This window comes from Myxine glutinosa, chromosome 10, assembly GCF_964187855.1.
Source record: "Myxine glutinosa chromosome 10, kmMyxGlut1.1, whole genome shotgun sequence".
In the NCBI taxonomy this organism is placed as follows: Eukaryota; Metazoa; Chordata; class Myxini; order Myxiniformes; family Myxinidae; genus Myxine; species Myxine glutinosa.
This window is the reverse complement of record NC_136270.1, coordinates 63,719,920-63,864,098: the sequence shown is the minus strand read 5'-3', so window position 1 is coordinate 63,864,098 and position 144,179 is coordinate 63,719,920. Positions and strand designations below refer to the sequence as shown.

Below are 144,179 nucleotides of genomic sequence, written 5' to 3'. Positions count from 1 at the left end.
TTGGTGCAGGAAACCACTTTTCCACTTGTATTAGTGTGGACGAACCACTTTTCGCACTTGTGTTAGTGTTGAAAAAACACTTTTCGCACTTGTGTTAGTGTTGAAAACCCACTTTTTGCACTTGTGTTAGTGTTGAAAATCCACTTTTCGCACTTGTGTTGGTGCAGGAAACCACTTTTGCACTTGTATTGGTGTGGAAAAAACACTTTTTGCACATGTGATAGTGTTGAAAAACCACTTTTCGCACTTGTGTTGGTGCAGGAAACCACTTTTGCACTTGTATTAGTGTGGAAAAAACACTTTTTACACTTGTGATAGTGTTGAAAAACCACTTTTCGCACTTGTATTAGTGTGGAAAAAACACTTTTTGCACTTGGGATAGTGTTGAAAAACCACTTTTCGCACTTGTGTTAGTGTTGAAAAACCACTTTTCGCACTTGTGTTGGTGCAGGAAACCACTTTTGCACTTGTATTGGTGTGGAAAAAACACTTTTTGCACATGTGATAGTGTTGAAAAACCACTTTTCGCACTTGTGTTAGTGTTGAAAAACCACTTTTCGCATTTGTGTTGGTGCAGGAAACCACTTTTGCACTTGTATTAGTGTGGAAAAACCACTTTTCGCACTTGTGTTAGTGTTGAAAAACCACTTTTCGCACTTGTGTTAGTGTTAAAAAACCACTTTTCGCACTTGTGTTGGTGAAGGAAACCACTTTTGCACTTGTATTAGTGTAGAAAAAACACTTTTTGCTCTTGTGTTAGTGTTGAAACCCCACTTTTTGCACTTGTGTTAGTGTTGAAAATCCACTTTTCGCACTTGTGTTGGTGCAGGAAACCACTTTTGCACTTGCATTAGTGTTGAAAACCCACTTTTTGCACTTTTGTTAGTGTTGAAAATCCACTTTTCGCACGTGTTGGTGCAGGAAACCACTTTTGCACTTGCATTAGTGTGGAAAAACCACTTTTCGCACTTGTGTTAGTGTTGAAAAACCACTTTTCGCACTTGTGTTGGTACAGGAAACCACTTTTCCACTTGTATTAGTGTGGAAGAACCACTTTTCGCACTTGTGTTAGTGTTGAAAAACCACTTTTCGCACTTGTGTTAGTGTTGAAAACCCACTTTTTGCACTTGTGTTAGTGTTGAAAATCCACTTTTCGCACTTGTGTTGGTGCAGGATACCACTTTTGCTCTTGTAGTAGTGTGGAAAAAACACTTTTTGCACTTGTGATAGTGTTGAAAAACCACTTTTCGCACTTGTGTTAGTGTTGAAAAACCACTTTTCGCACTTGTGTTGGTGCAGGAAACCACTTTTGCACTTGTATTAGTGTAGAAAAAACACTTTTTGCACTTGTGTTAGTGTTGAAAACCCACTTTTTGCACTTGTGTTAGTGTTGAAAATCCACTTTTCGCACTTGTGTTGGTGCAGGAAACCACTTTTGCACTTGTATTAGTGTGGAAAAACCACTTTTTGCACTTGTGTTAGTGTTGAAAAACCACTTTTCGCACTTGTGTTAGTGTTGAAAAACCACTTTTCGCACTTGTATTAGTGTAGAAAAAACACTTTTTGCACTTGTGTTAGTGTTGAAAACCCACTTTTTGCACTTGTGTTAGTGTTGAAAATCCACTTTTCGCACTTGTGTTGGTGCAGGAAACCACTTTTGCACTTGTATTATTGTGGAAAAAACACTTTTTGCACTTGTGATAGTGTTGAAAAACCACTTTTCGCACTTGTGTTAGTGTTGAAAAACCACTTTTCGCACTTGTGTTGGTGCAGGAAACGACTTTGGCACTTGTATTAGTGTGGAAAAAACACTTTTCGCACTTGTGTTAGTGTTGAAAAACCACTTTTCGCACTTGTGTTAGTGTTGAAAAACCACTTTTCGCACTTGTGTTGGTGCAGGAAACCACTTTTGCACTTGTATTAGTGTGGAAAAACACTTTTTGCACTTGTGATAGTGTTGAAAAAACACTTTTTGCCCTTGTGTTAGTGTTGAAAAACCACTTTTCGCACTTGTGTTGGTGCAGGAAACCACTTTTGCACTTGTATTAGTGTGGAAAAAACACTTATCGCACTTGTGTTAGTGTTGAAAACCCACTTTTTGCACTTGTGTTGGTGTTGAAAATCCACTTTTTGCACTTGTGTTGGTGCAGGAAACCACTTTTGCACTTGTATTAGTGTGGAAAAACCACTTTTCGCACTTGTGTTAGTGTTGAAAAACCACTTTTCGCACTTGTGTTGGTGCAGGAAACCACTTTTCCACTTGTATTAGTGTGGACGAACCACTTTTCGCACTTGTGTTAGTGTTGAAAAAACACTTTTCGCACTTGTGTTAGTGTTGAAAACCCACTTTTTGCACTTGTGTTAGTGTTGAAAATCCACTTTTCGCACTTGTGTTGGTGCAGGAAACCACTTTTGCACTTGTAGTAGTGTGGAAAAAACACTTTTTGCACTTGTGATAGTGTTGAAAAACCACTTTTCGCACTTGTGTTAGTGTTGAAAAACCACTTTTCGCACTTGTGTTGGTGCAGGAAACCACTTTTGCACTTGTATTAGTGTGGAAAAACCACTTTTTGCACTTGTGTTAGTGTTGAAAAACCACTTTTCGCACTTGTGTTAGTGTTGAAAAACCACTTTTCGCACTTGTGTTGGTGCAGGAAACCACTTTTGCACTTGTATTAGTGTGGAAAAAACACTTTTTGCACTTGTGATAGTGTTGAAAAACCACTTTTCGCACTTGTGTTAGTGTTGAAAAACCACTTTTCGCATTTGTGTTAGTGTTGAAAAAACACTTTTCGCACTTGTGTTAGTGTTGAAAACCTACTTTTTGCACTTGTGTTAGTGTTGAAAATCCACTTTTCGCACTTGTGTTGGTGCAGGAAACCACTTTTGCACTTGTATTAGTGTGGAAAAAACACTTTTTGCACTTGTGATAGTGTTGGAAAACCACTTTTCGCACTTGTGTTAGTGTTGAAAAACCACTTTTCGCACTTGTGTTGGTGCAGGAAACCACTTTTGCACTTGTGTTGGTGCAGGAAACCACTTTTGCAATTGTATTAGTGTGGAAAAACCACTTTTCGCACTTGTGTTAGTGTTGAAAAACCACTTTTCACACTTGTGTTAGTGTTGAAAAACCATTTTTCGCACTTGTGTTGGTGCAGGAAACCACTTTTGCACTTGTATTAGTGTGGAAAAAACACTTTTTGCACTTGTGATAGTGTTGAAAAACCACTTTTCGCACTTGTATTAGTGTGGAAAAAACACTTTTTGCACTTGTGATAGTGTTGAAAAACCACTTTTCGCACTTGTGTTAGTGTTGAAAAACCACTTTTCGCACTTGTGTTGGTTCAGGAAACCACTTTTGCACTTGTATTGGTGTGGAAAAAACACTTTTTGCCCATGTTATAGTGTTGAAAAACCACTTTTCGCACTTGTGTTAGTGTTGAAAAACCACTTTTCGCACTTGTGTTGGTGCAGGAAACCACTTTTGCACTTGTATTAGTGTGGAAAAACCACTTTTCGCACTTGTGTTAGTGTTGAAAAACCACTTTTCGCACTTGTGTTAGTGTTAAAAAACCACTTTTCGCACTTGTGTTGGTGCAGGAAACCACTTTTGCACTTGTATTAGTGTAGAAAAAACACTTTTTGCACTTGTGTTAGTGTGGAAAAACCACTTTTCGCACTTGTGTTAGTGTTGAAAAACCACTTTTCGCACTTGTGTTAGTGTTAAAAAACCACTTTTCGCACTTGTGTTGGTGCAGGAAACCACTTTTGCACTTGTATTAGTGTAGAAAAAACACTTTTTGCACTTGTGTTAGTGTTGAAACCCCAGTTTTTGCACTTGTGTTAGTGTTGAAAATCCACTTTTCGCACTTGTGTTGGTGCAGGAAACCACTTTTGCACTTGCATTAGTGTTGAAAAACCACTTTTCGCACTTGTGTTAGTGTTGAAAACCCACTTTTCGCACTTGTGTTAGTGTTGAAAAATCCTCTTTTCCCACTTTGTTGGTGCAGGAAACCACTTTTCTCACTTGTGTTAGTGTTGAAAATCCACTTTTCGCACTTGTGTTGGTGCAGGAAACCACTTTTGCATTTGTATTAGTGTGGCAAAAACACTTTTTGCACTTGTGTTTTTTGAAACTATTTTTGCACTTGTTTTGAAACGAAAAAATAGATCAACACAAAAAAGGTGCAAAAACAGATCCTTGCAACTACAGACCAATCAGCCTGCTCCCAATTATCAGCAAAGTCATGGAATCCATCATTGCTTCGGATATTAAATCTTTCCTCTTCTCCAATGGCTTGATCTCTGATCATCAATTTGGTTTCAGACCAGCTCACTCTACTCTGGACATGCTGCTTCTGCTGTCTCAACAATGGATGGAGGTCCTCAATGCCAAACAGGAAATCAGAGCTGTCTCCCTTGACATATCACGTGCCTTCGATACGGTCTGGCACCCAGCTCTGCTCACCAAACTCTCCTCCTATGGTATCCATGGAAATCTCCATGCATGGCTTGCGGACTTCCTCTCTGGTCGTAGTCAACGTGTGGCCCTGAATGGATTTCTCTCATCCCCCCTTCCCGTTCAGGCTGGAGTTCCCCAAGGCAGTGTGCTGGGCCCTGTGCTTTTTCTGGTCTTTATCAATGATCTCTCCGACTCTCTGGAAAATCCTCTGTATCTCTTTGCTGATGACTCCACTCTCTGCCGCTCCATTCCTCTTCCCTCAGATCGGCAGTCTGCAGCCTCCTCACTCTCTGAAGACCTGGACAAAATCACAGACTGGTCAAACATGTGGAACATGTCTTTCAATCCTGACAAATCTCACACTCTTACTATGTCTCTCCGAAAAGATCGACTGGACAACCCTCCCATCTACTTTCTCAACAATCCTCTCCAAGAAGTTCTGTCGCTCAAGCTTTTGGGTCTCACCATCTGCCATGATCTTTCTTGGGAAAACCACATTTCCAAGCTGGCCTCCAAAGCCAGTCGCCGACTGGGCATCCTCCGTCGTGCGAAGTCCTTCCTAGGCACACCTGAGCTCCTCACCACATACAAGGCTTTCATCCGCAGCTCAATGGAATACTGTTCTCCCCTATGGGCTGGTGCTCCTGCCTCACACCTGGCTCGGCTTCATGCTGTTGAATCCAAAGCTTTCAGAATCATTGGAATCTCCCGCGATGAAGCTATCTCTGAGGGCCTTTCACTCACTCACCGCAGGCAGGTAGGTGGTCTTTCTGTCTTCTACCGACTCCTCTCCGGCCTTGCTCCCCCAGCTCTCTCTGTGCTCTGTCCCCCAAATATTCCTACAGGTCGCACAAGATCTGCCAGCCACCCTCTGATGGTTAAACTGCCGAAATCTCGGCTCTCTGCTCACCTTCACTCTTTCATTCCTCTTTTCTCCCGCCTCTGGAACAAACTCCCACCCTCACTTCAATCACACTCCTCCCTCCAGGTCTTCAAAACAGCTGTTCACCACCATCTCTTATCTTCCCCCATCCAAAACCTTGATCTTTTCTACCCCCACTAATTCACCCCAGATCCACCTTGTTTGAAATTCCAACTTCTTTCCTGAAAGTCTTGGCAGTGTCCATATGTTTTATACCTCTCCCACCCCCCCCCCCCCCTTCCCATGCCTCCCCCCCAAAGCCCTCTCCCTCCCACAGTTCTCTCCATGTCTCCATGTCTCTCGGTCCCTGCTCTCAAATGTTGTGTTTGCGTCCTTCCCCCTCTCTCCCCATCTTGTCTACCGCTCCCGATGTTATTTGTTTTGTGTGTCTGTTTGTCTTTCTGTGTGATTAATGTTCGCTCTTTCACGAGCCTCGATCTTGTATACAAAAAAAAACAAAAAAACACTATTTTCAAACATAGTGTTGAAAAACCACTTTTCACACTTGTGTTGGTGCAGGAAACCACTTTTGCACTTGTATTAGTGTGGAAAAAACACTTTTTGCACTTGTGATAGTGTTGAAAAACCACTTTTCGCACTTGTGTTAGTGTTGAAAAACAACTTTTCGCACTTGTGTTGGTGCAGGAAACCACTTTTGCACTTGTATTAGTGTGGAAAAAACACTTTTTGCACTTGTGATAGTGTTGAAAAACCACTTTTCGCACTTGTGTTAGAGTTGAAAAACCACTTTTCGAACTTGTGTTAGTGTTGAAAAACCACTTTTCGCACTTGTGTTGGTGCAGGAAACCACTTTTGCACTTGTATTAGTGTGGAAGAACCACTTTTCGCACTTGTGTTAGTGTTGAAAAACCACTTTTCGCACCTGTGTTAGTGTTGAAAAACCACTTTTCGCACTTGTGTTGGTGCAGGAAACCACTTTTGCACTTGTGATAGTGTTGAAAAACCACTTTTCGCACTTGTGTTAGTGTTGAAAAACCACTTTTCGCACTTGTGTTGGTGCAGGAAACCACTTTTGCACTTGTATTAGTGTTGAAAAAACACTTTTTACACTTGTGATAGTGTGGAAAAACCACTTTTCGCACTTGTGTTAGTGTTGAAAAACCACTTTTCACACTTGTGTTAGTGTTGAAAAACCACTTTTCGCACTTGTGTTGGTGCAGGAAACCACTTTTGCACTTGTATTAGTGTGGGAAAAACACTTTTTGCCCTTGTGATAGTGTTGAAAAAGCACTTTTTGCACTTGTGTTAGTGTTGAAAAACCACTTTTCGCACTTGTGTTTGTGCAGGAAACCACTTTTGCACTTGTATTAGTGTGGAAAAACCACTTTTCGCACTTGTGTTAGTGTTGAAAAAACACTTTTTGCACTTGTGTTAGTGTTGAAAAACCACTTTTCGCACTTGTGTTTTGGTGCAGGAAACCACTTTTGCACTTGTATTAGTGTGGAAAAAACACTTTTTGCACTCGTGATAGTGTTGAAAAATCACTTTTCGCACTTGTGTTAGTGTTGAAAAACCACTTTTCGCACTTGTGTTGGTGCAGGAAACCACTTTTGCACTTGTATTAGTGTGGCAAAAACACTTTTTGCACTTGTGATAGTGTTGAAAAACCACTTTTCGCACTTGTGTTAGTGTTGAAAAACCACTTTTCGCACTTGTGTTGGTGCAGGAAACCACTTTTGCACTTGTATTAGTGTGGAAAAACCACTTTTCGCACTTGTGTTAGTGTTGAAAAACCACTTTTCGCACTTGTGTTAGTGTTGAAAAACCACTTTTCGCACTTGTGTTGGTGCAGGAAACCACTTTTGCACTTGTATTAGTGTGGAAAAAACACTTTTTGCACTTGTGATAGTGTTGAAAAACCACTTTTCGCACTTGTGTTAGTGTTGAAAAACCACTTTTTGCACTTGTGTTGGTGCAGGAAACCACTTTTGCACTTGTATTAGTGTGGAAAAAACACTTTTTGCACTTGTGATAGTGTTGAAAAACCACTTTTCACACTTGTGTTATTGTTGAAAAACCACTTTTCGCACTTGTGTTGGTGCAGGAAACCACTTTTGCACTTGTATTAATGTGGAAAAACCACTTTTTGCACTTGTGTTAGTGTTGAAAAACCACTTTTCGCACTTGTGTTAGTGTTGAAAAACCACTTTTCGCACTCGTGTTGGTGCAGGAAACCACTTTTGCACTTGTATTAGTGTGGAAAAAACACTTTTTGCACTTGTGATAGTGTTGAAAAACCACTTTTCGCACTTGTGTTAGTGTTGAAAAACCACTTTTCGCACTTGTGTTGGTGCAGGAAACCACTTTTGCACTTGTATTAGTGTGGAAAAAACACTTTTTGCACTTGTGATAGTGTTGAAAAACCACTTTTCGCACTTGTGTTAGTGTTGAAAAACCACTTTTCGCACTTGTATTAGTGTTGAAAAACCACTTTTCGCACTTGTGTTGGTGCAGGAAACCACTTTTGCACTTGTATTAGTGTGGAAAAACCACTTTTTGCACTTGTGATCGTGTTGAAAAACCACTTTTCGCACTTGTGTTGGTGCAGGAAACCGCTTTTGCACTTGTATTAGTGTGGAAAAACCACTTTTCGCACTTGTGTTAGTGTTGAAAAACCACTTTTCGCACTTGTGTTAGTGTTGAAAAACCACTTTTCGCAGTTGTGTTGGTGCAGGAAACCACTTTTGCACTTGTATTAGTGTGGAAAAACCACTTTTTGCACCTGTGATAGTGTTGAAAAACCATTTTTCGCACTTGTGTTAGTGTTGAAAAACCACTTTTCGCCCTTGTGTTAGTGAAGGAAACCACTTTTTGCACTTGTGATAGTGTTGAAAAACCACTTTTCGCACTTGTGTTGGTACAGGAAACCACTTTTGCACTTGGATCTACAATCCCCGTGCGTGTGTATGTGAGACGGGCCCATTTGTCCAGGGAGTAAGTTAAGCCTGTAATTAAGACTGCCCTGTGTGCTTCTCCTTCCTATTTCTTTATTGTACATTCTTTCGTTTCCTCTTCTTCTTGTACATTTGTTGATAAACCCATCTGTATTTCCTATTCTCTTGATTTCCTCTTTTCCGATCGCATCAGTCTTTTCTCCATTGGGTAAGCGTGGCACGATCGCAACCGCTATAATCGGGTCTAGTCCTTGTTAACGGCCCGAATCACGGCTCGCTTCGCTCGGCATGTCCACTAACGCCGTGGTTTGGGCAGGAGTTATTTCCTTGCTTCACGGTCGATGTTAGTAATTAGGTATTCGGACTAAGTCGACCAATAACGGACAAGGGGATTAACCCCCCTTGATAAGGGGAGAGCAGACGTCGGAGATCCGCAACAATATATATATATACGTTACGGACATGACTTATTGAGATGTTATGCTGGGCCGAGCGGAATGGCCGCCGTGTTCGCACAAGTTACCCGATTACACTCGAACGTTGGCCGAATCGCGCTATGCTAAATCAATGAAGGAAAGGACACAACGGCTGGGTTAAATGACACGACACCAGGGGTACAGTTCTCAAGACCTCCGGAGGAGGATATAATATGGGATATGCAGAACGTTTAGATTACACGGACAAGAGGTACAGCACAGAAAGGTAGGCACTTATACACGGTCTTATCTTAGCCCCGACAGACCACAGACAAACGGGACAAGGCTGACTCACACAGGGATTGATGGCAAGGAGGGGCAGGTAGTCGATGGCTCAAGGTGCACCTTGGCTCAGGGGCAGAATCGACTCGTTCCGGTCCAGAGATGCGGGGAGGTATCGTCGCGCTGGAGGTGGCGTCCTTTTCTCTCCAAGCTGAGGCGCATCTGACGTCACCTCCGGTAAGTGGCTGCGTATATCCAGCGGGGAGTGACACACCCTCGGCTCGTTAGCTCCGCCCCAGATGGAATCGGTCCGCCGCTTCTTATTGGGTGCGGGGGGGTTACCGGGCTCCGCCCTTGACGAGGAGCTGACAGTCAGCCCCTGTGTGGTAACCCCGTCGGAGCACATGGTCAATGGCGGCTAACCAAGCCGGAGTGAGGATGCGCACTCCCCGCGCCGCTGTTGTTGTTGTTGGTGTTGTTGTTTCATGAGATGATGGGAGGATGCGGAGATGAGATTGTGGGGAGGTATTGGGAGGTCCTAAACTTACTACTGGTGCCATACAATCACATTCTGGTGCAAAGAAGAGTCAGAATTAATGGAAACGAGTCCTTAACTGACATAGACTAAGAATAACTAGCAAGATGTCCTATAGTTGTCTACGTGAGATGCGGTGAACCTGAGCACGACATTTAATGGGGGAAAAAGGGGAAGGTCGGGGCTACAGAGTGTTGTTTACAGACAATGGGACTAGGGAATGGGGGATTGGGGATAGTTGGGGAGTATTGGGGAAAATGGGGAAAAATTTACAAGCGGATATGGATGGAGGCCAAATCCCATATCCGCAACAATATATATATATATATATATATATATATATATATATATATATATATATATATATATATATATATATATATATATATATATATATATATATATACAGTGGGACCTCTAAATCCGAATTTAATTCGTTCCAGCGGCAGTTCGGATTGGGAAAAGTTCGGAATTAGAAACTATTTTCCTCATAAGAAATAATGGAAAGTGAATTAATCCGTTCCTGGACCCCAAAAACCCATTATCAAGACACTGTTAACTGCAAATACACATGATTCAAGGTAAAATAAGATGAGTAAATGCCCTAAATATCAAATAATAATAATAAAAACAAGAAATAAATGTACTAACATGAAAATAACTGCATTTACCTTAGTGGAGAGTTCTGATGGTACATGTGGAAGCTGGAGAGGAGGAAGGAGGGAGAGGGTTTTATTGCTTGGAAGGTGAGGCACCTTCCAAGCTAACATCAGATGACTGTGCTTCTGGTGTTTGCTCTGTTTGTCTCTTAACACCACTTGTAGAGGGTTGGGGCTCACTAGGCTTGCTTTCTTTAGAGAACCACCTCTCCAAAGTTGCCTGGTGTTGGCGACTCTTCTCCTCAAGATAAGCCTTCACAGAAGGGGCAAACTCCTCATGAATCCACTCAGTGAAGAACTGCCTGGAAGCCCATGCTTTCACGTTTGCCCTCCACGTTCGGTTATCGAAATACATTCGGAATTAGGGACAAAATTTTCTCGAATTTACGGTTCGGAATTAGAGTAGTTCGAGATGAGGGGCGTTCGGAATTAGGGGTCACTACTGTATATATATATATATATATATATATATATATATATATATATATATATATATATATATATATATATATATATATATGTAGGGAGCTGTAATGCCCCTCCCCCTTTGTATATCCTTGCTGCTTTACCAATTACCAAGTATAACCAATTATATGTTTTGTTTTGACTTGCTACTGTACTCTTTTATGATACTGAGTTCTTTCTACTGCATTGAGGATGTGTAATATCCTAATAAGGAGTTCTCTGCCTGTGTGCTCTGGCCTGCGTGGGCACAATCTCTAGTTCCCCTTTCCAGGCCTTGGAGGCAACTCTTATCTCTCTTTGCCTTTCTCCTGACTTTGCCATTATCTTGCAAGTTGACAGTTTTATGAGTGTCCACTCCCCTTTGTACTTTCCCAAGCCAGCTGCTATACAGAAAGTTGTAAACATGTTGCCACATAATGCTGACCATCTCCTTATCAGAGCTAACCCATGACTGGCCTTGGATGAACTTCCTTTAATTAACTGAACAACAGGATGGGACTATGGTGGGAGGCCCAATGAGCCCATTCTGTCTCTGTGTCTTGTGAGCTAACTCCACCCCTGACTTTCTTTATATAAAGCAATGTTAATTGAATTATTTCAGAGCATCTTGTTGTACTGTTGGTCATTCTTTGTGAGTTTCAATACAACTTTGCTGTCCTCAAGCTTGAGTACTCGAGTTCCAATAAATATATCCGTTGCTCCTTTCTTCTGTGTCTTCTGAGTCCCAAGTCCTAAGTCTCAATCCAACAACTGGTGGCAGCGGTGGGATCAGTCTGGGCAGTCCGGGACGCGGTCCCAGGCAAGGGAGTGGTGAGAGACCAGCTGGCAATTGATCCGGGTCAGGTGAGCTGTGGTTTTCTTTTGTTTTTTCCTTTTTTAGCCCGGGGGTCAGTCCAAATTGTAACCCACTCTCTCTTGCTCGGTCGCCGTACGTTCCGTTCCCTGCTCATACCTGTTCCACGAACCTAAATTTAATTACGGACCGCTTGGGTCCTGGAGCAACTGATTGTTTATGGACTCGTTAGGGTAACGTTACGTAAGGGAAAGTGCCCCACGTTGGGCGCCTGAGGTTAAGGGGTAATAGATCTCTGGGTTGTGAGGGTAAGGATAAGGGCGGCGTCCCGATCCGAGGCCTACCCGGGAGACGTCGGAATTTTAAGTAAGATCAGAACTATTACACGGGCGTAGGACGCCAGGAAAGTGCAGTAAGGGTAGGATAGACGGCTGTGTAGGCGGACGAGCCTCTCAGGAGAGTAGGTAGCGCGGCCGTACCACGCGAGGCGGGCGAACCTCACGGGTACAAGGCTGCGAGCCTCTCAGAGTTAGGTAGTGTAGCTGTGCCGCGAGGCGGGAGATCCTCACGAGTACAAGGCTACGTCAGTAAACTAACTAAGGTTTCTTAGGATGGGTAACAGTATAGGTAAGAAGACAGTAAAGGCAGGTGAACCGCTTAGACATACCCCAGCATTTTTTATGTTTAAGAGGTATGGCTATGCTGCTGTGAGACCAGGGAAGTCATGGGTTGCATTGACGAAGGATTTAGGAGAACCGTGGCCCGAAGGAGGGTCTTTTGCGCTGGAAAAATTGGACGTGTTGTATGAGACATTAGAAAAGTTCGAACAGGCCACGAAACACTTTCCGCCTGACTATTGGAAAGTCTTTGGCTGGTGGAAGGAAGAAGCGATGAAGCGACACGCAAAGTCGAAACAGGCCAGCTTGGCTGGTGAGGTAACAAAACTCAAGGGTCTGAGGAAACAGGCGAATAAAGAGCAGGATGAAGCGCTTAAGGAAATAGAGAGGCAGGCCAACGCGCGACTGATGCCGCTCGTTGAAAAACCAGACCCCGCGAGAGGGGAGGTAGTGACCAATCTACCCTCCCCAGCCCCAGACCTAAACCCTGTCCCGGGGTTTCAGGCACCACCTATCCTTTCTGCGCCCCCGCTACCACCTCCCTATAACCCCGCTACCATCGCGCCCCAGATACCCCAGAACCACCCGAGCCAGGGAAGGCCGTTTGCACAACTCGGGGCTAACGGAATAGATGACGGGACCGACATCGCAGGGTTCCCGCCACCGATAGGACCGGATGGGTTATACCCCTCACTGGTAGGTTGTAAGGGGAAAAGGACCTCACAAACTACCCCATCGGAATGTCAGGAAATAGAGGAAAGGAAAACATTGTGCCCTGTACAAGTTATCGGAGTTGACGCCCAAGGACAGGGGGTTCGAGAAAGAGTACCATGGAAAGAATCCTCTTTAACTGTAATGAGGGAAAGGATTCAACATTTGCTTATTGAGGATCCGCGGCAGATAGTGCCGACCATGTCGAATTGGTTTTTAGCCGGCGAGTGCGACTATCGAGACATAACTCATATGGGAGTATCCGTGCTCCCACCCAAAGTATGGGAAAGGGCTAGATTAAGAGCACACTGGCCGCACGTCGATCCAAGGGCAGCAGGAGCGGCCCAGATAACAGTACCACAATGGGACGCACTGAAGCTCCGGCTGCTGGGTGCCATCGAGCATGCGCTGTTGCCAGCAGGAGGTCCGGATTGGGGAAAAATTGGGGCCATAAAACAAAAGGCAGGAGAACCAATTGGAGAGTACCGAGAAAGGTTGGAAAAGGCCATGGCGCGCTGGGGAGGACTGGGTCCGATGCAGCTGGGAGGGCTACCCCAACCATTGGTAAATCAATATCTAATCGAGGGGCTTCGGCCGGTATTAAAGAAACAGGTACAGACCGTCCTCTTCGGCTGGAAGGGAATGACAACCAACGAATTATGCGACAAACTGGAACAATGCCCGGGCTCCTCCCTAGAGGAGAAGAAGGATATTAAGGAGGAAATATTGCAAATGTTTGTCCAGGAGAAACGGGCTCAATTTAATCAAAATAAAAAGGGGGATCAGAGTCAGGACTACATACGCGAACAGTGCCAGAAGTGGGGACCTGTTCGAGGTCCAGAGGAACATAGGAGGAGTAGTTATCCTTTTTTCTATAAGGGCCAATTCCCCAACGGAGAGTGGATCCACAGCGAAAATGAAAACTGCGACGGTTGTACTGAGGAAGATTTTGGACTAATTAATATGAACGAGGTAAAACAACAATGGACAATACCACCCCCTCTTCCCCTTCCTCCTCAAAACCCTCAAACTTGGAATGTGCAAGGGCCCCCTCCCCAAAATTGGTATCCACCAAGACCCCTTCTCCAAAACCCCGGACCACCCCCCAATAGTGGGATGCAGAACGGACCAAGGGGGAACTGGGCCCCGCCTCGGGGTCCGCCGCAGTGGCAACCAGTGAACCAGTCACTTTGGGGGCCGCCAGAACGCAGGCAGGGCGGAAGGGGAGCAATAGAGGGACGACCTATGCCCTCCGCACCACCGGTTCCGCAGGAACCGTGCCATTATTGCAAGCGGATGGGACACTGGATACGTGATTGCCCAAAGGCTCGTAAGGGGTTTCAGCCCCAATACAATAGAGGGGCCTATTGACGGGACGCTGGCGAGTCGCCCAAGGAGTGTCCTCTCTTGACCATGACACCGGCAGAGGAACCAACCATGATGTTGGACGTGGAGGGAAGACAATTAGAATTTCTCGTAGATACGGGCGCGACTCGCAGCACAATTAACAAGGGGCAATTGCCCTCTTTGCGCCCTACGGCCAGGAACGTTCAAATACTGGGTGTTTCGGGTTTACCCCAAGCGCTTCCTATTTCGGAGGAAGTGCGAGTAACATGCGGCCCGCTGGAGGCTAAACATGCTTTCTTGATGACCACTACCGCCCCGACGAATTTGCTGGGACGGGATTTATTGTGCCGTTTGGGCTGTCAAATCTCATGGGAATGACCCAACACCAAGGAGGGAGTTTTCGTAGACGTCGCGGAGTCTAAACGCGACTTGTTGATGACGGCACTGGCTCGTCCCGGCCCCACCGCGTATTGGTGGCGCTTGGATCCAGGGGCTTTGTCTGCTTGGACATATATCATAGATAATGTGTGTTTGGACAGTTCAGTGCTGCGAGATTGGATGCAACAGCACCAAATTTCGATAAAGGACTTAAAGGATAATCCACCCCATTGCACTGCGTACTATGATGCAACGGGTGAGGACGAGAACTACCGGGAAAGGGTTAAGGAAAAGCTGGGCGAATGGATGCCTCTACACTTGTCACGGGTATGGATCGGGCGTGAGGGAATAGGAATTGAGGTAGTCCTAACCCCGAGTCAGCATGCGCTGACCCAATACCCCGAAGGAGCGGTCGCCCATGTTACCCTCACTACTGCCAAAGGGTGGCCGCCGGAAAGTGTAGGTTGGATGGTAGGGCGGTTACGAGAAGTTCCCTTACATGGTTATCGGTGTAAGAGGGGCCGCTGGACTTTGAAACAGCTCGAAAACGGTGAAGGGTTCTCAATTGACATTAAGGCAGAACGGAGGGACGGAAAGTTCGAAGAGGCAGAGTTGCCCCCCAAAGGCACCTATGCCATGAGGGCAGTGCTGACGGACCCGGGTGAGTCGGATTACCTCCTAGCGGAGGTGCCAGACAATTTATGGCCCAAAAGCGACGGTGAGGTTGGACGGATGCGAGACGCCAAACCTCTAGTGATAGCAGTGCAGCCGGGGATGCGCTTGCCAAATGTAAAACAGTATAAGCTACGACCTGAGGCCGACGTAGGCATAGCACCAGTGATTCAATCCCTAGTGGAACAGAAGATTATCGTGGAAACTAACAGCCCATGTAATACACCAATTTTGCCAGTTAAAAAGCCGTCAAAGGACAAATGGAGGTTTGTACAGGATTTAAGGGAGGTGAACAAGGTGATACAGGGTATACACCCACTAGTTCCAAACGGAGAAACCCTCATGATGTCAATTCCGCCGGACGCAACATACTTCACGGTCATCGACCTTTGTTCTGCGTTTTTCTCTGTGCCCATCGCGCCTGAGTCACAATACTTGTTCGCTTTCACCCATAGGGGGCGCCAATATACTTGGACAGTACTACCTCAGGGGTTTTCAGATAGCCCCACTCTGTTTTCCCGGGCGCTGCACCGCGACCTGGCGGATGTGGAATTGAAGGGAGGGTCAGTGTTGCTGCAATACGTTGACGATTTGTTGATTTGCTCCCCTTCAAAGGAGGCGTGCGAAATGGATTCCTTGGCCCTATTAAAGGCCTTGGCGGCCAAAGGCCACAAAGTAGGCAGACCAAAACTTCAGTTTGTGCGGCAGGTTGTAACTTACTTGGGACACGCCATTTCGCACGGAAAACGAGAATTGGATGCTGGACGAGTGACCGCTATCACGGAGCTGCCTCGCCCTCGCTCGCAACGACAAATGCTGCGCTTCCTAGGTATGACGGGATACTGCCGCACTTGGATACTTGATTTTGCGCTGCTGGCTAAACCACTGTACGAGGCGACCAAATCAAATGCCCCGGACCTATTGATATGGACGGATGAATTGAGGCGATGTTTTGACGGGCTGAAACAGGCGCTGGTTACGGCACCGTCATTAGGACTCCCGGACTATGCGAAACCATTTACCCTTTACACTCACGCCGTGGGAGGTTTCGCCCAGTCAGTTTTGACACAGACCCATGGGGATAAGGAGCGGCCGGTGGCCTACTTTAGTAAAAAGTTAGACCCGGTCGAACAAGGGTTTCCGGTGTGCTTGCAAGCCGTGGCAGCGGCCAGGTACGCAGTAGAAAGAACAGCGGACATTGTTATGGGACACCCAGTAACGCTACGGGTACCACATTGCGTCACTTCGCTGTTGTTACAGCGAAGCACACAGCATTTGTCTAACACTAGATTAATGCAATACGAATCCGCACTGATCACTGCAGCCAACATCACGATCGAACGTTGCACGACGCTCAACCCAGCCTCACTGATGCCCACTCCTGAGGAGGGCGAACCTCATGTGTGCACCGACGTTGTGCAGCTAGTCTCCACGGTGCGATCGGATTTAAAGGACAATCCCTTAGAATATCCCGACTGTACATATTATGTCGATGGATCAGCTAGGCGCGCATGGGACGGGTCTCTGTTGTCCGGGTACGCCGTGTGCTCGGATAGCGAAACGGTAGAAAGCGGGCGTCTTCCACCTACATTTTCCGCACAGCAGGCGGAGCTGTGCGCCTTGACCAGAGCGTGCAGCTTGGCGGAAGGCCTTGCCGTCAACATTTACACAGATTCGGCCTACGCTCACGGCGTAGTCCACGATAAAGGAGCCATCTGGAAGATGAGAGGTTTTCTCACATCTGCCGGTTCAGTGATAAAGAATGGCGCGTTGGTAGAAGGGCTCCTCCGAAGTATTTTACTTCCCCGCGCTATCGCGGTAATTAAGTGTCGTGGCCACCAAAGGGCGGACACTGACGTTGCCCGGGGCAACGCAAGGGCGGACGAGGCGGCAGGAAAGGCCGCCAACCAACAGATAGAACGCAACATGCCGATGGTGACACGAGCACAGAAGACAGCCGCACAGATTGCTGACATACCGACTGCGGGACCACCCGCCACACCAACTAAGGACGATATCATAAATTTGCAAAATGCTGCACCGACGGCCGAACACGAGGTCTGGCTCAAACGAGGAGCGATACGCCCTGGGCCAGGGGAAATGTGGACCCTTGATGAAAAACCTATAGCACCCCAGGCTTTACTGCCTTGGCTGGCACGCATGGCTCATCAGAATGGTCATGTGTGCCAGAGGGGGGTGATGGGACAGATAGACTACACTTGGGCAGCGCCAGGACTGTCACGGATTGTATCCGAAGTGTGCCGATCGTGTGTGGTCTGCCAGCAACACAATAGAGGGGCGCCACCGAGACATGCACATGATGGGGGACGACCCCCGCCTAGTGGGCCGTTCGCAACTATCGAGTTCGATTTTACAGAATTGGAACCAAGCATGTCGTTTCGCTATGTGTTGGTAATCGTAGATACGTTCACCAAATGGGTCGAAGCATACCCATGCGTCAAATCCGATGCTCCGACAGTAGTGAAGCGCCTTGTGCGGGATTTTATGTGCAGATTTGGCATTCCCCAGATAATTTCGTCAGATCAAGGAGGCCATTTCACGGCGCAGGTGGTTAAGGGCATCCTGAAGGCGTTGGGCGTTAAACAATCCTTCCATTGCGTCTACCACCCACAGTCCTCAGGACTTGTGGAACGAACGAACAAGACTTTAAAGAATAAACTAGCGAAACTTTGCGCAGACACAGGCTTGAGGTGGCCAGAGGCTCTTCCGCTTGCATTGATGAGCATTCGTTCCACCCCGGGTCGCACTACGGGCCTTTCCCCCCACGAAATATTAATGGGACGACCTATGAGCTTGCCCGTTTCAGCACCAACAGACATGTCCACCCTTGCTTTGCCAGTAATGGATGACATGCTTTTGAGATTTTGCATAGGCTTGTCGAATGTGGCACGCAGCATCCATGCTCGAGTACGAGAGGCGCTGCCTGAACCAATAGGCCACGCCATCCACAACTTTCAGGCCGGCGACTGGGTGCTCGTGAAGCACTTCACCCGCAAGGCTGCTTTGGAGCCACGGTGGAAGGGACCATTCCAGGTGCTACTGGTCACACCGACGGCAGTCTTCTGCGAGGGTAAACCTTCGTGGATCCACGCCACCCATTGTAAGTTGTCCATCCCCGCACCACAAGCCACACAAGACACCGCACCTCACATTGCTGCAGACACCACACCTCACACTGCTGAAGACAATGCACCGTCTAGGGCACCACAGTCTCCTAAGGGCGGCGATGACGGTCATGATGATGGGAATTCTGGGCAGCTGCCTAACAAACCCCGCCAAGGATAGGCTTCTGCAGTTTAACCCACTGAGAGAGGATCTCCCCAAATACCCAGGACACGACAACTACACGTTATTTAAACTTTACTCCGTCAAATACATAACGGCTCCCCGGGGACAGGGGATAGTAGTACATTGCTGTGAGTTGGAGACACATTTCAAGTGGTTATCTGTAAGATGGATGGAAGCGACGGTGGTACATAATGGGACACCACAGGCACGCATGACAACCCCACGCATAGTCTTAACTAAAGTTAGACAGGTGGAAAATGGAAGGTTTACTGGGACCGTGAATAGTCACGCCGCCGCAGGATATCAATGGGGCACGGGCATCGACAATACTACTCTCCTACTGTCGCATGCCCTCGTCGGCCCACACACCACGATAATACTTGAATGTGGAATATGGCCCCCGCGCACGCTGATTAGAAGGAACAAAAAGAGGGGAGAGACCCAACACCAATTCCGGCCTAGTTGTGCCGCCTACGTTATTAAACCCCCTCCTGCCCAGGAAGTAAGAAGGAAGCCAGAGGAGAACACATACTGGAAGGTCGCACGGCATATGGCCACAGTACAGAATAGGACACAGTGTTGGATGTGTATGCACCTTCCCCGCACCAGCACAGCAGGCATACCAATGGTAGTGTTACCCCTATCACTCAATGATTTGTGCTCGAAGCCACTAGATACCAAATGCATTAGTACAACTCTAACAAGCCAAGGTTCTGATGAAACCGCGTGTAAACGAGTTTTCCAGTACTCCCCTCCCATCCTGTCCCGACACTTTGAGGAACGTCCGGCGCCGGTTTGGGTCAAGCCGGCATGGGGGGCCCTCTGCTTAGAAGGAAAGGGCCAAGTAATGGTAGGCAAATCCGTGTGTAGAGATACCCTTCCCGCGGACCCGAGAAAAGGGAAACACACGCTGCTAGTGAACGTTACAAGCTCGCCCTTGCATAACCTCACACACCTCCAGTTGGCATGGAAAGGGGAAAACGGGACAAACACTATCCCAGGCCTTCTCACTTGCATGACCACCCATTTGGTGGCTCCGCACGGGACCATGTTTGTATGCGGGAATAAAGCTTACCCGTATTTACCTGATAATTGGGGAGGAATTTGCTATTTAGGATCAGTTTTCCCAGAGATGGAAATGCGACAGCACTTGCATAATACCACCGCACTCATAAGGACACAACGAAGCACCTATTGGCACGACGACGACACCACTACTTTACACGGCGCTGATTGGGAGAAAGCCGTTAGCTTCTTCTTCCCATGGGCTGGGACGGTCATGAACAGTTACCGCATTGACAAAATTGCGTTAATCTTAGAAAGGGTGGCCAACGACACCGCTACAGCACACGACGAAATGTTGGACACGGTTGTCCACCTGCGTACAATGGTTATGCAAAATAGGGTTGCGTTAGATATGCTACTGGCAGAACGAGGAGGGGTATGTGGGATAATTAAGGGTAAATGTTGTACTTTTATTCCTGACCCTTCACAAGGGGTCAGTGCTGCTATTATAAGGTTAAGAGAAAGTGCTCACATATTGACAAGGGATCGCTTGGATCGGGAAGCCTCCCACCAGTGGCTTACCGACTGGTTCAAAGGGTGGACAGGCACAATTGTAAAGTGGGTACTAACCGCTTTGGCAATAGTCCTTGGAATCGTGGTTAGTTGTGTGATAATCAAGGCTTTAGTCCTTGCGTGTGTGAGGAAGTTTTCCACAGGATGGACACTGAAGACGACACCGGAAAAGGCCATGGTGATGATCGACCAGCGGATCGCGGGTCCGGATGACACACCAGCTGTCAACTCAACTGCCAATCGCGGATCCTGGAACGACGACCTGAACGAGTCCCTGGGCCGCGACAATGAGATCTCCGCTTCCGAAGATTGTTCTTCCATTGTTGATATTACCGATAATGATGTCGAGTACACTTATGCGGACCTCGAAGCATTTCAGGCTACCAGAAGGCCGTTTAAACTGGGCCCCGACACGTCGGAAGAAGAAATCGACGATTTCCTGAAGGATTCCTCTCGTTTCTTCACGATATGCCATGCCGTGGCTATGACTATGGGCCGTCCACTCCGCAGGCCTACGCCACCTGAGAATAATGTTACTGATGATGTTACCAATGATGATGTGGGCCACTTGCGAGGGTCCCCGGCTGATGTTTATGTTTCAATGCAGGCTCTGCCTCTCCATGTTTCACGAGCTCACCTTTATGTCTCACAAGCCCACAGTGAGTCAAACGCCACTGACCCAGTTCGGGATTTGGACCCAGCTGTGAACCCAGGCCCGGATGGAGAGGAACTCGATCGTGAAAATACTCTGAGTTCCGAGTCTGATTGTTTCGGAGATTCGCCCTTGAATAACAGCGAAGCAAGCAGCATCGCCTCGGACGATCTCGACTTTGACCCAAAGGAAGTTTCTCTCCCACCTTTGGATCGTTATGCTTTATTTCATGGCCATAGGTTTGAGCCACCTGATACTGACGATGTTGTGTCTTCCCCAGATCACCAGCACGTAAGAGACCTCATGAACATGAATATCGATTGAGCGCTGAAGATCTACAAGGATTTCACTTGGGGAAGCCTGGGCGAGCTCCAGTTGGGGAGGAGTCCGGCTGCACCTCTGTGGACCAAGGGTGGGTCGGAGATCTTCCTGGGTGTGGACCCCGGCGGAACCAGAGGTCTTCGTTGTGGATTTGGCGCGCTATTCGATCTTCATGTCTCTACGGTCTCACCTCATACACCCATCTACACCCGACTTACATCATACATCCACTTACACCCACTTGCACCCACACACCCGCGGATCAGCCTGCTGGGTTCGTTGTGCGGTACTGGGTACGGGACATGCTCACTGGGCTGCATTCGTGTGGTACGTTACGTTTAGTTACACTCTCTCTCTCTCCCACCTCTTTTGGTGGATTTTGTGTGCCATTTGATCACTCTGCTTTTACGGCCTTACATTGCATACTCACATACAGACGCGAATCATCCTACTGAGTTTGTGTGGTGCTTGGGTACGGGACATTCTTATGGGGCTGCCTTCGCGTGGTATGTTGAATGATTTTTCTGTTTTTGTTTGAAATAAAGGCCTTTGATTGGCTCGTAGATAACTTTGTATCTTAGATCCAAAAGGGCGGTATGTAGGGAGCTGTAATGCCCCTCCCCCTTTGTATATCCTTGCTGCTTTACCAATTACCAAGTATAACCAATTATATGTTTTGTTTTGACTTGCTACTGTACTCTTTTATGATACTGAGTTCTTTCTACTGCATTGAGGATGTGTAATATCCTAATAAGGAGTTCTCTGCCTGTGTGCTCTGGCCTGCGTGGGCACAATCTCTAGTTCCCCTTTCCAGGCCTTGGAGGCAACTCTTATCTCTCTTTGCCTTTCTCCTGACTTTGCCATTATCTTGCAAGTTGACAGTTTTATGAGTGTCCACTCCCCTTTGTACTTTCCCAAGCCAGCTGCTATACAGAAAGTTGTAAACATGTTGCCACATAATGCTGACCATCTCCTTATCAGAGCTAACCCATGACTGGCCTTGGATGAACTTCCTTTAATTAACTGAACAACAGGATGGGACTATGGTGGGAGGCCCAATGAGCCCATTCTGTCTCTGTGTCTTGTGAGCTAACTCCACCCCTGACTTTCTTTATATAAAGCAATGTTAATTGAATTATTTCAGAGCATCTTGTTGTACTGTTGGTCATTCTTTGTGAGTTTCAATACAACTTTGCTGTCCTCAAGCTTGAGTACTCGAGTTCCAATAAATATATCCGTTGCTCCTTTCTTCTGTGTCTTCTGAGTCCCAAGTCCTAAGTCTCAATCCAACATATATATATATATACATATATATATATATATATATATATATATATATATATATATATATATATATATATATATATATATATATATATACGTATATGTATATGTATATATATATATATATACAGACTTGGCATTTAATATGGAATATTTTTTTTGTGGGGGTGAACTTACTTTTCAAGATGACTTAGAACCAAAAGTTCATTGGAATTATGTTGAAATTATTCTACATTTTGTTAACGTGACCTTTAAAAGAAACAAAAACCACATTTGACATTTCGAAACAAATAAATTGATCCTTGAAAGTGATGTAAACTGATATCGAACTCACTCCCTTCAATCCCACTCCTCCCTCCAGGTCTTTAAAACAGCTGTTCACCACCATCTCTTATCTTCCCCCATCCAAAACCTTGATCTTTTCTACCCCCGCTAATTCACCCCAGATCCACCTTGTTTGAAATTCCAACTTCTTTCCTGGAAGTCCTGGCAGTGTCCATATGTTTTATACCTCTCCCACTGCCCCCTTCCCACGCCCCCCCCCCCCCCCCCAAAGCCCTCGCCCTCTCTCAGATCTCTCGATGTCTCCATGTCTCTCGGTCCCTGCTCTCAAATGTTGTGTTTGTGTCCTTCCCCCTCTCTCCCCATCTTGTCTACCGCTCCCTATGTTATATGTTTTATGTGTCGGTTTGTCTTTCTGTGTGATTAATGTTCGCTCTTTCACGAGCCTCGATCTTGTATACAAAAAAAAAAAAAAAAAAAAAAAAAAAAAAAACTCAATTCATGGACAGTACTGTGTTAAACTTCTGTACGTTTTCCAGAAGTATCTCTTTATTTTGCATATTAGCCAAAAAATTTTTTAACAAAAACAAAAGTTAAATTACGACTGGGATTACGGACAGTAAAATTACAGTTCAGTACTTTGTGTAACCCCCACGAGCATTCAGGAGAGCACGTACACGTTGAGGCATGCTGTTCACGAGATTTGCCAAGGTTTGGACAGGAATCGCTTGCCATGCAGTGACAATAGCATGCTGCAATTCACGCACAGAGGTCGGCTGCTGGTCCAAGTGGTCGATTTGACGTGTTAATTCTGCCCACAAGTTCTCTATCGGATTCACATCCGGGGACATGGCAGGCCACTCCATATGCTCTACACCACGGTCAGCAAGAAAGTGTTGGATCATGCGAGCACGATGGGGCCGTGCATTGTCATCTTGGAAGACAAAGTTTCCTCGAAAGGTTGCACGAGCAAATGGAAGCAATGTTTCTTCCAGAATGGTCCTGTACTTGAACTGGTTCAGGTTTCCATTCAGAACAACCAGGTCAGTTTTGCCCCCTGCATGAAAAGCAGCCCAAACGGTCACCCCATCACCTCCAGCTTGGACTCTTGGCACTATACAATCTTTGTTGTAGGCTTCATGCACTTGTATGCGCACTCGGACCGGCCATCTTGACGATAGACCAGAAATCTAGACTCGTCACTGAAGATCACGTGATTCCAGTGTCCTGGCTGCCATTGACGGTGCTCTCTGGCCCACTGCAATTGGCGCTGGCGGTCTTGTCTGGTCAGGCGTGGCTTTCTCAGGGGATGCCTGGCACGATAGCCTGCTTGAACCAGTCGTTGGTTGACTGGCCTTCTGGATACAGGCACATTTGTCAGTTGCTGCCACTCAGCCCTAAGCCGATTAGCTGACTTGGTACGGCCATTGAGGACTAACCGGTGCAGCTGGTGATCATCCCTCCTTGTGCTTCTGCGGGGACGTCCTGGCCTCGGTATTGGAGTAGGGACACCCCTCTGAGCATTTCGTTTCAGGATCTTTGAAACCTGACCTTGAGTGATGCCATACTGCCGAGCAATAGCACGCTGTTTCATGCCGTAATTTCGAAAAGCCACCACTCCATGACAAACAGCATTGTCGAGTTGACGGACCATCTCCAGAGGAAGCGACAATAACTTTTGGAGACATGCAGCAGTTGTTTTCCACTAATACAGAACGCAACAACCCTTGTTTACCTGACTGTGAAGCCAATCATCAAATGCACCTGTCCATACATTTTGCCACGCCACCTGTGATATAATCCTGTTGTTGACTTCTTGCTGCGACAGACAATCAGTGACATGGTTCTTTTAACAAATAAATCACCAAAGTGTAAAAGAAACTCACCAGATTGATATACTGAGTTAAGAAAGTAAACCCAAGTCAAGATAAAAAAAATATTCCATATTAAATGCCAAGTCTGTATATATATATATATATATATATATATATATATATATATATATATATATATATATATATATACACATATATATATATATATATATATATACATATATATATATATATATGGGTGGGCTTCAAAAAATCAAAATGCCGATTTTCTCCGGGACATGGTCTATTTTTGTTCCTTTTGGTGTCAAAGGAAACCACACCAAATTTGAATGGAACCAATAATATTTAGGGGTGCCACATCAGTGATGAATTTTCCCCCATGCAAAAATAGGAATTCCCATTTTTTGGGCTGTATATACACAAAATAAATACATAATTATATATATACATTAAATATAATATTAAAAATAAATATATAGTAAATATACATTAAATAATAATAATATATATTATATTATACATTATATATACAATTATACGACAGACAATTATACAAATATAGACAAATATAATACATTAAATAATATATTAAAAATAAATATAATATATTAAAATTTAAATATAATAAATAAATATATGGTTATACAATATATATACATTATAATTAAATATACATTAAATTTATACATAAAATATACATTAAATAATAAATCTACATAAATACACATTATACATTATATATATAGTTATATACAATATATTATACATACAGTTTTGAGACTTCCTATGATCACTATCTGGGCAATTTTCATGCATGTTTTGTACAGGTTCCTGGGGTCAGGGGTACGCTTTTTTAGTGTGTAATATGTAGGCCTAACTTATTGACTGTGGCTCTTTTGTAGAGAGTGACCCTGTGGAGTAAGAATTAACAGGATTTTACCCACATTCTTGCGTATTTTGCAGATATGGCATGTGCTAGTACCAGTGTTTCATTGAAAACTCGGGCTCAGGATAATGTGTATCTCATTGGGTCCACTTCTGGAGATGCCATCAAAGGTGCCAAGCTCCCGACTGTGCATCAATCTCTTGTCCTGTTTTTCCATCACCTGAAGAAGGAGAATCGCACTGCCCGGGAGAGTGCAACCCTCACCATTGAAGAGGTTGTGAAGTTCTGGGAAAAAGCTCACCTACCTACAACGACGAAGCAGCACTGCATCCATCGTTTGGAGAGGCTATATGAAGAATGGAGGAGCCTCCAAAAAGGTGCAAAGTGGGGTGGTGCGACCCAAGAGAAAAAGGAAGCATCCTTCAAGGCCTCCTTGGAGAAGACGTTTGATCTTAGGCATGCAGATTCGGAGGCCATAATCACCAACCCCGAGGACAGGAAGTTTCTTCACGATCAATTCTCAGAGAGGAAGGCTTCAATGGGATCTGTAGACACTGTGTTGGAAGCAAAAACGAAGCGAAAGAAAGAAAGGGAAGAAAAGGAGAAGACTAAGGCAGAGAAGGAAAATAAGAGACAGGAAATGGTCATGAAGGGTGCTACTGCTATGGAAGTCACAGACTCAGACTCTGACTCTGAGACCATGGCACAGGCTGGTTCTTCATCATCTGATGGTGGGATATCTCGTCCCAAGAAAAGAAGGCCTATCAACATTGTCACTCCTGAAGTCGCAGCTTCTTTGGATCGTACGAAAACAAGTGACCGAATGGCTGTCCACAACTTGGCATCCATTTGTAGAGCAGTAGGATGGGATCCTGCAGAGCTGGCACTGAACCGATGGACAGTGCAGCGGAATCGCATGATGCATCGATGCAAAACCATGGACGAAATAAAAGAAGCATTTCATCATAATGTGCAGGGTCCTTTAGTGGTCCATTGGGATGGAAAGCTTCTTCCCGATGTCACTGGAGATTTTGTGCATGTGAAGGTGGATCGTCTTCCAATCCTTGTGTCCAATCAGTACCATGGAATGGAGCAGCTGTTGAATGTTCCCAAGTTACCTGACGGGGGAGGAGAAGCTATGGCAACCGCTGTAGTGGACACACTGAAGAGCTGGAACCTTGTGGGCAAGGTGAAGGCTTTGTCTTTTGACACAACGGCCAGCAATTCAGGTGTTCGTGGAGGGGCTGCTGTCCTCATTGAAAAGAAGCTACAGACTGAACTAATTCATTTGGCTTGCCGCCATCATGCGCACGAAATCATTCTGGGAGATGTTTTCACCACTCTTTTCGGTCCTTCATCAGGCCCTGACATCCAGCTTTTTAAGCGGTTTCAGGCGGAGTGGCCGTCCATTGCCCATCACCAACCAAAAAATGGATTCACAGATCCTGATACGGCAGCTGAGTTTGCACAGAACAATGACATGATGGATGAAGCTCTGGAATTTGCTCTTGTGTGTTTGAAAGATCAGCAGCCACGAGATGATTATCGTGAACTCCTAGAACTGACTGTCATCTACATGGGAGGAATGTGGTACATGTGGTACACGTGGTACATGAGCCTCGTGGAATCCGGATCATGGCTCCAGGAGCAATGCACAGAGCCAGATGGATGGCAAAAGCACTATATTCACTACAGGTGTTCATGTTTCGGTCAGAGTTCCACTTGACACTTCGAGAGGCGAGAGAACTCCGAGCCTTCAACATTTTTGTCTGCCTTGTGTATGTACAGGCTTGGTTTCGGGCTCCACAAGCTATTGAGGCTCCCCTGAATGACATTAACCTCTTCAAGAAGTTGGAAAAGTTTGAACAAATCAATCAGAAGATGGCTCAGGCAGCCTTGAAGGCACTTGGCCGCCACACGTGGTACATGAGCCCAGTACTAGTGGCATTTGCATTCTTTGACACCAGAATTGACAAAGAAAGCAAGATCAATATGATTGAAGCATTGAAAAATGACGGTGAAAACCCCTCTCCAAAGAGACCAGCTATCAAACGAGGAACCGCCCTGTCAATCGCTGGCCTCATAACAAAACACACCAAGCATTTCTTCAGCATCCTAGGGACCCCAACTGATTGGATGGATAAGGATCCTGGTTCATGGGAGCAAGAAACCAGCTTTCAGGAAGCAAAGAAAGCCACCAGTGGCTTAGTCGTGGTGAACGACAGGGCAGAAAGGGGTGTCGCATTGATACAAGACTACAATAAGCTCCTTACAAAGGATGAAGAGCAAAAGCAAGCTCTGCTCCAAGTTGTTGCTGCTCACAGGAAGATGTACCCCGATGCCAAGAAGGCAACAGTGGTGAAACAGGCCCAGAAATAGGAGTTACATTTCTCATTATATTTGGGTTTTTTAATATTATGTGATATGGTGTCTCTTCATTTTATGAACTGAACATTTGGATTGTTATCATTGAATTTGAGTTTTCATAGCAATATAGTGCTATTTGTGCAGCTATTGTAACTTGTGTTTGCTAGAATACAAACAAAGTGAGTGGAGGGTGGATTTTCATAAAACAAACTTCTGGTTTTGCTTTCGATCCATATATAGAAAAGTTTTGTAGACACCTTTAGTTTGAAGGCTGATGTGGCACCCCTACATAAAATCAGATTGCTTTCATATTTGGTGTCTTTTCATTTTGGAACAAAAGGAACAACATAAAGCCATGTCCCAGTAAATATTTTAAAAAAATTATTTTGAGCACCACCCTAATATATATATATATATATATATATATATATATATATATATATATATATATATATATATATATATATATATATATATGTATGTATGTATGTATGTATGTATGTATATATATATATATATATATATATATATATATATATATATATATATATATATACACAAAGAATTAAGTTAAGCACCCCCCCCCCCCCCCCCCCCGTTTTTTTACAACCTCGCACATTACAAGTTTGTTGTCGTCAAAACAGTGTAATATACCCATGATATTGCTATATTTTCTGGAGAAGTGATATTATGGTCACATAAAAACATAACAATCATGCCGTTTTCAATATTTTATTCTGAATAATTTAAGGTGAAATTTTTTGGGAATTTTAGGCATATTTTCACCTCAATTTAAGTATGGAGCTATAGGTCCATCACGGACAGTGTGGATGACGTTTATGTTTTCTAACGTACAGTCATTGTTCTGAGAAGACCTCTAGCGATCTTTGCGTCAATAACGTGTGTAGGACCCACGTGATCGGATCACTGACTCAACCCTACGTCTCATAGACCCTGTAAGCCGTCGTATGCGTTGCTGTGGCAGGTTGTTCCATTCCCGATGTAATGCACGTTCCAATTCATCCAGATTGGCTATTGGAGGGACCATCTTCGCAATTTGTCGTCCCAACATGTCCCAAACGTGCTCGAGGGGGTTCAGGTCAGGACTGTACGCAGGCCAGGGGATGGTTGTCACAGCACCTTGCTCCAGCAAGGCTCGGACGCGTCTCGCACGGTGAGGCCTGGCGTTGTCATCCATGAAGATGGGATTGACGCAAAGATCGCTAGAGGTCTTCTCAGAACAATGACTGTACGTTAGAAAACATAAACGTCATCCACACTGTCCGTGATGGACCTATAGCTCCATACTTAAATTGAGGTGAAAATATGCCTAAAATTCCCAAAAAATTTCACCTTAAATTATTCAGAATAAAATATTGAAAACGGCATGATTGTTATGTTTTTATGTGACCATAATATCACTTCTCCAGAAAATATAGCAATATCATGGGTATATTACACTGTTTTGACGACAACAAACTTGTAATGTGCGAGGTTGTAAAAAAACGGGGTGGGTGCTTAACTTAATTCTTTGTGTATATATATACATACATACATATATAATCGGGGGATTAAATCAGACGCGGACGTAGCTTCAGGACGTCGAACTTTAATTTTCGACAAGCTTTCGACCAACAAAGTATAACGTGCTCCTCCCCAAACCCCGGTCACGGTGTACCTCCGAGCCCCGAGAGGAGTCACGGCAGAAAGATATGTTATTCTGTGTGTCAAAGATCAATGGTGAAACCACACCAATTGTTACCAACAAACAAGTATTTTATTAAGGTCACACAAGAATAACAGTACAATAACAATATTAATCAATTGTACAACCAATATATAATTCCTATGATGGTACCATCAGTTTCGTACAATATAACTCACTGTGCTCCAAGTGAGCGAAAAATAACATTCCCAATGTGTAGGAGAATGTTGAGAAGACTCAGGAGACTCCAAGACTGAGACAGTTTTACACAGTAAGGATTTATTATAATTAATGTCACTTGTTTCAATATAATAAAGAACTACAATACAATAACGAATTTGGTAATTCAAGTCGTTGGTTCTTCTTCTTCGGCTGATCTTCTGCGCAGCCCTTGTTCATATGTTCACTCGTTCGTTCCGTCGGGCATGGGTTCTCGTGGCAAGTCTCTCTGACTCAAAGTATGTTCCTGTTTTTATGGGCTCACTCGTGTTAATCCTCCATGCGCTAAATCTTAATCCTCCCTCCGCTGAAGCTCCTTGGTCATCCACGCTTGCCTCATCGGTGCCAGTTAGCTCCCCCAGGCGTTGACAAACATCCCCTCCTGCTGGGAGTTTTGGTTCACAACAGTGAAGGCTTAGGAATGTGCTCTAGCCCGGGGTCGTGACAAGGCGAACAAGAGATTACCAGGTCCGTGCTTATCTTCATGCAAATTCCTGACATTCATTTACGAGTCACCTGTGACTACCTGCTCCGTTACCAGTCCCAATCAATGAGTTACACTTCCACAATTCCCTCATCTTTTTGTTTTTTGTTTTTATTAACCATTAATCTAAACATGAATATAAGTAAACAATCAATCACTCCAAGTAAACATCAATACAAGTACTCAAACCACAACTTTGGTAATCCAATTTCCTTAGGCATACACCGTCATCCTACAAGAATCACAAAACATTTCATTGGTCATTGATTCCTTCCATATTGTTAATTCAATCTATTGCACTTGCATCACAAATATCTTTGCAAAACAACACTTCACCATCACCAAGACACAACAATTTCACTTGCATCACAAATATCTTTGCAAAACAACACTTCACCATCACCAAGACACAACAATTTCACTTCACCATTTTTTTTCAAATTTATAAAGCATCTGCAACATCTGGCAAAACGTTTGCCTCCAAACAAATGTTGACTCTTTGTTTGAAAGGAAGGGCTGATCACTTGTGTTTGAATTCAGGTATGAAACATTTTCTTTTAATGTCTTCATAGCATCTGCATTACTTCGTGTAGGGCCTCGCTGTTGTAACAACTGTGCGGAGTCATAGACTGACCCTGCTCTCCATGTAGCGTTCTTGTCACTCTTGCTGTAAACCATAGTAATTCCTGAACAAGGCCTTCGCCCAGTTGTAGTCGACTTGCCTCCTCCCTCATCATGAGTGGGCAGCAAGTATTGGTGTGACGTCGATTGGCCAGCAAGATGTGGAACAGGGATGCGAGATGCATCCACAATGATGTTGGGACCATGGTGTTCAGGTCATTCATGGTCCATACCAGGAGCAACCAGCAGAATCGTGCACAGCTGTTGTGAAAAGGCACAGCCGTTTGTTTGCAGCTCCATGCTGGCTCCCCGGAAGTTGGTGAAGTAATAACATATGTCCCCGCATTTCGTAGGGGTTGCAGGTAAAATGTTGTTGTCCTGCAACTTCTGATGTGATGAATGTTCCAAGCCTTCGAACAAGAGTAAGTGATCGCCTTTCTTTCATATGTTGCAGTGTGATCCAGTCAAATGGTCACATATATTTCCTTGGTGAAGGTAAGCATCCATCTCCAAGTTAAACAGGAGAATGTCTTCATCATTCTTTGAGAAGGAGGCATGCCACGATTAACTTCATTTTTAGCCACAAATTTTCTTTCTCGAACTTCTTCCCAATTCCGTTAGCACTCCCTTCAAAATGTGGTCTCGTCTTATCCTTTTACTCAGTCACATCTGAATCTGCTTTCCACACACACTGAATCAGATAGGGTACATCTTACCATGAAATCAGCATAATCATGTATATCTTCCGACAGTTTCACATTCAACAATTTGTTGTTTTTCCTTAACACATTCAAAAAGTTATATTCATTTATATGCGTCACACAAATAATATTCAATCAGGTATGTATTTGACTATTAAACTAAGCATAGCATCCACAATTGCTTTCAGGTTAATATAGTTCAAAAATTAACTCGTGCAGGTATTTTAGCACTACTCAAAGAAAATAAATGCATTTTTAACAAGTGTATGTGATTACAATCACAAACAGGAATATCTAATTCCCAACAAATTTTGCAAACCAACAAATTTAGCATAATGTATTATTATCATAATTTCTCCCCACTTCTTCTTCTTCTTTTTTTCAAACAGTGTGTAACTTGTGGTGATAGAAGTTCACCGGTTGACACAATTCACAACATTTTTGTTATGCCCTTATCTTAACTCTACTGTATTCATTTGCAACATCACTTGATTCAATCTTTTAATCTCAGTATTTATGTCACCATAAAACTCTTCCTCTTGTGGTTCCACATTTCTTTCCTCATTTGTCACCTCATGTATTATCATAGTGTTGTTGGTTACCTTATTCAAACACACCGTCACTAAGGCTTTCAAGCAAGCCACCACTAAAACAATTGTCAATATAACTACTAAACCAACAAGCAAGTCTGCTACTCCTCCAAATGTGTTTCCCAACCATGCAAAGGCACCTCCTTTTATATAATCGTGGTATCTTGCTCCCTCTTGTCCCACCTGTAGCCATCTGTAAAACATGTGAGCTAACCCTTGTATATGTTCATACCTATAACATAATTATATGTCAATGACATTCAACATTATATACCAAACTAACAAGCTTCCTAAAAGGTAAATAAAGAAAATCCCTTAATATGTAACATAAATCAGATTATTTGTCTTACCCTGATCCCCCTATCTCCCAGGGTCGAACTAAATCCCTTAATCATGAGTGTAGTTGTGATACATTATCCCTCATGCTGCGCTAATATCAGTAGGTAATTGTATGTCATGTAGGCAAATAAATGTCACTATCTTCCCTAATTCAAGTAGGAATATTAAATGTTGAAAATGTAATGTTTATCAATGCAAGGGGTGTTAAAATGTAATTCAAATGAATGTAAATCACGACTATCATTTATCTGCCACTGAATGTTCTGCTGGGCTGCTAGGTGCAGCCTCATTTGCTGTGGGACCATCCACCTTAGCCCCATGTGCTCGCTTGCAATGAGTGGCATGAATCCAACTTTCTATTTTGGATCCATATTTGTTTCTATTCTTATCAATCTCCTATGGTTTATCAGTTCGTTCCAAAATACCGGAACCAAAGGTTTTAACCAAAGTTCTACCAAACTATTTCCAATGTGAACTCAAAATGCCAGTGAAACAATGATTCGAAGAATTAACTTCAAGGGGTCAATAAATTTATTCTATAACCAGATCTAATTTTCCCATCCAATAGTTTGCCTTGACACATGTCATATTATAACACTTTAATAAACCTTTGAAAAATGTTTCCCATCTCAACAAATTTCCTTTTTACAAATAGCCATGTGTAACTTACGTATTTAACTACAATTTCCTCTCAATTTGTTTGGCCTAACTGACCGCAAGAGTGGCTGCCAACATGCAGTACCGTTTTTATCTACCAAGCAAGTGCTCGTCCACACAAGACCTCCACCAAAATGTTGTTTGTAAAAACAAATCTGGGATTTCTGATTACATGGATGCACACTCTCAGGACATTTTCAGGCTACTGTTAACAATCCACTATGATAAATTAATTCCTTTACCCACAATCAAATAATTAGTACAAATTGAGGATATTATCCCTATCCCCTTCATTTATAGATTCATTATGTTGGATCTAATTTTTTCAATAATTTTCCACTGCTGTAAGGAAGAACAATAGCTGTCATAAGTCTTAGTAATATCGTACTTAATTTACCCAGCATCGAAGAATTTATTTACTATCCATTCTCATCTGTTAACCAGTGACTTTGTTTGAACTCCAAAATGTAATTTGATGAATCCCATGTGTACAGCTACCACTTATTGAAACCCCTACTTTTGTAGAAAATATCCAAGTAAGTGTTTTGTTTTTTTTAACACCCCCTTAACTGTTGCTCATCCATTTCTATGCACCCAGTGAGTACTACTGACACCAGTATGCCAATGTAGGTGTGCGAGATTAACAAATATGTTGCAGGTACATGTGACATCGCGTTCTGAGTATAAATGACGTAACAGCGCGTTCATGTCTGCCCCTTGGTTTAAGATTCACAATGCATTCCGTTTTAAACTCACAATAGTTCAAACCAGCAAGATTTTCTTTACTATTTTCCCATATCATCTACGCCTAATACACATCGATACATACAGCACAATTTATATGCTGATAAAATTCAAGTTTATATATATAAAAAATCCGTGAGCAGAGTACTCTGGGAATTCAGTGTAAGACCTCTCCCAAATTTGGCTAATTTTGTACTCCCACATTTTTATGAAGCTCAAATCCATAAATAGCTTTTATTCTCATATAAATTTTATCAAAGTGGAATCCCAAGATTACTCCCAATTTTTTTTTTTTAATGAATGGCTGCTCATAACTCAGCAAATCAAATCTTTATATTCCATCTCCCTTGACAAAAGAGATAATTTTCATAATCAAATTATATTTCTATTTTATTTCAATTTCATAAAATTTGTCCTTCAATTTTAGAAATGCTAATACACAAATGTACCAAAGGTCTATTCTTAGAAAACCCCTATAATGTCACGTTGAAATTACCCTTTTTGATTCCCACAATAATTTATCCAGTGCTTTCCCATCTGGTCTATCCTTATTAACATTTCCAGCTCCCTTTTACCTTCCTTGGTCCATTCTCCCCAAAATTTTACCTCAAGATTAATAGCAGATATTTTCGTATGCCAGATAACAACAACAACAACAACATGCCTTTTAAGGCCATTTTCCCTGCTAGTGCGGGGGTTAGCCTTGCGGTTCCCATGACAAACTTCTCCATTTTGCCCTATTTTCTGCATCTCTCCTTGTTAACCCCCCTTTGCCCGCATTTTTTCTTCCACCATCTTTAGTCAAGTCTTTCTTGGTCTTCCTCAACCGTCCTCTACTTCAATCTACATTCATTTCCATCACTCTTCTCACCCAGTCACTTTTATCCTTCCTCAATGCATGATCAAACCATCTCAACCTGTTCCTCTTTACAGCATCAATCACAGGCTCGATTTCCATCATCTTTCACAATTCATCATTTGTCTTCCTCTCTCTCAATGATACTCCGCACATTCCCCGAACCATTCGCATTTCCGCCCTTTCCAGCCTTCGTTGCACATACGCACATATCCTCCCACATGCAGCATACACCTATACCTTCAGCTTCATCCTATGACTTCTATGTAAGAGTCATGTTATCATTAAATTTCATGTGACTTTCATAGCGTCTCATTAACTGGTAAATCAATTGTTCCGAAAATTGAAATTTGTTCCGAAATTGTTCCGAAAGTTGAAAAGTTCTATTCCCCATAATGCTCCCCCTAAGCACATGTGTTAGTTCAATACAGGGTCTTTTAATTTTAATTTTTCAGAATTTCCATTTCAAATTTATTCTCTTCCTTCCTATGAAATCTTTGTGAGAATTTTATGGAAGGTCACTTCTTTTTCCCAAATTTACTGTAAGTTCTCCAACGATCATGTCCGATCTTGAACATTCCACGAATCCTGCAACAAATTTTCTGATACACACTCACATTAGATCCATTTCACATATCTGTTCATGAAATTTCACAAATGATCACACAAGTAATTATCACATTGTAATGACCTCTAAACATTCCTAAACCAATAAGCTAGCCTGGCGATGCCAAATACCCCACACTTCTGTCATCTTAGAAGTCACTGTTTGCTTTAGACAAGTATTTATCAAAGCCTTCAGACAAACTATTAGCAATATTATTCCTAGGATTAAAATTATTAGGATTATTATCAAATATTTATCCTCGCATTGATAATATCTCACAAAGATATCAAAGCTTCTTACTTGAGACCGCATTTTCATCAATCAATCAATCAATTTATTCAATTCCATTTATTCAATTCAATTTATTCAGTTAAATTTATTCAATTACATTTATTCAATTTAATATATTCAATTAAATTAATTCTATTTTTCAATTTCAATTAATTTATCAATATTCATCAATAAATCAAATTAATCATTTTGGATGACTCCTTGCATAAGTCCTTTCCCCAATGATGTCAGGACAGATCCATCTATTGACTGAGATCGAAGGTCATCGGTCGTCACCGACCTTTATATGAGGTCATCCCTTTACCAGGAAACCCAAAGTTCACTTGTGACCCCCGTTCACCCGCGTTTGCTCCAGACCTCCAAGCAGCTCGGCTCCTTCTCCGACCTCACTCGCTCCGCCTCCTTTTCCTCCTTTTCCTCCTCTTCTTCGTCCGGTTCCCGATCCGGTTTCCGGTTTCTTTTTAAAACACTAACTTTTTTTACCTTTTGAAAACAGTTATCTCCAATTCACTTGAATGATAACAATAATAGTACATGCAACCAAAAATGTTTACAGTGGATGAGAACCACAACAACGGAAGTGACTAATCCATAACTCTTCGCCCCCTCAAGAAAGAAAGTTGGAACATCGTGAAAACTTTCTTTGCATGCAAAAACTCTTTTAACAAACAAAGGTAAAACTCACCGCCAAATGATCAATTCACGTGAGCAACAATAATTAATATTCCCCAAAATAAAGCAACAAAACTTCCAAACAACCTACAGGAATTTCCAAAGTTAGTTCACTCTGGATAAAGCATCATCAACCACATTGTCCCTGCCCTTTACATGCTCAATTTCCAAGTTGAACTCCTGCAAAGCCAAACTCCATCTCATCAACCTCTGATTTTTATTTTTCATTTTTTGAATGAAGGTTAAGGGGTTGTGATCAGTGAAGACTTTTAGAGGAAAGGTAGTAGTTCCCAGATACACCTCATAATGCTGAAGCGCTAGCAGGAGAGCAAGGGTCTCTTTTTCCATGGTGGCATAATTTGCCTGGTGTTTGTTAAACATTTTGGAATAGTAGCACACCGGGTGAACCACTCCATCCTCATCTTCCTGGAATAGAACTGCCCCAGCCCCCACATCACTTGCATCAATGGCCAACTTGAAAGGTGCTTGAAAATCCGGGGCTGCAAGGACAGGAGAGCTCATTAATATCGCTTTGACATGGGCAAAGGCAGCTTGACATTTGTCATCCCAAATAAACTTGGTCTCTTTTCTCAGCAAATTCGTTAAAGGGGCTACCACATCAGAAAAATTCCTGCAGAACCGCCGGTACCAACCAGCCATACCCAAGAATCTCATAAGCTCCTTCTTCCCTTTTGGAACTTGGAAGCGATCAATGGCTTCTATCTTGGCTGTCACCGGTTGCACCTGACCTTGACCTACTACATGGCCTAGGAACACCACCTGTGCTTTTACAAACTCGCTCTTAGATAAGTTGATGGTCAACCCTGCCTCGGTCAGTTTCTTGAAAAATGCATGAATTTGTTTAATATGATCTTCCATGGTCATAGTGTGGATGATGACATCATCCAAATAAGCCTCAACCCCCTCAAGGTCTGCAATGAGCTTATTAATCAGCCGTTGAAATGTAGCAGGCCTGTTTTTCAATCCAAAGGGAAGAACCTTGTACTGATACAACCCATTTGGTGTGACTAAAGCCGAGATTTCCTTGGCTCTATCAGTAAGAGGAATCTGCCAATACCCTTTCAGCAAAGTCAAATTTAGTTACAAATTTAGCTGGGCCTATTCTATCAATGCAGTCATCAATCCTCGGGATGGGATATGAGTCGGTCTTGGTCACTGCATTAACCCGTTTTAAATCCGTACAACAGCGAAAACTGCCATCGGGTTTCGGAACCAACACACATGGTGAGCTCCATTCACTGCTGCTTGGTTAGATGATGTCATTATCCAACATATACTGAACCTCCTTCCGAAGATACTCCATCTTCACAGGGTTCATCCGATAGGGGTGTTGCTTCACAGGAGTGGCTTCCCCCACCTCAATATCATGATATACCAAGTCAGTACGACCAGGTACATCTGTGAACAAATGTGCAAACTCAAAAATTAGGCTGGATAGTTGTCCTTGTTGTTCCCTCGTCAAATGACCTAATTTCTCATCTAAATGACTCAACACTTCCGTGTTCGTCAATCTGGGACAAGCCTGGTCATCAAAGTTATCAAACTTCACACCGGCCTCAACCTCTGGATTCTCTTGCACCCCGACTACAGGCACGACAGGTGAGACAGGAACCATTTTTTCCACAGGCTTCCTCTCATAATATTTTTTCAGTCGGTTGACATGACACAGCTGCCGCTTTTTCCGTCGGTCGGGGGTTGGCACCACGTAATCTGTTTCATTAACCCTCCTTTCGATTGCATAGGGACCAAAATATCTAGCCTGTAGTGGCTGACCTGGAACAGGAAACAACACTAACACTCGGTCCTCAGGACTGAAATTTCTTATCTGAGATTTATTGTCATGTCTCACTTTCATTTTCTCCTGTGTCACTTTCAAGTTGCTTCTCACAACTTCACAAGCCTTTGCCAATCTGTGCCTAAACGTTGACACATACTCTACCACTGTTGACTGTGACTCCTCCTGTAGCCACTGTTCCTTCACCAATTTCAATGGTCCTCGCACTGCGTGTCCAAACACAAGTTCAAAAGGACTGAATCCCAATGACTCCTGAACAGATTCCCTTGTAGCAAACAACAATAAGGGTATTCCTTCATCCCAATCCTTGTCGCATTCAAAACAATACGTTCTGATCATATTCTTCAATGCCTGGTGAAAACTTTCCAAGGCCCCGTGGCTCTCGGGATGGTAAGTACTTGATCGTACTTGCTCCACTCCCAACAGGTGCACCACTTGCTGAAAAAGTGTTGACATGAAATTGGAACCCTGATCAGACTGGATGACCTCAGGTAGGCCAACCAAAGTGAAAAATTTAATCAAGGCCTTCGCAATAACTGCCGCAGTAATTTTTCTAAGAGGCACTGCCTCTGGGAACCTTGTGGAAGCGCACATGATGGTCAGCAAATACTAATGTCCAGCCTTGTTTTTAGGTAAAGGGCCGACACAGTCAATAATGACATGGCTGAATGGCTCTTCAAAAGCTGGAATTGGTTTTAAAGGTGCGGATGGGACTTTCTGATTAGGTTTTCCCACCAGCTGGAAAGAATGGCAAGATTTACAGAACTCTGCCACATCACGTCACAATCCTGGCCAGAAAAAATGTACCAATATTCTGTGTCATGTCTTGTTCACTCCAAGGTGCCTGGCCAAAGGTGTCTCATGCGCCAAACTCAATATCTCCTTCCGGTACGGCGGTGGCACCACAATTTGGTAATGAACTTTCCACTCATCATTTGCTGTCACCTCCGGTGGTCTCCATTTTCTCATGAGTATTTCCCCTTTCATGAAGTAACCATCAGGTATCTTCATAGCGTCTTCCTCTGTAACGGCTTTATCAATCAAACTCCGGATCTCCGAATCTCCGTGTTGTTCTTCAACAAGTCTCTTTCGGACCAGCTCCGTTTGTTCAACCTCGTTCCCAGATGTCTCCGACGGACACTCCATTTCCTCTTTTGGTCCAGATGCCACCTTTTCCTTAAGTTCCTTGATGTCACTCCCTTTCCTATTACCTCTTTCAGAATTTTCCTCCAATACCTCTAAGGAACCCAAATCCACATCGCCTTCCTTCTCCTTCTCTTCAGAGCGCTTCCTACCCATAGCACGAGTCACTGCACAGGATGGAAAGATACCCGGAATCTCCTGCTCTAACTGTGCGGTGTTATTTTCCATACTAGGCTTTTCAACCAACATCGGATTACCAGAAACTCAACCACCGGCCAAATCATTCCCAATAATAAAAGAGATTCCCTCTACAGGAAGAGTGGCTTGTAACCCCACAGTGACCGGTCCTGACACCAACTCAGACTCTAAATGGATGACATGAAGAGGAGCTTCAACATAGCCACCAACCCCCTGTAAAAGAACACTAACACCAGTTGCCGTCTTCTCTGACAATGGCAAAATGCCTTCAAGCATCAAAGATTGATGTGCTCCTGTGTCCCTCAATACCCTAACAGGTCTCTGGTTAGTTAAGTCTCCATCCAGTGACACAAACCCCTCTGAAATAAAAGGTTTGTAACCCTCTTGAACAAGGTCGTTCTGTGATGCAGTAACTTTGGCACGGGAACCTTCACAAGGCACTGTCCTCCAAGGACTATTTCTCGCATTGGCCAATGCATTCGGAGATGCACACCAGTTTGACTCCGCTCCTGATTTTTCCTTTTCAGGGCGTAACATTGGGGCATCAAATGCCCAGGTTTCTTGCAAAAAGCGCAAGTAGGCCCGGAGGAAAAATTCGTGGTCTGCCTCGGGCCCCCAGGAAGATAGGTATGTCTTGGAACTGCAGTCTTCTGATCCCTAAAAATCGCGGTATCAGATTTGTCCCCATAGTCCTCTCTAGGCCGCCTCCATGAAAATTTGTTCTCCGATCGTGATTTACCATAACTCCCCTGGCTAACTCTAGGCGGGAATTTAGGTTTGTGGAACCCCATCCTGTGTGTCAAGGCATAGTCATCTGCCACGGTTGCTGCCTCATACAACTCTAGTACTTTCTTTTCATCCAAATGTACTTTAATGTCCACGTGGACACACCGTTTGAATTCCTCCACCAATATCAATTGTCGCAAAAGGTTGAAGTCTTTCCCAATCTCCTTCGAGTCACACCACCTATCAAACATGGTTTCCTTCATTCTGGCAAACTCCACATGGGTCTCACTCTCCCTCTTCCTGGCATTCCTGAATTTTTGCCGGTAAGCTTCAGGGACCAATTCATAGGCTTTGAGAATGGCTTTCTTCACGATCTTATAATCTGCACATTGGTCAATCAGGAAAGCCGAAAATATATCTTGAGCTTTACCCACCAGAACACTTTGCACTAACATAGTCCAGGACCCCACAGGCCATTTTAGCATTTGAGCCACTTTCTCAAAATGTAAAAAAAAATTGGCTACCTCCTTTTCATTGAAGGGTGGAACCAGCCTCACATGCCTACCAACATCCCGTGTTTTTTTTTTTTTTTTTTTTTTTTTTTTTGTATACTGAATCGAGGCTCGTGAAAGAGCTAACATTAACTTCACAAACAAATCAACCAGACAAACAAAATATATAAAAAGAGGGAGCGGAAAACAAGATGGGGAGAGAAGGGGAAGCACATAAACACAACATTTGAGAGCAGGGAGATGTGTGGAAGGGAGAGGGCTTGGGGGTAGGAGGCGTGGGAAGGGGGGGGGGGGGGGAGGGAGAAGTATAAAACACAAGGACACCAAGGACTTCCAGGACAGAAGTTGGTATTTCAAAAAAGTGGATTTGGGGTGAAATTAGCGGGGGTAGAAAAGATCAAGGTTTTGGATGGGGGAAGATAAGAGATGGTGGTGAACAGCTGTTTTAGAGACCTGGAGGGTGTAGTGGGATTGAAGAGAGTGAGGGAGTTTGTTCCAGAGGTGGGAGAAAAGAGGAATGAAGGAGTGAAGGTGAGCAGAGAGTCTTGATTTTGGCAGTTTGACCATAAGAGGGTTGCAGGCAGATCTTGTGCGACCTGTAGGAATATTTGCGGGACAGAGCCCAGAGAGAGCTGGAGGGGCAAGGCCAGAGAGGAGTCGGTAGAAGACGGAAAGACCACCAACCTGCCTGTGGTGAGTGAGTGAGAGGCCCTTGGAGTTAGCTTCATCGCGGGAGATTCCAATGATTCTGAATGCTTTGGATTCAACAGCGTGAAGACGAGCTAGGTGTGAGGCAGGAGCACCAGCCCAGAGAGGAGAGCAGTATTCCATTGAGCTGCGGATGAAAGCCTTGTATGTGGTGAGGAGCTCAGGTGTGCCAAGGAAGGACTTCGCACGACGGAGGATGCCCAGTCGGCGACTGGTTTTGGAGGTCAGATTTGAAATGTGGTTTTCCCAGGAAAGATCATGGCAGATAGTGAGACCCAAAAGCTTGAGTGACAGAACTTCTTGGAGAGGATTATTCAGAAAATGGATGGGAGGGTTGTCCAGTCAGTCTTTTCGGAGAGACATCGTAAGAGTGTGAGATTTGTCAGGATTGAAAGACATGTTCCACTTGTTTGCCCAGTCTGTGATTTTGTCCAGGTCTGCAGAGAGTGGGGAGGCTGCAGACTGCCGATCTGAGGGATGAAGAATGGAGCGACAGAGAGTAGAGTCATCAGCAAAGTGATACAGAGGATTTTCAAGAGAGTCAGAGAGATCATTGATGAAGACCAGAAAAAGCACAGGGCCCAGAACACTGCCTTGTGGAACTCCAGCCTGAACAGGAAGAGGAGATGAGAGAAACGCATTCAGGGCCACACGTTGACTACGACTAGAGAGGAAGTCCGCCAGCCATGCGTGGAGATCCCCCAAGCAAGACCGGCATCAGAATCTCCTTGCTCCAGCCGGTGACGTCACCGGCGGGGATCCCCGGCGCCAGAGTGGCTGGTCACGTGACCGCCAAAGCGTCCCGCGCGTGCGGGTATAATGAGCTCCACCTGTGGATCACGTGACCACCGAAGCACGCCTCGCTTGAGAGGCGTGGCTTTCGGTTTCGGTTTGGGTTTCTGGTTGTGCTTTATAAGGCAGCCCGATAAACGGGCTTTTTAGTGTTCCCGAGTTGGTTTTACGAATAAACATCTTCTCGGACGAGTTTGTGCCTTGCCATCCTTTTATCCGTATTCTGCTGGAGTCCAGACTCCTTCAATGTAAATAAATAAACTGGTTTTATTAAGTGTTGTGGCGGACACGAAAGCACTGACGTGGTGACATCACCCCGCACACCAAGTGGGGGTGGGCCACGCCGGGGTGAGAGGCGTGGCCTCAGGATATAGACGGGGCACGCAGCCTTGAGCAACTTAGTGCTGCAGTTTGAATAAAGACTCTTGTATGAACCACGTTGTCCGCTTGCTCCTTGCGTAAGCATTAGCGCGCGCAGCATCGCGCTACAGTGTATTTACCTTGAAGACCAGACGAAGATGCTGGCGGAGGTGGAGGAGATAACTTTTGCCCTTTTCGCCACACTTTCCTCGCTTTCACTTGCAGGGCGTTTCAATAAAAACCTGTCCAACGAGGTTTGGTTCTTCCTCCCTTTCAAAATGTTTCGAAAATTCTCCATCTCTTCATGGATAGAAGTCCGGAGCTTTGAAATAATCGTAACGCCCTTGGCTGGCGTTATAGCCTTTATCGACTCCTTCTGCTTCAAAATCGTACATATCGTAGAAGTACTACGATCGTACTGCCTCGCCAAGTCGACAACACGCACACCTCGCTCATGTCATGTTTTTCGACGATTGCGTGTTTTATATCCAAGCACATCATCCTCTTCTTCTTCTCAGTACTGCCCTTGGCACTCAATTTCTTAGGACCCATGGTTAAAACTAAGAAATTTTCCAAAATAACCAACATGCGAAAACAAAGCAGCAGCGATATACGGCAGAGATGCTTGCACGGCAAGATAACCACGTGACCGGAACGCTCGTTGGGCCACCTCGTGGCGGGTGGCGTAAGCTCGTATCTCAGATCTCGGCTCGCATCTCAAAGCAAAAAACCGCCCGAGCGACGGCTCGTATCTCGGAAAACTCGTAAGTTGGTGCACTCGTAAGTCAAGGTTTCACTGTATATATATATATATATATATATATATATATATATATATATATATATATATATATATATATATATATATATATATATATATATATATATACGTATATATATACAGACTTGGCATTTAATATGGAATTTTTTTTTTTCTTGACAGGTTTAATTTCTGAACTCGGTATATCAATCTGGTGAGTTTCTTTTACGCTTCGGTGATTTCTTTGTTAAAAGAACCATGTCACTGATTGTCTGTCGCAGCAAGAAGTCAATAACAGGATTATATCACAGGTGGCGTGACAAAATGTACGGACAGGTACATTTGACAATTGGCTTCACAATCGGGTATATAAGGGTTGTTTCGTTCTGTATTGGTGGAAAACAACTGCTGCACATCTACAAAAGTTATTGCCGCTTCCCCTGGAGATGGTCCGTCAACTCGACAATGCTGTTTGTCATTTAGTGGTGGCTTTACGAAATTCCGGCATGAAACAGCGTGCTATTGCTTGGCAGTATGGCATCACTCAAGGTCAGGTGTCAAAGATCCTGAAACGAAATTCTCAGAGGGGTATCCCTACTCCAATACCGAGGCCAGGACATCCCCGCAGAACCACAAGGAGGGATGATCGCCAGCTGCACCGGTTAGTCCACAATGGCCGTACCAAGTCAGCTAATCGGCTTAGGGCTGAGTGGCAGCAACTGACAAATGTGCCTGTATCCAGAAGGCTAGTCAACCAACGACTGGTTCAAGCAGGCTATTCTGCCAGGCGTCCCCTGAGAAAGCCACGTCTGACCAGACAACACCGCCAGCGCCGATTGCAGTGGGCCAGAGAACACCGTCAATGGCAGCCATGACACTGGAATCACGTGATCTTCAGTGACGAGTCTAGATTTGCGTGAATGGCGGCGTTGCGTGACAGGGCGTGGTGAGAAGGATCGAGAGCGTTCCAGAAGGTTCGGGGGATGTAGCTATAAGACCCGCTGCGCAAAGCCCTTGACAGGACTTGCGGCAAACGGAGGACTCGCAGAGGAACGCAGGGCTTACAGCAGAGGACTTGCTGCGAGAGAGAAAGATAAAGGACTAGCGCGGGAGAATTGATGAACTTGATGAACTTGATGAACTTCACGCTCTTGCACGAGAGCGGTACAGATACGCGGCCGCAGCCAGACGCGCTTGAACCGAATACCGCGGATTTGAGACACGCGAGTGAGAACGGCTGAGTAACCGCCAGCCACGCTAAGTCCGTCCTTTGCCGTTCCGCCCCATCATCTGCTTGTTCAGGAGATGCGCTACAAGCCCCTGCCTTCGCCTGCCACCATCTTCACGGGACGTGCCGGGACCGTGGAGAGCCGGGCGGAGGCCGTCTCTGGACGACGACGTGGACACGTTGGGGAACAGCTACCCATCTGCAATTCCCTGTGTGAGTGTGAGACAGGCCCCTTGTCCAAGGGATAAGTTAAGACTGCTTAAGGCTACTCTGTGTCTCTTCGTCCTTGAACTTGTATACGTGTGGGAAATAATTCAACCCTTTTGTTCTTCCTTTCTTCCTGATTCAACCTCTTCTGTGGTTTCTTCGATTTGACTAAGCGTGGCACGAGCACAACCACTCCAATCGGGTTCCAACCTCTAGGTAACTGCGCGGACCACGTGTACGCAATCCGCTCGGCGTACTCAAACCACACATGGTTCGTGCGTGGCTTGTTTCCTCGCTCCCAGGGCAGTGCGGGGAATTAGGTATGAGCGAGAAGTGGTCCTGAAACCCTACTCCGCATGTGTCCGAGAGGGACGTCTCAAGTCTCGTTTCCGCCAAGCCCAGAAAGACAAGGGGATTAATCCCCCCTTGATAAGGGGATTAAGGGCGGCGTAGAGAACCGTAACAATATATATATATATATATATATATATATATATATATATATATATATATATATATATATATACATATATATATATAGAGATATATATATACAGTGAAACCTTGACTTACGAGTTTAATTCGTTCTGTGACCGAGCTCGGAACTCAATTTGCTCATTTCTCAACTTAAATTTCCCCATTAAAAGGCATTGAAATGCTATTAATCCATTCCAGCCCCCAAAAAACCACACCAATTTTTTTTGTTACGTGTTTTTAAATAAGAAAAATGTACTTTATAAATAACAAATAATGTATAAACAAGCACGACCTCGTATATACTGTTCATAATAAAAGAGAATGTTGTAGCGACCCATGGGTCCCCCAAGCAAGACCGGCATCAGAATCTCCTTGCTCCAGCCGGTGACGTCACCGGCGGGGATCCCTGGCGCCAGAGTGGCTGGTCACGTGACCGCCAAAGCGTCCCGCGCGTGCGGGTATAATGAGCTACACCTGTGGAACACGTGACCACCGAAGCACGCCTCGCTTGAGAGGCGTGGCTTTCGGTTTCGGTTTGGGTTGTGCTTTATAAGGCAGCCCGATAAACGGGCTTTTTAGTGTTCCCGAGTTGGTTTTATGAATAAACATCTTCTCGGACGAGTTTGTGCCTTGCCATCCTTTTATCCGTATTCTGCTGGAGCCCAGACTCCTTCAATGTAAAGAAATAAACTGGTTTTATTAAGTGTTGTGACGGACACGAAAGCACTGACGTGGTGACATCACCCCGCACACCAAGTGGGGGTGGGCCACGCCGGGGAGAGAGGCGTGGCCTCAGGATATAGACGGGGCGCGCAGCCTTGAGCAGCTTAGTGCTGCAGTTTGAATAAAGACTCTTGTATGAACCGCGTTGTCCGCTTGCTCCTTGCGTAAGCATTAGCGCGCGCAGCATCGCGCTACAGTGTATTTACCTTGAAGACCAGACGAAGATGCTGGCGGAGGTGGAGGAGATAACTTTTGCCCTTTTCGCCACACTTTCCTCGCTTTCACTTGCAGGGCGTTTCAATAAAAACCTGTCCAACGAGGTTTGTTTCTTCCTCCCTTTAAAAATGTTTCGAAAATTCTCCATCTCTTCATGGATAGAGGTCCGGAGCTTTGAAATAATCGTAACGCCCTTGGCTGGCGTTATAGCCTTTATCGACTCCTTCTGCTTCAAAATCGTACATATCGTAGAAGTACTACGATCGTACTGCCTCGCCAAGTCGACAACACGCACACCTCACTCATGTTTTTCGACGATTGCGTGTTTTATATCCAAGCACATCATCCTCTTCTTCTTCTCAGTACTGTCCTTGGCACTCAATTTCTTAGGACCCATGGTTAAAACTAAGAAATTTTCCAAAATAACCAACATACGAAAACAAAGCAGCAGCGATATACGGCAGAGATGCTTGCACGGCAAGATAACCACGTGACCGGAACGCTCGTTGGGCCACCTCGTGGCGGGTGGCGTAAGCTCGTAACTCAGATCTCGGCTCGCATCTCAAAGCAAAAAACCGCCCGAGCGACGGCTCGTATCTCGGAAAACTCGTAAGTTTGTGCACTCGTAAGTCAAGGTTTCACTGTATATATATATATTGTTACGGTCCGCGGATTAGATGTTATTTTTACCGAGCGGTGGTGTAACCGCGGCCGAACAGTTGTTCCCCGACAAAACCCGATTCACCCGATTCACCCAAACGTTGGCCGTATCGCGCCACAGATACTCAATCTGGAAACCTCTAAAGCGACCGAATGCAAAGAGGGAGAAGAAGACGTACAGAAGAGTAACGGGGTATATTATGTACACATACACAAGCATGAAGAACAGTCACGATTATTTACAGGGGACATGAGACGCAGGCGACACAGTGCAAATTACTAGCTTATCTAACAGGCTTACTTAATACCCAGGACAGAACAAACGAAGACACAGACTCACGCGGCGAATTGCAGAGTGGATTGGCTGGAAGGAGAGGAAAGTCCACTGGGTCCGGCAGCACGATCCGCACGTTCTGCAGCCGCCATTCCTTCACGGCCCTGCTCCGAACTGCCGTCCAGGCCCCTAAGCGGCTGGCGAGCGTTGTTGCTGCTGCTGCTGTAGACGCTGCCGCTGGCGAGCAAGGTGCCGAATAGAAGGCTTTTGCGCTTCCCTGGATGACCTCTGCTTTGGGCCTCACAACTCAGCTCTGGTCATAGCTCGTCTCTCGTAAAAGCTCCTCTCCTTTCTGTAAAAGCTCATCTCACCACGCAGCTCAGCTCAGCCTTTCAGCTCATCTCTTGGACTCATCTCCTTTGGGGACGTCCCGCAGCGGGTTATATATGCCCCGCCCATCAACCTTTGCGAACCTCCCCCAAACGTTCTCTCTCCGCCCTCTCAAGCCAAACCCCTTGTTCATGGTTGGTCGAGTGGGGCTGGCTCACTCCTCCCCTCTCTGACGAGGTGGGGACCCGCCTTTCTTCCCCAACCCTGCCTCGTGGTCAATGGCGGCAATTCGAGGGGATGTAATTGCCAATCGACGAAAAGGGGGAATGGAGGTTTTTGGGAATGGGAATGAAGGGAATCTACTCTTATTTCACTTGGTGCAATGGAGTGTCATTCTAATGGAAGACAAGGCCTTACTCTAAAACACATAATAAGATATAAGCTACTGAGCAAGGGTTTTATCGTGTCCTGCAATGTGGTGTTTATGGAATAACTACCGAGACGCCCTTTTTATCTTTACACAACTCTGGAGGCAGGAGGGGCCATATCCAACAATGTTACACAACAATTTCCAATACAATACAATTTTAAAAATGCCATCCTCATATCCGCAACACAGCACCCTTATTCCTCACGGCACGACCCGGGCCTACAACTTTTATTTAGTGTGACACGTAGGTGTAGTTCCCTCTACTTTTAACCTGACCCTGAGTGCGACAGTTTTAAAACATACATAAATGTGTCCCGCTGCTCCATTGCACCCTGCCTAACAGACTCACGCCCACAGCTAACCGAATTGCGGAATGGTCTTCAAATTACACACTGACGGTGGGGAGCATTATTTACAATTGACGCTACTTTTATTTACAAAACGTAACCCAGGACCTGTAATTGTTCTTTCTGGGGGGGAGACAGTCTGCTCTGCATCGACGCACCTTGAAAGCACCCAAAAACGCACCAATACACCCCCAAGCACCAATCGGTGCAGTCACCATTGTGCAATGAAAATAAAAACAACAACCCCTAATCCTGCAGGTGATCTCTTGCTCTTCGGCTCCCTCTGCTGGCTATTATTATTTCTTCCAGTTGTTGTCATTTTCTTTGCTGGCGGCCTATTTGCAATAAAACTTGCCCAAACGTGTCCATTTTATTTATTTTATTTATGGCCCTCAGGGCCGACTAGTGTGGTTCACCTGTGGGGCATCGGTGCCCTGTGGCCAAGGTCCGCCAGCAAGATTTCGGGCCCTCATGGCCGGTTCCAGCAGAGGGGCCAGGCCCCAACCCATGGGGTCCACCAGTGGTGCTTGGCCACAGACATGTGGTCCATAATGTGGTGCATCGATGCAGACAGCTGGTTCTGGGAGTTCCGGGCGCACAATGGAGGACTCACGCACGCTCCCCTCGGCGCCCAATGGCGCACAGGTCATGTGGGAGACAAAAGGGGGAAGACAAATGAGCGAGGGGTAAGGTCACAAGGGTACACATCAATAAGGCAATGCAAGGTGAAATGCGTACGGAGGGCGAAGTGAGAAAGCTCGTCCCTACCGTACGTCACCCCCCTGTCACCTACACTACCCTTGGCCTTACCCCATATGTACAAAATCTACACATTTACAAATTCGTCGCTACTGTCACGTCTCCCCATATTTCCCCTATACCAAATTCGTCTCCACAATCCCTCTAGCCAAAATTTGCCATCACCCAATTCATCATCAATCCTCATAAGGAGGAAGAGATGGAACATCAAGCACAATGTCACACCCACGTCATGATGCGTCTCACAATTCAAAACATTTGCACATAAAAATAATTAAACATGGCATGGTGTGGAGGTACCTGTCACCTCAGGTGAGTGGATATAGATGGTGCAAGGACATTTTCATCCTAACTACTTTCTAAATGACATTAACACACTTTACACTACCCGGGGTCTTTCCCTGCCAATCCATTGGCCACTTAAAAAACCACCGTTTAGAGGCCATTTTTCCCCGCAAAGCGGGGGTTGGCCTTTTCGGGGACCGTGGTAGTTGTTGTTTTTTGGTCCCCTTTTTGAAGCAATGTTTTACGGCCGGATGCCCTTCCTGACGCCAACCCTTTTTGCCGCCTTTTAACGACAACCAGGGAATTACCAGTGAACTGGTACTCAATTTGCCGACCTCGGAAGGATGACAGGCTGAGTCAACCCCCCTGGCGTTAATTCAGCGATTGACCGGGATTCAAACCCAGGATCCTAGGATCCTAAGCCGGCACCCTAGCCGCTCGCCCAACACCAGGGCTGGCCACTTACACTATGGGTTCTAAAAACCAATTCCCACTGACCCAACTGTGGTGCTTCTCAATTTGGGGTCTCACTCCCCCGATTCATCTCCCGGTGCCCTTGCACAATTTCTGGGCTGGGTCGTGTAGCTCTCCCAGCAGGTCTACCCACCTGCACACCTCCACCACTGTAGTTGCCACCCGAGCTTACCTAGCTCCTCACCCTAACCTAACTAACTGGGGAAGGCCCCTCCTGGCTCTGTCACCCCTTGGTGCCCTCTGGCACTGGGCTACCCGAGTCCGTCCTCCGGATCCTCGGGCCCCATCCACAACAACTCTACCGGCTCCCAGAGCCCACCTGCGGCCTCACCTGCCCGACATCCTCACAGTGGTGGAGTGCCCAACCAACTACACACACTAACAGGCTACACGCCCAGCCATTTCCATAACACTAATGCACCCATCCGCAATACCATTCTGCAACCGCACCACAAGTGCCAATATCCATCCACAATTTACCTATACCCTCTACCTAACACTTACACTGCCCGCCCCGGGTATTCCTGATGGGGGTCCACTCTTCCCCCATTCACACCTTCGCACCATCCACTCCACTCCACAATTTCCACCATACTCACTCCACGACCATCCATTCCAATCCTCCATATATTCCACACTCCATGTATTCCACACTACCATTTATTCCATACACCTGTTCCTCATACCTGTTGTTGCACACCTGTGCACTCACACCTGGTGCCACCTGCACCCTCCTCCTCTTCCTGGACCATTTGGTCAACACAACACACATCCCCATCACTCTCATCCATACACTGCTCCATACACCTGTTCAGTTGCACACCTGTGCAATCACACCTGTTCCTTACACACTTTTCACAATACACTTCCAATCCTCAAACACACGGCATCATCTCATCTAACTACTCCCCTCTGAAACTTGCGCTTCCCAGTCGCCCCTTTAAACTATTGCGCTCCCACGTCATTATCATCCACACTAATCTACCTGCGTCCCCACTGCAGGTGTCATTGTCACTAACTAATCTTACCGTTACCTAATGTCAATCTCTCTAGGTCCCTACACACGATATATCCTAACCCACCCGGGCTAGTTTTCACTGCCATCAACCCCATAAGACTAGTGCTCCTTTGCCCCCCTTGTGAGGGATGACAGAGTTGCCATCCCACCACATCGGGGACGTTCCACTACCAATTTTGCACATCAAATTTCAACAAATCAAAAATTGCCAATCACTACCCATCATCTGCAAATCATTACTGCCAATCCTTTGCCAATCATCAAATTTTGCCTTTTTCTAATTTTGGGTCCAGACCACTATCCTCATCATTACAGTCTACTTACTAATGCCTCTCGGTGCGCCAATTCACTTCCACAGCCCGGCTTCGTAAAGCCGAGCAATGAATGCGGGTTGTTTGGTGCCGGCGGCTGGATGCGTCCCGCATTCGGTGCAGGGAAGGAGGCTTACCCGGGCCGAGATCCCACGCACCATCTCGGCACAGAGCCGTCCAATGGCCCGATCTCGACCTGCCGGAACGTCTCAACAAAAAGTGGTCGCCATGACGACCCTTCCTATTGGGCTGCCCGTTCCGCCTAGCGGAGCATGGACGCGGTCGTTCCAAACGTGGCCCAGCGTGGGTCACGTACGGCGGTCCTTTCGAACCCGCCATGGTTCGGATCCCCGCTGGTCCTCGCGGCACGCGAAGCTGCCCGACGCGCACCGAGGGCCCGATTCGGCTATAAGTCGCTCTAACCGCTAACCCGGTTACCGTCGATGCTTCACCTGCATGCTTACACCCCGCAGCCCGTTCCTTGCTCATACATCCAGCTGTTCCCATGCTCCTCGTCATTGCACCTTCTCTAACACACCCAGGTACACTCATTCCGCTCACAGACTTGGTCACACACCTGACCACCGAACACCTTTGCACACTCTCGTTGTTCGCACACCTCACCAACACACCTCTTCGCGCCCCCTTCTCGGTCACCTCCTCTGTGACAATCATAGGTGTGTTCTCACTGGCACACCCAACCACGTGCCTCACTACCAACTCAAGTGTGCATTCCCACACACGCCCTACCATTCCAGGTGTGCATCCTTCCATTCCAGGTGTACATCCTCTCTCACCTGTCACAACCAACTCACACTCCGTGTCACTCTTACTACTCTCACCTCCACTCTCGGTCGCGCACTCACCCTTACTCTCGCCAGCGCACTCTTTCCCCATGCACCTGTCCATTACACACCTTTCTCACGCACTCTCTTGCGCACACTCTCCCGTTACTTCCTCCGTAACACTCACCACCGGCGTACGTTCTCTCGTTACATCCTCTGTAACACTCCTCACTACGCGCTTCCATGTGCTCCCTCGCACACACGCTACGACCGACTCACTCTTGACAGCACACTCTTTCCTCGGTGCGCACTTTATCCTCACACACCCCAGAGTCGGACATTCTCGCACACCTCCTCCTTCGCACACCGTACCTGTCGCACACTTCGCCAACGGCCTCTCACGAACACCCGGGTCCAAAGCAACCCCCAAGCCGACTGAAGCTCCCCTCACATCATGTATATTTCCTCGTATATCGCCACTCACATTGGCACCTCGTCTCCGCACCTCCTTCACCACCTGCAAACTCTTTATTTGGTTAGCGAGCACATCATTATGAGTTGAGCACCGACCTTGTACATATTCCATCACCTCCTCCTGTATTTCTCTCTTAGTTTCTGTCCGTCTCTTCTTAATTTCACTCACCTCTTCTTCCACTTCCTCTAATTTTTGCTTCACCTCTTTTATTTCCCGGTGCGTCTCCTCAAGTTCGTCCTCTAAGGCTATTTTGACCGTCTCTATGTGCGTCCTCACCTCTCGGTCCTTTGTCTCCATTACTTCTGTCACCTCGTCCAACCTCGTTGTCAGTCCCTTACGTACCATCTGACATTGCCTCTGTGTCGCTATCAAGTCATTTTTAATGTCGTTTTGTGTCGCTTTTAACCCTCCTAGTACCGCAGTGTTCTTTTGAACCTGCTCCACTAACTCCGTCTGTCCCACCGTCAGCTGTTCCACCTCCTCCGTCAGGTCCTCTATCCCCCCCTGTAACCTAGCCGTTCCATTTCTCACCTCTTTCTCTATACGCTTTTCACCTCGCTTTACCTCCTCGCGTACCCCCGAGACCTCCTCACTTACACCTCGTCGTATCTCCTCTTTCATCTCCTCCCTCTCTTTTGTAGATGCCGCCCTCATCTGTCCCAATTCATCCCTCTGAGCATCCAGTTTGGTTTCTACCCCGATTTTCACCTCCTCTTACTGCTCTCCCATTTGTTTAATTTCTCGGGCGGATTGCTCCCCTATTTCCCGCAATTTGCCTTCCATCCTATTTTCTAGCCCCTCTAACCCATTTTTCACCCCCTCTAACTGATTCTCCTGGGCAGCCATTCTATTTTCCACCCCCGTTAACCCATTCTTTACCTCTTTTATTCCGTTGTCTAACCCCTCAAATTTGTCGTCTAACTTCCCAAATTTCTTATCTAATCCCTTTAAATTATTGTCTAACCCCTCACCGGTACCCCTCGCTTCGTCCCTCATTACCCCCAATTGCTCACTCTGAGCCCTCGCTTCGTCCCTCATTACCCCCAATTGCTCACTCTGAGCATCCATCCGGTTCCCCATTTGTCCCATAAGGGCCTCCATCATTCTGTTTTCCATTTTTTCACTATTAGCCCTTGCCTCGTCCCTCATTTTGTCCATAAAGGCCCCCATTTGCAGAAAAAAAAGGTTTGAATCCACCAGCGGCGCTGCTACGGTCGCGGGCGCAGTCGCCGTGGCCATGTGCGAGGCGCCATTTTGCGCGCCCGTAACCTCGTGCGCGAGAGCGCCATTTTGTGCGCCTGATATCCCCTCAACCACCTCCTCCATATACATTTCCCCGAGGTCCTGGGTCGATTCCACCCCGTCTATCTCTCCCACCGGCATCCCGTCGCCTTGACTAGCCATGGCGCGATTTCAAAATTCGGGTTTTCCTTTAAAAACAAAACAATTTCCAGCAGCTTGTAATTTTGAGCACGTTAAGCGCGCTTCGGGTCCGTATCTCACTCCCCGACACAAATTTGTTACGGTCCGCGGATTAGATGTTATTTTTACCGAGCGGTGGTGTAACCGCGGCCGAACAGTTGTTCCCCGACTAAACCCGATTCACCCGATTCACCCAAACGTTGGCCGTATCGCACCACAGATACTCAATCTGGAAAACTCTAAAGCGACCGAATGCAAAGAGAAAGAAGAAGACGTACAGAAGAGTAACGGGGTTTATTATGTACACATACACAAGCAAGAAGAACAGTCACGATTATTTACAGGGGACATGAGACACAGGCGACACAGTGCAAATTACTAGCTTATCTAACAGGCTTACTTAATACCCAGGACAGAACAAACGAAGACACAGGCTCACGCGGGGAATTGCAGAGTGGATTGGCTGGAAGGAGAGGAAAGTCCACTGGGTCCGGCAGCACGATCCGCACGTTCTGCAGCCGCCCTTCCTTCGCGGCCCTGCTCCGAACTGCCGTCCAGGCCCCTAAGCGGCTGGCGAGCGTTGTTGCTGCTGCTGCTGTAGACGCTGCCGCTGGCGAGCAAGGTGCCGAATAGAAGGCTTTTGCGCTTCCCTGGATGACCTCTGCTTTGGACCTCACAACTCAGCTCTGGTCATAGCTCGTCTCTCGTAAAAGCTCCTCTCCTTTCTGTAAAAGCTCATCTCACCACGCAGCTCAGCTCAGCCTTTCAGCTCATCTCTTGGACTCATCTCCTTTGGGGACGTCCCGCAGCGGGTTATATATGCCCCGCCCCTCAACCTTTGCGAACCTCCCCCAAACGTTCTCTCTCCGCCCTCTCAAGCCAAACCCCTTGTTAATGGTTGGTCGAGTGGGGCTGGCTCACTCCTCCCCTCTCTGACGAGGTGGGGACCCGCCTTTCTTCCCCAACCCTGCCTCGTGGTCAATGGCGGCAATTGGAGGGGATGTAATTGCCAATCGACGAAAAGGGGGAATGGAGGTTTTTGGGAATGGGAATGAAGGGAATCTACTCTTATTTCACTTGGTGCAATGGAGTGTCATTCTAATGGAAGACAAGGCCTTACTCTAAAACACATAATAAGATATAAGCTACTGAACAAGGGTTTTATCGTGTCCTGCAATGTGGTGTTTATGGAATAACTACCGAGACGCCCTTTTTATCTTTACACAACTCTGGAGGCAGGAGGGGCCATATCCAACAATGTTACACAACAATTTCCAATACAATACAATTTAAAAAATGCCATCCTCATATCCGCAACAATATATATATATATATATATATATATATATATATATATATATATATATATATATATATATATATATATATATATATATATATATATATATATATATATTGTTACGGAATCGGGCGACGGCTCTCCCCTTACCGAGGGGGGTTTAATCCCCTCGTCGTTAAGCTGGCCGTCTCCGTTCCTGGACCCACTCCTTTGTGGGATAGGATTGGCCAAGGTGATTGGTCAAGGGATTCCCGGACATCTCCGCCAATCCCTCCACAAAGCAGGTGGGTGGCCCCGCTAGAATCCCGGACAAGATGGTATTTGCTGAGCGGTTTAGCAATCCGGAATCCGAGCCGTTATCAATGGACTAAACCCGATTATAAAGTGGTTCTGCCAAAGTCGTGCCACAGGTACTCAATCAAGAAATCACTAAAGCGATCGGACGAGAAGGAAACCAAACGGGTAAGAAATAACAGGGATTTATTAACTATGTACACGAAAACCCAAAGGAAGAGCAGGAACGAAGGTAATTTACAGTGAAGAGGAAGAAGCAGATACACAGGGCAATTCTTATACAAGCTTACTTATTCCCACAGGACAACACAAACAGACTCACATGAATAGGGAATTGCAGGCAGGGATTGAATTGAGGGATGAGCAGGTGGGACCACAGGGCTGGAAGGATGAGGTTCAGGTCCGTGCAGAACGGCAGGGCTGGAGGTGAGCGGCCGCCGACTCCCGCACTCTGGTTCACACGGCGGGGTTGCTCGTGGCAGCGCGTCAAAGCTGCACACAGCAGGGGCTGTTTGAAGCAGCAGGTCTCTCCTTACTCGCCGCACCTCCTTGATGGTTACGGAATCGGAAGAATGCCACAAGATGCCACAAATGAAAATGCGCCTCCCTCCACAGAACTGAAGTCGTGCTCCCTCACTCATCTGCAGTGGGGGCTTTTCGCAACGGGTTTTATAACCCTGCCATTGGAACCCTCCCGAACCTGCTCGATGTTTCTCTCCACGCTCTCTCAAGCCATGCCCACTGATTCCTGGTTGGTCGGAAGGGCTGGCTAACCCCACCTTTGGTGACGAGATTGGGCCATGCCTGTGCTTCTGGTAGCTCCTCCCCCTTCTTCTCCAACACGACCGCGTGCGTAATGGCGGCGCACGGGTTAGAAAAGCACTCGCACCTTTTTGAAGGGAAAATGGGCCTACTTTTATTTGATTGATGCAACGCAGATTCAACTAGGGGCAACATAGCCTTACCTGAAACACAGAATAATGAAATAACTACGAAAGGGCCTATGATTTGCTACGTGTTGCAATGTGGACTAACTAAGGTGCGATTATTTCAATTAACAGTCAATTAAGGGGGAATGTACACAGGGGTTATTTATAAGGAAATTTACTACTAAATTGACATGTGAAGGTTCTAAAAACCGTAACACAATATATATATATATATATATATATATATATATATATATATATATATATATATATATATATATATATACTAGCAGAGGTACCCGGCTTTGCACGGGAGTGGGAGGAGGAGGGGAGGGGGAAGAGGAGGGGAGGGGAACGGGGGGGAGGGGGGAGGGGGAAGCGGGGGAGGAGGAGGGGAGGGGGAATAGGAGGGGAGGGGAATGGGGGGGGAGGGGGAAGGGGGGGAGGGGGAGGGGAAGGGGGGAGGGAAGGGTGCGGGGGTGCCCAGGGGAAGAAGGGCCCCTCCCCTCCCCCTCCCCCCCCTTTCCCCTCCCCCCCTCCCCTCCCCCTTCCCCCTCCCCCTCCCCCTTCCCCCTCCCCCTCCCCCCTCCCATCCCCTTCCCCCTCGTTCCCCTCCCCTTCTCTTCCCCCTCCCCTCCTCCTCCCCCTTCACACCAGGGGGGTTGACTCAGCCTGTCATCCCACCGAGGTCGGAAGTCGGAACTCATTGTCGTCAAATAAATGTAGCCTGTATGTTTCACTCTTTGTCACATGCCGTTGGTCCCATGTCAATCGGATGAAGTTGAAAAATTAACGTTACGAAGGTTCTCTGGGACGTACTGATTCCGAATAATGAAGTTGAAAAATTAACGTTCCGAAATACGCTAATTACGCTAACAGAAGCGCTGGAGGGAGCACTGCGCTCCCTCCCTTAGATTCCCTCCCTCTTCTGCTAGCGCTAATTACGCGTAACACACTAATTTTAAAACCCGAAGTTTTTTTAATTTTAAGGTGTGCTGTAGTCAGAAGCGCTAGAAGCGCTGCGCTCCCTCCCTTCGAATCCCTCTCTCTTCTGCTAGTGCTAATAATACGCTAATTTTAAAACCCGAAATTTTTTTAATGTTTATGTCTCCGTGACATTCCTGGGACCATCCCGAGTCGAACAGTACTTTCCGCTCGCAAATCCGTCCACGGGTTCTCGAGATCTTAGAGATCACACATAGATCAGGATACAGACACAGAGGCCAAGTCTACTTTATATATATATATATATATATATATATATATATATATATATATATATATATATATATATATATATATATATATATATATATATTAAAGCGCGGCGTTACGCGCACTGCTTGCGAGCAAGGAGGAAGCGGACAAGCGGTAACTTATAAGCGTCTTTATTTCAGGAGCTCACTGTAACACTGGCGCGCTCCGGGCTGCGTGCCCGGTGTATATCATGAGGCCACGCCTACCCCTCGGGCGTGGCCACCGCCCACTTGGTGCGCGGAATGATGTCACCACGCCAGTGGGCTTTTGTGTCTGCCACACGCGCCCCCCCAGAATTCCCGCGCACCTGGAGGGCCAGTTTGCGGGGCAGACGAATGACCCGGCCGAAGCGCCCCCTGGCGATCGGCGGCGTCCGGGGTGCAGGGATGCCAGGTGGGATGCCCCTGGCTGCCCCTGGGATGGGTGCAGGACCGGGGGGTGGCGTGGCGGCGGGGCTGGGCGGAGCCGGGGGTCCGCCCGCAGGGGGGCGGCCCCGACGTGGGGGTCGGGCCACTGGCGGTGGATGGTCCACGTCGAGGTGGGCCGGCTTGAGGCGGTCTACCGAAACGCGGTCAGGAGTACCGCCGATGTCCAGGGTGAAGTGCTTCGCCCCGGTCTCTAGCACGCGGAAAGGCCCGTCATATGGGGGCCGCAGTGGTGTCCGGTGGGCATCGTGGCGGACGAAGACGTACTCCGCCGTGCGAAGCTCCGGGGCGACGTGCGTCGGTGGGTGCCCGTGGCATGCGGTTGGCACCGGGGCGAACCTCTGGGCGGTCTCTTGCAGAGCGGAACGCTGCTGTGCCACGGACCATGGTGCCGTGGAGTCGGGGAGGAACTCGCCCGGCACCCGCAGCGGTTGCCCGAAGACTAACTCCGCCACGGATGTGCGCAGGTCCTCCTTGGGCGCCGTCCGGAGGCCCAGCAGGACCCAGGGGAGCCTGTCGACCCAGCCGCCGTCGCGGAGGGTGGCCCGGAGCGTGGCCTTCAATGAGCGGTGAAATAGCTCACACAAGCCGTTAGCCTGGGGGTGGTAGGCCGTGGTTCGGTGCAGCCGGACCTCGAGCCCCTGCGCAACCGCCCCCCCAGAGCTCCGAGGTGAACTGGGGGCCGCGGTCGGACGAGATGTCTGAGGGGGCGCCGAACCGGGCGACCCAGGTGGCGATGAAAGCCTGCGCGACATCAGCCGCCGTTGTCGACGCCAAGGGCACGGCCTCCGGCCACCGGGTGGTGCGGTCCACCATGGTGAGGACATAGGTGAAACCCCGCGAGGGGGGCAGAGGTCCCACCAGGTCCACGTGGACGTGGTCAAACCGGCGTTCCGGCACCGTGAATGGGGCCAAAGGGGCCTGGGTGTGCCGGTGCACCTTGGCGCGCTGGCACGCGAGGCACGTCCTGGCCCAGCCGCGGACGGCCTTCCGGAGGCCATGCCAGACGAACTTGTCGGCAATCAGCCTTTGGGAGGCCCTCGCGCCCGGGTGGGACAGGCCGTGGATGGCGTCAAACACCTGGCGCTGCCAGCCCGCGGGCATGATGGGGCGAGGACACCCGAGGGAGACGTCGCACAAGAGGGCCGCGCCCGCGCCGTCGAACGCCACCTCGGTGACGCGGAGGCCCGTGACGGCGGTCCGCAAGGCCTGGACGTCGGGGTCAGCGGCCTGTTCCGCTGCCATCCGGGCATAGTCGATGCCGAGGTGGACTGCGTGGGCGACGGCCCGGGAAAGGCAATCCGCCACCGGGTTGTCCTTCCCCGCGACGTGCTGGATGTCCGTCGTGTACTCGGACACGGCCGAGAGGTGACGCTGCTGCCGGGCCGACCACGGCTCAGTGACCTTGCCCATCGCGAAGATCAGCGGCTTGTGGTCGACGAAGGCAGTGAACGCATGGCCCTCGAGCAGATGGCGGAAGTGCCTGACCGCCAAGTGAAGCCCGAGCAACTCGCGGTCGAAGGTACTGTAACGGCGTTCGGCGGGCGAAGCTGCTCCACGCACCCATTGCTCGTGCACCGCGCCCACCGCGTAGTCCGAGGCATCGGTGGTGAGGGCGATCGGTGCATCGGGCGCCGGGTGCGCGAGCATGGTGGCGTTAGCCAAGGTGAGCTACACGCCCGTGAACGCCGTGTCCATCTGCTCGGTCCAGGTAACGTCGCCTTTGCCCGGCTTACCTCGGTGAGCTTCGTGCAGGGGGCGCAGGAGCTGGGCGATACGGGGCAGGAACCGATGGTAAAAGTTCACCATGCCCAGGAACTCCTGCAGCCCTCTGATCGTGCGAAGGCGCGGTAACCCCTTCACCGCCTCCACCTTGGCCGGCAGGGGGACGGCTCCGTGCCTGGTGACACGGTGCCCCAGAAAATCGATTATGGTGGCGCCGAACCGGCACTTTGCGGGGTTCACAATCAGGCCATGCTGGCCCAGGCGTTCGAAGAGCGTGTGGAGGTGGCGTAGGTGCTCTTCGTGGGACGCGCTGGCGACGAGGATATCGTCCAGGTAGACGTAGACAAAATCCAAGTCACGCAGGACGCTGTCCATCAGTCGCTGGAACGCCTGAGCCGCATTCTTCAGACCGAAGGGCATGCGCAGGAACTCAAAGAGTACGAATGGCGTGATGACCGCCGTCTTCGGGACATCCTCCGGCCTGACGGGGACCTGAAGGTAGCCGCGTATGAGGTCCACCGTCAAGAAGAAGGACATGCCCGCCAAACGGGCGGAAAAGTCCTGAATGTGGGGGACGGGGTAGCGGTCGGGAGTCGTGGCGTCATTGAGACGGCGATAGTCCCCGCACGGTCGCCATCCCCCGCCGGGCTTCGGCACGATGTGCAGCGGCGACGCCCAAGCGCTCTCTGAGCGCCGAACGATGCCGAGTCGCTCCAGGGTAGCGAACGCCGCTTTTGCCACCGCCAGCTTCGTCGGCTCGAGGCGGCGTGCCCGGGCGTAGACCGGTGGCCCGACGGTGGGGATGTGATGGGCCACCCCGTGCTTGACGGCCCCCGCCGAGAAGGTGGGCCGCGTGAGGGCCGGGAAGCCGGCGAGGAGGTGGGTGAATGCGTCCGCTGCCGGAAGCATACAGACCAACGTGGCCGGAACCGAACCGTTCGGCAGGCCGCTTGGCAAGCCGCTCGTTGAGCTGGGCAACGCACAAGCGAGCGAGCTGAACGTCTCGGCCTGGACAAGACGTCTGCGCTTGACGTCGACCAGGAGCCCATTAGCGCACAGGAAGTCCGCGCCAAGCAGTGCCATGGGCACGTCGGCGGTGACGAACGTCCATCGGAAAACCTGCCCTCCGAACCGCAGAGAGAGGCAGCGTTTTCCGTACGTACGGATGGGCGTCCCGTTCGCGGCAAGCAGCGCGGGGCCCCCACCCGCGGCGTGCTTGTCTGACGTGCCGGCAGGAACGACACTCACCTGCGCTCCCGTGTCGCACAGGTAACGGCGCCCGGAGAAGGTGTCCATTATGAACAGCAGGCTGCTCGAAGGGCCGGCGCTCATCGCCACTATTGAGCGCCGGCCCGGGCGTTTCCCGACCTGTTGAAGGAGCATGGCGGATGACACTGCCGAGCTTCGTGGCCGAACTTGGCGTGGAACCAGCACCAGGTGGTGGAGCTGGAGGAGCGCGGCTGGCTCCGCCAGGCCGGTGGAATTGGCGGGTTTCCCCGCGGTGGCGGTTTTCGCCGCGGCGGTGGGCGGGGCATGGCGGCAGTCACGAGGTGCGTATCAGCATGCTGCGTATGCTGTATAAGCTGATGCTGTGGATCAGCAGCATCAGCAGCAGCATCAGCAGCATCAGCCACGAGGGCCGTGACGGCCACGCCGACTCTCGCCCGCGTGTCCGAAGCGGCGAAGTACTTGTCCGCCTCGGCCGCCAATGCTCGGGGTTCCGTTAGCCTGGTCCCGGCCAACGCAAGGCGAACCTGCGCTGGAAGTTGGCGACGGAAAAGCGCCCGGAATAGAGAACCGGGGGCTTCGTCGCCCAACAGTGACAGCATATGGTCCATTCGGACCGACGGGCGCGTTTCACCGAGCTCGGGGATTTCCAGGAGGCGATCGGCCCGTGCGTCGTCCGTGAGGCCGAACGTGGCTAGGAGTAGCCGCTTGAGTGCCTCGTACTTGTGGCCGTCCGGTGGGTGGCAAAGGACGGACACAACTCGAGCGGCCATGCCAGGCCCGAGGGAGGCGACGACATGGCAATAGCGCGTGTCATCGCCGGTGAGGCGCCGAAGCTGAAATTGGGCTTCGGCCTGGACGAACCAGACTTCGGCCTGAGCCTCCCAAAATTCGGGAAGTTTGATGAAGTTGGCCATGGCAATGGCGTCGCGTGTGGAAGGATCGCTCCGGCAGATCCAACGTCGAGGGGGTCACCAGTAAAGCGCGGCGTTACGCGCGCTGCTTGCGAGCAAGGAGGAAGCGGACAAGCGGTAACTTATAAGCGTCTTTATTTCAGGAGCTCACTGTAACACTGGCGCGCTCCGGGCTGTGCGCCCGGTGTATATCATGAGGCCACGCCTACCCCTCGGGCGTGGCCACCGCCCACTTGGTGCGCGGAATGATGTCACCACGCCAGTGGGCTTTTGTGTCCGCCACAATATATATATATATATATATACATATATAAATATTGTTGCGGTTTTGAGAACCCACACTCTTGTAAATATGACATCATTAAGGTTAAAGTTAGCACCCCATAGATAGGCCACAAGAAACACGTAGGTCACCATAGGACTTCAGTTATTTCATTAGTATGTGTATAGATAAGGCCATGTTTCCAATAGTTGAATCTGCGTTGTGTCAATTAAATAAGGAGTAGGCCCCATTCCATTCATTTTGCCAGCCTCACTCTCCAAGCGATGCCATTAAGCACGCCCTCCTGTCTGTGCCCCATGGCCCCTCCCAATTCTTACGCTCCTTGGCCGCAGCCTTCGCTGCCCGTGAGCTCGCTCAACGCCACCATAAGCCACGAGGTAAAGCCCGAGAAAGGGGGTGGAGCTCAAGAATGGAGGTGTGGCCACGTCAACCCACCATCAGGGCGGGGCCGGTAAGCGATGACCAGCCAACCAGGGCTGAAGTAAGATCGCCTGAGAGGCGTGGCTTTTGGGATGGCGGAGCGATCGCTGCTTGAGTTATAAAAGCGCGAACGCAAAGCCCTTTCACAGGACTTATTAGGAGAGAGCGCATTGAAAGGACTTATGAGAAAGAGTGGTATTCACAGGACTTACCGGAGGTCTGTAGTGTTGGCATTGTTACAGGACTTGAGTTATAAACCGGAGTGTTGAACCAAAGAACTTGAGGGGGCGAGCGCAGCTGAAAGGACTCGTATGAGAAACGCGCATTGTTCGCGCCTATTCTGATTACATACGCAGCCGCCAGTGTAACCGCCAGAGCCCAGCCCTACCATTCGCCCCGCATTATAATTGTCCGCTCGCGCCAACGCCATGTGGAGCCTGCTTGCTGTCCTTCATCCATCTGCTCGGTACGAGTCGGGGACCGGATGAGGTGGACGCCATCGCCGGACCCTCAACCGACCATCTCCATCCCCGCGTGAGTCTGTGTCTGCGACCGAGTCAGAGAGCGAACGGGCCCGAGTCCAGAGAATAAGATAAGACTGTTTAAGGCTGCCCTGTGTGCTTCTTCTTCCTCTTCCTATCCTGTACATTTCTTTCATTTCCTCTTCTTTCTGTAAATTGTTAATAAACTGCTTTGTTCTTCCTATTTTCTTGGTTTCCTCTCCATCCGATCGCATCAGTCTTTTCTCCAATTGGGTAAGTGTGGCACGATCGCAACCGCTATAATCGGGTCTAGTCATTTGTTCACAGCTCGGATCGGGGATTGTTATCCGCTCGGCATTTTCAATCATATCCGTGGTTCGAGCGGGAGTTATTCCCTCGTTTCCGGTCGGCGTTAGTAATTAGGTAGTAGTGAACCCCTAGGCCTAACAAACCCTACCTAACACCGTGCCGGGAAGGACGTTATAACTTCCAGGACTCGCGTCGACAAGATAAAAGGACAAGGGGATTAACCCCCCCTTGGTAAGGGGAGAGCCGACATCCAAGATCCGCAACAATATATATATATATAATATATAATATATATATATATATATATATATATATATATATATATATACACAAAGAATTAAGTTAAGCACCCCTACACAACGAATTAAGGTAAGCACCCCCTAATATATATTCTTTGTGTATATGTATACATTGGCATATATTCTAAGGTATGTGAGATCAAATAATGATTGGTATGACATTAGCAATTATCCATTGATGAAATTGAGTGATCAAAGTGAAAAAAAGTGATTGGTTGAGTCAGTGATCCGATCACGTGGGTCCTACACACGTTATTGACGCAAAGATCGCTAGAGGTCCTCTCAGAACAATGACTGTACGTTAGAAAACATAAACGTCATCCACACTGTCCGTGATGGACCTATAGCTCCATACTTAAATTGAGGTGAAAATATGCCTAAAATTCCCAAAAAATTTCACCTTAAATTATTCAGAATAAAATATTGAAAACGGCATGATTGTTATGTTTTTATGTGACCATAATATCACTTCTCCAGAAAATATAGCAATATCATGGGTATATTACACTGTTTTGACGACAACAAACTTGTAATGTGTGAGGTTGTAAAAAAACGGGGGGGGGTGCTTAACTTAATTCTTTGTGTATATATATATATATATATATATACACACACATATATATATACACACACATATATACACATACACAAATTTGACTCCTCAATTAGGCCCATAAATCACGCGTATTTAACACGCGGGGAACTGCTCACTCGATTGGAATAAGGTGTGGAATCGCATGAGGGTTCAATTCCCGGTCTTTCTGGCCACGCGGTCTCGAAGGTAGTGACCAATAACCCTTCACTCGTGGTTGGGAGGTTGACAATTGAAGTTGCTTCGCAACTCGTCGGAAGCGAACTTCGTTGCGACCGACAACCCTGTGGAACCGGAGACTGTGGGGAAACGGGGTCTTAACCCCACCGTTAGTACGTCGACAGAACCGGTATCTGTAACAATATATAGCTTTTCGCCCGATCTCTCAATGGTGAAGAATCACGTTAAAATTAAATAATTATCGTATCTGTATCCACATTCAGATCTTTACCAAAATCGAATATATTTGTCCTTGTCACACACACAACCTCTCCACCACGTTTTGTCCAAATCCGTGCATAACCTTTTGAGATATCATGCATATATCGGTTTTGCCCCGATCTCCCAATGGTTCTATCTAACAACTAAAGGTCACTGTGCAACTGCTCGCTTTACTGTCATTGCTTTTTGCAAATTTCTTCCTTATCAAAAGGCCACTAGCACTTATTGGATCTTCGTATGACAAGGGTGGCCCTTTGTTCACCAGATACACTGATATAGCTTGTCATTGTCGAGCTGATTTTATATATTACAGTTTGTGTTTGTTTTTGTATTGACCAATCTAGAGAACTGTTCGGTGCACGTTCTGTATTACAAGGATGAATGAGCAGGTAAAAGAAAAATCAATAAACACTATTCGTCACAATTTACACCGAAAGGCTGTTTGATTCACGAAGGTCATTCTTTCACTTTTGTTCATTGCTGTGAGCATCAGGATAATCTCTTCTAAGTCTGCACATCCATGTTGTCACCTCTTATGCAGCGAGAAGAAAAATACATAAAATGTCATAGCCCCTGTGGTTTTAGTAATTTTGCTGTACGCAGTTAAAGGCCATCAGGCGGCCATCTTTTGTTAGATTACAAAACAAAATTTGCATATGTATACTCTCATGCATTGTCTTTGTGCGAAGTTTGAACAAAATCGGTCAATGCATGTCGAGAAATGGTTGGGGATACGTTCAAGTAACAAAATGGCCGCCAGTCGGCCATCTTGGATCTGATATTGAAATAAAGTTACGTGTTTATGTAAGCCATGATTCATTATATGTGTGCCAAGTTTGAACAACATCGGTAAATGCATGTCTGAGAAATGGTTGAGGATGTTTGTTTGTTTTTTAAAACAAAAATGGCCGCCAGTCAGCCATCTTTCATCACATCGCGAAACAAAATGATGCGCATATGTATACCATCATGTATTGCCTTTGTGCCAAGTATGATAAAATCGGTCCATACATCTCCGAGATATGGTTGTGGGCGGACGGACGGACAGAAGAACGAGCCCCCATTCATAAGCCCCCGTTTTGGAGTTATTCCAACCGGGGCTAATGAGCCTGGTGTTGGCTTAACGGTTAAGGTAGCTTGGAATCCTAGGGTCCTGAGTTTGAGCCCCTTGCCAGCCGTTGAATTAACACCACGTTGGGTGACAAATGTACTGTGGAATTACCATGGGAATTTCATGAGGTTTTGGCGTGGTGGGAAGCCCTCATCGTGGGAATTGCACAAAACTAGATGCTTTAATGGGGGAGAGTGGGGTATTTTGAGTTTGAGTCCACTGGGGTCCATCCCGGACACCACGAAATACTCGAACACACCGAGCTATTCTGGGCCTGGGTCCCCTCGGATATATAGTGTTCATGTGTTCCCATTTCTTATAATTAACAACTTTGGCATCAAACATCATTGGCCAATAATAATTCCTGCTTGATTAGAATACGACAAGATGGTCCAATGTATGATGCACCACAGTAATCTTTAAAAGGAGGTTGATATAGATTATAGTAGATTTGAAGAACTCATTACTATACGTACCAATCAACGTCCAGCTGGTGTACAGTATTGACAGGATCGAGTCACGTGTCCAAGGCGGAAGTGGTGGAGGTGGTTCAGCTTTCATTGCGTGAAATGAGAGCCCGATGTGATTGTTCAAGCGCTGGCATGGGAGTATAAAACGTAACGATATCGTGTAAGTTGTTTGTACGTCACGAACTGTACACTGTATCGTGCATATCCTGTCCGCCGATACAGATCGACACACATTTTAAGAATGACAGAGACATTGTAGTGTGCAGAATATGATGAACGCTCGTCTGAGAAACATAAATTAATTGTATCGTTTATACAAAACGTGATAACGATACGGGTTGAATTAAATTATAAACTGTCCCGCCGTCAGTGTCGATGAGATTTGAATACGGAAGCGATGAGATTTGTTTTGAATACGGAAGCGATGAGATTTGAATACGGAAGCGATTACGAGCCTGCGGTGAGGTAACCGTGGTTGGTGTTTATTCACGGAGAGTCACGGGTTCCTCCATGTCTGATGTCCGGCGTCGATGTCTAAAAGGTAAATGATTTATGTTGCTTCAACTCGTGTGTATCGGCTTTTAAGGTGTTTCTTATACTGATTCGGTCGACTAAGTACATCCTTAAATAGACATGCTGCACTGACGAAATGGGCATTTGGTTAGAAATTGCTAATCGTCAGGTTATATTATTAATTACTGAGTAATATGTATGCTGGCTTTGTTGATTAATTACTGAGTAATATGTATGCTGGCTTTGCTTATTAATTACTGAGTAATATGTATGCTGGCTTTGCTTATTAATTACTGAGTAATATGTATGCTGGCTTTGCTTATTATTATTAATTACTGAGTAATATGTATGCTGGCTTTGTTTATTAATTACTGAGTAATATGTATGCTGGCTTTGTTTATTAATTACTGAGTAATATGTATGCTGGCTTTGTTTATTAATTACTGAGTAATATGTATGCTGGCTTTGTTTATTAATTTCTGAGTAATATGTATGCTGGTTTTGTTTATTAATTTCTGAGTAATATGTATGCTGGCTTTGCTTATTAATTACTGAGTAATATGTATGCTGGCTTTGCTTATTAATTACTGAGTAATATGTATGCTGGCATTGCTTATTAATTACTGAGTAATATGTATGCTGGCTTTGTTTATTAATTACTGAGTAATGTGTATGCTGGCTTTGTTTATTAATTACTGAGTAATATGTATGCTGGCTTTGCTTATTAATTACTGAGTAATATGTTTGCTCGTTTTGTTTATTAATTACTGAGTAATATGTATGCTGGCTTTGTTTATTAATTACTGAGTAATATGTATGCTGGCTTTGTTTATTAATTTCTGAGTAATATGTATGCTGGCTTTGCTTATTAATTACTGAGTAATATGTATGCTGGCTTTGCTTATTAATTTCTGAGTAATATGTATGCTGGCTTTGCTTATTAATTACTGAGTAATATGTATGCTGGCTTTGTTTATTAATTACTGAGTAATATGTATGCTGGCTTTGCTTATTAATTACTGAGTAATATGTATGCTGGCTTTGTTTATTAATTACTGAGTAATATGTATGCTGGCTTTGTTTATTAATTACTGAGTAATATGTATACTGGTATTAATAAGCAAAGTCCCTGGTGTTGGGCTAGCGGCTAGGGTGCCAGCTTAGGATCCAAGGATCCTGGGTTCGAATCCCGGTCGATCGCCGAATTAACGCCAGGGGGGTTGACTCAGCCTGTCATCCTTCCGAGGTCGGCTAATTGAGTACCAGTTCACTGGTAATTCCCTGCTTGTCGTAAAAGGCGACAAACAGGGTTGGCGGCAGGAAGGGCATCCGGCCGTAAAACATTGCTTCAAAAAGGGGACCAAAAAAACAACAACAACAACCACGGTCCCCGAAAAGGCCAACCCCCGCTTTGCGGGGAAAAATGGCCTCTAAACGGTGGTTTTATGTGGTTTTATGTATACTGGCTTTGCTTATTAATTACTGAGTAATTTGTATGCTGGCTTTGCTTATTAATTACTGAGTAATATGTATGGTGGCTTTGCTTATTAATTACTGAGTAATATGTTTGCTGGCTTTGCTTATTAATTACTGAGTAATATGTATGCTGGCTTTGCTTATTAATTACTGAGTAATATGTTTGCTAGTTTTGTTTGTTAATTACTGAGTAATATGTATACTGGTTTTGCTTATTAATTACTGAGTAATGTGTATGCTGGCTTTGTTTATTAATTACTGAGTAATATATATGTTTATTTATTATATGCTTTGTTTATTAATTACTGAGTAATATGTATACTGGCTTTGTTTATTAATTACTGACTAATATGTATGCTGGCTTTGCTTATTAATTACTCAGTAATATATATGTGTGTTTTGCTTATTAATTACTGAGTAATATGTAAGCTGGTTTTGCTTATTAATTACTCAGTAATATGTAAGCGGGCTTTCCTTAATTACTGAGTATTATATATGCTGGTTTCACTTATTAATTACTGAGTAATATATGCTGGCTTTGCTTATTAATTACTTAGTAATATATATGTGCTGACTTTGCTTATTCATTGCTCAGTAATATGTAAGCTGGTTTTTGCTTATTACTTCCTCTAATATGTAAGCTGGTTTTGCTTATTAATTACTGGGTAATATGTATGCTGGCTTTCCTAATGAATTACTTATTTTTGAAGAGTAGGCGAGCTATTGCAGGCACCCTGAACAAATGACAAATTCCTGCCCAAATGATCGATGTCGCTTGGACAGGATTGTAACCTTACCGAAGCAACTGCTTTGGCAGAACCGATCTCGCCCTCTTTATGGTTCCTGGTGTGGTGGTGTGCTAACTGTGGGCGAAATTAATCCTTTATCTTCTTAAGTTGTGATGTAACGAACACCTTTGTTGCTTGACTAACCGGTCTAAATGAACTCATGACTCATCTTTGTTTCGAACATGTTATTAACCCCAATTGCATAATATGGCGTGCTTGTCCGTTCCGTGCGTGCCCGTCGATCCGTAGCAACATATGTCAGTTTACGTCTTCTCACTAGAAAACGTCTGAACACATTTCTTTCATATTCGGTACATGAATGTAATAACATCTGGGTTAAAAAAAAGATTTCACAGGAGAGAACTAGAACTGCACTCGGTAGAGCGCATTTCTCCGCCAGGCTGAACAGTTTGCGTGTTGAATCCCACTGATAGGCCAGATCTGCATCTGGACCTGAACCCAAATCTAATCGGCTTGTTTTTGTCACCTACCAACTTTTGTCATCATCTGTTCACAACTTCTTCACTGATGTTTACCAACTGATGTCCATATGTGTTCATTATCAGATTTCATGATGTCTGATACTGTTTATAATGCAGGGTCTACCCACTGATCACCACTTGCAATGATTGCGCTAATTTCAGTTGCAACATATACAGATTGTGGGTTCATAAATTTACATCAACAGTCATTGTGACAATGGGCAGCATGAACATCACTAACCATGCCTTGAAGCCGAATTTACACTAGTTTGGATCATTCATCTTTACAATGATTACATACTAGCCGAAACCCGTGGAACATCCACGGAAGGGAGGATGTGGTGTATGGATAGAGTGTACCATTGTGGATGGCATAGGGGATTTGCTTGTCCGAGTAAGAGTTAGGAAGAAAGATGAGAATGAAGAGTGCGTATATGAACAACGTATTTATTGCAATCTACTTAAATGACAACGCTACGATATACTTTTGAAAATATCACGTACCGTCTCGAAGTCAATGCCATCCTTTTATCTCTTCGTATACAACTCACTAATTTCTACCTTATCGTGAACAGGGTAAAGCCTACTTTGATAATCATGAACGGTGGCAGATGCAGGAGTTGGTGAAACGAAAGGGGGGGGGGGGGGCTGATCATGACCTACCCGACGCCACATGGCCTATGCCATTTCATTTGTTGAGATCATGGCCACAACGGAAACACAACTGGATAGGTAGGGCCTAGGCCTACGCCTACGTTTCGTCACTCGGCGAAGTACACTTTGTTTTAAGCTTTCAGAAGCTGAAGCCTTGTTATTTATTGCTTTATATAATACTGATGGGCTGCTGATCGGTTTCACTTCGTCGTAATCACAGTATATGGAATAAATTATGGTAAACCCACCTGATGAGGTTAGCGTACACCGCGATCGATGACACCGGCACAAATGGCGGAATGCATGCTCTGGATTGTCCACTCAGTGGACGGCTTGCTGTCGCCTTCGACTGTCCAATCAGCGGACGGCTTGCTGCGCCTTCACCCAGCAGATGCCAATACGATGGCGTCGTATCGGCCGTTAATCGGATGCTTTTGGGCCCCAACGTCGGCTAATTCCGATTTTTCGAGTATGTCTATACGTGATAAACAAAGCGCGCGGTTCGTAGATCGTAAATCCATTCGTGCCGTGGGCATCGGGTCACTGGGTGCGGCGTAAAAGGGATAACAAAGTCGAGTCCTTACGGTTTTATTATATAGATTAGCGAGGTACCCATGCTACACATGGGTGCAAAGAGACAGCGGAAACTGAAAGCCAAATCGTGAACAAATAAATTCCACATCAGTGTCACCTTCAGTCAAACTTTAGGCATGGATAGCCTGTTTGTGAATGGGTTGTGGTGGGGGTGTGAAAATGGCAAATGGCAAACCGTGAACCAATAAATTCCACATTCCTGTGCCACCTTCAGTTGAACATTAGGTATGGACAGCCAGTTCGTGAAGGACTTGGGCAAAAAACTTACTGCAGCTGATCTCAATGGTGGGTAATGTTTCTACAGACTTGGCATTTAATATGGAATATATATTTTTTCTTGACTTGGGTTTACTTTCTTAACTCAGTATATCAATCTGGTGAGTTTCTTTTACACTTTGGTGGTTTATTTGTTAAAAGAACCATGTCATTGATTGTCTGTCGCAGGAAGAAGTCAACAACAGGATTATATCACAGGTGGCGTGGCAAAATGTACGGACAGGTGCATTTGACGATTGGCTTCACAGTCGGGTATACAAGGGTTGTTGCGTTATGTATTCGTGGAAAACAACTGCTGCACATCTCCAAAAGTTATTGCCGCTTCCTCTGGAGATGGTCCGTCGACTCGACAATGCTGTTTGTCATGGAGTGGTGGCTTTACGAAATTACGGCATGAAAGAGCTATTGCTCGGCAGTATGGCATCGCTCAAGGTCAGGTGTCAAAGATCCTGAAACGAAATGCTCAGAGGGGTGTCCCTACTCCAATACCGAGGCCAGGACGTCCCCGCAGAAGCACAAGTAGGGATGATCGCCAGCTGCACCGGTTATTCCGCAATGGCCCTACCAAGTCAGCTAATCGGCTTAGGGCTGAGTGGCAGCAACTGACAAATGTGCCTGTATCCAGAAGGCTAGTCAACCAACGACTGGTTCAAGCAGGCTATCGTACCAGGCGTCCCCTGAGAAAGCCACGCCTGACCAGACAACACTGCCAGCGCCGATTGCAGTGGGCCAGAGAGCACCGTCAATGGACACTGGAATCACGTGATCTTCAGTGACGAGTCTAGATTTCTGGTCTATCATCAAGATGGCCGCGTCCGAGTGCGCAGACAAGTGCATGAACCCTACAACAAAGATTGTATAGTGCCAAGAGTCCGAGGTGGTGGGGTGACCGTTTGGGCTGCTTTTCATGCAGGGGGCAAAACCGACTTGGTTGTTCTGAATGGAAACCTGAACCAGTTCAAGTACAGGGCCATTCTGGAAGAAACATTGCTTCCATTTGCTCGTGCAGCCTTTCGAGGAAACTTTGTCTTCCAAGATGACAATGCACGGCCTCATCGTGCTCGCATGATCCAACACTTTCTTGCTGACCGTGGTGTAGAGCATATGGAGTGGCCTGCCATGTCCCCGGATATGAATCCGATAGAGAACTTGTGGGCAGAATTAACGCCTCAAATCGACCAATTGGACCAGCAGCCGACCTCTGTGCGTGAATTGCAGCAGGCTATTGTCACTGCATGGCAAGCGATTCCTGTCCAAACCTTGGCAAATCTTGTGAACAGCATGCCTCAACGTGTACGTGCTCTCATGAATGCTCGTGGGGGTTACACGAAGTACTGAACTGTAATTTTACTGTCCGTAATCCCAGTCGTAATTTAACTTTTGTTTTTGTTAAAAAAAAATTTGGCTAATGTGCAAAATAAAGAGATACTTCTGGAAAACGTACAGAAGTTAACACAGTACTGTCCATGAATTGAGTTCGATATCAGTTTACATCACTTTCAAGGATCAATTTATTTGTTTCGAAATGTCAAATGTGGTTTTTGTTTCTTTTAAAGGTCACATTAACAAAATCTAGAATAATTTCAACATAATTCCAATGAACTTTTGGTTCTAACACATCTTGAAAGGTAAGTTCACCCCCACGAAAAAAATATTCCATATTAAATGCCAAGTGTGTATGTGCAGTCAATGGCAAAACTACAAATGCAGAATCCGTGAATGTGAGGGAAAAATTGCGGCATCTCAATCACCGGTGGAAGCCCTCACATAATTTCCTCATTCTCTTTTAAAGTCAACACCCGCTGGGATGCAAAAGGTTCCACAGAAAGTTTGGCAAGGCTAGCCCAAAACTGAGGGAGTAGTTCAGTGATCGACAGACAGACAGACACTCCTGCTTTATTATATAGATATCCAGAATAACTTATTTGAATGTTTTGTTGCCTGGTCTGCATTCAGCAGTTCTGCAGAGTTTTACGTTTTGTTAGCAGTGTGGGTCGCACAAATCTACATCCTGTTACGTATTACCTCCTCAAACCCCGGTTACGGTGCACCTCAGAGTCTGGATCGGGAACACGGCAGAAAGATTTGTTATTTTGTGTTTTCTAATCAACCTTGGTAAAACCACACCAATGCAATTGTAGAACAGAACAAATAATTGCATTAAGAACTCTCACATACACAATAATAACACTATTAAGGAAAGTACAATGAAAATGTCACTTGCATCAAATGAACAATACATATGATGGTACAATCATCCCCCAATGCTCTCGAAGCAATGAACTCACGATACGCCAACCGTGAGTGGAATGTAACATTTCCCAAAGTCCATGCACGAATCTCCACGCGGGGTGAAGGTCGAGGTCGTGCAGAACGGCAAAACAACAGGCAGGTATTGGTGGGGCTGTGGATGAGGAGTTACGAGGTGAGAGATCGATATGGGAATTGAGCCGATATGTAAACCAGCGGCAATCAACATGATGAGGTCGATACGGAAATCCCAACGGCAAAACAAGATGCACCAAGCGGACAGCCTCTTCTTCGAGGACAAAATGGCGTATAGGCCCGTAATGAAGGCGCTTGATTTCTCCAACGACGACTCACACTTGGTGATAAAACCTGAGACGCAGAGGTTTAATTGCACTCGCAATATATATGATGATGTCGCAAACAATCCCTTTCACGGGAAACCTCAACTCATTCGCGACCAATATATAAAAACAAGTCCGCTCGCAGCATCGACGTGAATCACAGCTCTCTCTCTCATCCTCTCTCTGCCCATATCGATCTCTCTTCTTCCAGTCTCTTTGCCGCATTTTACTTTTTCCTTCACAAACATTTATTTTTACCTTTTACTAAAGTCATCACCATTTCACACAAAAATCTTAACAACAATATTATCTGAAACTAAAAATCCTACAAGTATATAATAACAACAAAGGTGGAAGTGACGAATCTGTAACGATGCACAAAACATATTTCACCACAAAAAATACATTATTCTTTGAAATCAAAGGATGGTGGTGCTGAATGGCATATAATCTTTGTTGGTGGTGATTCAACAGATGCAGCACTCTCGGCTTGTCCTTTTTTGGTGACGATCATATCACAGTTTCGGTGATATGAGATAGTAAAATTAGACTCCTTTTCCATGAGTCTGTAATTTCAAATGGGCATTGTCACCCCTTTCTTTACTGGACTGAATAATCTTCAAAATATGATCCTCTTCAATCGTCAAGGGATATCCAAATTCTGGACAATTGAAGAAACATTCAGCCATCTTTTATTGTCCCAATGGAATCTGTTTATCTGTAAAAGATGGGCAAAAAGCAATAATTAATAACCAGACAAAAATACTTCCAGCCGAGATGATTAGGACATTAATTATTTGTTTCATTAAAGCTTCGTCACATCAAGGTACGGTTGACAGAACTAAGCATCGATTTGTGAAGCTTAATTTATAGAGTGCGAGAGATTATCTTGAATTTCTTTCCAAAAACACTAAATGTGATCTTTCTTTGTGATCTCGCGAGATATTGTGGGCGACGTCACGGATTTTCGAAGCTGTACACGTTCTCCACGTTTTCGAAATTGTCATTGTTCACAATTGTATTTTGTCGAAACTGTATTTATCTTTCGGTGTGTGAACCTATAGTGTGTCCTGAGGAAGATTCTCGGTGTTAATCTTTCTCGATTAATTTCATAAATTAATCGTTTCTGTTCGCCCGGCGTGTTCGGCCTTGTAGCCTCAGGCTTCCCCGGTTGCCCGTCGAAGTTTGTTCACTTAAGTTTCTTCCTTCGCTGTTTTTGTTTGGTTCTTAGATTTTTCCCTTCTCCCCCGAACTTCCCCGAACATCTACTCTTTGTCTAACGTTTTAACCCCCCTCCCCCCCCCCCCCCCCCACCAAAAAAAGACAAACAAAAAAAAACAACAACATTTATTTCCCTTTCTCCACGTGTCTCATCTTGTGCTTCTGTCCACGTGCGCTGTTGCCCCGCCCCCATTATCTCCTTGCCTTCCACCTTTTGCCCTATTCAAGTGACTCGTGGTTGTCCCTCCAGGCCCTCTCCCCGTTGGTATTTTTGTGAATATAAGATTGTTCTTCACAGTTCTGTTTAAATATGTTTAAACTTTACCCTGCAGTGTTTTATTCAGTGGTATATTACAACACGCTGTTTTTCTTCCAATTTAAAAGGTTCTTTTCAATTTCCTCTTCAACTCATTCCACTTCAAAAATAAATTCAATCTCTTCTAATTCTTTCTCACTACATGCTCTAAATTCTCATTCATTCCACCCCTCCTCCATCGTTCTTAAACGGATCGCTAACTTGAAAATCACAATAAACCCAATTTGCTATAAATGTTCGTCTTTCATTAATCATCCACTTTCTAAACTCCCCCCTTGCCCCTCACCTCCTAAACTCCCCCCTCACCCCTTCCCTCATAAACTCCCCCCTCACCCCTCCCCTCATAAACTCCCCCCTCCCCCCTAGCCCCTCCCTTCCCAAATTCCCCCCTTGCCCCTCCCCTCCTAAATTCCCCCCTCACCCCTCCCCTCATAAACTCCCCCCTTGCCCCTCCCCTCCTAAACTCCCCCCTCCCCCTCCTCCTCAAAGCTGTCGCCTCCCCACTTCGTCTCCCTTCTATCTCATACCTCCACCTCCCCCAACCTTCTACTTTCCTCTGCCCCTCCTCAAACAACTCCTCACTGTGCCTCATCCCATCACCATCAAACCTTTCGTCCTCCTCATCCTTCCCATTTCTTGTAACTCTTCTGTAATCTCTGACACACTATCAACTGCTCTCCCTACCTCCCCCTTTAATCCTTCATCTGATCCTACCCCTCCCCTCCCCTGTCCTACACCCGATGCTCCTCCTCCTCTCATTAACGGTATGGACCTCAAACATCCGAGGCCTTCGCTCAAACCTGATTGATCTCTCCATTCAGGTTGCTTCTGACAATCCAGACTCGATCTGCTTAACAGAAACATTCCTCCTTCAAGATGTCTCTGATTCCTTAATATCTCTTCCTGGTTACTCCCTCCTCCGGTATGATAGACCTGAGCCTCGTCCTGGTGGCGGGGTTGCTATCTTTATCAAAAGCTCTTTTCCTCACTCCTTGCACTGCCCTCTCTCCACCCCACCCACAGGAGTACCTATGGCTACGGCTTCCTCTCCGCTCCCACCTTTTGTTCAAATGTGTTCTGTACCGTCCTCCAAACAGTGATGACTCCATTTACATTTTGCTGTCTGACAACAAGGACCAACTTCTATCAACTCATCCAAACTCTCTCTTCCTCATATGTGGCGACTTCAACTGTCATCATGCCAGCTGGCTGTGTGTGGGTTCCTCTCTTACCAGCCATGGCACCTCAGCAAAGGACTTCTGCGACCCATTGGGACTGACACAATCTGTCAATTTCCCGACCCGGATCTCAGTGAATGGAGTATCTTCTCTTCGAGACTTGGTTATGACAAACTTCCCTGCAAATGTCTGCTGCTCTTCTTCTGCTCCAGTCGGTTCTTCTGATCATGTGCTTGTTAAAGTGGACATCTCTCTGGCCATTCTCAGGGAGCCTCCTCAGTGCCAACGAGTCTGGCATTTCACTCAGGCTGACTGGCACGGTCTGCAAGCAGCCATCAATCATCTGGACTGGTCTCCCATCTCTACTGCCTCTGACATAAATTCTTCACAGGAATTCTTCCAAAGCAAACTGCTTTCTCTCTTGCACAGATTTATCCCATCTCGTCTTCAGTTGTCTTACCCTTCCTCCCGTCCATGGTACACCGAGTCTTGTGGTGAGGCAGTTGCCCTGAAACAACTTGCCTTTGCCTCTTGGAAGGCAAATCCAACTGAAGGCAATCTCAGTTCCTTCCACCAAGCTCGGAACAAGTGTGTGTCTACCCTCAGGAGTGCCAGGAAGCACTATCTCTCCACACTCAAGAATGAACTCTCAAACCTGTCTCCTTCCTCCAAATCCTGGTGGCGGCTGGTCAAATCCGTTTCTGGTGTTTGTTCCCCTTCCATCCCCTCCCTTACCTCAAATGGCTACACAGTTGGCACTGCACGTGACAAAGCTGAATGCCTCAACTCTGTGTTTGCCACAAAATCTAGTGTCCCAAACTCATCTCTCTCTGTTCCCACCTTACCCAGTCAAACCAAACTGCTCCTGGACTCTGTGTCCTTCTCTCCTGACAAGGTGGAGAAGTTTTTGTCAAACCTCGACTCTGATTCTGCAACTGGACCAGACGGCATCAGCCCACGGGTCCTAAAATCCTGCTCTGCCACTCTATCTCACTCTCTCTCTCTGTTCTTTTCACCCTCTCTTTTGCTCAAGATCATCTGCTAGCATCTTGGAAATCGGCAAACATTACCGCTTTACACAAAAAAGGTGCAAAAACAGATCCTTGCAACGACAGACCAATCAGCCTGCTCCCAATTATCAGCAAAGTCATGGAATCCATCATTGCTTCGGATATCAAATCCTTCCTCTTCTCCAATGGCTTGATCTCGGATCATCAATTTGGATTCAGACCAGGTCATTCTACTCTGGACATGTTGCTTCTGCTGTCTCAACAATGGATGGAGGTCCTCAATGCCAAACAGGAAATCAGAGCTGTCTCCCTTGACATATCACGTGCCTTCGATACGGTCTGGCACCCAGCTCTGCTCACCAAACTCTCCTCATATGGTATCCATGGAAATCTCCTCGCATGGCTTGCGGACTTCCTCTCTGGTCGTAGTCAAGGTGTGGCCCTGAATGGATTTCTCTCATCTCCCCTTCCTGTTCTGGCTGGAGTTTCCCCAAGGTAGTGTTCTGGGCCCTGTGCTATTTCTGGTCTTCATCAATGATCTCTCGGACTCTCTGGAAAATCCTCTCTATCTCTTTGATGATGACTCCACTCTCTGCCGCTCCATTCTTCATCCCTCAGATCGGCAGTCTGCAGCCTCCTCACTCTCTGCAGACCTGGACAAAATCACAGACTAGTCAAACAAGTGGAACTCGTCTTTCAATCCTGACGAATCTCACACTCTTACTATGTCTCTCTGAAAAGACTGACTGGAAAACCCTCCCATCCACTTTCTCAACAATCCTCTCAAAGAAGTACTGTCGCTCAAGCTTTTGGGTCTCACTATCTGCCATGATCTTTCTTGGAAAACCACATTTCCAAGCTGGCCTCCAAAGCCAGTTGCCACCTGGGCATCCTCCATCGTGCGAAGTCCTTCTTTGGCACACCTAAGCTCCTCACCACATACAAGGCTTTCATCCGCAGCTCAATGGAATACGGATCCCCCCTCTGGGCCGGTGCTCCTGCCTCACACCTAGCTCGGCTTCACGCTGTTGAAACCAAAGCTTTCAGAATCATTGGAATCTCCTGCGATGAAGCTAACTCCGAGGTCCTTTCACTCACTCACCGCAGGCAGGTTGGTGGTCTTTCTGTCTTCTACCGACTCCTCTCCGGCCTTGCTCCCCCAGCTCTCTCTGTGCTCTGTCCCCCAAATATTCCTACAGGTCGCACAAGATCTGCCAGCAATCCTCTTGTGGTTAAACTGCCAAAATCAAGGCTCTCTGCTCACCTTCACTTTTTCATTCCCCTTTTCTCCCGCCTCTGGAACAAACTCCCCCACTCCCTTCAATCCCACTCCTCCCTCCAGGTCTTTCAAACAGCTGTTCACCACCATCTCTTATCTTCCCCCATCCAAAATCTTGTTCTTTTCTACCCCCACTAATTCACCTCAGATGCACTTTTTTTGAAATTCCAACTTCGTTCCTGGAAGTCCCTGCAATGTTCATCTGTTTTATACGTCTCCCACTTCCCCCCCCCCCAAGCCCTCTCCCTCCCACAGATCTCCCGATGTCCCTGCTCTCAAATGTGTTTGTGTCCGTCCTTCCCCCTCTCTCCCCATCTTGTCTACCGCTCCCCTTATTTTGTGTTTTGTGTGTCAGTTTGACTTTTTGTGTGATTAATGTTAGCTCTTTCATGAACCTCGATGTTGTATATTAAAAAAAAGAAAAAAAAAAAAGAATGTTCTCGTAAATTATACCAAGTGTTGAATATCTTGAGATTTACTCCAAAAGAAAATTAAAATACGACTATTCTGTTAATGTCCCACTCGTTTTGCCTCAAGAAATGGTAATAAAGCTTGGTAAATGTCATCTGTGAAATCAAATTAAAATTCTGGATTATATTCATGATTTTTATGACACTGGCAATAAAAATATACCAGTTGGTTGTATAATGTTTTTTTCAAATTTTCAACAAGACAGTAAATTAGTTCCAGTTCACATCACCTATTTACTAAAAGTGGATTTCAGATTAACATACGTACATAATCTGACAAAACAATAACCAGGAAAGAAATGCACAGTAAAATGGCTTTCTGTAGATTTAAAACAAAACAGAACACACAGCTAATGACCAATCAAAATCAGGCTGAACAGTTCTCGCTTTCTATCAGATTGATAGACCGTATATGCATCCAGACCTTAATCAAAATCTACTCTGCTTGTTCTTGTCACCTACCCAACTCGCCCACCAAGTTTTGTCAAAACACATCCACAACTTTTTGAGATATCGTGCTATACATCGTTTTTGTCCCTGTCCCTCAATGGTGAAGAATCACTTAGAAGATTCTCAGATCCAAATCTTTTTTTTTTTTTGGGATACAAGATCGAGGTTCGTGAAAGAGCTCACATCAATCACAAAAAAGGACAAACGGACACACAAAACATACAATAAAGGGAGCGGGAGACAAGATGGGGAGAGAGAGGGAAGCACACAGGTACAACAGCAGAGAACAGGGACAACGGAAGATCTTTGGGAGGGAGAAGGGTTGGGGGGGAGGAGGCATGGGAAGGTGGGGGAGGGGGGTGGGAAAGGTATAAAACACATGGATACTGCTAGAACTTCCAGGAAAGAAAGAAGTCTGGATTTCCAAAAAAAGAAGTGGATCTGGGGTGAATTAACGGGGGTAGAAGATATCAAGGTTTTGGATGGGGTTCGACAAGAGATGGTGGTGAACAGCTGTTTTAAGGATCTGGAGGGAGGAGTGGAATTGAAGAGAGTGAGGGAGTTTGTTTCTGAGGTGGGAGTAAAGAGGAATGAAGGAGTGAAGGTGAGCAGAGAGTCTTGATTTTGGCAATTTCACCAGAAGAGGGTTACTGGCAGATCTTGTGCAACCTGTAGGAATATTTGGAGGACAGAGCACAGAGAGAGCTGGGGGAGCAAGGCCAGATAGGAGTCGGTAGAAGACAGAAAGACCACCTCCCTGCCTGTGGTGAGTGAGTGCAAGGCCCTCGGAGTTAGCTTCATCGCAGGAGATTCCAATGATTCTGAAACTTTGGTTTCAACAGCGTGAAGACGAGCTAGGTGTGAGGCAGGAGCACCAGCCCAGGGGGGAGAAAAGTATTCCATTGAGCTGCGGATGAAAGCCTTGTATGTGGTGAGGAGCTCAGGTGTGCCAAGGAAGGACTTCGCACGACGGAGGATGCCCAGTCGGCGACTGGCTTTCGAGGCCAGCTTGGAAATGTGGTTTTCCCAGGAAAGATCATGGCAGATAGTGAGACCCAAAAGCTTGAGTGGCAGAACTTCTTGGAAAGGATTGTTCTGAAAGTAGATGGGAGAGTTGTCCAGTCGGTCATTTCGGAGAGACATCGTAAGAGTGAGAGATTTGTCAGGATTGAAAGACATGTTCCACTTGTTTGTCCAGTCTGTGATTTTGTCCAGGTCTGCAGAGAGTGAGGAGGCTGTGGACTGCTGATCTGAGGGATGCGGAATGGAGCGGCAGAGAGTGGAGTCATCAGCAAAGAGATAGAGAGGATTTCCAGAGAGTCAGAGAGGTCATTGATGAAGACCAGAAAAAGGACAGGGCCCATAACACTGCCTTGGGGAACTCCAGCCTGAACAGGAAGGGGAGATGAGGGAACCCAATTCAGGGTCACACGTTGACTACGACTAGAGAGGAAGTCTGGAAGCCATGCGTGGATATTTCCATGGATACCATTGTGGGAGAGTTTGGTGAGCAGAGCGGGGTGCCAGACCGTATCGAAGGCACGTGAAATGCCAAGGGAGACGGCTCTAATTTCCTGTTTGGCATTGAGGACCTCCATCCATTGTTGAGACAGCAGAAGTAGCATGTCCAGAGTAGAATGACCTGGTCTGAATCCAAATTGATGATCGGAGATCAAGACATTGGAGAATGATTGATTGATTGATTGGAGATCAAGCCACTTATCCAACCAAGATATTCTCGTTTTATATTTTTAATTTATTTTCTGAAATTTGTAGAATTTGTTTTTCACTTGGACATTGTGGGTTACAATGTGTAAATAAAGGTGGAAAAAGTCTGATTTAATGCATTTTAATTCCAGGCTACAAGGCAACAAAAGGTGAAAATTTTGAAAGGGGGTGTAGACTTCTTTGTGTGTGTGTGTGTGTGTGTGTGTGTGTGTGTGTGTGTGTGTGTGTGTGTGTGTGTGTGTGTGTGTGTGTGTGTGTGTGTGTGTGTGTGTGTGTGTGTGTGTGTGTGTGTGTGTGTGTGTGTGTGTGTGTATACAATTATACATATATTCTTTGGTTATTTTTGTCGTTTGCATGCATTGTGAATGTGAGATTTTAATTAAACTGTGTTCTTCCCGCAGGATGAAGAATGGCATTGCAAATAAAGGGAATACTCATTCTACTTTTCTTTCAGTTTGTGGAAATATTTTGTTGGAAAGCATTTCCGTCAGTAAGCAGTCCAACAACTGCTGGAAAGAGGAACCCTCCAACAGGACGACATCCATTGTTGCTGGTGTCATTTGATGGCTTTCGGTGGGATTATCTGGATCACTTCCACCTGCCAACCTTTGCAAAGTTACAACAGCAATGGGCTCACGTTGAAAAGCTACAGCCAGCTTTTGTCAGCAAGACATTTCCGAACCACAATAGCATTATGACTGGACTCTTTGTGGAGTCACATGGTATAGTAGCTAACAGCATGTATGACATCAAACAGAACACTTACTTCACTCCAGGGAGACACAATGGTACAGGATGGTGGGATGATGCGGAACCTCTCTGGCTCACAAACCAACGTAGTGGTGGTGAGTATAGGATTATGTGTTTGTATTGTTTTTTTTGTTGTTGTTTTGGGGGGGGGGGGGGAGGGGGGATACTAGATCGAGGCTCGTGAAAGCTAACATTAATCACACAAAAAGTCAAACCGACACATAAAACACAAAATAAGGGGAGCAGTTGACAAGATGGGGAAGGACACAAACACAACATTTGAGAGCAGGGACATCGAGAGAACTGTGGGAGGGAGAGGGCTTGGGGGGAGGTGGGAGAGGCATAAAACATATGGACACTGCAAGGACTTCCAGGAAAGAAGTTGGAATTTCAAAAAAGTGTGTATGGGTGTGAATTAGCGGGGGTAGAAAAGATCAAGGTTTTGGATGGGGGAAGATAAGAGATGGTGGTGAACAGCTGTTTTAAAGACCTGGAGGGAGGAGTGGGATTGAAGGGAGTGGGGGAGTTTGTTCCAGAGGCGGGAGAAAAGAGGAATGAAAGAGTGAAGGTGAGCAGAAAGCCTAGATTTTGGCAGTTTAACCATAAGAGGGTTGCTGGCAGATCTTGTGCGACCTGAAGGAATATTTGGGGGACAGAGCACAGAGAAAGCTGGGGGAGCAAGGCCGGAGAGGAGTCGGTAGAAGACAGAAAGACCACCAACCTGCCTGCGGTGAGTGAGTGAAAGGACCTCGGAGTTAGCTTCATCGCAGGAGATTCCAATGATTCTGAAAGCTTTGGTTTCAACAGCGTGAAGCCGAGCTAGGTGTGAGGCAGGAGCACCAGCCCAGAGGGGAGAGCAGTACTCCATTGAGCTGCAGATGAAAGCCTTGTATGTGGTGAGGAGCTCAGGTGTGCGAAGGAAGGACTTCGCACGACGGAGGATGCCCAGACGGCGACTGGCTTTGGAGGCCATCTTGGAAATGTGGTTTTCCCAAGAAAGATCATGGCAGAAATTTTTTTGATGAAAACATAGATTCATTTGAAGGTCTGCAGAGAAGGAGGGAGAGGGGATGGGTGTTTATATGCCTGACTTGTAAATAAATGAACCTCTAAATTATAGTCCTAAAGCTGTTCATGGTGGTTGGGGGGGGGGGCTGGAGGGGGGGGGGGGGGCAGGTTGGAACCTTCAATACCCTGAACCTCAGGGGCGATGAAATTATTTTATTGCCTGAAACCTTCCCATGTATCCTCCCATTCACTAACTTTCATGTGAACGGTTACTTCATTGGAATGTCTTGTTAATGAATTTGAATAAACGGGTTAGACGAGTTTTGTGAACCATGTGGTAAATAGTAATTTCATATGCAAACAAAGAAGTCCTTTGCAGGTGAACATAGGTTAAGTTTGTGTGTGTGATTCAAGGATAATACCTGTTTGTTTGAAATATGGGGGAATTTTTATGTTTGGTTATTGTTGGGGTTACTTGAATTATGGTTACTTTAATTAGGGTTCTTAGAGTTACTTGGGTTAGAATGGTTAGGGTTAGGGTTGTTTTCGGGTCAGGTTTAGGGAGATTTGGGGTGCATTACCTTTTCATGGGTAGCATTTTTGTACCCTTCCCATCCCAATTAGTTATTCGTGCCTGTTGTTTGTATCTTTTATGATGTCCTTAAAAACAGTCATTTTCCTGTTTGGAATTATTTTCAACTGACTGCCAGACAGGCAGACAGAGCAAAAAATTCACCTCACTCCTCTGCGCATGCATGCCTGGTGTTGGCTTAATGGTTAAGGTGGCTGGCTTAAGATCTTTGGGTCTTGAGTTTGAGCCCCTGCTGTGCCGTTGAAATAACACCAGGTGGGTTTACTCAACCTTTCATCCTTCAGAGGTCGGCAAAATGAATACTACTGCTGGATCAGCTGGCTTTTTGCAAGCCATTTGAGTATCCTGCGTTGGAGTGGCGACTCATCCAGGATTGTACTTCTTAGCTAATGAAATTGTCTCAGCAGCTCCTATGTACCTCATGGCGTGAAAGGAATGATTAATTATTATTCTTTGTGCATGCACTATCAGGACGAGATTCTGTTCAATTTGTCATATTCAGAGCCAAAGTACGACTAAACTGGAGGTTCGTGTTCCAATTCATTTTCCGATTCATGTTATTCAATGTGCAAAATATATAATGTAATTGAAATTCAGTAGTTGGGAGTTCTGGAGGCTGTGAGGACCATTATAAATATTCATGTTTTGTTTGGTCCAGGGATCACAAAATATATTATACTAGATTTTTGCATTCATTGGTGAAAGGAGAAGCGTCCGTCCATGTGTGTGATATCCACAGCCGCAGCTAGCTTATACGAACAGGGAATGGTATGAAGCCGACATCTCTCATCCACAGATATTTCTCGTATTTCTGATATTTCTGCGAGTCCGATTTGCATTCAGAAACACAACAATTATGGTTATTCGGTAACATACCTTGATGGATGATGAGTTGGTTAGGTGACAAGAACAAGCTGATTAAATTTTAGTTAAGGTCCGGATGCAGATCCGGCCTATCGGTGGCATACAAAATGTAAACTGTTCAGCCTTGCGGAGGTATGTGCTCTACCGAGTGGAGTTCTACTTCTATTATGTGATGATAACTAATAACTGGCACTCAACCAATGACTTCCTTTCAGCTGTTAGATTGTACCCAAGATCATGCAATGTTGTCATCGTTTCCTGGTTGGTTTTTTGCTCTGACCACTGTTACGTGCTCCTCCCCAAACCCCGGTCACGGTGTACCTCCGAGCCCCGAGAGGAGTCACGGCAGAAAGATGTGTTATTCTGTATGTCAAAGATCAATGGTGAAACCACACCAATTGTTACCAACAAACAAGTATTGTATTAAGATCACACAAGAATAACAGTACAAAAAACAATAGTAATCAATTGTCCAACAAATATATTGTTGCGGATCTCGGTCGTCGGTGCTCCCCTTATCAAGGGGGGGTTAATCCCCTTGTCTTGTTATCTGGCCCGACCCGAGTCCTGGGGGTTATAACGTCCTTCCCGGCGCGGCGTTAGATAGGGTTTGTTAGGCCTAGGGGTTCACTACTACCTAAGTAGTAGTGAACCACGGATATGTTGGAAAATGCCGAGCGGCTAGCAATCCGCAATCCGAGCTATTAACAAAGTCACTAGACCCGATTTATAGCGGTTTCAATCGTGCCACATTTACCCAATGATAGAAAGGACGGATGCGATCGGATGGAGAGGAAACCAGAAGGTAGGAAGAACAAAAATGGGTTTATTCACAAATATACAGAAGAAAGAGGAAACGAAAGAATGTACAGGACAGGAAGAGGAAGAAGCAGCACACAGGGCAGTCTTAACAAAGTCTTATGCATAATACCCCAGACAAACGTACACACTCACACGGGGATTTGTAGATGGTTGATGGCCAGGTAGAGGGTCCGGCGATGGGGTCCAAGCTCCGGTCCAGCGGGCAAAACCCGGCAGGCAGCTCCGCATATGGTTGAACGCGACCGGACAGTTCATATAGTGGGGGGAAGCTGGTGTCCTGTGGCGTACGTAATAAATGCACGCTCGTGCAAAACGCACCCTCTCCAATGTTCTCTAATACAAGCGCGCCCTTCTTCAACAAGTCTCGTACAACCAGCGCTCTCTCATCAAAGAGTTTACAAAGCGCGCGCCTCCAACCAGTTCCGTACAACCAGCGCTCTCCCATCCAAGTCCGAGTCCGTGTTCGAGTCCGTGAAAGGGCTTTGCGCTCGCCTTTTTATATCTCTCCGCGCGATCACTCCGCGGGCCAAAAAGCCACGCCTGTCGGTGATGTTACCTCAGCCCTGGTTGGCTGGTGAGGGCTTACCGGCCACGCCTTTGATGACTGGATGACGTGGCCACACCTTCTTCTTGCCGTTCCGCCCCCTTTCTCGGGCCTTACCGCATGGCTTATGGCGGCGCTTGAGCGAGCTTCAGCTCAAGGCAGCGAACGCTGCTAACAAAGACGCGTAGCAAATTGGAGAGCCATAAGGCACCGACTGTTGGGGCGCGTAATGGCGTCGTTTGGAGAGGGAGGTCGCAAAATGGACAGAATGAAATGGGCCTACTTCTTATTTGATTGACGCAACGCAGATTCAACTATTGGAAACACGGCCTTAACTAAAACACATACTAATGAAATAACTGAAGTCCTATGGTGGCCTACGTGTTGCTTGTGGACTAACTAGGGGTGCTACCTTTAACCTTTAATGTCATATTTACAAGTGATGTCATATTTACACAAGTGTGGGTTCTAAAACCGCAACAATATCCTTCCTATGATGGTACCATCAGTTTCGTACAATATAACTCACTGTGCTCCAAGTGAGCGAAAAGAACATCCCCAATGTCTCTATCCCAGCTTCAAGCCAAAGTTGATCCACGCTCCAGTGATCGTCAGAACGATGTCGAATCGAGACCAGAATACCGTTCGGTTGACAGTGACAGTCACGCTGCCAAAGATGCGTAAAGGTGCCCTCAAGGTGACTGGGAAATCACCCCTTTGGATATGGACGTTCAACGGCTCCCTTTACGGCGAACCGCAAATTTCCACTCAAAATCCACGTTACACACACACACCAGCTTAACTTCTGGATGCGGTGAAATGGTTGAAGCGAGGCAAAGAGCCCAGAGTGATGCAAAATCAGGCGCGAGACAAAAACGGCCATCGGGCCTCTTCTCGAGGCGCAACTGCCCTCAAACAATGATTCTCTTCGGAATCAACCGCAAAACCTGACGCAGGTTGATCTGTCACAGCGATAACAACTCTGTCACAGGAATCCCTTTCCCGGGAAACCCGAAGTTCACTCGTGACCCTCGTTCGCCAACATTTGCTCAAGACCTCGAAGCAGCTCGGCTTCTTGTCCGACTCACTCGCTCCGCCTCCTTTTCCTCTTCTTCCTGTTCGTCTTCGTCCGGTTCCGGTTTCTTTTAAAAACATTAACTTTTTTTACCTTTTGAAAATAGTAATCTCTATTTCACTTAAACGACAACAATAGTAGTACATGCAACCAAAAATGTTTACAGTGGATGAGAACCACAACAACGGAAGTGCCGAATCCGTAAGACCACTTCCTTCTTGATGAGGAACCACCTGTGTTTTATCCTATTTAGAATATTTAGACAATTTCAAATGGATCATATACATAATACATCCTGAAAAGCAGCATTCATTTTGACCGTCTCACCCATTTTCGACCTTTAACCTCACCTGCATTACCTTGTTTTTATTCCTTATTGCCCCCCCCCCCCTCCCTTTCTTTTTCTTTGTCCCCAATTATTTGAATTGACTTCCAAACCCACAACAACCCCCTCCCAACTCCGATATTAACTCAGATATCTTCAGATTCTTCAGATATCTTCTGATATCAGATATCAGATATCAGATATCTTCAGATCAGATATCTTCAGATATCAGATTAACTCAGACTCAGATATTAACTCAGATATCCCGACTCCGATATTAACTCAGGATAATAGTGGACATGTGAGATTAGAAAGAGAAAACTATGAAGAATCATCTATTGTGTTGTTAATTCATAAAAGCGGTTCATTCAAGTCGGTACGATCAGGTCTTTTGTTGAAAGGTTATAAATTACTAAGTAATGTGAAACTTTAGCCCTCAAACAGCTCGTCATTCCAACTGTAATCATGTATTGAAAAGGTTTTTGTAAGTGTAGCAAAATTCGCTGTAGAGGGCGCTATACCCTTATTTTTTTGTATGCATTCACACAGGAAATGTGTGATGTGGAGGATGTTTGGGTTAACTGGCTTTTTGTAGGAACTGTTTTGGTGCAAATCTCAATGAGACCTTTGAATGCATTTAAAATTAACCATGAATTGTGACTGGTGTCGGCCAGACTAGAGCAGGTGGTGCAACTGAATGACCTTCCCTGAAGGTCGTTGGTGAGCCGTAGCATTGGGTTTTACCGACACTCCAAAAAATGGGGTATCTTCACAGCTTGCCCACTGTGCCCTTGTGCTGTTTCTCTCATTTGAGCACAATCATACTATAATTCGAGAAGTCTTTCTCTCAGTCTGGTCGAGTTCTATGCACTCCTGAACTGCTGGAAGGAATGGGTTGAAAACTGGTAGTTCTATTCAGACAGTGCAGGTAGGGGGAGAGGTTAGAGGGGATGGTGTATGAAGAGGTTTTAGATGGTTAAAAAAAAAACATTCACCATCCTTGGGGTTCAGGTTGGGGGAAGGATCCTAATTCTCGCTATGTAGTTACGTATGGCATCGCACCACTCCCGGTGAGGAGTGTTACAGGTAATTTTGAAAAATGGTGCCAGGTACTTTGTTGATGAAGTTTGATGTTTTGGTATAGAAGTCATTGATACCCATCGTGTTACTGTTTCCCCACAGGTGTGTCAGGATCAGCCATGTGGCCAGGTACGGGTGTGCGCGTACGAGGTGCGGAGATAGCATGTGGTATGCGATACGATCGTAGCGTGTCATTCGAAGATCGTGCTCGGCACTGTGTGGCTTGCATCACGGACAAAAAAGCCAACTTTGTTACTCTGTACTGGGAGGAGCCTGACAGGAGTGGACATCGTTACGGACCGAGAAATAGCACAGTCATGCAGAAGGTCCTCAGCAAAGTAAGGAGACGTATGAAGAGTTTGATTCCACAATGTGATATTTTTTAATGGCAGGAGATTAGATGTATGTCAGCAAAATACTTCTATTTGAAACGTTCATACGGAAAAACTGGTTTTGTTGCAAATAATCCACCACGTGCAGTGTCCAACGACACAATGAAGATCTGTCCTTTTGGAATCTCAAACTCTTCATTTAAAACCAATATTTACCTCCGTCACCAAAGATGGATGGAGGTTATGTTTTCACCCCTGTCTGTCTTGTTTGTTTGTTTGTGAACATAATATCTCAAAAAGTTGTGGACAGATTCGGACGAAATTTGGTGGACCAGTTGGGTGTCTGACAAGGACAAATCGATTAGATTTTGGTGAAGATCTGAATTTGGATTCGGATATGAAAATTATTTAATTCTTCAAGTGATTCTTCACCATTGGGAGATGGGGCCAAAAACTATACATTGCGGGATATCTCAAAAAGTTGTGGAAGGATTTGGACGAAACTTGGTGGACAGGTTGTGTGTGTGACGAAGAAGAATCGATTCACTTTTGGTGAAGATCCGGATCCGGATCAGGCTAGTATAATTTTTTAAGTGATTCTTCACCATTGAGTGATATGGCCAACCAGGTGGAGGTATGCTCACTACTGAGTGCCGTTCTAGTTTGAACTGTGTTGAGGTTACATCAGCTTTACATCTGATAAATGCTTGTACAAGATGCACTTGCATGTTGAATAGCACTGCTGGCTATAAGGTCGTGAGCATGATCGAAGTGTCTAATTATAGGTTTGTGAAGGTCACAACAAAAACTATAGAATTGTTGAAAGGTTTATGGAAAGGTTAACATTGATGCATTGTGTTTAACTGATGGGAACAATCCACATTTTGATACTGAAGGAGGCCTTTTGATGTGTATTACACCTGCTATGAAATGTTGAAATGGATGATGCTATGAAATGAATCATCTTGTAGTTGTTACAATCAGTAATTCCATAATTCGCCCGTCCGCCACTCAGCGGGGGACGGGGTTTTGCATTAGACCATCCGCCCTTTTCACCATTGGAGCTTTTGTCACCAGATTTTCAACAAATCTTTATTATGAGAATATGGAAAACACTAATTAATAATTAAGTCAAAGGGCAAAGTCACAGTAAGTACATATAGCCTTATTCAGCAGCCTGTGTTTTTTTTTGTTTTTTTTGTATACTGAATCGAGGCTCGTGAAAGAGCTAACATTTATTTCACAAACAAATCAACCAGACAAACAAAATATATAAAAAGAGGGAGCGGAAAACAAGATGGGGAGAGAAGGGGAAGCACGCAAACACAACATTTGAGAGCAGGGAGATGTGTGGGAGGGAGAGGGCTTGGGGGGAGGAGGCATGGGGAGAAGTATAAAACACAAGGACACCAAGGACTTCCCGGACAGAAGTCGGTATTTCAAAAAAGTGGATTTGGGGTGAAATTAGCGGGGGTAGAAAAGATCAAGGTTTTGGATGGGGGAAGATAAGAGATGGTGGTGAACAGCTGTTTTAAAGACCTGGAGGGTGGAGTGGGATTGAAGAGAGTGAGGGAGTTTGTTCCAGAGGCGGGAGAAAAGAGGAATGAAGGAGTGAAGGTGCCTTAATGGTTAGATTGGCCGCTCTGAGTCTGGGAGGTTGGTGGTTCAAACCCCGACCAAGTCATACCAAAGACTTTAAAAATAGTACGTACTCCTCCCTTTCCTGACTCAGTATTTAAAAAGGATAGAGCACGGACGGGCAAGCAATCATAGGTGTGTAATAATAGTGCAGGCTTTGATGGACCGAATGGCCTTCTCCTGTGTTGAAGTTCCTTGTAAGGGAACTCGTGTTATTATTATTACTAGGGCATGCCCGTACTATATATATATCTAAAATTATATCCCCCCCCTCTATTTACATGAAATGGTTTGGTCCATTCGCAAAGCCAAAGCGAACGGCTTGCGAGTACGGTGACAATCCCCCCCCCCCCCCTCTATTTACATGAAATGGTTTGGTCCATTCGCAAAGCCAAAGCGAACGGCTTGCGAGTACGGTGACAATCCCCCCCCTCTATTTACATGAAATGGTTTGGTCCAAAGCGAACGGCTTGTGGAGTTTGGTAAATAAATCGCCATAGCTCGGTAACTACTTCTCCGATTAATATGAAACCTTGAAAAGGCACATCCTCGGGTCCCCAGCAATATACCTGGCAAGTTTCAAGTATATCGGACCCGTGGTTGTCGAGAAACAGCGGTCACAGACACACGACACACACACATACACACATACACACACACATACACACAGAGATTACTGGAATTATAGATAGATGTCAGCCTGTCCCCGTCCGCCACGTAGCGCGAGACAGGTTTTTTTTTTTTTTGCTTCCGTGTTTCTTTATTTACAGTAGGAGGGGCAAAGCATCCTCGGGAAGCCCAAGGTCATGCGGCAGTTTTCATCAAGTTTAGTTTGAGTACAAAGTATAGTGCGTCAAGTTTATTTTGAGTTTGTAAGCAGACTCGGACGAGCTCTGTATATTCATATCTTTTCTAGTTGGTTTTTTTGTTTTGTAACTTCTGTCAGGAAATGTAAGCGTTTTTCAAATCGTATCGTGTCGGAAAATGTAAGGGCTGTATCTTTATTCTTTATTTGTTCCAGTTCCAGTTAATTTAGTTCCAGCAATTTACTCTAACGTGCTTTGAATCAGTTCAGCACTCATAATTCTAGTATAATTATTCTACATTTACAAAAGTCATACCTCAGCCTCCCACCCCCAAACTCTCCTCTCCTCATTAAATAATTTCAAAAAGAAGTCGGTAGCTGATTTTTTTTGTCTTAAAGTTTGGGGCATTATCATTCCAGTTTATATTTGCTATGGCAAATAATAAATTGATGTATTATGAAATCGGTAATGAAATTCAATTGTGCTAAAGTTTAGAATCGCCCAATTCTGATGTTTGTTTATGAGTCGATACAGTATTTGAACACTCAAGTGCTGCTGCTTCACTGTCTACCCTCCCCATTATTAATGCATTGCTCGCATGACCTTTCATGATGATGCTGCAGATTTAACTAGAACCTTTACCTGAAATACACAGTTTAGTTTTGTAATTAAATGAAATAAGTTTCTTTAATTAAATGAGTAGACATCAGTGCTGTCCTTGCATGACTATAAACTAAAAATAAAACCTTAATCTATTGGCAGGTCGATGACCACTTGGCATTCCTGCTATCTCATCTCAGCGGTGAGGAATTGCTCGGTCATATCAATGTGATTGTGACTTCCGATCACGGAATGGCAGGTGTGGAGAGTGTAATTGAACTGGACTCGTGCCTGGACCCTCAGACGTACCTTTTCGTGAACAACAACCCGATTGCTGGGGTTTGGCCCAGACACGGTGTGTTACTCTTCACATTGTTTTCATTTCCAATTGAAAATGATAGTTCTGGACTTGTATCGGCAATGTTGTCATGTTGTCATGTTGCCATCGGCCATTGAAAGATTTTCAGGTCTGCTATTGCACCGAGTGACTTGTACAGTCATGGCCAAATTTTTTGGCACCCTTGCACCTTTTTCAAATAACTCACAATTTTCTCTAAAAATACATGGGCGACCAACAGGTTTGGCAGCAGGAAGGGCATCCGGCCATAAAACATTGCTTCAAAAAGGGAACCACGGTGCCCAAAAAAGGCCAACCCCCGCCCTGCGGGGAAAAATGGCCTCCAAAGGCGGTTCTTTCTCTAAAAATAAGTTGAAATTGACAAAAGTATTTGGTTTCCACGATTCTTTATTTTACTGTGAATATTACAGAACCTTTGTTTTTGATTCAGAACTTAATATATCCTTTTAAATCAGAAAATAAAAAGAAATGGCATTGACAAAATTATTGACACCCTCAACTTAATATTTGGTAGCACAGCCTTTTGACAAAATAATGCAGTCAAGCACTTCCTATAGCCATGAATGAGCTTCCTTACACCTCTCTACTGGCAGTTTTACCCACTCTTCTTGTGCAAACTGTTCCAGTTCTCCCAGATTGGAAGGGTGCCTTCTCCCAACTACTGTTTTCAGATCTCCCCACAGGTGTTCAATGGGATTTAGATCTGGACTCATTGCTGGCCACTTCAGAACAGTCCAGCGTTTTGTCTTTAACCATTCCAAGGTGCTTTTTGAAGTGTGTTTGGGGTCATTGTCCGGCTGCAAGACCCATGATCTTCGACGGAGACCCAGCTTTCTGACACTGTGTTGAACATTGTGCTCCAAAATGTCTTGGTAATCTCCTGATTTAATGATGCCATGCACACATTCAAAGCACCCAGGGCCACAGGCAGCACAGCAACCCCAAAACATCACTGAACCTTCTCCATGTTTGACTGTAAGGAAGGTGTTCTTTTCTTTGAAGGCTTCATTTTGTTTTCTGTAAACATAGAGATTATGTGCTTTACAAAAAAGCTCTAATTTGGTCTCACATGTCCACAAGACATTCTCCCAGAAGGATTTTGGCTTGTTCAGGTGTGTTTTGGCAAACTCCAGTCGGGTGTTCTTATGTCTCTCTCTCTCAGCAGTGGGGTACTCCTCGGTCTCCAACCATAGAACCCCCTTTCATTGAGTTGGTGACGGATGGTGCGAGTTGAAACTGTCGTACCTTGTGTCTGAAGGTCAGCTTGAATCTGTTTGGCATTAGGTCGAGGTGCTTTCTCCACCATTCAAACAATCCTTCGCTGCAATCTTCGATCAAGTTTTCTCTTGCAGCCACTCCAGGGAGATTAGTGCAGTGCCATTGGCCTTAAACTTCCTGATGAAATTGCGTACGGTGGACACAGGAACATCAAGGTCTCTGGAGATGGACTTGTGGCCTTGAGATTTTCCATGCTTGGCTACAATCTTGTGTCTGACTTCCTCAGACAATTCTCTGGTTTTCTTTCTTTTCTCCATGCTCATTGCGGTACACACAGAGTCACAAAACAGCAGAATGACTCCTTTTCCCGATTCAAACTGGTTGAATGAGCGATTTTTATATTGCAGGCACCTGCAACTCCCCACAGGTGAGTTCAATTCCAAAGTAAAGTAGAATCACCTGCTTGAAATCTAATTATTTCTAAAAACTTCTAAAAGGTGCCAATAATATTGTCCAGGTCATTTGAGGATCTCTTTGTGGAATAAGCTAAGATTTAGTAGTTTCTTCAGCTTTTTTTTTTGTTTTTGTTCCACTGCAAACAAAAGAAATACATATGCGGACAGCAAAATATTTTTTCATTTCAACAATTTTCTGGAAGGAACGCCTTGGAGTAAAGTGTGAGGGTGCCAATATAAGAAACGGTGCATTATTTGAAAAAAGTGCGAGGGTGCCAATATTTTTGGCCACGATTGTTTATGCATTATGATTTATACCCTTTAATTTTATGTACAGTAAAGTAGTCTATTGTTTTTAGATTATCTTTTCTGTCTCTTCTACCCCTCCTCCCACATCCACACCCGGACTCACACAAAGCCAACAATGTATTGGTGGGAATATATTTTGTCGTGTGACTACCCTGTAGTGAACACCGCAGGGCAACACAGATGACCAAATGAGCTTTACTCCAAGGCGTTCAATCCAAAAATGATGGTATTCTTTACACGCGAGGGGAAGGAGGATGATTAACTTACCTGGACGGTTTCCAACCGACGTCTTCACACCTGGATAATTTAACTCAAACCGACACGGAATTAAAATGTACAAATAAACAGGCTTAATGAAAAGAAATGCCAGCAAACAAGAAAATGCGCGATAAGACTAATATTCTAAATGCGACGTACCCACAGAGAACCGAATACAGACAAAGGGAAATATAAAAGAACGAAAATAAATGTGTGTTGTTTATTGTGGGCGCTTAAATCTGGCTGCTCTTGAACCTCGTCAGGAATCGTCCCGGTTTGGCAGAGGCCTCTACGTCCTTGTGCGGGAACCCGCAGGCTGCACTGCCCATGGGCGTAAAACTATGCCTCGCCGCGTGGTCCGCTCATTCCTGGCTCCATGCGCAAAAGCGAACGGGCCTTGCCCGCTCGGTTGCTCCATCCGCGCTTATCCTCACGATCTCATTCACCAACACCAAAACCAGAAGATGCGAGGAAGTCCAAAGCCTTGACCATTCTTGACCACCAAAGAGAAGAGATGTCGGGACACGACCGTTCGTTGCCAAAGTCAGGAACCGAGAGACAAAGAAGAAGAGAGGTGAAAATGTTGGGCAGAGCGTCCTTTATACTAAAGGCTCTGACGTAATCTCACGATGTCTCCGTGTCCGCTCCTATGAGCGAGTGCCATCTTGGCAGTCCTTACATTAACCAAATTCCGGACCAATCACTGCTCTTCGGGGTGTGGCCTCACGGTCCATGAGGTCCTGTGCCTGTGTGCTCACCAGTTCGGTGTTATCAGCGGTAGTGCTCAATGTCCTGCTTCTGGTTGGTTTTTATATAATGTGGTAAACGTGTGATTTCCTGGCTATGGGTATGTGCTGCTGGTGTCATAAGGAACAGAGGAAAAATAACAGGCCGTTACATACAGGGGATTAACTACCCATAATCCCTAACTAATTAACATAACCCCACCCCTCATGATGGGAACAAAGATACACAACATACAGTCTACCAGATCCCTACTTATGATACATGGGGGTTTCTTCTTCTTCTTCACGACAGCCGGAGCACACTACCTATGCAATTCTATGTGGACTAAGGTATTGCCTACCCCCCAAAAACGTAACAATATTCATTCAAGAGTAGTTCACAAATTTCATGTTTTTAACAAATTTCATGCAATCGATGTTGCAATCAAATAATTTATCGTTTTCATTTTCTGTTGAGTATATTTAAGGAGTTTTTTTCGTAGTTTCTGGCTGGATTATTCCATATAATAATATTTATTCTTGAAAAGAAAATTGCAAACTTTCTATTAAAAATGTCTTTTTATGTCACTCATTTTAGAGGTGGATTGTGCCAAAATGAGAGACCTGTCTGACCTTGGATTGGGGAACAAATTGTTGTTACTGGGAGATCGGTGGTTTGAACCCCAGCCGAATCCTACCAAAGACTTTAAAAACAGTACATGCTGCTTCATTGCTTGATGCTCAGTATTTAACAAGATGACCACACTGTGGTCAGAACCTGCGACAAAATCTGGTAACTGGCCGATTGGGAAATGCGCATTTTAAGCACTCTTAAAAGATGAACAGCACGATTGAGAAAAACGCACAATTAATGTGCTATTAAAAGATTAACTCGACACCTCTCAGCCTCCACCACGATTATATCAGAACGAGTTGATTTTTCACACGGTCACGGATTGTTTAACCCCAATATGGGGCCGTTCAAAAATTTCATAACGCTATTTTTTTGGCACCGATTAGATTTTTCGATGTACCTCATTGAAAGTAACACTCGACCCAAACAAAGCCAATGGAAATCTGAAGCAACAAACGCGGGCAGCATATAATCAGCAGGAGCTTACATTGCCTTTAGAAAGTATTCACACTCCTTGACGTTTTTCACATTTTGTTTTGTTACAGCTTGAATTTAAAGTGAATTAAATTGTGGATTTTTTTGTCACTGATCTACACATAATACCCCCATCATGTCAAAGTGGAATTTTTACGGCATATCCCATAGGGTTGCCGTGTTGCCGTGTTGCTTTGTCTGTGTGCTTGGGGTCATTATCCTGTTGGAATGAAAGTCTTCGCTGCAGTCTAAGGTCTTTTGTTCTCTGAAGCAGGTTCTCCTCAAAGATTTGCCTGTATTTGGCTCCATTAATAGTCAGGTTCACTATGTTTTTTCGTTCAAAATTTTGGTAGATTAGCAAAACTATACATTTTTGGAATATTCAGAGCATGAGGAATCCAAAAATTACTGTTTACATTTGCATAGACACCTTTGCGAAAATGACACTCAGGACAGTGATGAGGATCTGTAAAAGCATATTCCTGAACGGTATAGACCTCGTAGATCCTGTGTATAGGACTTGTAGTTCAATCTGATACTACCTATAACTTCCTATAACAACCTATAACTTCAAAGGACTTGCAATATCATGTATTATGTAATACAGTTATATCACAAATATAAAGACAATGGTTTTCAATTACCTTTGTTTGTTGCTTTTCTATAATCCTGAGCACTATTTTGAGGCCTTTATTGGATTCCTTGACCCAGAAAACATAGGATTAGCATATTTAATTAAGTCTCTAGGTTGACTAGAAGCCGAGATCGCGCAAAATATGTATTTTATGGCGGCCATTTTCAAAATCCAAAATGGCGGCCATGCAGGTGTCTGTGCAAATGCCAACATTGATTTTCAGATTCTCCATGCTCTGAAGATTCCAAAAATGTACAGGTTTGCTAATCCCAAAATTTTGAAAGAAATTATATTTGTTAACATAGTGAACCAGACTATCTTCATCACTGTCCTGAGTGTCATTTTCGCAAAGGTGTCTATGCAAATATAAACATTAATTTTTGGATTCCTCATGCTCTGAATATTCCAAAAATGTATAGTTTTGCTAATCTACCAAAATTTTGAACGAAATTCTATTTGTTAACATAGTGAACCTGACTATAAAAGTGTTACGGACGCGGTTAAAGGATGTTATTTTACCGAGCGGTGGTATTACCGCGACCGAACAGTTATTCCCCGACTAGAACCCGATTCCACCCAAACGTTGGCCGTATCGCACCGCAGCTGCTCAATATGGAAAACTCTAAAGCGACCGAATACAAAGAGGAAGAAGACGTACAGAAGAGTAATTGGATTTATTATTTACACATATAAGCAGGAAGAAAGCAATCACGTTTATTTACAGAAGATATTAGGTACACAGTGCAATGCTAGCTTATCTACAGTCTTAATTAACCCAGGGACAGAACAAACAAGGACAGACTCACGTGGGGAATGATGATAGGACTGGCGGGAGATGGATGGCTGGTGGGATAGGGAGGTCCAACTGGTCCTGCAACCGATCGACTCGTTGGGCAGCCGCCGCTCCTTCGCGGCCCTGCTCCAAACTGCCGTCCAGGCCTCACGCTGCTGTGGCTGCAGTTTCGGTGGCTCCAGCTGCGGTAAGTGCAGTTTCAGTGGCTCGAGCTGCAGTAAATGCAGTTTCGGTGGCTCGAGCTGCAGCTCACCTCTGGACTTCTTCTCGTCTCTCTGTAAAAGCCCATCCCTTTGGGAAACACCCTAGCTGCGGGTTATATAGGCCCCGCCCCTCAACCTTCGCGAACCTTCTCGATGTTTCTCTCCACACCCTCTCCAAGTCCAACCCCTGGTTCGTGGTTGGTTGAGTGTGGCTGACTCACTCCTCCCCTCTATGACGAGGTGGGGACCCGCCTTTCTTCCCCAACCCTGCCTCGTGGCCAATGGCGGCAATTGTTGGTTGGCAATGCGAATGGCAATTGACGAAAAGGGGGAATGGAAGTTTTGGGAGTGGGAATGAAGGGAATCTATCTCTTTCACTGGTGCAATGGAGTATTTCAATTAATGGGAGACACAGCCTTACCCTAAAACACATAATAAGATATAAGCTATCGAACAGGGGTATTCTATGATTAGCTGTGGTGTGGATGCTTTATGGACTAATTATGGGACGCCCTTTGACCTTTACACAGCTCCGGAGGCAGGAGGCGCAGACTCGAGCAATAATAATAATACACACAATCAAAAAAATACAGTCCTCATATCCGCAACAATAGTTTCCTCTATCCTTACAAGTCTCCTAGTTGCTGCCACTGAAAAGAATCCCCATAGAATGATGCCGTCACCACCATGCTTCATGGTAGGGATTGTGTTGGAGGGGTGATGAGCTGTGCTCAGTTTCCCGGTTTCCACCAGACGTAGCACTTTGCATTCAGGCCAAGGCAAGTTTTGTCTCATCAAGCGACATAATCATTTGCTCTCATCAGATGAGTTTCTGATCTAACCTGCACTGTCAACTCTAGGACCTTATATAGAAAGGTGTGTTTCTTTCTAAATCATGTCCAATTAATTGAATTGGCCACAGGTGGACTCAAATAAAGTTGCAGAAACATCTCAAGGATGATCAAAGGAAATTGGATGCACCTGAGCTCAATTTGGAGTGTCGTAGTGTTACGAATTCCGGGTTTATGGGGGTTACAATTCAGGTCATTTCTTATTAATGTATATTCTATTAAAGGTTGTTGTGATTAAAGGGTCAGGAGCCCTTCTGGGAAAAACGAGACCGGAAACGGGATCGTGAAGAAGAGGAGGAGGAGAAGAAAGGGCGGCCATCTTAAGCTTCGAGAGCTCCGACGCGAGCGGAGGCGATCGTTACCTACTTTGGAACGGAGTTGGAAAAGCCCGTCTGGCGAGAGGAGTTACCTGCGCGGGGTGATTGATTGCCGGTTACGTGTCAAGGTGCCGTGTGGTCCTGGAAGGAACCAAGCGCCCGGCGCTGTTCGCCTCGACGCCTACGAGGGCGTGTACGGGTTGCACCTTGGGCCTGGCGCGCGAAAGAGATTGGAAGGAGACGGTTGAGAGTTGAGACTGCAGCTCGAGACCGAGCCGCCGAACGTGAAGGACAAGGGAACCGTGCCTCTGAACCGAAGTCCGCGCGTCAGGAGAGCGCCAGATTACTGCGGAACCTGCGAAGTCGGGTATCCTCGCTGAGGTTGTCGAGTATCCTCACTCCCAGCCCCGGATTGGAATCGGACATAGATTCCCCGATCGCTGGATCGACTCGACGTCACCTGGGAGGCGTGCAGGATTCGGACATTGCTTCCCCGATCGCTGGATCGACTCGACGTCACCTGGGAGGCGTGCAGAGACATTGGGGGCAAGGGCCGTGAGTGTTGCCAACACTGTTGTGGGTTAAGGTGGCGCCACCTATACTATAGATAAGGATTGTATGGAAGTGCTGTAAGCGCATTGTGATTCCTGTGCGGGATTTGGGAATATATTGGGGTTTGTTCGTAACCCTTGGTGTGGACTCGTTATTGATTGACTTATTTTCACCCAAGGACCATACATCTTTCTGCCGGGGCTCCCCTCGAGGTTGACCCTGTAACAGTAGCAAAGGGGTTGAATACTTATTGACCAATTATTTTGTAAAAAATTCCAAAAGAAAAATTCCACATTGACATAATGGGTTATTGTGTGTAGATCAGTGACAAAACAATCTCAATTTAACCCATTTTAAGTTCAGGTTATAACACAAAAAAATGTGTAAAAGTCAAGGGTTGGATATAATTTCTGAAGGAACTGTACAGGGCTGATGTCTTAAGCCCACCAGAAAACTAAGATGGCGGGCATATTCTTTTGTATGGTTGCCATGGCCTTGGTGAGTGTAGTTGAGCGACAAATGTGGGTGGGGTCCGACTGCTGTCCGACCAATGGGTGCGCATTTCAAAAATCGATCTCCCAACAAGAATCGCAACAACCATGCGGAGCTCTTGTAGACGTGTGACATGTTGCAAATACAAAGGAGAGGGCATGGGCAAATAACCATAGGTTCGTAATAATAGTGCAGGCTTTGATGGGCCTAATGGCTTTCTCCTGCATTGAAGTTCATTGTAAAGGAACTCTTATTATTATATCAGCCCCTTGTTGAGGTATCAAGAGGAACTATCTCCAAAGTAATGACAGCATGGGAAAAAGAAAGAAAGACGTCTCCAAGCAAGTCTAACAGTGGTTGGAAGTGTAAGTTGGATAATCAGGACAGACGTGTTGTCAAGAATCGTGACTAAAATCCCAGAATAACAACAGGTACAAAAGTGGCCGCAGAACGGAATACATACCTACACGGCAGAGTAATTGCTTAGATTTACATGAAGCCATGCTTTGTGACCAATTGCATCCCATGATTTTTCTTTACTGAAGGAGGGGCCATTTTCCAAGACTATAATACACTGCTGTAAATATTAAATCCTGGTTTGAAGAACATGAGAATGAAGTTAAACATCTTCCCTGGCCTGCTCAATTACCAGAATGAAATATTGTTCAGCCATCGTGGTCACTTCTCGAGAACAAGCTGAGGAGCAGATTTCCCTCACAAATGTCCATCAAGGAACCTGAAGCGTTTCTAATTGAAGGATGGTGTCATACACCTCGATCATTTGTGCAGAACTTTTACCAATCAACCCCGCACAGGAATCGGGCTGTATTGTCTGCAAAGGGGTGGGTTGGAAGGAGGGTCCAACTCACTATGAATAAATAAACTGCACATTTTCACGGGCTTCCATTTGGTGCGTGTGCGTGTGCGGGCGTGGGAGATTTTGCTTACCTTCTGCAAGCATATAAATAATTTAAATGAAGGAGTGAGCATTTTGAGCTCTTTATTTATGTGCTGTTCAAGCTCCGCCAATTTCTCTGCTTATTAAGTTGCACATCAGCGGCCATATCCAAGCTCCGCCCCTGTCTTGGTCTAGGCAGCAAGACTTCACCAACCCACTTTTGTTTGAGGATATCTCCTGAATTCGTTCCCTTCTTACAGAGTTACAGGAGATCTTCATTTGTGCCTGAGCAGACTTGGACCCTCTACAATTGGGAGAAAATTGCATATTTAGACCTGATTTATTTTTTGGAACATCACTCAACAAGTCAACATCCAAGCTGGGCAAGTCGAAAATTTCCAAAGTCAAAGAACGACAACCAAGTAGAATATATTATTTCTGTTCAAATGCAATCTGTGTTAACTTCAATACCTTGCCCTTTGATAACTCGACCTGTATGATTCTTCATTGTTAAGACACTGCTCATACGTTGATCAATTTGCACATTTTGTGTTGTTGCCACATGTCCCTTCATAGATCTGCAAGAGGTTTACAACCTGCTGACTAAATGTAGCAAATACCTGAGGGTGTACAAAAAGGAAGAAATACCTTCTGAGTATCATTACAAAGATCATCGGCGCATTCCACCCATTCTTCTTGTGGCTGAGCAGGGTTGGGGGATCGTACAAAATGCTACTCTCAACAAGTCACCAGGTAAGCTGCTTACCTTTGTCTTCTCTGTTTCTCAGTATAGTGGGGCGGCTTAGCCCAAATATTCAAAAGAATTGTGCATTTTGTGATGCAAGCACCAAATTTGGCACAAATGTACATTAATATGTTGCGAACATTTTCAGATATTGGGCCACTTGAAATTCCGTAATTTTCTTTTTCAAATTTTTTCAAATTTCGTAATTTCAAATTTTTCGGGTGACACCGTCACAATTTCGGTCTTCGAGGCCGGCCGATAGGCAAAGTGTGACCGGAAGGGACGAGGTTCTCCTGACCACGTGGCCCTCGATCTGGGAAGCGAGAGGCGTTCCATTAGTGGACGTGCCCCTCACGCCCGACTTTTGGGCGGCCCCGGCAGGCCGTTTGTTTTGACGTTCCGTGACAGGCCCCGCACCCCCACCTCCGGGCCGACCGGAAGCTTGTGCTGAGTACATCATACCTGAACAACTCAGTGAGGCAGAACACAGCAGTGCACACCAGGGTGACCCCTTCAGTGCATAAACCAATTAACCTGTCCACTGCAGGGCATATAGAAATGAAGTTATTTTCTGCATATAATAATAATATAAGTTCAGTTCTATATAACAATTTCTGTTATCACCACTACCACTACAACTACCACTACTACAAGCTTTGTCTGGAATTTTGTGGACTAACAGACAAACAGACATACAGACAAGCTGGGATCAAAACATTACCTCCTTCCACCATTGAGTGTAGAGGTAAACATCATGGAAATTATATCATGCCCTAGATTTAATTCATGCTTACCCGTGTATTTGCTTCACTGGTTCACAAGGTCTTTTGCATACATGTAATTCAGACTCTCGTCTTCATTGCTGACCACACAATGTTCGCAACATATTAATGTACATTTGTGCCAAATTTGGTGCTTGTATCACAAAATGCACAATTCTTTTGAATATTTGGGCTAAGCCGCCCCACTATATCGGCCGGCCTCGAAGACCGAAATTGTGACGGTGTCACCCGAAAAATTTGAAATTACGAAATTTGAAAAAATTTGAAAAAAAAAATTACGGAATTTCAAGTGGCCCAATATCTGAAAATGTTCGCAACATATTAATGTACATTTGTGCCAAATTTGGTGCTTGTATCACAAAATGCACAACAGGTTTGCTATGCTGCTACACTAGTAGACATATTGGCAGTGACATGATTTTTTTTTTTACACAGCTTTATAATAATTAAAACTTTAACCAAACGAATTGATTATTCTCTCAACCAGTTTTTCTTTCTTATGATGTCAACAGGTTGTACTTGTTTACGACTGATGATTTTTATGCCTCCGCCGACAAAGGCGACTTTGTCGGCGGAGGCATTATGTTTTCGGGTTGTCCGTCCGTCCGTACGTACGGGCTAAACCTAGTTTTTCTCAGCAACCATATGTAAGATTAAGACGAAATTTTCAGGGTTGGAGTGACACTCATGCAGAATGTTTTTATGATAATTGTGACGTCATAGGTCACATGGTATGGCAGCCATCTTGGATTAAAAGCAAATAATTAAAAAATTATTTCTCGGAAACCGGTGAATGGAAAAATTTTAAACTTGGCACATTGTCAAGTACTCCGAATGGGGAACAAAAGCATGATAATGATGACATCATAGGTGAAGTGGTATACCAGTCAAAAATGTTTATTTTTAAAATCCCTTCTCTGAAACTGCTTCATCGATCGATATGAAACCTGTCATGGCTGGTGAAAATGTGATACTTGAAAACAGCTGAAGGGATTTAAATCAAACTTGTTTATTTTTATGACAGTGAACGAGGGCATCTACCCGTTGTGGGACTATACGGAGGCCTTTTGGCGACACAGTCGCATTGTTCTAGTTTATTATAAATTAAATTTTCAGTGAATTATGTGATACTAACCTGAACATATCAGTCTTCCTGTCTACTGACCCTCTTCATTATCCCAACCGTTTATCCTTCCTATTCCCTCCCCTTTGATGCAACTATACTGATTAAAAAGACTTGACACTCATTTAGATTAATTTTATCTATTGTTGTGTGAGGGCAGGGGAGGGGGTTGTGACAGGAAAATTTTATAAGTTCTTGGGGTTCTAAATGGTTTTATGGGCCGAAGGGTCTTTGTTGGTCTTTGTGGTCCTCAGGGCTTCATGGTGTTAATGGGTCTCAGGGCTGTAAAGGTTCTAAGGGGTTTTTGGGTTCTAAAGGATCCAATGTAATTAATACACATACGCACATTATGTGCGGACATAATGTGCAGAGCACGATACTTGCAAAATCCCTAAAACAAATTTGACCTTAAAATAATTGGTGGTTGAATTGAAATACCAAATATTCAAATCCTGTTCAAATTTGAAGTCGATCAGATGAAAGTTGAGGATTTTGGAAATTCCACCTAAGTTGTTGACTTTTGGCCTATGTTGACCTTTTGGCTGATGTTGACCTCAAAATAATTGGTGGTTGAATTCAGTGAGGTGACATGAAAATCCTGTTCAAATTTCAAGTGAATTGGTTGAAAATTGAAAATTTTCGAAATTTGACAAGGTTGTTGACCTTTGGCCTATTCCGACCTTTCCACCTCAGAACAATAGGCTTCTTGCTTATGACCACTCTACCAGGTGGTAAAGTTTCATGAAGATCGGAATAAAAATGTGACCTGGAGGCTGTTGACGTACAAATAGACAGACAAACGGAGAGAATAATGCCTGCGACCATCCAATAAACTTCAAAAATCTTCAATTTTAACGAGTAACAAAGACAGGGCTGAAAGCAAAAACTCCGCCCACCTTCGGTGTGGAGGTAATTGTGCTGTTGGTACCAAAAAGACTGCCATGGTAGATATTTCAGTAGTTCTCCAGCTTTATGCGGTCTGAGTGGTTCCAATTGATGTTACTGTTGTCTCCACACATTCATCTTTTTCAACAGGTCTTCATAGTCCTCTTCCGATGATAGCATGGTCTTTACTCTTGAAGAAATATTGAATGGCTGCACGTAAACACACTCGCCTCTAAGCTGTCTATCATGGGTTTGAATCCCGACCCAGCTACAAACTGCCATCCTGGTGTTTCACAGGCAGGTGATTCGTCAATGTGTGTGCCATCCCTCAAATGGATATTAAACAGGAATCCATTCTGCCAGCATTCGTTGGTGGATGTTAAAGATCCCATGGCATCCTTCATGAACGATTGGCAAGCCATTGCAGGCACCATGAACAAATTCCAAATTCCTACCTTAACCAGCAGAGGGCACTGCATCAGCAGCACAGTTACCCCCTCAGCCAACGATGTTACCCCGCAGCCTAGGGCTGAATATGAATGAAGTGAACATATGAGATGTCAAGTTCTTCCTTGGTCAATCTGAATTGCTCGTGGCCTACAAGACCTCTGTCCATAGCTCAATGGAGTACTGCTCTCCCTTATGGGCTGGCACCCCAGCATCACATGTGGCTCTCCTGTGTTCTGCACAACTTAAAGCTCTCAACATTATTGGAATGAACCTCAAATAAGCAGAACTAAATGAAGCCTGCTGCTCTGTCACCACAAACATGTTGGTTACCTGTCTGTTTCATGCCCACTCTCCTCACATCGTGCACCTTCTATTCTTTCATCCGTCCAGCCTTCCAAGTTGCGTGTGTTCTTACAGTAACCCTCTCCTCACGAAACTCCCAAAATTCAGTCTCACTGCTCACATCTCACAAGTCTCACTGCTTATCTATGAGGTATTTTCAGGTTGCTGCATTGCCTTCCTTTTTCTGTTTTCTCCTCCTCTTCATTTATCCCCTTGCTTCCTGCCCATGGTGTTCTACTGCCCCACTGTCAATGTGTTGCTTTCTACCATCTATCACCTTGTTCTTCATAGTCGTATGTTGTAAAACGCCCTGTTGTAAAACGTATAATAGAAATTGATCGATGACATATTTTCCTATACCTGGTATAGTAAATGCAGATATAAAAATGTTGTTTATGACTTTTCACTTTACTTTTGCCTTTCTGCCTCGACCAGTGATTATTGAGTGTTGTGTTCACATTCCTCATCATAATGCTGCAGACAGCTCCGACTGAAGCATGCAATCTGTCCACAGTCTAACCCACGGTGCATCTTTCATTTGTCCAAACTTTTATTTTGAACATGTTTATAAAACGGTATAAAATTTTAGTCATCAAAATCATTGATGGGTTCGCACGGTGACTGCTGGACATGGCATTTCCGCCTCTATTTAAATATTTCAGCTTTATCCCGGTGTTGCACTTTCTGATTGTCAATGGCAGCGAATCACATTGTGAGCTTTGAACCTCCGCAGTTATTTTTGCCTATAGGGGGCACTGTATAATAAAAAGTCATTTTTTAAATTAAGAGATAGCAACCCCAGAGTATTTGCTGTTTTTGTTTTGTCTTTTGTTTTAAAACCATATTTGTGCGTTGTTGCCTCCATCACCAAAGGTGGATGGACGTAGGTTATGTTTTCACCCCTGTTTGTTTGTTACTTGGTAAAAAAAAAAAAATTTTGACAAGTATGTTGATCACGTGTGTGTGTGTGTGTGTGTGTGTGTGTGTGTGTGTGTGTGTGTGTGTGTGTGTGTGTGTGTGTGTGTGTGTGTGTGTGTGTGTGTGTGTGTGTGTGTGTGTGTGTGTGTGTGTTTTTGTTTGTGTGTTTGTCTGTCCGCTCAATTATACTCCCCTACAGGTCACAATTTTAATCCGATCTGCACGAAACTTCGCCAAATGGTAGAGTTGGTGGTCCGACAGAATCCTATTTCTTTTTTAGGTCAAATGTCAATAGGCGTTGCCTATTTGAACACGATTTATTTGCAAAGTGGTCAACCACTTTTACCAGATTTCTAAAATCGACAATTTTCATCCGATTGACTTGAAATCTGAACAGGATTTTCATATCATCTTACTGAATTCAACCACCAACTATTTTTGAGGTCCTGGTATAGTAAATACCAAGAGGTCAACAACACCAAGAGGTCAGCATAGGCCAGATTTTAAAAATTGTCAATTTTCATCCAATTGACTTAAAATTTGAACACGATTTGCATATCAAGTCACAGAATTCAACCACCAATTATTATTTTTTTAGGTCAAAAGGATGCTCTACTGAGTGCCATTCTACATTGTTCTCTTTTGCCAAGTGTCGCTCTATGAGTGATTTTTCATCTGTCTGTTTGTCTGTGAGCAGGATATGTCTCAAAAAGTTATGGATGGATTCGGACGAAATTTGGTGAACAGGTTGGATGTGTGACGAGGACTAATCGGTTAGATTTTGGTGAAGTTCTGGATCCGGATGTGAGAATTTTTGAAGTGATTCTTCACCATTGAGAGATAGTGCCAAAACGGTACACAGCACGTAGACTCAAAAGGTTGTGGTTTGGTTATGACAATACCTGGTGAACGATTTGGGAAATGACAGGAACAAGCTGATTATATTTTGGTTCATGTCTGGATGCAGATCCGGCCTATCGGTCTGGCGGAGGTATGCTCTCAACCGAATGCTGTTCTAGTTGTGCGTTGTTTTCACCTGTTATTTCCAATTGCAATGCACGTTTGTTAAATGAAATGAGCTACGAGTGGCCCCACTTTGATGCTGTGTGCAGGGTAATTTGCTCACTTTAGTTTGAATTTTAATGTCTTCTATTTTCAGTTGGAGAGCATGGATATAACAACTCTCTCTCTGCAATGCAAACAATACTGTTTGCGAGTGGCCCTGACCTTCAGACTGGCATAAAGATTCCCACCATGAGGAACATAGACATCTACCCCCTTCTCTGTCACCTTCTGGGCATTCACCCTCAACCTAACAATGGCTCTCTGATGTATTCACGGTAACGGGACTCTTCATTGCACTTGACACGTTATCTTCCTTCGTTGTGGTTGAACATTTGTCTGATGGCCTAATTTCCACTGGATGGATGGTTGTAAAAATATTCAGCCTTGCTTCTCAGTATGGCGATCAAAACATGGTAATTTTACATTTTACCATTTGTATCTGCTTTATTTTCTTTACAGTAATGTACACTCGATTGAGAGCTTCCTTTATACTGGCATTAATGATAACTTATCAATTAAACTGGGATGGGAATCGTTTGTAATCAACTTTGGGCTTGTTCTCCCTCCAGACTTCTCCCCCCCCCCCCCCTTCCCACGCCTCCTCCCCCCAAGCCCTCTCCCTTCCACACATCTCCCTGCTCTCAAATGTTGTGTTTGTGTGCTTCCCCTTCTCTCCCCATCTTGTTTTCCGCTCCCTCTTTTTATATATTTTGTTTGTCTGGTTGATTTATTTGTGAAGTAAATGTTAGCTCTTTCACGAGCCTCGATTCAGTATACAAAAAAAAAAAGAAAAAAAAAAGTTCTGCACTCACTTCACCATCATGACCCGTACATGCCAGATCACGTGTCTATGTCATATGATGCTCGGTGATGATTCGCCCTGTATAAAGAGAAATCATTTAACTTCAGGGTGTTTGGTAAACGAGTTTTGGAATTGATTCATAAACTACCAAGCAAATGTTTAAGAAACGTCCAAAAATATATTTGTTTCTTATGTTTCCCTTAAATTTAAAATAATGAAACATGTTTTTTATGCAAAATTATAATCTTTCAAATCTAGTTCAATTCCAGCCAAAGGGAAATCATTTTTCCATTTCACATTTATTGTTTAGAGAGCGGCATGCACAGTCATTCCTGAAGTGAAAGCATTTTGACAAGTTATCTTAGCGATTGCGAAACAAATCCAAATGATAAACTAGAACTGCACTCGGTAGAGCACATACCTTCACCAGACTGGACAGTTTACGCTTTGGAGCCCACTTCTTCTTGCGTATGACATAAATGATTGCGATTCATGGGCTAAGTTGTGTTGTTCTCAGACTTTTGTTCCAACGTCTCTTTTCAGGATCGTTACTGAGCCCCGTACAGCCTCCAACTGTAGTTTGTTTGTGGTAATGCCCCAGGGATGGTTTTTAAGATCTCTGTAAAGTTCATCTTTATCATTCCCATTGCTCCAATTATCACTGGTACAATTTTGGTGCTCTTCAGCTTTCAGGATCTTTTCACTTCATTATTGAGTGCTGTTTTTCATTCATTTGATCTATTTATTGATTTCTGCATTATTTAGGCCAAAATTGCTGGGTACTGATATCTCAATCAGCAATGCTGTATTTTCCTTTTTGTTCCTGAGTACTATGTCTGGTCACAAGGCTTTGTTTTCTATGTTCATTGTTCATGCTGGATGGGATCATCAGGTCATATGTGAACATTATGTCCTTGTTTTCAATGATTGCTTTTAGTTCATGTTTCCATGAGTTTTGTGGAACTGGAATATTGAAATTTCTGCAGATGTGCCAGTGGATTACTCTACATACCTTGTTGTGTCTTTGGGTGTACAGCTGTTCTGACATGAGTCTTTTTACATCCTGATAGAAGGTGACTCATGCTTTCTGTTTCTACATTGCAGAACCTACACTTGTCCGATTGACTCAGTCTTGTCATCTTCTTAAGGCCATTTGTGTAGTGTCCTTGATCTTAGGCATTAATAATTATTATTCATTCTTAATATAATGATTCATTCTCCGTCCCAGTTGAGCTGACCTCTTCTTAGCCATTCCAGTGATCCTTTTTGTCTATCCCCAATCTAAGCATATTTCTTTACTCTTTTGTCTTTCTCAAAGTTGTCACTGTATATCTGCTGGTATTTCATCGTGTATTTTTCTTTTATCTTTTTTGCAATTGTTGGGGCTGTATTTATTGCCGTTTCGGTTTGGTGCGTGACATCTTCTAATCCCACCTGTTTTTGGAAGCTTTTAGTAAGGTGAGTGAGTGATACCTTTTCTGATTTGTTTTGTTCATGCTTGTACACAAATTGTATTTGGTAGTCTGTTGAGCTTTTCTCATACTCTGCTAATCCTACAGTCATCGCTCTGTGCACTTGATTGAGTTCCATCAGGCCGCCACCTCCTTCTTTCCTCGGCAGGTACATTCTTGGGATACACTGACTTTTGTAGAACATTTTGTGGATAGTGAGGAGTTTCCTTGTTTTGATATTCCCTTGTGGCCAGTTTGCTATTCCACAGCTGTGCTGGAACACTGGTACTGCCAGTTTGTTTATGACTGATTTTGTGTCTTGGGGTGAGATGTTTTCAGGATCAGTCTTTCTATGCAGGTATTCTTTGGTTTGCGCATTTTTCATGACAAATCTCGTGGCCCTCTTCTACTCCAAAGTATTTGTAAGATACTCCATTGTCTAGCTCCTGTATTGTTGTATCTAGGTCGATTTTTATGTTGTCCGTTTTTGTTGATCTACCATGCACGAATGTGCATGTGCGACACTTATCGAAGCCAAATTCCATTTGGATGTCATCAGAGAACCGTTTCACCAATTTCAGTTTTTGGGGTTTTTTTGTACACCGCACCTTTCCTATGCCATCTCCAGACGCTGCATATCGTCATTGCCAGGCACCGAAGGGGGCTCGGCAATGACGCACGCTGAAAGGGAGTACTCAGTTTTCACTGTGGTTTTGTTTGTTTGTTTTCTTTCTTTCTTTCTTTCTTGTCTTAATTAAATTTCCTGTCTCTTCTGACCATTAACTCAGGCACCTTTTGTGTTAGGAAGCTGATATTTGGACATGCCAATGACCAGGTGATTTGGCTGCAAAGGCTATTTTTGATTTATTAATTAATCAATTAATCAATTAATATTTTAATTATTTAATTATCCGATTAATGACTAAATGTTTTATTTTTTTTTTAAGTTACAGATTCTGATGAAATGGTGGTAGTTTGTGTTCAATGACCGAATTTATTAATAATTTAATTTTTTTTTAATGATAATTATTATTTATTTGTTTTCATTATTAATCATTTATTTATTTTCTTTCTCATTTGGCCAATATCTCAGGCACCTTTTGAGCTTGGAAGCTAATATTTGGACATGACAGTGACCAAGTGATGTGGCTATCAAGGATATTTTTGATATATTGATTAATCATTTTAATCGATTAATTATTTCTTGATTAATCAATTAATTATTTAATTTTTTATTAATGACTTATTTAATTAAATTTCTAAAAGATACATCTTCGGATGAAGTTTAGTTATACTATTAGCCAATTGATTAAGAAAATATTTTGTGATCATATTTTATTGATTTTAATTATAGAATTAATCAATCAATTATTGTACACTACACCTCTCCCCCCTAATGTAGTCTCTATGAGCTGCACTGAGGTATTGCTGGGTGCCAGAGGCGCCCCGGCAATTCCGCGCTGTAGGATATTTAATTATTTGGCATGGGGGCGGTGTATCTGTACTTGTTTTTGGTTTTTTTTGTATACAAGATCGAGGCTCGTGAAAGAGCTAACATTAATCACACAAAAAGTCTTTCTTTAGTTTTGGGCTTTGATTTCCTCTTTAGAATTGCTGTATTTGTTCTGTCTCCTTTCTGAGCATCTCCTTCCATCTCTCAAGTCGTTGCTTCCATGATGGTGCTTGGATTTTATTTGTGGAACCTGTTCTGTTCTTGCGGTGTTTTGTTGTTACTTTTTCCTCAATGAATAGTGCTGCAGCAAAATTCATTATTTATTTAATTTGGGCTGAATTTTTTTTTGTTTTTGTTTGAAGATTTGTTTGTTCTGGTGTGTGTGTGTGTGTGTGCCTGTGCGTGTGCCGGCCGTAACTTTTTTAACATTTTAGTTTTGCCGTCGAATTTTCACCAAAGCTTTTTTTATGAGAATATACAACAACAACATGCATTTTAAGGCCATTTTCCCTGCTGGAGCGGGGGTTAGCCTTGCGGGCCCCATGACAATCTTCTCCATTTTGCCCTATTTTCTACATCTCCCCATGTTAACCCCCTTGCCCGCATTTCTTCTTCCACCACCTTAAGCCAAGTCTTTCTCAGTCTTCCCCGTCCTCTACTTCCCTCTGCATTCATTTCCATCACTCTTCTCAACCACTCACTTTCATCCTTCCTCAACACGTGACCAAACCATCTCAACCTGTTTCTCTTCACAGCATCCACCACAGGCTCTTTTCCCATCATCTTTCGCAATTCATCATTTGTCTTCCTCTCTCTCAACGATACTCAACACATCCACTGGACCATTCGCATTTCCACCCTTTCCAGCCTTTGTTGCTGCTCTACGTTCATTACCCATGTCTCGCTCCCATAAATCATAACACTTTTCACACATGCAGCATACACCTTTCCCTTCAGCTTTAACGACACTCCCCTTCTCGTCAGCACGCTACTCAGTTCACGAAACTTCTTCCATGCACATCTCACTCCAGCAACCGTTGCCGAGTCTGATCCACCTTCTCTATTCAGCATGTCTCCTAGGTAGCAAAATGTTTTCACACCTTCCAGCTTCACGCCATCTCCAAGATCCAACTCAACATTTCCTCCGTCATCTGCAGCTCTCTCAATGCACACCTTACACATGAATGTAGCTGCCACACTGGTTAATGACCTTCACAGACACTACATTTTGATGAACCCACTCAGTGCACATTGTACATTGAATGGAGTTCACTCCGACACCCTTCCTGCACACAGCACACGGCCACTTCCCAGTTGTATCCACCTCACCACATGCTTTACCACTTGACATCACCTTCGTCTTTCTGATATTCACCTCCTGTCTTTTGCCTCCACACATTCCTACCACTTATTAGTCCCCTACCGGTGTACGAGTGGACTATAGGTTTGCACGCCGTCCCTCCGTCAGTCCGTCAGGCAAAGAACAGTTTTCCGGACTTTTTTTTCTAAACGCTTAATGCTAATGATTTCAAACTTGGTAAATGGTTTCCTCATGATAAGTTACAGGTCAAGTTTGAACTTCACGACGTTTCGATCATTTTTAACAAAGTTATGGCACTTTGAACTTTGGTAATTCTGATAATCCTTAACTTAGTGCCATTTTCAGTTTTAATTTCCTTTAAAATAGATTTTCTCTGCAATAATTGGACCGATTGAGAGCAAATTTTCACCGTAGGAGGGACTCGGTCTGCAGAATATTTTAATGGTAATTATGACGTTACAGGTCACGTGGTTCGGTCGCCATATTGTTTTTCGTGAAAACACGAAAACCCCTTTTTCCTGCAACGGCTGAACAGATCGAGGCCAAACTTTGCAGGCGGAATCGCATACCCATGATGAACAGAGCTCGGTTTTAAAGGTTCATGCTTAAAAACGTCATAACTCTGAAACCATGTGATGCATGACGTCATGCTCGCTGACTTTTATGTCCGTCATGGGTATGCGATTCTGCCTGCAAAGTTTGGCCTCGATCTGTTCAGCCGTTGCAGAGAAAAAGGGGTTTTCGTGTTTTCACGAAAAACAATATGGCGACCGAACCACGTGACCTGTAACGTCATAATTACCATTAAAATATTCTGCAGACCGAGTCCCTCCTACGGTGAAAATTTGCTCTCAATCGGTCCAATTATTGCAGAGAAAATCTTTTTTAAAGGAAACTAAAACTTAAAATGGCACTGAGTTAAGGATCGTCAGAATTATCAAAATTCCCAAAGTTCAAAGTGCCATAACTTTGTCAAAAATGATCGAAACGTCGTGAAGTTCGAACTCGATCTGTAACTTATCATGAGGAAACCATGTACCAAGTTTGAAATCATTAGCATTAAGCGTTTAGAAAAAAAAGTCCGGAAAACCGTTCTTTGCGTGACGGACTGACGGACTGATGGACTGACGGACTGACTGACTGACGGACTGACTGACTGACGGACGGACTGACGGACTGACGGACTGACGGACTGACGGACTGACGGACTGACGGACTGACTGACGGACTGACTGACTGACTGACGGACTGACGGACGGACGGACTGACGGACTGACGGACTGACGGACTGACGGACTGACGGACGGACTGACTGACTGACTGACGGACTGACGGACGGACTGACTGACTGACGGACTGACGGACTGACTGACTGACTGACGGACTGACGGACTGACAGAGGGACGGCGTGCAAACCTATAGTCCCCTCCGGTGTACACTGGTAGGGGACTAATAAAGATGTAGTGGGGAGAGGGGGGTTGGGGGGAAGAAACATTTACCTGGAAAGGGGTGGTTTTGGGAATGGTTAATGAGGAGAGAAGAGCTCATGAGTTTTTCCTTGGGGAGGGTTAATAAGGATAGCAATGATTGCAGATCATCTGAGGTGGTGGTGAACAGCCATTTTGAAACCCTGGAGGAAAGAATTGAGTTGAGCATACTGCGGAAGTTGGTTCTACATGCGGGCAAAAAGAGGAACAATTAATGGATGCGAGCAATGAACCTGGATTTTGGGAGTTCTAACAGAAGTGAGTTACTGTTAGCCAGGAGTACAAGGAAGCACAGACATGACAGGGGGTGCAAGACGAAAAAGGATGTGGTCAAAGACGGTGAGGACACAGACCTGTCGGTGATGGGAGAGTAATACGCCCAGCCATTCAGCTTCATCGCAGGGAAATTCCAACTATTTAGTGGGCCTTGGACTCCACATCATTAAGAGGTGAAAAGTGTGAGGCAGGGCCAGTATAAAGGGGAGAGTAGTACTCAATCAACCTGCAGATGTTAGAAGTTTGGAGGAATTGGCAAAGAAAGACTTGGCATGATGGAGGATACCCAGTCTGTAACTGGCTTTTGAGACCAATGATCTGATTGTGGTTTATCCATGAGCGATCTTCGCCGATAGTGAGGTCCAAAACTTTTAATGACGGAGCTTCTTTAAGACGGTTGTTAAGAAAGTATATGGGAGGCTTTGCCATATGGTCCCTTTCAGAATGAGGGAGTAAGAGTGTGAGATGTCAGGATTGAAAGGCATATTCCAAGTGTTTGACCGTCTTGTGATTCTACAAATGTTTGAAGAGAGGGAACAGGCTGCTGCAAGTCTATCTAAAGACTGAGGGATGTCACTACAGAGGGAGGAGTAATTATCAAATAGATAAAGAGAATTCACCAGAGAGTCAGAGATTGTTTATGAAGATCATGATCAGTGTTGTGGAAAACCAATCAGGTCCACACAACTTTAGTCCAACTTGTGGTTTAATTCCATTTAGATCATGACATCATCCTGTAATGCAGGAAATGCAATAAGTATACGATGTGGCATCACATGGGACCATTCATAACATTCAATGCAAGCAAGCTGAATATTCTATGCTGGCGTACCGTTAGCCAGTCTACCAGATGTAACGTGTCACAGGAGAAGTCTCGGAGCACCGTCCGCAGCAGCGGGTCTTATAGTCACGCCCCCAGCGGTGTCAACGAGCAGCGAGCATCACCCCGGGTTCAGTACGAATACGATTTCACTACATTCTCCCCCCCCGTCAGAATTATACGGCGGTGCGGCTAGAAGCGAGCGAGCGTCAGCACGAACAGGGTGCGCAACATCAGTCGACCCAACCGTATCGGGCCGGGCGGCGAATTTCTCTGCCAGCACGCGTCCGAAATTCCCTGGGTACGGCATCACGTATCCCTGTGTCCCCGGCGTCGGAGGCGCCATCAGGGTCGGGTGACGAAGGGGGTAACTCCAAGTCCTCGGGCCCAGGTAGACCCGACGAGGGGAGGATCGGTAGAATTTCGGCGATGGGAGCGTCGGGAGAGGCCATAGTCTCATAGATGGGTTCGATCGGTCCGTCCGATTCCCTACTCAGGTCGGCGACCCCGCAAGGGGCAAGGTGACGGACGGAGACAGTAGTCTCACGGCCATCAGCCGTCATCACACGAGCATGCTCAGGATTAGCCTGGAGAATCTGCACTTTGTCCACTAGGGGGTCGTACTTGCTCGCGCGAACCGCCCGTTTAAGGTAGGCCGGCCCGGGCCCAGTGAGCCAACTGGGCAAAGACCGTATACACCCCGTGCTCCTGGGGTGGTGGAAAAGTCGCTCGTGGGGAGTTTGGTTGGTTGCCGTACACAGGAGAGCCCTGATCGAGTTCAACGCCGCAGGTAGCGACCAAGCCCATTTATCGAGGCCCCGGCCGAGGGTCCGGAGGTTGAGCATGACGGCCCTCCAGATAATCCCGTTGAAGCGTTCGATCCGCCCATTAGCCTGGGGTCTGTACGGCGTGGTGTAACTAGAAGCAATGTTATTTTGGAGCAGATAGCCGCGCACCTCCTGAGACAAGAAGACCGCACTCCGGTCGGTATGGACATAGGCCGGGTACCCGAACATTGAGAACAAGTTCTGTAAGCATCGCATCACCGTGGCAGCAGTCATGTCCGCGCACGTATAAGCAAAGGGGAATCGCGAGTACTCATCGACGATAGTGAGCAGATAGCTAGAGCTGCTCGACACCGGCAATGGGCCCTTGAAATCCACGCCAAGCGTTCCCACGGTCGCGTAGCCTTAACCAGAGTCCCCATGGGAGGGTTATAGAAACGCGGTTTGATTTCCGCGCAGATAGCGCAGTCGCGACAGATACGGCGGATATCGTCAATCGAGTATGGGAGATTGCCACGCCGCACAAAATGAGCGAAACGCGTTACGCCGGGATGGCCCGCAGTGGCATGCAGCACACGTAGGCCCTCCAAAGAGGTGATACCCGCGCATGTAGCCGGTCGTGATAAGGCATCGGCGGCCCGGTTATCCTTCCCCGGGCAATATTTGATGGTGTAACAGAAGTCGGCGAGTTCGATACGCCAGCGAGTGATTTTCTCATTCTTAATGCGCTGGGCGTGTAAGGTGTCGTACATGAACGCAACGCTTTGCTGGTCCGTGATGATTTGGAAGCACCGCCCGAGTAAGTACGGGCGCCATCGCCGAATAGACTCGACGATCGCATACGCTTCCTTTTCGACGGACGAGTGTCTCCGCTCAGCGGTGGTAAGAGTCTGTGAAAAGAAAGCCACGGGACGCCCCCCTTGGGAGAGGGTCGCCGCGATGGCCTGATCCGAGGCGTCACTTTCGAGGACGAAAGATCCGCTCTCGTCGATTGTCGCCACGGCGGCTCGGGCAATGTCGGCCTTAAGGCCTTCAAAGGCCGCCAATGCGGCCGGACTCAGTGGGAAGGTGTCGCAGGCCACGAGGGGGCGAAGTTTCGCGGAGAAATTTTGCACCCATTTGGAGTAATGGGCGAATAGCCCGAGGGCGCGCTTCAGGGACGCCCGATCACAGGGAGGGGCCATGTCGAGCAAAGGTCGCAGACGCTCCTTATCCGGAGCGACAGAGCCATGGGTCACGGTGTACCCCAGAAGATCTATCGTGCGTTGGGAGTATTGGCACTTATCTTCGTTCATAGTTAAGTGATACCTCTGCGCGACCTCAAGGAAGCGCTTCAGATTAGCATCATGGTGCCCTTGGTCATATCCACAAACGGTAAGATTATCGAGGTAGACGAAAACATCGGTTAAGTGCTCCCGCGCAATGAGGTCATCCATGGCCCTCTGGAAACAAGTGACCCCGTTCGTTACCCCAAAAGGCAATCGAGTAAATTGGTACAACCGCTGCCCCGACTCAAAAGCGGTATAGATACGATCCGCCCTAGAGATAGGGATCTGGTGGTACGCACTACGGAGATCGAGAGTGCTATAGACCGAATACTGGGACACCTGTTGCACCAGCGCGTCCATCCCCGGAAGGGGGTAGGCATCCAGCTGTGTAAAGCGGTTAATCGTTTGGGAATAGTCGATTACCATGCGTCTGCGGTGGGCCTCGCTGCGCACCACCAAGACCTGGGCGCGCCACGGCGACCTGCTAGGTTCTATGATGCCGTCTTTCAAGAGCTGAGCCGTTTTGTCCGCAATGAATTGCATGTCTGCGCGAGAGTAGCGCCGTGATTTCACCGCGACAGGGGTACAGTCGGAGGTTAGATTGGGGAACAGCGAAAGCAGCTGGATGTCCATTTTCGCTAGGGCGCACACCGCAAGCGCGTCGTCCGCCCCCACAACAAGCGTGTCAGGCCCACCAAACTCCATTACCAGACGTCCATGCAGTTTAAGAAAATCGTGTCCTAACAGAATATCAGCACATAAAGCGGGTAAAACCATAAGGTGTACATCAGGAAAAACCCGTCCCTTTAGCACGAGTTTCAATCGGCATTCCCCCTTCGTGCTGAGTCGAAGCCCCTGGGAAGCCATGAAGATCCGTCTCGTAGACCTCCAGATCCGCCATCCATGCCTGAGCACAAGTCGCTGGTCGATAAAACTATCCGTAGACCCTGTATCCACCAAGGCCCGAACACAATGGCCTTCGACCATGAGGGGAATAAGGGCTTGAGCCAGGCCGGACGAGGCTGCTGGGAGTGGGACTGAACCCCCCGAATGGGTCGGACAAGCCTCGCGGGTGGATCCTATGCCAGCAGCAGTTTTGCGGTCGTGGCCGGAGTATGCGTTGTCCATGGGGAATCCATTAATGCCATCAGAGGGCTTTCCCAAGCATTCCTGTGTTTCGCGATTCAAAATCTGACGATTCTGACGGGAAAAGGCCTCCGTAGTATTTGAAAACGCCTTTTGACACTTTTGGCAGGAAAAGGCCTCCGTAGTATTTGAAATCGCCTTTTCCGGGGTGAGGGCCACCGTTAGCTCGTGGACGACACGAGGAGAACGTTCCGCTGGGGCTTGGCGAGGCTTCAAAGCCCCTTGCATGGCCCGGAGTTTGGTCAAGGACACGTACTTCGTGCCCGATTGAGGATGAGACTGTGGTGGCTGTCCGGTGACGCCCGCCAAGGACGTCTGAGCGCCCAGGGGCCCGCAGAGAGGGGCCCTCCCCTTCGAAGATGGGTAAGGCGCCGGGTTTCGGGCTCGGCTCGCAGGCTCCGCAATGAGCCCATTCAAGGTCGCCGCGACCGCGACCGCGCGATTCAATGAGCCGCGAGCCGCGTGCCGTTTTCCTGCACACTTTCGCGTAATGTCCCTTTTGCGAGCACAAATGGCATATAGCGTCTCGTGCCGGACACACGGGCCGGGCATGACGTGGCCCCCCACAGAAAAAGCATGCGGCCCCGCGTAAGGCCTTGGGTCTGGCCGTAGCGGCAGCCGTCAGGACTGGGTCTTCCTCCGGAGCATCCCGGAGTTCCGCGAGCAGGTCCGCGTCCTCGGCGGTAGCACTCTCCGGCCGGGCGTGTAGTGTAGTGCCCGCCAAGAGGCGCGTGCGATCATAGGTGTTCGATTGCATCCGCGCTTCGGTGTATACTTTCCCTTGCTCGAGTGCCCTAACGATGGTCAGTTCGGTCTTCTCTAGGAGCTTGAGCCTTAGTTCCTGGGAGGAGACCCCTGCAATAAAGGCATCTAAAAGAAAATCATCCTGAGACTGCGCGGGAGTCCGTGGCTCCTTGATGCTGTCCAGCAAGAGCTGCCGGAGCTCCTGGGCGTAATGGTCCATCGCCTCGTTGGGTTGCTGACGTCGCGTTAGCAGCAAATATCGTGCATACACCAGGCTTTTTTCCGTTTGAGCCGTTTGAGCTCCGCGATCGAGAGGTCATACGTCGCGAATTGAGCGATGGAATTGTACACCTTGTAGTCGATTTTTGAATGAAGCGTTGCTAGCTTCGCGGCAGCCGTCGGCGCGGTCTCAGGCTCCTCGAAATGATTCTCCAATGTTCTGAGCCAGTGCTTCAGTTGCAAGCCACCATCCGGGGCTTGCGGGTCGGCGCAGAATATGGCAACCGCCAGCGTCTTGTTGCCAGCCATGTCGGTAGATATAAATGGAATTTAGTGTTGTGGAAAACCAATCAGGTCCACACAACTTTAGTCCAACTTGTGGTTTAATTCCATTTAGATCATGACATCATCCTGTAATGCAGGAAATACAATAAGTATACGATGTGGCATCACATGGGACCATTCATAACATTCAATGCAAGCAAGCTGAATATTCTATGCTGGCGTACCGTTAGCGAGTCTACCAGATGTAACGTGTCACAGGAGAAGTCTCGGAGCACCGTCCGCAGCAGCGGGTCTTATAGTCACGCCCCTAGCAGTGTCAACGAGCAGCGAGCATCACCCCGGGTTCAGTACGAATACGATTTCACTACAATCAGGAATAGGACTGGGCCAAGAACACTGCTTTCGGGCACTCCAGCCCTGAGGAGAGGAGAGGAGATGAAAGGATTCCGTTGAGAGCCACACATTGGCTACGAGAGTTGAGGAAGTCAGTAAGCCACGTGTGGAGTTGGCCTTGGATCCCATAGGTAGATAGTTTGGAGAGCAAGGTGGAATACCAGACTATCGAAAGCTCGACTTATGTCCAGAACAATGGCCCTGATCTCATTTCTGAAATTGAGGCGTCCATCCATTGTTGGGAGAGTAGGAGCAGCATGTCCAAGGTAGAGTGACCTGGTCTGAATCCAATCTGACGGTTTGAGACGAAGCTGTTGGAAAAAAGGAAGGCTTTTTTTTAATCAACTGCGATGCTAATGATTGGTTGGATCTTGCTGATGATTTGTGGTTTTGTGGAAGTAAGCTAATAGGTTTGTGGTTGAGGGGATCTGTTTTTGCACCCTTTTTGTGCAATGACTTTCGTTGTTGTTGTTTTTTGGGTTGGGGGGGAGGGGGGAGTGTCTTTGGTTTTATCCATCTGCAAATATTCTTCATCCACTCAAAAAAATGTTTCCTATTTTGCTTCTTGCATTAATAACTTGTAACAACAGTATCAATTCGATTTCTTTTCCAACAAAATACACCAGTATTTAACATGCTGTTGGGGAAGAAGTGGAACAAAAAGAACCTCCATTAACATGTATTACTTCAACGAATGGTGTGGATTGATCATCCGGGTCCCCTACAAGTAACAATATGAAGGAGTGTGAAACTGTGACATTCATCTTGTGTGCTGCCTCCCACAGGTTCCTACTCGCTTCTGAGAAAATTGCTCCTGGTTCTTCACACAAGACCCTGACTGCAGTCGCTATTGCTGGAATAGTAATTCTTGTAATAGTCTGTGTAATGTATGCATTATGTGCAATCCATAACAAGTCGTCTCCATACCCACACAATTCTACACATTATTACTCTCCATACTACGATGAGTGTTCGTCTGAGGAAGATTTGAATAACTGATCCTGGTTACAAATTGTGTGCATTTGACAGTTTGTTTTTTTGTAAGTCAGTAAGTGCGCACGTGGGTAGAGACGAGACTTCGGAGTCTGTCATTTGCTTGGCCACACCATACCCGAGTTCTTTAACAATTTTATCTAATACACAATAATCAAACCGCACTCTTTTTATTAAACAGCTAATGTTGGGGAAAAGATGGAGCTAACCAATTAAAAGTTGTTTTCACAACTGCAATGCATCCCAAAGACCGAACGTATTTGTAGTATTGTGTGTACATCTGTTAATGAGGAACAAAATTAATTTTGAGTCAGTATCTCCTTTCGCCACTGAAATAGTGAGGCTATTCAATTGTCAGGCTAACGTGTACAATGCGGACAAATGTCTTCCGCTTGCAAAGTGTACCGATGAGTTATACATTATCATCCGATTTGTTTTTCACTCTATCTGCATTCGGCAATCTATTTTCTCTTTCCACGATGTCCTCCAGGAATCCAATAAGATGTCCTATAGGGTGTGGATGTTCTGTAGGGTTGTATAGGACATTTTGCCAGGGTGCGTTTGCCGCATAATGAGATCCAATAATTATATTGAATGATTGCTGATTTGACACCTACCTGACATTGATGTTGGACTACCTGACTACATTGATACCTTGTGGTTTTTCGATCAGATAGTTGTTGCAAAAAGCAAAACTGTTTTTTGATAATAGTTAACATTTCAGTTGAATGTGATGCGAGTAGTGCTTTTAAATAACCTTATACTTTATCTGTTTTGAAAATTTAGTTGTGGTTTAGTTGATTTTTCATTTTGATTGCTGCTATAAATATTTGTGTTTGAGTTTGGGAAATTGAAGGTATTTTTTTATTTATTTAAATAATAACCTTTACAGGGTTAGATGGAATGCCATCATTTTACACGTTTGTTATGAATGCACTGATGATGCGGACAAAATCCGTTTGATAGTCTAAAGTTTTGTTCCGTGATACATTTAATATGACAGGTGTTCAATATGACAGGTGTTCCGACGTAAGTACACACACGTTGAACATCACTTTTCCCAAATTGTCCCAAATAACACGGCGTTTGCAATCCTGGAATGCCGTTTTAATGTGGCCGGCAGCTCATGTAAGGAACCCACTTAAGAAGTCTCGTGGATTCGGGCCTGGGTTCATCAGTCAGTAATCCGATGGTGAATGTGCTGAGCGGATACTGCTGCACACAGTGTTTGTTTAGTTGGTCAACACAGCATCTGTGTTCCCAAATTGCTGAACAATCTGATGAATGGATTTGCAGTTTGGGGTCCATGGTATCCAACGTGAATTTCATCTGTACAGTCACGATCGACTCTGTCTCAATGAACCACCTTGGTGATTGGTTTTCCACTGCACAGTCAGCCTGTGGCCTGTCGTGTTTTCCATATAAACACGTGACAAAGAATTGGAATGGAACAAAGAAATGGAAGAAATCCTGACATAAAGCAAAACTTTAGACTTTCCTCTGTAACTCGGTACTAGCTGTATGTTTTCCTCAATGAATCATTGATAATAAATGTGTAAAACTATTGCCGTTCATCTGGAACACCCTGTACATGATTACCTCCCTGTCTATATGTCCGTTATCCATGAATCGTTGAATTGTTCCATGTGATGCTCTTTTCCTTTTATGAAATACCGTATATACATTTTGTGTCACTCGCACTGTTCTGACAAACTCTCAAACTGGGAAGATGATTATTTTGGGTTTTATGGGATATCTTAAGAAATCTGAAGAAAATATAGGGAGAAACAAACACAATGGGAGTTGTGGTTTAACTCCCAGACCCTTAAAGTTTAAACTTTTGGTTTCAGACCAGGTCACTCTACTCTGGTTCAAACCCAATGGGAGTTAAACAGATAGGGGATGGTTTGTAGAGTGGAGGTTGAGCGAAGATCTCCATGTTCAAGCGTCACAAAACATGGTGCAGGAGGTAGAAAACAAAAGCACAAAATGCAATGTGTTTACCATGTCTGCTTAAACGATGTAGATATAACCTTCTCACACTATAAACTGTTTTCCCCAAAAGGAATGATTTTCAAGGCCTTCAAACTTTGTAATCTCCCACAATGAAACGGAATCTTTCACATCTCAGATCTCACAATCACATCTCAGCCAATCACAATTTCACTTCTCAGACAGATATATCGGGTGTCTCTATCTTCTTTCACCTCTTTCTGTTCTTGTATCCTCTGCCCTTTCCGTGCTCTGGTCTCTCCCTCCCCCTCCAGGATTCTCCAGAGTGCACATGCTCTGTCAGTATCCCTCTTCTGGTCAAACCCCCCAAATGCAGACTCGCTGCTGACCTCCACTCATTTTTTACTCTTTTTTCTTTTCTTTCCGTCTGTTGAACCAACTTTCGAAGTCTCTTAAATCCCTTCTTCCCTCGATGGCGTCAAGACAGCTGTTCACCACCAGCTCAGGTCAATCCCCATTCCGCGACCATGATGTTTTCTACTCCCATTGACCCTACCCAAGCCCACCTCTTTCCTGGTTTCCAGTTTTTCCTTCCACTTCTGTGATTGAGACTTTGTGGCTGTGTCCATCCTGTTCACCCCATGTCCTCCCCTTTGCTCTCATTCTTCCCACATGCATTGTCCTACTAAAACACCCAATTTTGTCTTTGTTTAAGAAAAACACATCTGCTAAATATTATAGACCACAAACACTGATTACATTTTAAAACTATGTAACTGTCGATGTCAATTGCTTACTGGTCACCATTTCAAACCCATTTTCACGAAACGTCACCAAATGGTAGAGTTGGTCATAAGCAAGAAGCCTATTGGTTTTGAGGTCAATGCCAAAGATGAACAACTTAGGTGCCATCTTACTATAATTCACCAAATGTCCGTCTGTCTGTTCGAAGGTACCGTAAAAACTGCTGAACCGATCACAAAGATATTTTGGGTGGGTAATCCTGGGATCTCCAGGAGTAAAATAGGCTATTTCGATTTCCCAATTTCAGCTTTGGTCTCCAGCATTCTCAGGTTTGGACTCCCGCGTAACATTCACGTTCGCATAACGTTCATTGTGACGATGTTCTCATTGTGACGATGTGACGATGTGACGATGTATGTGTTCACGGTAGTGTTTGACGTGACAGTGTGAATGTAATTTCGTAATGTTTTTCGTTTCGTAATCCTTTCATGAACGTTTAATGCCCTTCGATGTCCGGGACCGCAAGCGCGCTACACTGGACGGGCCAGCGTGTACCTTGCCCTTCGCCCGCAGGCTCGGGTAAACCGCTGAGCCCCATCCGTGATGGGGACTGGGGCTTGAGACAGTGTCCCACGAACGAGGAATTCCCAGTAAGCGCGAGTCATCAGCTCGCGTTGATTAAGTCCCTGCCCTTTGTACACACTGCCCGTCGCTACTACCGATCGGATGGTTTGATGAGATCCTCGGATCAGCCCCTGCACGGGCCGTTCTCGGGTCGTGCCGGTGCACTGAAAAGATGAGCGAACTTGACTGTCTCGAGGAAGTAAAAGTTGTAACAAGGTTCCGTAGGTGAACCTGCGGAAGGATCATTATCGGGACAACATTAGAGCGAGCGAGACGTACGTGGTACGTGATCGTGCATGTACTGTTTAGATTTTGATGATTTGCATGTGATATGATTTAACGAAACCATAACATCTTACTATAATTCACCAAATGTCCATCTATCTGTTCGAAGGTACCGCAAAAACGGCTGAACCGATCGCAACGATATTTTTTGGGTGGATATTCCTGGGACCCCTTGGAGTAAAATAGGCTGTATTGTTTTTCCAAACATTTTCCAAATGGAATAATATTTACCGATATGACCAGTGATGTGGCTTTTGTTGAAATTCTACAAATACTGTTTATTCTACGTACCAGGAGTAGATTGACTCCTGACGAACTCTTCCTATATAAACGTGCGGCACCGAAGTAACATGGCAGCGTGTGCAAAGCGTCTGAGAAACGGGTGTAGCGGCCGCTTCCGTTTTGCAGAATTCAATCTTTTTTCAAAATGGGCGCCATGTACTGTTTAGATTTTGATGATTTGCGTGTGATATGATTCAACGGATGTTTATATGAATCGTTTAAAATAAAATAAAACCTTCAACTTCTGATATTTTACCTTTTCATTTGGGCCTCCCAATTGAAGCCCCGCCCGTAGGGCGGGTACCGTTTCTAGTTTCTAAAATCCTTCATTTTCAACCGATTGACGTGAAATTTGAACAGGGGTTGCATATCATGTCACCGAATTCAACCTCCAATTATTTTTGAGGTCAAAAGATCAATATGGGTCAAGTTTCTAAAATCGTCAATTTCCATCCGATTGATTCGAAATTTTAAGAGGATTTGCATATTTCGATACGATCGTACTTCACTTCCTGTTACAGAAACCGAAATGACCCCAAGTTGTACAACATTTGCTGCCATTCCCTCATGTAGTGAAGGAATGGAGGAGGATCCTATTATTGGTTCTAAAAAACGAAGGGCGTCAGTTGTTAATTTTACTTCCAGTAATCCAAAAAAGGTGTTATTGGAGAAGGCCAGTGTAGCTGAACACACACCTCAATGTGTTCCTCATGCTTCCATTGGGTTTGGAAAAAAGGATAGTGAATCGGGTGCTGCAATTGAGGATAATATTTCTGAAAGTTTGTGTACCAACTCTGTGGATACAAATTGCTATATGGGTGAAATAAGTGGCATCGCTGAATACGTTGATAAACCCTCGAACGAACCGTTACGATCATTATTCAGTGAACGAGCAGACAGTGACTGACATCCCTCCACCGTGCTGCGCTACCGATGCAGATTCAAAACTGTGTTACCGAGTCGCTTATTAATTCGGTAGATTGTGCTCCACAAGTGTGTGAAACCGAGGTTTCAACTTCTTGTGACACCCAGGGGAGTCCAGGGCTCCTGGTAGTTTGTTTACAAACTACAACACTTCCCCAATATGGGGTTTGAGACCCTAAATAAGTAATTTAATGGCAATTCCCCAAAGGTAAGTGTTCAATTAACTGAACAAACAGAGATTTCAAATTAATATAATTTATTTGAAAGTTTGGTCGGAGAGCACAATACAACACTTTATTAAACTTGAGAATATCCCAAAAGACAAATAGCAGCCAAGTAATAAAACCTATCAAAAGAACAGCAGCTGACAGCACTGAACAAATATCCTTTTCACAAGCGATCAGGGTTACCCAGGACACGGTGGAAACACTCCACTGTACCTCTTCGTCTGCCGGTTACATGCACACCCACTGGACAGCCAGGAATTCACTGGAGAGTACCAAAACTCGGAAATACACTTCTTGAGCCGATGCAACCAAGCACAGCACCCTAGCTGTGGCGACCAGGAAGTACGTACTATCGCAGAGGACCCAAGCAATAGTAGTCTCGCGATATGCCTGCACAGGTAGCTTATAAAGCCAAAAGGGGTGGAACCAATATAATTATCTCTGACGGCGTCTAATGATTGGTCCCACAGGCTACATTCGCCTCTTCCTCTGAGTCATCTGTAGTATCAGCAGTAACAACAACGTCGTCGTCGTCAACAGCACACAATGGACATTACATGGGCATTACAGTCCTCTCTTCCAGGCACACTCCTCAACTCCGTTCGGTGTACTTGGCGAACTGGGCCATCTTGATTGACAGGAACAATAGAGTATACGACACCTGGGTCTTGAGGTCGACGTACCACTCTGTAAAGACGAGAATCCCAGACGTCTTGGATCTTATTTCTTCCTCGCACCTGGTGATTTTTTCAAATAAAGCAACTGACCTGCTCGGCCCAAATCAGTTACCTGCTGGTTATACTTTTGATTTCGCTTTTCAGCTTTGGCCTCCAATTGCTGCCTTACATGATCATGCACCACCCTCAGGCGTTCCTGATGTTTCTGCACCCATTCTTCTGTAGTGTCCTCACTGGGATCGACTCCATTGATGCCCAGGAGGAAATCCACAGGGAGTTGGGGTTCAATGCCAAACATGATGTAGTGTGGAGTCATTCCGGTAGACTGATGAGCAGTAGTGTTATAAGAACACGTTACCTGTGATAAAAAAAAAATGGGGCCAGCGTCTTTTCTTATCTGGTGGTAGAGTACGAAGGAGGTCGTGGAGGGTGCGGTTAAACCGCTCACACTGCCCATTACCTTCCGGATGATACGGAGTCGGCCGGCTTTTCTTGACCCCATACATTTTACACAGCTGCTGTATCACCTTGCTTTCAAAATTTGTGCCTTGATCAGAGTGGATACAGCTTGGAGTGCCAAACAGGTGGAACCACCGTTTCACCAACACATCTGCCACTGTACTGGCCCGCTGATCTCTTGTCGGTATCACCTGCGTAAACTTGGAAAATACATCGGTAAGCACTAGAACATTCTCTCTTCCATCACTGGCTGGTTCTAACACAGTGAAATCCATTGCCAGGAGTTCGTTAGGTCACGATGCCTGCAGACTTCCCTGATAAGCTCGAACTTTAGGGCCTTCCTTTGCCAGGATGCACCTTTCGCAATTGCGACACCATGTTTCCACATCCTTTGGCATACCTGGCCAATAACCCTGGTCCTGGGCGAGCTGTAAAGTACGGTCTATACCCTGGTGTGCATGTCCATCATGCACACACTTGAGCACTTCTTCTCTGAGGCATTTCGGTAATAGAATTTGGAACATTTCTCTACCGCCCCCTGGAGGGTAGATCCGCCGATAGAGCACACCTTCCCTTTCCACCAGGCGACCCCACTGGCGAAAAAACTCCCTACTTTCCTGACTCAGTTGTTCATGTTCCTTTGGTCCTGGGGATCGACCCTCCCTCCAATGTTTCCACACAGGACCAATGGCTGGATCTCGATTCTGAAAAGTGGACAAATCTAGCTGTGAATAAACAGGCAGGACAGAAATCTCATTGCTGTAAACTTCCTGATAAACAGAGGAGTCAGCTGATGGAGGATGAGATAAAGCAGGAGGGACAGCCATTCCTGGGAAAAACCATTCAAGGTACTGCCTCGACAAGGCGTCTGCATTGCCATTATGACGACCTGAGCGGTATTCTAACGTATAGTCAAAGGAAGCCAATTGAGAAGCCTATCGCTGCTCCAGTGCTCCTAATTTAGCAGTTTGAAGATGGCTCAGGGGATTGTTGTCAGTGTAAATTGTAACCCTATTGCCTAATAAATACTCCCGTAATTTTTCGGTGACAGCCCATTTAAGAGCTAAAAACTCTAGCTTCATGGAACTGTAGTTATCCATGTTTTTTTCTTCCGGCTTACGGCTCCGACTGGCAAAGGCTATAGGCCTGCGCTTTCCGTCATGCTCTTGGGAGAGTACTGCACCAAGCCCACCATGACTAGCATCGATCTCGAGGATGAATGGCTTTTGAAAGTCGGCGTCGGCTAAAACTGGTGCTGTGATCAGCGCTTCTCTAAGGGCCAAAAATGCCTGCTCACAATGGTCATCCCAAGCGGAGGACAATGGAGTCTGGGGGGTCTTTCCCTTCTTGTTCAGCCCCCTCAGCTGTGCTACCAAATGATGGAGGGGGGGCTGCTAACTTAGCATCTACAAACCTACGGTAATAACTGGCAAAACCGAGGAAATAACGCAGCTCAGCCAGATAAGAGGGGCGTTTCCATTCACGCACCACAGCCACTTTGTCCGGATCTGTAGCCACGCCCTGTTCAGAGACAACATGTCCCAAATATTTGACTTGTTTTTGGAAAAAAGTGACATTTGGAAAGCTTTACCTTCAACCCTTGTTGTTCAAGTCTGGAAAAAACCTCTTCCAGACGATCCAGGTGCTGGTGTATTGTAGATGAAAAAACAACAACGTCATCAAGGTACAACAGGACGGACTGGAAACGTTGGTCCCCGAACATTCACTCCATTAAGCGCTGAAAGGTCCCAGGCCCATTACATAAACCAAATGGCATTCTATTAAACTCAAACAAGCCAAATGGGGGTACAGAACGCCGTTTTGGCCCGATCAGCTTCAGCCATCGCCACTTGGTTATACCCACTACCTAGATCCAATTTTGAGAACCACCTAGTTCCTGTTAAAGCATCAAGGGATTCTTCAATTCTTTGAAGTGGATATGCATCCTTCCTGGTCTTAGCATTCAGCTGCCTGTAATCGACACACATATGGAGGCCTCCATCTTTCTTCACCACCAAAACAATCGGGAATGAGTAAGGGCTGCTGCTTTCCCTAATTATTTGACTGTCCAGCAACTGTTTGATGTGTGCCCTAACTGTGACATTTGGAAAGCTTTACCTTCAACCCTTGTTGTTCAAGTCTGGAAAAAACCTCTTCCAGACGATCCAGGTGCTGGTGTATTGTAGATGAAAAAACAACAATGAGTAAGGGCTGCTGCGTAAGGTAGCAATAGAGTAAGATAATGAGTAATGAGATAATGAGTAATAATGAGTAAGGGAAGATACTGCGAGGGTATCTTCATACTCCAAATAATATGAATAATATGAATCAAAATCAAACAGTAGCAATAGAAGAAGAAGAATCAGCTGAAGAACCAAGGAACCTGTTCTTCCATTTAAGTTCTTGAACGTGATAGATACTCTTTTCATGATTTGGAGATTACATTTTTTTTAGTTTACATCTGTATCATCAATTTTTGATTTAATTTTGCTGTAAATCTTAAATATATAACCAATGAAATGTGAACATTATCACTCCCAAAATGATTTAATCTTTGCTAAGCATGTTGATTGACAGGTTTAGGTGAGTGTGTGATGAGTCCATTTAATGACTATGACAGAAAATCCCATATTACAAACTCGGGTTTCAAAGTCATTTGTTTGGAAAGTTTTCAGCTTTGACAAATGTGCGATGAATTTATATCGGTAAGTTGATATGTGTAGGATATCACTGACGTTTTTACTTAAATCGTGGTATTGGGAATGTGGAAAATTTGGGGGAGAGTGGAGGGGGGGGGGGCAGGAGGGGGGTTGAGGACTTTGGGATAGTAAGTGGGGGTGGTCGGTATTAAGACTTGGGGATAGTGGGGGGAGGGGAGATATTAATACATAGGGATAGTTGGGAGTATGACGTATGAAGAAGACAGTATATTTGGGTGTCAATAAAATGACATTTGTTGCTCGAATCTTTGAACAGGGAATTTGTTGTGATGTTATGGATGTGTCTGTTCTTGATATACTGGTTGCTGTTACTTATCAGGACCGTGTAGCTGAAGGTCTGCCATGAACCATTGGCCTATGGTAGGTGATAGGTGCCAGGACCCCAACTCGTCAGTTGGACGTTGTCGAGCAGGTTGGAATAGGAGTTTGTTGCCAGTACCTTGAACAAATCCCAATCACGTACTCCACGATTTAATCCTGGACCCCACTATAAACCGTAAGACGCAGTGGGATCCTTAACATCCGCAGCAATCAATGCTCCCGGACGGATCTTATGGTGCGCATCCTCTTTGAGTGACGTCACTCCTTTTGATAGAAGACCCTGCCTGCGGAGGCTCATTCCCACAGTTTATAGTGGTCTCAAATTAAAACCAAACGAGACGCCTCAAAGGCAAGTGCACTCCCTCCTGAGCAATCCTATGGGACTGTGCGAATACTGCACAACTGTATCTTATAATGATGTATTATCTACTTGCCTGTCAGTGTTACTCTTTCTTTCCCCTTCCAAAGATCTACTCGCTCCAGGATTTTGTTTTTCACCCAACTTCTTAGTTTCGGATGTTGTTGAGGCTTTAATCATCAACTTATACACTTCCTTGAGTGATGGTTCACCTGGCATGAACCTTGTGAATGGTTTGTGTATTGCACAATTAAATTATATCGAAGTTTCTCTGCCTCAACTGAATCGACTGAACTTTTCTGTTTGACAGTAATGTACATTGTTTCCTGTAAACAAGTTTCCCAACATTTTTTTTTTTTTTTTTTACAACAGCATTTGTCTGTCCGTCCGGTGTATCAAGGGAAGTGCTAAGCACCCCTCCCTTTATATGGCACGGTTTCTCTGTATGCAACTTCAACGCAGGGAGTGAAAATTCGTTTCTTGGCTTCTACTGGACGAAATTGGCTGCAGATTTCAGAAGTGAATGCATTTGATGGCGAGGTAATATCTATCTATAATTCCAGTAATCTCTGTGTGTATGTGTGTGTGTCTGTGTGTGTGTGTGTTTGTGTGTGTGTGTGTTTGTCTGTGACCGCTGTTTCTCGACAACCACGGGTCCGATCTAATTGAAACTTGCCAGATATATTGCTGGGGACCTGAGGATGTGCCTTTTCAAGGTTTCATATTAATCGGAGAAGTAGTTACCGAGCTATGGCGATTTATTTACCAAACTAATCACAGAACAGGTTGCGGGGTAGGCCAGCCAATCACAGAACACGTTGTTGCGTAGGCGTGGCCGATGTGAGAGCGCGTGCGCCATTACGGATAGTAATTCGAGGCGTAGCGGGCGCCATTTGGAGGAGCTGGGAGGACTCAGTCGTGATAGAGTGAGCCTGAGTGAGTATATCAAGACAAGAACAAGATCTAGAAGGAGGTATGTACGGTGCGATTCATATAATATATTGTTTAGTTATCGTCGATGAGGAATTTGGGGTCGGAATGGGTGATCGGCCTGGGTGACTGGGTCTCGACTAGATGCTGGGCCGCACCAAGGAACGGGCACCCACGTACGGGCACGTCCTAGTGTTTCAAATTTCAGCAAAGTCTGTTTACGCATTCTTGAATTTTATTAACGAAAATCCTCGAATCAATGTTGGTGTCTGTCAGTCTGTCCGTCCGTCCATCTGTCAACCCAAAATGTGTTGACGCTCGTATCTCAAAGGCTATACATTGAAACTAGCTGAAATTGGAATCTACATCGGCCAATACATCTAATTAATGGCTTTCGAAACAAATTCCACCTAAGTGCCAGAGAATTTGCTTGACTCATCGGGCAAACCCCTAAAAGTTGGACATAAGAAAAATTTCGACTCCGGTAGTAATCAATATAGAATGAAGTTGTGTGCCGAGAGAATGAAAGAGGCACAAAAAGAATGGCGGCAATTTTTTTTCTTTGTTCAGGATTGAATTGATACCATATTTCATGACGAGCAATGGGAGAGATGGGTTGCAGTATCGGAGGCCGGTCCCCCATACAGACCGTGGGTAATAGGTTGGTTTTTAATCGGTGTAATTTAATTGATGTATGTGATGTCTCCTAGCCTGGTGTTGGCTCAGCGGTTAGGGTGCCGGGTTGGGATCCCTAGGATCCTCGGTTCGAATCCCGGCCGATCGCTGAATTAACACCAGGGGGGTTGACTCAGCCTGTCATCCTTCTGAGGTCGGCAAATTGAGTACCAGCTCACTGGTAATTCCCTGTGTGTCGCAAGAGGCGACTAACAGGGTTGGGGGGTAATTCCCTGTGTGTCGCAAGAGGCGACTAACAGGGTTGGGGGCAGGAAGGGCATTCGGCCATAAAACATTGCTTCAAAAGGGGACCACTATTTACATTAACTTTACACGAATACCACTATTTACATTATATTTACACTAATAACACTATTTACATTAACGTTACAATAATAACAGTTTACGTTGACTTTACACAAATAACACTATTTACATTAACTTTACACTGGTAACACTACTCAGTTTAGCTTTAAACTAATGACACTATTTACTTTAACTTTGCACTATTAACACTATTAACAGTAACTTTACACTAACAACACTACTTACTTTATCTTTACACTAATACCACTATTTACATTAACTTTACATTAATAACACTATTCATATTAACTTTACATTAATAACACTTCATATTAACTTTACAATAATAACACTATTCATATTAACTTTACATTAATAACACTATTCATATTAACTTTACATTAATAACACCATTTACATTAACTTTACATTAATAACACTTCATATTAACTTTACAATAATAACACGATTCATATTAACTTTACATTAATAACACTATTCATATTAACTTTACAATAATAACACCATTTACATTAACTTTGCACTAATACCACTACTTACTTTAAATTTGCACTAATACCACTATTTCCATTAACTTTCCAATAATAACACTATTTACATTAACTTTCCAATAATAACACTATTTACATTAACTTTCCAATAATAACACTATTTACATTAGCTTTACACTAATAAAACTACTTACTTTAACTTTACACTAATATCACTACTTACGGTACATTAACTCCACAAGATGAAGAGGGTGGCAGACTTTGTGAGCCATTGTTGTCACATCTGCCATTTTAATTCTCAAAGCAATTCTACCTTGGGAGATGTTCGAATGTTACAATATGTCCCATGTGTTTGATCGTTCACTCTCCGTGCCATTCTCTTTTATAAACTTTGGTCTGGTTTGTTTTGTCTACAAAAGCGTATTCACAACTCCGATCCACATTCATTTGCTGCTCACCGTGTTGTGGGGTTCAATCCATAACGGATATTGTCCCGTGCATCATGCAGAGAATTCTTCCAATCTAAGACTTATTTCCCTGGTGTGGCTTTGAGTTCAGGACGGGCTTAGCTCGGTTTCCACCCGTTTCTTCTGCGACCCCCGACCGTGAAGGGACCCCAGACCATGACTCGACCTGGAGCTTTTGGTGCCTGGTAGAAAATAAAACAACTCGGCCATGAGATTGAATGCATGCAAGGCGGTGCTGTGTACCGGTATGAGTAGAATATTAATGGTGGTGTGCACCCGCGTGATATTCTTTGATGGGTAAATTACCTTTGGGAAAGGGCAGTGCTGGCCTACCATGAAAAGGTCCCTTGCACAATGTACTTGGGTCACTCGGTGGACCGTTTACCATTTCAATAACCACAAAGTACAAATGCTTATTAAACACCACGATTAACAGTATTATTAAGGTCGGTTTAAAATATTACTTTAATTCAAAACCTGATGGAAGCCCCTTTTGCGTTCCCTCGATTATTTAGCCGCGTCGCAGATGCTGCTCATAGAGTGCCCTCTGCTGTTGTTGTTGTTGTTCTTGTTCTTCTTCTTGTTCTTGCAGAGAAGACAAAACCTCAAAGCTCCACCCATTCTGGGAACCATAGCTCCACCCATTCTGGGAGAGCCTTCATATAAACAAATATCCACCATTTTATTAACTCGCATAGCTTTGAGGCCTGTTTTGTAGGCCCGTGGTGTCTTACTCTCTCACACAGTTTTATTTCAAATCAAATTCGATATATCATTTCATTTTTCACAGTCGCTAACATAGTTTTAGACTCGGTTGAAAAAAAACGGGAAGAAAATCCGATGAAAGTTGCCCTTTATAGAACGAAATGAATTCTCAAAGGCCTGTAACTTCAAGTCCATTGACATTTTTTTTTTAAATCGCGGCATGCTCAGTCATACGCCGCCCGAAATAAGAGACGGGAAAATGCCGAGATATATATATTTTGTTTAAATCGCGGCATGCTCAGTCATACACCGCCCGAAATAACAGACGGGAAAATGCCGAGATATATTAAAAATTCGTCCATTTGATGACAATCGTCACGATTAAATATTTAATTTATACGTCGTCACAATAATGTGGAGAGAGGAGCATAGCTTCGTTCACGTGTCGCCACATACGGGAAATTGCCGAGATTTTTTTTTTTTTTACATCGCGGCATGGTCAGTCATACACGGCCTGAAATAACAGACGGGAAAATGCCGAGATATATTAAAAATTCGTCCATTTGATGACAATCGTCACGATGAAATATTTAATTTATACGTCGTCACAATAATGTGGAGAGAGGAGCATAGCTTCGTTCACGTGTCGCCACATACGGGAAATTGCCGAGATATATTTTTTTTTTACATCGCGGCATGGTCAGTCATACACCGCCTGAAATAACAGACGGGAAAATGCCGAGATATATTAAAAATTCGTCGCCACACACGGGAAATTGCCGAGATATATTTTCACTTTGCACAAAAATAACATCAAGTAATCGAATCAATAGGAATGTCCTGTGCCTATAACATCGACGTTATAGGCACAGCTGCATCTAGGCATTGTGTAACATCGACGCGGCTTTTGTTTTAATTAAAACTTTTTGTACTTGTTCCCTTTAACATTAACAATTCCACACAATACAAAGAGAAAACCTCCTCATTGTGCAAATTGCGTCTTTTGTTTTTATAACTAGAAATGCCCGCACCCTTTGGGAGGATTGGCATGTTGTCTTCCCCTCGCAGCAGGGGTATAGTGGGCTGGAGGGGGCAGGGGGTCTTTTTTTTGTCAATGACCTCACCTTGCGTACCATGAGCACGTGTGCAACATTAATTTGGTGGATATTGGACCAGCCCTGTTTTTGCCTCCATCTCTGAAGGTGGATACGTTTTCACCCAAATTGAACATTTTCGTCATATGTCTGTCCCGTTTGTTTGTTCGTTTGTTTGTCTGTGAGCACGATAACTCAGGAACGCTGTCAGCTATCTTCTCAAACTTTACCAGAGGACTCCGAAGGACAAAAGTGAGGCTGTCAATGTTTTTGAGGATATATAGGTCAAAGGTCAAGGCTCTCTCGTTTGTCAGGGCGATATCTCAGCCATCCTTTGAGCGAGGAAGCTGAAAGTTGGGCACAATAGTGAACACGTGCTTTAGCAAAAAAAAAAAAGTTTGTTATCTTTCAATTAATCGATTAATTGATTAATTAATTATCAATTTGTTTTCTTTCTCATCTGGGCAATATCTCAGGCACCTTTTGAGCTAGGAAGCTGATATTTGGACACAACAATGACCAAGTGATTTGGCCATAAAGGGTATTTTTGATTTATTGATAAATTAATTAATCGTTTAATTATTCAAGCATTCGATTAATTACTTAATTTTTAAAAAACATATTCGGATGAAACAGTAGTGGTTTAGGTTTGCTGTTAGCCAATTGATTAAGAAATGAATTCTTTTACGATTACTATTTATTTATTTTAATTGCACAATTAATCAATCATTTATTAATTCTCTCAATTTTCATCATACCTGTCACCTGATGACTTCTTGTGATGAAAATTGAAAGTTTTTGTCATATGTCGGTCGGTCTGTCCCGTTTGTTACTTGCGAAAATCAAAGATTTTTCAAGTATATTGGTTGGTCTTGTGTGTTATTCTGTCTGTCTGTCTGTCTGTATGTTTGTCTGTGTGTGTCTGTATGTCTGTCGCCTACAGATCTCAATTTTCAATCGATCTTCATGAAACTTCACCAAATGGTACAATTGTTCATAAGGAAGAAGCCTATTGTTTTTGCAGTCAAAAGGTCAATAGGTCAACAAAGCCCAAAGGTCACCAACTTTGTCAAATTTCTAAAATCCTCAATTTTCTTCAGATTGAGTTGAAATTTGAAGAGGATTTTCATATCTGGTCACTGAATTCAACCACCCAGTATTTTTGAGGTCAACGTAAACCAAATTTCTAAAATCCTAAATTTTCATCCGATTGACTTGAAATTTTAGGGGATTTGCATATCTCGAGATTAAATTCAACCACCAACTATTTTGAGGTCAACATAGGCCAAAAGGTCAACATAGGCCAAAAGGTCAACATAGGCCAAAAGGTCAACATTTGCCAAATTTCTAAAATCCTCAATTTCCAACAGATTGACTTGAAATTTTAAGAGGATTTGCATATCTGGTCACTGAATTCAACCCCCAACTATTTTTGAGGTCAGCATAGGCCAAAAGGTCAACATAGGCCAAATTTCTAAAATCCTCAATTTTCATCCGATTGACTTGAAATTTTAAGAGGATTTGCATATCTGGTCACTGACTTCAACCACCAAGTATTTTTGAGGTCAACATAGACCAAATCTCTACAATCCTCAATTTCCATCTGATTGACTTGAAATGTTAAGAGGATGTGCATATCTGGTCACTGAATTCAACCCCCAACTATTTTTGAGGTCAGCGTAGGCCAACAACTTATTTTAGGGACTTTGCAAGTATCGTGCTATGCACGACATATTTCTTGTTTCTTTGTTTGTCTGTGAGCGCAATAACTCGCCAAATCTTTCAGCTATCTTTGTCAAACTTTACCAGAGGATTCCGAAGGACAAAAGTGAGGCCGTCGATGTTTTTTTTTACTATATAGGTCAAAGGTCAAGGTTGTCTTGTTTGTCTGGGTGATATCTTAGCCATCCTTTGAGATAGGAAGCTGATATTTGGACACGAGAGTGAACAAGTGCCTTGGCCAAGAGTATTTTGTATTTTTTGATGAATCAATTAATTGATTAATTACTTAATTATTATCGATTTATTAATAAAATTATATATTTCCTTTGTCATCTGGGCAATATCTCAGGAACCTTTTGGGCTAGGAAGCTGATATTTGGACATGACAGTGACCAAATGATTTGTCTGTAAAGGGTATGTTTGAGTTATTGGTGAATGAATAAATGTATTAATCATTGAATTATTCAATCAATTACTTAATTTTCAAAAAGTTACAGATTCGGATGAAACAGTGGTGATTTAGGTATGCTATTAGCCAATTATTGATTAAGAAATTAATTATTTTATGATTATCTATACGAAAAGAGAGTCGTTTGCCTGTCTGTGTCACCATTTTCTCAGTGATGGCTGAACGGATATTCATCAAACTTTCAGAGGTTCATCAGTGAGTACCAGCGAGTGTTTCGGCAAAAAAAAAAATAATAATAATAATTAAGAAGAGATAAAGAATTTTTTTTTTTTTTGAAATCACTTCTCGTGTATGAGCCTTTGTAGCTATATGAAAAGTAACATTACATTACCCCCAATTAGTGTGTGTGTGTGTGTGTGTGTGTGTGTGTGTGTGTGTGTGTGTGTGTGTGTGTGTGTGTGTGTGTGTGTGTGTGTGTGTGTGTGTGTGTGGAGGGATGGGGGGGGGGGGGGAGGGAGGGGGTGTAATATAATATTAAATATAAATTGCATCACTTTGATTTTGGTGAAGATCCGGTTCCAGATACGAGAATTTGTACGGCATAGCCTGTAGGGTAATGCCATCTGGAACAGCGTTTGTCTATCCGTTTGTATGTGTCCCTTCTGCCGTCATTTTGCATCTGTATTCCCTTTAAAATTCGTTTTCTCTGCAACCGTTGTTCCAATTTCACGAAATTTGAGCACTTCCTCCTGTAAAAGTTTGACGTCATAGGTCACGTGGTACTGGCGCCATCTTGGAAAAACCGAAAAACATTGCACCTCTATATCTCTGAAACTGCTCCATGGGAAAAAATTGAAAGGTGGCTCATTGTAAAATACTCCCCAGGAGAATAACATATGTTAATGATGATGTCATAGGTGCCTTCATTATAACGTCATAAATCGACAAGTAGAACGCTTGATCCCATTAGTATAAAAATTCTCTGGGTACGCCATTGCTAGACTATCAGTTTTTTTTTATTTTTAAGAATGATTTCACACCATTGAGGAGGCAAAAAAGGATATATATATATATATATATATATGTATGATGAGAATATATATGTATATTTGGTCCCCAAATGCTTTTTTGCCCTCATCAGGGCGGCAAACAGGACCAAACACAATATATAGCACGATACTTCAACAAGTTGTGGATGAGTTATGCCAAAACTAGGTGTACGAGTTGGTTGGATGACAAGAACAATCTTAAGCTGATTAGATATTGGTTCCAAATTTGGAACAATCTTAAGCCGCCGTTCAGGTCCGAATCAAGATCCAGCCTATCAGTGGGATACAAAACATAAACTGTTCAGCCTGGCGGAGGTATGCGCTCTACCGAGTGTCTTTCTAGTTACCTATGATTGTACGATCTACATACATACAAACATAAAATTTCCTTATTAAATAACAGTAGAATGCTTTAAATATTGCTTTTTGCACCTCGACATCGTCTAATTCCATGATTTTTTTCCATTTGTATTAGTCTAATTTATTTACACCATCTGGTGTTAATTAGCAACATTAATGAGCATTTATAGTTACATATCTGATGCTTTATTGAACGTTTTGAAAAATTACTTAGTCTAAATAAGCGCTATTGAAGCATTAATTTATTTCTGTCTGACCTGTGCTCGGTTTTGTATTGGATTATTATTTTCCCCATGAATGTACAAAGTGTAAACACTTGATATGTACTTAAGCTGTGATTAGCAATGTTTATTGCATTTCTATTCTTGGTTTCCAATTGATCGCTAGTTTGCCCGTTCTCGTGTCCTATCCTAACACTCAGCATGTATGGTATCGACGACCAGACAGATAAGCCACAGTCATTATGTTGGCTTGGTTCTTACTTCAACACTATTTCATTCTTGTTGAATAGCGATGGAGGCTTTCTGGGGGTTTTTTTGTTTGAAGGTTTTGGAATTCCACTTGGCCACATGACAATGCCCTTTTGGTTTATGGTCTAGTAATCTAGTTCAAGGGTAAGGACCTTTACAGGTTTCCCCCATTCCTCCTCGGCCAATTGACCAGCAGGAAAATCTTAAATGGCATTTGTATCATCATCATCATCATCATCATCATCATCATCATCGTACCAGACTATCAACAGAGTGTTGATGCTGTGCTGAAGTAGTCTTGTATATACATCACAATAGTACAATCTCTATTTAGATTCTACTGTATATCTCCATAGTACAGTCTATATTTATATATTCCACTCTATATCTCCAGACCATAGTACAGTCTATATTTAGATTCCACTGTATATTTCCACAGTACAGTCATTATATATTTATATTCTACTGCAGATCGCAATGGTGGAGTCTATATTTCTATATTCCACTGTATATCTCCATAGTACAATCTATATTTATATATTCCACTCTATATCTCCATAGCACAATCTATATTTATATATTGCATTCTATATCTCCATAGTACAATCTATATTTATATTGTATATTCCACTCTATATCTCCATAGCACAATCTATATTTATATATTCCACTCTATATCTCCATAGTACAATCTATATTGATATATTCCACTCTATATCTCCATAGCACAATCTATATTTATATATTCCACTCTATATCTCCATAGCACAATCTATATTTATATATTCCACTCTATATCTCCATAGCACAATCTATATTTATATATTGCACTCTGTATCTCCATAGTACAATCTATATTTATATATTCCACTCTATATCTCCATAGCACAATCTATATTTATATATTGCACTCTATCTCCATAGTACAATCTATATTTATATATTCCACTCTATATCTCCATAGTGCAATCTATATTTATATATTCCACTCTATATCTCCATAGTACAATCTATATTTATATATTCCACTCTATATCTCCATAGCACAATCTATATTTATATATTCCACTCTATATCTCCATAGCACAATCTATATTTATATTGTTACGGATCTCACCGTCGGCCCCTTTTCCCCTTACCAAGGGGGAATTAATCCCCTTGTCTGCGACTGACCGACATGAGTCCTGAAGCTGCCCAGCTCCCTCCAGAGAGGCAGGTGAGCAACCTCGTTCGAGACTGCGGACAAGATGTTATTTGCCGAGCGGATTAGCAGCCGCGGCTCAAACCATTAACAGAAACTAGACCCGATTCTTATGCGTTGGCCAAATCGTGCCACAGGTATTCAATGGGGAAAAGACAAGGACGAACGGATGTGAAGGAAAGAAGGCAAGGTAGGAAGAACAGGATTTATTACTAACTATTATGTACAAGACCAAAGGAAGAAAAGCAATCAAAGTAATATACAGGGAAATGGAAGGATCAGAAGGACACAGAGCAATTTCTAGCTTATCTATACAGGCTTAACTTATACCCAGGACAATACAGACAGAACGAACTCACTCACACGAATAGGGAATTGCAGATTGGATTGGATGGAGAGGAAGGTGGGACCACAAGGCTGGAAGGTTTGGACGGGCGCACAGCAAGCAGGTCCTCTCCGGGCTGGAAGCGAGCAGGGTGGCGGCGGCACACGCATCTCGTTTGTTGCACGTGGCAGGGCTGGTTCTTGCCTCGACACGCCTCGGGCTCTCTCGGTCATCTGCTCCGTCCTCTCTTGCGTGATTGTCGCACGCGTATATCAAGCGGGGTCGTGACACGCCCTTGGCCATTTGGGTACCGCCCCCGTGCTCTGTTTTGGTGGCCTTATATGGCAATGCCACGGTCTTGTTACCTTATTTGGGTATGGAGCTGAACAGCCCCGCCCCCCGTGGCAAGCCACGGGCTTGTCTCTTCTCGGCGACGCCGCACTTCTTGTCCAAACAGAGCACGGAGCACATATTCACTATGACGGCGAAAGCTGCTTCCAAACCAGGGCCAGTTGAGAGGGCGCGCTCCCCACGCTTGTCCAGCGGTTTTGCACAGAGAGGGAGAGTTTGGCTGGGAAATGCAATCCTTGAAGGGGACCTATCTTATGTCATTTGGTGCAATGCAGTCAATTAATGGGAAACACAGCCTTAAACTAATACACATAATAAGGAAATAACTATTTAGAAGGGTATATGGTGGCCTACATACATGGACTAGCTACGGTGCACTCATTTCAATTAACAGCCAATTAAAGGGGAAATGTACATAGGAAATTTTAATACTAAATTTACAAAGTGAAGGTTCTAAAAACCGTAACACAGCACCCTTATTCCTCACGGCATGACTCGGGCCGACAAAACTTTAAGTTAGTGTGGCACGTAGGTGTAGTTCCCTCTACAATTAAACTGACCCTGAGTGTGACAGTTTTAAAACACAAATAAGTATGTCCCTCTGCTGCATTGCACCCTGCCTAACAGATTCACACCCACAGGATAACCGAATTGCGGAATGATTTTCAAACTAAACATGTACGGTGGGGAGCATTATTTACAAGTGACATTACTTTGATTATTTACAAAACTAACCCAGGACCCGTGATTTTTTTTTTCTTTGGGGGGATGGAGGGGGGGGGGGGGGGCGGCCTGCGCTGCATCGACGCACCAGCACCAATAAAGAGCACCATAAAGCACCATAAAGCACAGTCACCATAGTTCCATAATAAAAAAAACAAACAAACTGATGGTGGTTTTGCTCTTCGGCTCCCTCTGCTCGCCATTGTTACCTTCGCAAAAGCGGAAGGTTATGTTTTGATCGCTGTGTATTTATTTGTATGTCTGTGTGTGTGTGTGTGTGTATGTTATTCGCATAACTCAAAAAGTATTCAACCGAATTGCATGAAATTTGGTGGGATGATTGGTTATTATACGGGACACATTTGATTAGATTTTGGGAGCAATCGGGTCAAAGGTCAAGGTCAAGGTCACGAAAAGGTCAAAATCGTATTTTTGTTGTTCTGTTCCCTACACTCCCATGCCAAGTACAGAACAGTAGCTGCGGCGAAGGTATGCACTCTACCGAGTGCCCGTTCTAGTTCTGCTTGATGTTGTCAACTTCATCTTCTTGGTTGCGGCCCGTTTGGACATTTTTTTTTTTTTTTTATCAACTATTTTTGATAAAACTATTTTTATTTGATACAACAACTATTTTTTATCAACAGATGACATAATGATAAAAAGCACAGAACGTGTCCATTTTTATTTATGGCCCACAGGGGCCGACTATGGGTGGTTCACCTGTGGGCTTGGTGCCACCTCATTGGGTCCGCAAGCAAGATCTTGGGCCATCGTGGCTGGTCCCAGCAGAGGGGCCATGCCCCAACCCGTGGGGTCCATGAGTGGTGCTCAGCCACAGACATGTGGTCCATAAGTGGTGCATCGATGCAGGCAGCTGGTTGCGAGGATTCGGGCACACCGACGCGGCCCCTCGCACGCTCCCCTCAGTGCCCAGAGAGCACGATCCATGGGTTGGGGAAGGAAGACAGAGAAGACAGGTGAGTGAGCGGTAAGGTCACAAGGGTACACATCAATGAAGGCAATGCAGAATGAGGTGCGTCTGGAGACTGAGCGGAGAAAAGCCCGTCCCGACCGTACGTCACCCCCCCCCCCCCCCCCCCCCGTTACCTACTCTACCCTTGCCCTTACCCCATATTTACAACAATTTACAATTCGTCTCTACCGTCACGTCTTCCCCATATTTCCCCTATACCAAATTCATCCACAATCCCAATTTCTAACCAAATTTGCCATCACCCAATTCATCATCAATCCTCATAAGGAGGGAGAGATGGAACATCAGCACAATGTCACACCCACGTCATGATGCGTCTTACATCCCAAACATTTGCACAGAAATAACAATAACATGGCATGGTGTGGCGTTCTGTCACCTCAGGTGAGTGGATGTAGATGGTGCGAGGAGATTCCAATCCTATCTACCTTCTAAATGACATTAACACACTTTACACTACCCGGGGTCTTTCCCTGCCAATCCATTGGCCATCTTACACTCTATGCGGTTTTAAGAACCAAATTCCCATTGACCAAACTGTGGTGCTTCCTCAATTTGGGGTCTCACTCCCCCGATTCAACTCTCTGTGCCTTTGCACAATTTCAGGACTGGGTCGTGTGGCTCTCCCAGCAGGTCTACCCACCTGCACACCTCCACCACTGCAGTTGCCTCCGAGCTTACCTGCTCCTTACCCTAACCTATCTACCTGGGGAAGGCCCTCTGGCGCTCTCCCCACTCGGTGCCCTCTGGCACTGGGCTACCCGGGTCCGTCCTCCGGATCCTCGGGCCCCATCCACAACTCTAACGGCTCCCAAAGCCCACCTGCGGCCTCACCTGGCCGACATCCTCACAGTGGCGGAGTGCCCATTTAACTACACACACTAACAGGCCACACGCCCAGCCATTTCCACGACACTAATGCACCCAACCAAACACCATTCTTCCACCACGCACCACAGATGCCAATATCCAACCACAATTTACCTACTCCCTCTGCCTAACTCTTAAACTACCCTCCCCGGGTATTCGTGATGGGGTCCATCCTCCCCATACACACCTTCGCACCATCCACTCCACTCCACAGTTTTCACCATACTCACTCCACACCATCCATTCCATACTCCATATATTCCATACTCCATGTATTCCATACAACCATGCTCACCTGTATTTGCACACCTGTGCCATCACTCCTGGTGCTTCCTGCACCCTCCTTCCTCCCAGGCTTCTTCAATCCTTCAATACAATGCACAACCACAATTGTTCCTCATGCACTGCTCCATACACTTCCACACTCAATACAACTCACAATCACCTCACTCACTCATACACTGCTCCATACACTTTCGATTCTCAAACACACGGCATCATCTGATCTAACTACTCCCCTCTGAAACTTGCGCTTCCCAATCGCCCCTTTAAACTATTGCGCTCCATCATTGTTATAATCCAAACTAATCTACCTACGTCCCCACTTCCTGTATAATGTTGCTACTTAAATCTATCATTACCTATGGTCAATCTTCTCTAGATCCCTATCATTTTATCCCAACCCTCCCGGGCTAGTTTACACTGCCATAAACCCCATAAAACTATAGCTCATGTGCCCCGTATGTGAGGGATGGCAACCACATCGGGCATGTCCCACTATCAATTTGGCCCATCAAATTCCAGCCAATCAAAAATTTGCCAATCATCTGCCAATCATTTTACCAATCATCAATTTTGCTTTTCAAATTCACTACTGCTGTCACCCTCACACGTCTACTCACTTGAGCCTCTCGGTGCGTCAATTCATTCTCAAAGCCCGGCTTCGCGAAGCCGAGCAATGAATGCGG

At 45.1% G+C, this 144,179-nt stretch overlaps 1 protein-coding gene across 2 annotated transcripts; it reads left to right on the top strand.

The window, feature by feature from the left end:
• The first annotated feature begins 66,110 nt into the window (after positions 1-66,110).
• LOC137434172 (bis(5'-adenosyl)-triphosphatase enpp4-like) lies at positions 66,111-122,038 on the top strand. Of its 2 annotated transcripts, XR_013624743.1 has the most exons (9): positions 66,116-66,248; positions 66,459-66,629; positions 81,516-81,959; positions 88,277-88,512; positions 91,713-91,905; positions 101,298-101,474; positions 107,126-107,306; positions 120,267-121,622; positions 121,681-122,038. XR_013624743.1 is itself a non-coding variant. In XM_068126906.2 (8 exons), exons 3-8 carry the CDS (start codon positions 81,524-81,526, stop codon positions 120,478-120,480), a joined length of 1,437 nt encoding a protein of 478 aa, XP_067983007.2. In that variant the 5' UTR covers positions 66,111-66,248; positions 66,459-66,629; positions 81,516-81,523; the 3' UTR covers positions 120,481-122,038. The 2 variants fall into 2 exon arrangements, 1 of the variants encoding a protein (XP_067983007.2); XM_068126906.2 differs by having other exon boundaries at positions 66,111-66,248; positions 120,267-122,038.
• Positions 122,039-144,179: the final 22,141 nt, after the last annotated feature.

Excerpts from the sequence above, each read along its gene's own strand:
- LOC137434172 (XM_068126906.2), top strand. The coding sequence starts at position 81,524 with ATGGCATTGCAAATAAAGGGAATACTCATTCTACTTTTCTTTCAGTTT. Across the intron at positions 91,906-101,297 it reads TGGGGTTTGGCCCAGACACG|ATCTGCAAGAGGTTTACAAC; the intron begins GTGTGTTACTCT and ends GTCCCTTCATAG. Across the intron at positions 101,475-107,125 it reads TACTCTCAACAAGTCACCAG|TTGGAGAGCATGGATATAAC; the intron begins GTAAGCTGCTTA and ends TTCTATTTTCAG.